Here is a 114516-nt window from a genome sequence, read left to right on the forward strand (position 1 = left end):
TAAATTCATGGCTGGCAAAGTGCTAATTGCCCGAGTTGGTCAAGAACAAGCTTCGAGAGGTCAGGAAACAAGTTAAAGCAAGACCATCAACATGGAAAGCAACAATTTGACAGCTTTTGCTGTTGGCACAGTCATTATGTACAGGGTACTTAATGAGGGTCAGGTGTGGGTCAAGAAAGGCAGGTGTGGGGACCCTTCAGTCCATCTGCCCACTGTCATCCTATAGAAAATGGTGACGTGCTGGATCATAACATGAACTCTGTCCATCTACTAACTGATTGCAGATTTTGAATCGATTTCCAATTCCTTTTTGTGAAAGTTGACCTGATATATCCTGAGATAACCAGAATGTGGTCATGCCCCTTTAGTGTAAGAAATGTCAAAAGTAAGCCACCTGTTGGCCCAAACCTTTTTACCAATTGACCATGTTCCTTGAATGAAATGTGCCGTCACAATCAGGGAGAACATGTTTCCTAAAAACTAAATAAGGTAGGTCAATTTTTCAAATTATGTGTAAGTCTGCTTTACTTTAAAATATGCATGCCTTAATCTGAAATATACTATTCAGAAACCCAGCTGACTTCGAACTATTCCCCCGACAACCCCCTTCACATCATAGGTTGCTTTTTGTGAAAACAAATCCTGCTTTCACTCATGTCGACGTTACTTCATTTCTGGTGATATGTTGTGCCATGTCAAAGAGCATGGGAGCATGAGAGAGAGTCTGACCTAGCAACCAAAGCAGCACCAGCAATCAGAGTGAGGGAGGGGATTCAATTCAAGTCGGGGATTTCCTCACTCACATTGCAACACAGTGCTGCTACAGCTCCATAAGAAGATTACTCAAGGGTATCAAAATAGATGGGGTGGGGGGAGTATGAGTTTGAGTAAAGACATATTTAACAGCATTTACTGATCTTATTCATTTGGAGTATTGTCCTTCGTTGGTTTTAGTCCATAAAAGCATTTAAATTTCTCTAAAGATGTCTGAGCAATTACTTGATCTTCACAAGTGGAATAATGTAATCTTCAAATGAAAGTATTTATAACAAAATATCATAATAATTGTACTGATTATAATAGGTTCCCTTTCCTGATAGTTTTGCCAACTTCGAGGATTTTTTTTTTTAATGTTATTATAGCTTTTGGGAATCAAGTCATAATAATAGAGCATTGAAAGAATAGTGCATCATAACATACAGTAAGTGCAACAAAAAGTAGTGGAATAACATTAATAGCAGCAGAAAATCCCAAATAAGTTGCAAGCTATAAATGTATACGGTTTTGGATGCTTATTAGGGTGAAGAAACCTTCTCTGAACCTTGTCTTTATGAAATGTTAACATTTGAAACAATATTGATGAGTTTAAAGTTTAGTAGACACTCAGAATAAAAATAAAAAACATTCAAAGATTTTAAACTTGCAAGAAGAGGAGATCCAGCCTTCAGATAAGAAATTCGTACCTCCTCTGAGTCTTTTCTTTTTGTTCAAACGTCTAAGTTTACAAAAACAGATCCAACTTAAAGGGTGTGGGTTTCAAAGAACAGCAACATGATTGGCAGATAGTGACCATTAGGTAAACAGATAATATGAGTCAAAATAAAGAACAATAGTGCGCAATAATAGTTAAAAATAACAAACAGGCATCTTATGCAATCTCCTTTGCCCAATATTAAAAACAGAATACTTATTGGTTATGATTTTTGATGTTTTGCCTTTGAAAATAATATTTACGATGTTAATATGATCATGAACTAAAAATGACAAATATGGTGATCTATTTATTCATACAAATGACATTACAGATAAGCAAAAATAATAATTAAAACAAGCTATTCCATACTATGATTTTAACTGTTTTTGAAAAAAAAATAAGGAAAAGAATACAACCAAAACGTTCTGCTACGACAAAGCATTTGGCTCATATAAATTCTCAAAAATGATTATCCCAATCGTTGAAGTTATCAAAACTACCTGGCAAGGGAAACTATTATAATTATAATTATCACTGTAATATTTTTTTTATTCATTTTATTTTAGTATAATCTTTTCAGGTATTGAAAATTTAAGTTATTGTCTGGACATGATGGAGAAATCCCAACATTTTTCACAAAGGCAAAAGAGTAAAAAAAACAACAATAAATGTATTTATTTGCTTTGATTTCAATGTGCAGAGACATAATACTATGTACTTTATGGTATTTCGATTTACATGGAATTAATTTATTATTTTGTCATAGAAAAACATTTTTCGAACAAATACGGAACAAACCTTTAAATAGAATTTGAAGTGCAAAATGATAACAAAAAAACAGTCATAGATTGAACTTCGCCAAAATACTTATTATATAAATGTGTTTCAACAGTGCGGTGGAGGCCCCTTTTTTAAGATCTAGCAGGAATTAATTCAATAAAGGAGCAAAGAAGGAAAAAGCCTTAACGCCGGCAGACATTTTATTTACAAAGGGACTGACAAGAAAGTGTGAATTTGAAGAGCAAAGGGAGTTTTGCGAAATGTATGGAGCTCAGACAAATATGGAGCCAGGTAATGAAGTGAACCTGGGGCTTTTCATGGGTGAGCCCTGGGGCTTTTGGCGGCTTTGGTATGCTTTGTGGGATTTATCAGGGGCCAAGGTGTGGTTTGTGGGAACTCGGAGGCGCTTTTTGTAGACTTTTTATGGACTCATAGAAATGTTCTTCTAAAAATGTTGAGTTTTCGGCCTGGATTCAGTGCATTACTTTTGTTAAGGGCGGAGCTAGTGGCATGAGCAGCATGAGCAAGCTGGCTGGCAGGCAAGCCAAGCTTGCTTTCAGATAAGAAAATTCCATCCCATCTGAAAGCCCTCACCTTAGCATCCTTATTTTGTTAAATATTCGAAGTTACAAAAACAGATTAGCCCGAATGGATGTGGAAATCAAAGACAAGCAACATGATTGCTGATAGCGACAATCATGTAATACCCAAAACCTAAAAACAACAGTGGACAATAATAGTCCAAAATAGGCATTCTGTGACGTCTCCTTTGCATTTGTCCAATATTAAAAGCAGTATAAACCTACCAACAGTACATTGAGTTTTGTTGTGTGAACATATCTGTTCTACTTCTGCGTATATTTTAATGTCATTTTAATTGATATTGACTGCTGCGTTAGTTGATTACAAATGCTTCAAAAACAGTCCGTAAATGAGTGTCTTATTCCCAGCATAAGGTGTTACAGTACTTGTCTGTACTAGACATTTCCCTGCTGAGTATTCTGCAATGTAAGAAATGGACGTGAGTGATCATATCAGTCAATCAAAGCAGCACCGGAATTTGAGCCTCTATTTATGGCTATTTAAGTCCTCGGCTCAAAATCCCGCACGGTTTGTACAAAAACAAATTTAGGTTTCTTCCTTAAATTTGCGCACGCAGTCTTCAATCAGGTGCAGTCTGTTGTCTGGAACTTCTGGTACTGTAAAACTAATGAATGCAATACTTATTTGACACACTGACCCAGATCGCACTGCCCAAAGACCACTTAAGTTCTCATAGCAAGCAATATTATGAGCCATTGACAAGAAAAGACTAAGGCTAGAGAGCATGATTTAAAACTTGAGCCCCAAGAATGGTTTCTCTATTTTGGCTGTTTTTGGAGAACATCCTTTGTTTTATGAGTTAGAGTTGGGGGTGACCCGGGTAAAAGACTGTCTCTGTTGCTCCCTGATTAGTAGCAGTGCTGGAAACATTCTCATTTGGGATTTAAGTACACGCGGCTTGAAAGACTCGCAGTCAACACTTCATCAGTGAGGTCAGCGCACTCAAACCCGTGCACAAACATCCATGCGCATGCATGAACCGACAAAGATGCTAGTACCACACTAGCGTGCACACACCAACACGGTCTGACCTGGTGCAACCAATAAGAATGAGCCCTTGGGTCCCCCCAGAAGTGGGCGGGAAAGAGGTTGAAACACAAGTCTGTCTCAGGACACACAAGTTTTTACGTTGGTGCTTTGGAAAACTTTTTCAGGTTAGTGGGGAGGCTCCCAAAAAGTTATTTTTTCTGTTCTTTTGTTTGGATTTTGGGGGGGGACTCTGGGGTCCATCGGGTTTCATCTAGAGCGGAGAATGGCTGAACTGGTACGAATCCGTAAAAAACATCTGCAGATGCCCATCTTAAGGTAAGTTCTGGACACTTGTTGACTCATTTGTGGTGTGCTATAACAAAACCAGCCCCTGACATGACTATGTCTGGCATGAAAACATTTTTTTTTTTCTTAAAACTGTATTTTTCTAAACTACAAAAAAACGTAAATTGTCCAGAAATATTAAAGTGTGCTTTATAACCCAGTGTGCATCATATTCTGCAAGAAACAGTGGATAAGATTGGCAAATTATACAGTATTTATAGGTGTGGGTTACGACACAAAGTTTTGCAATACACTTCCATGTTTAAACAATAATTGATCAATCTTTAACCATTGCTGTCCCAAATCTCAGTATGACCTATGCAACAGGATTTGAACCCAGTTTGTAGCAGTAAGGGTGCTGACACTTTTCCACTTAGAGCTTATCTTATTATCACACTATTTTTACTCTCGGTGCAAGAAACGCAGATTTGTTTAGTGCATTCTAATGGATTAAACACTCTCTCTACTTCTTCACATGTGTGTCAATAATGTTGCAAAGACAAAAACAGAAAACAGAAAGTCTTTTAACAAACTACTATATGAGCTATTTTATGTACATATACGTATTAAACAGAGAGGTTATTGACACACAGGCGAAGAGGTGGAGAGACTGTTTAACTTATCAGAATGCACTATGTAAATCAGTGTTTCTTAACAATGAAAGATAGTGTGGTAGTGAGATAATCTCTAAAGCCATTTTGTTTGACATCGGTGTCAGTAGTGGTTTAGTGTCAGTGCCCACACCACTGCGATCCAGTTTTGTTTCCCTTTGAAAACAATATTTTGCAAATTTAATCAACGAAGAATATTAATTAATAATTACACAATATAAGTGTTTCACATTCAGGAATCCCTTAACCACCAGGGCTGTAGGGGCACCACTTTGTGTGGTGTGTCTTGGGAAAGTACAGCCGTAAGTGTGGACACAATTAGCTCCTACTGTAGTCTCCATCGTCTCAATTTCATGTGCCTTATAGTCCAGTGAGCCTTATGTATGAAAAATATTATGACAGAAGAGTGTTTTTTGGAGGTGCGCCTTATAATATGGTGCGCCTTATAGTGCTCAATATAAGGTATCTGTTTTTTTTTTCACGGAACAGCACAACACACTTTTTATATTTTCAATCATATCTGTTACACAAAACTTATATACTGCACAAAACAATTGAACACATAGTTTGTATATACTAGCTTGACCTGACACTTGGCAGATGTTAGAGGCACACTTGACTTCTTTGCATTGCGACTTTGCGGGAGGGGAAATGAGCTGTGATGGGTCCTGTGGTTTTTGTTTTATTTGGTGCTTTGACGTGGTAATATCTGTCAGTGACCGCAACTTTGCATAACTGTGCATTGTTGGATATGTAGTGTAGCCTTTGCCTTTCCATCAGTAAAGGTTCTATTTTTTTCATCGTCAAAAGTGAGCTGATATCTTGTAGTGAATTGGGATTTGGTTCGTGTCTGGTGAGGCACAATCAGATTTATAAATGAATGAACCTGGATATTATTCATTATTTGATTGGCAGAGCAAGAACACAATGTATCAACCATAGCAAGGGTGTCCAAAGGTTTCAAAAAGTATACCAGCTGGAAATGTGTATGGGACAACTATTCAGCCTGGCAATCTTTGAACAGTTTTTAATAAATTAATGCTCAGTGAAAAGTTTGCAGTTCTTAGCAAGCAGCGTCGCGACCACAGGGCTTGCCTTTGTAGTAATTTCATTTCACACTCAGGTTTTTGTGGCAAATAACCCTTGCGTGGACGCGCGTCACACAAAGCCTGTCTTTTGCAACAAAATCTAGGTCGAACAAAACTCTATAAACAAAGACAAAGATGAACAATGATAGGTGGATGATAAAAAAAATAAACGGCAGCGAGAGAGAAGCTTGACCCGATCCCAACGTATCGGTTGACATTTCAGGCACGACCGACCGGGACCAACAATAGGATCGGGTCGTGTTTGGGTTCTGGCAAGGGATCTTATCTCTAGGTGGAAAGTGGCAGAGAAAACCTTTACCGCTTGCAAAAGGCTTACTCTTGTCGGAGTTGTCTGACATTTTGATATTAAATCAACACAAGTTTAACAGCTGTTGGCGCTATCGCTTTGGTGGATTAACGCCCACTCGCCGATCATAGTTTGTGAAACCGGTAACGTTTCCCAAGGCCCGCTTGCAGACGCTCAGGCGATAACTCTGAATCTGATTGGCTAAACCAACAGCTTTCTCTAAGACTGATGTTATGGTACTTGGCTTTCAGGACTTTTTGTTAAGGTTCAATTTCTGAGCCAAGCAACAATAAGTGATTGGTTAAATGCTTCAATACGGAAGCAGACATTTAGAAGTAGTATAACCAGGGAGAAGTTATCAAAGGAAGCTGACAGACATTTTGTAATATTTAATAAGTATTGATGGACATAAATGTAGATGTACATAAATTCTGTGGTCTAAGTGTTCAAGGGGCAAAACAATGCTTTGGAGGAAATGCACATTTACCTATCTATATAAGTGTGCATTAGATAATGATACTAAAATACTTAATATGCTTAAGTGTTTTGTGTACATTATCAATGACCTAGGTCAAATATTTGATAAATATTACAAAATAATAAACTTTCCAAAAGGGCATATTTTGGTGAGACAGCAGAGGGGCAAAGAACAAGTAGATAGATACTTTGTCCCATAGTATGTATTTTTTCTATTTTTTCTATTTTCATCCATCCATCTATCCATCTATCTATCCATCCATCCATCCATCCATCCACCCACCCATCCACCCAACCATCCATTATCTGCACCGCTTATCAGTAGGGTCATGGGGGTGCTGGAGCGCATCCCAGCTATCTCCGGGCAGTGGGCAGAGGACACCCTGAACTGGTTGCCAGCCAGTCGCAGGGCACACAGAGACAGACAACTTACTCGCTCAATCACACCTAGAGACAATTTGGACCAGCCAATTAACCTGAAATGCATGTTTTTGGAATGTGAGAGGTAAACGGAGTGCCCGGAGAAAAGCCACGCAAGCACGGGGAGATCATGCAAACTCCACACAGGACGGTTTCATCCCACGACCTCAGAATTGTGCCGCACACGCGCTAACCACTGCGCCGTCGTACTGCCCTTTCTATTTTCCTTCTTACAAAAAAATATTATACATATTCTAATTTTTCAGTTTATTGGCTGCTTAAATTATCCAGTGGACTTGATGTAAATGCAGGGCAGGCGCACCAGTTCCCGAAAAACCTGCAATCTTAAGCTGCAGCTAAGGTGCTAAATATTTTTTATCATTTATTAAAAAACAATGTTATTTTAAAGAGTAACCAAAGATACATAAACATATACATCATATAAACATGCATTATTTTGAATACTTGTTGGTTGAAAAATGTGTGTTTATTTAACCTAAAATGAGTGTCACTTATAGGGACCTCACATAATTGTCTGTCATCTTGCTGCTAATTTTACACAAAATCATTATTAATTTAAAAACATACATTCATCATTGGAGTAATAAGCAAAAATAAATGAACTATGATATACATGTGCATTTTGTATTTATATTACTTTACATGAATTTCCACTGGAAAGAGCGGACAAGAAACCTCCAAAAATATTCGTAAAAGACTAGGCGAAAAAATAAGAAGATAAGTGGTGCAGTCTGGTTACCTTGAGTCTATTTTTCCTTGTAGCGCTTTGTAGAATTGTTTTTTGTTGCACTTCACGAAGGATACCTCAGCAATAAATGTTGTTTAGAATTATAGCCTGTGCAGTGTTCCACCTCAAAATTTCAGAAGATCTTCAGCTTAAGAATTCCAGAAAGAAATTGCCTTCATATTTTTTCCCTCAAATAATATACAACAAAACTCAATTTTGAAGTAAACTGACGTCATATGACACATTTCAATGTAAAAAAAGACTTATGCTGCTGTCGTATGCAGTATGTTACCAAATATGGTTCCTTGCCTTCCTCAATGAAACCTGTGGAAGAAATATATTAGGTTAAAAAATTGTCACATACTTTTGCTTTGCTTGGCCTTGTCAAGTATTAACAGTGCTAATCCGTGAAGATTTTGTCATTAATCTCCATAAACAAAAGTGCTCCCAACAAGTCATTTCCCGGGGACAAAGACGAAATGTCTCCCATGCCGCTAACACACAAAAGAAAAATTACCCGGAAAGATTATAAACGCTGACATTTGGGCGCTTGCTATTTTTATGGCTCGACAGCTTTCTGAAGATGGTGCCAGCGTGATAAACACTTAAAAAGCTGAGATTGCCCATGGCAGCATCCCTGCATGTTAGCAGCCCACGCGGTCTCGTCTGGCAAACCTTCAACAATGCTCATCCATTATTTGAAATAAACTCACGTCATGTCTAATAAATCTGCACAAGAGTATAAATCCGCTTTTGTAAACAGAGGATGAGATTTCTCATGAAGAGCCGAGCAAACCTGTTGAAGCAACCGGGATTTATGAACTGCACGAATGCAGGCAACATGCCGCAATTTATTAACCCTTCACAAGTGCTCAGAATTCTTAGGGTCCAGGAAGATTAGGGGTGTATGACTATTTTTAGGGCGATATTTATCAGACAACTCCTGATAATTCCAACCTGGTAATGACATGATAATAACATTGTACTGTAAATTCGGGACAAAGCACACCTGAACTAATTCACGTCAATTTCTTACATTGAAAGCCCGGTTTAGACCTCAGTGCTCTCATTTGCGCGCGTCCCTGCGTCCTAGACGCATCATTTTTGCTGGGGACGCATAGTGTCAAGTCAACGTGCGTCCCCAGGCAACCTTTTTGACACAAAATTGTCATTATTACCCGATTACCTTTTTTTTTACAAAGATTTACCGCACTCCAAACTTTTCGTCAGGCAGATCCGCCATTGTTGTTTTGGTCTCGCGGTTCGAGTTTTCGTCTGCACGCCGATGTCGGCAAACGATGTCTCGTTGCTTCGAGATTAGGTCATTGTTGTTGTGCTTGTCGTCGAGGGAAGGTGAAAATCAACACAAGATTAGTAATTTCTTCAGTGTCAGTATTAAGTCGAAACATAATGCAGAAAGTGATAACAACGGCAATAATTCCGGCTTGAAAAAACTGCTGAGAAATTCTTCGGAAGATCGCAGAGGCAAGAAAACACGTGTGTTGAAGTGAACGATTCGACGAAAGAAAATAAACAAAAGAATACTCCTAGCAAGAAAAGGACTTTTCTGCCAAAATGGACTAAATTATATTCCTAGTTACGCCATGAGGAGGATAATAATGGATTGGACCTTGAGAAGCCATTACAACTGTGGCGGGACAGCAAACCACAAAGAATATATGAACTGAAAAATCTGAAGTGATAATTTGCTTTGTTTTACCAATTAAGTGTGATGATTTAAACTGCATGAATATATAGATTAATATTTCAGCAATATTATTTTGTATAATGTACAATATTGTTGTGAACTGAAAAATCTTGAAGTGATAACTGATTAGTATTACCAATAAACTGTGTTGATTAAAACTGAATGAATATATGGATTTATATTATATATTTGTCGCTGATTTACAATTTCAACCCCGATAACACTAAATTTTGGGGACCCATAGATCTCTGTTGGGACCCATAGATTTTTGAGCATGCGAGTCCCCGGGACCCATCACTTTTTAGAGGTAAAATGAACACTGTAGACCTGGCGCCAACCTCGCCCACCCGATGACCTTTTCAGCTCTACTGCAAGTTGTTTACGTCACATATTTTTGGATCCTGTGACCACTCAAGAAGGCATTTCCAAACACGAACACATATTTACTACTGCGCCAAACGAAAACAAGAATGAGGGCTGCATAGCGTAAAGTGAAAGCCCTACATTACTAGACGACAGAGCCTGGGCAACCATACTGTGGAGAAAAGTTCCAGATTGCAGCACCAGACTTTTCTTTTTTGTTGTTGTTGTCATTGGTGGTTGCCATGGTAATGGACCATATTGTATTTGCTTGTTATGGTTCCTCAAGATAAAAAGGAATTTTAGGGACATTGATGCTGGTGATACGGAAAAAGAAGTGTAGCCTTTTTGATACATAACCTCCGCTGGGGTTCAATTTGAATGCAATAATGTTGTTTGTGGGTGAAAAAGTTGAAATATCATGAGTTTGTACCGTAAACCTCCCGTTTAGCACCTATTATGTATTATGTTAGTACTGTTGACAAAAACATGAACTCAATTCTCTCGAAGGGCATCATAAATGCGGGGTTTTGTATACAGTGCGCATGCATCGTGGAATAGAGCAGGTTGCCGTTTTTCTTGGTGTCAACACAAAAAAAATAAAGAAAAAGCTGCACCGGATTTAAATGTAAGAAAAAGTAGCGGCTTTGTAATCATCAATTTACGTTAACAATAATCTATTTTATCAGTTACTATTAGTTTAGTGAACCCTGGCTAAAAAGGGCATCCTCATTTAGCCCTATACACATCTGTGAAGATATTCAGTTTCAGAGGCTCATTTACGACAAATTTAGATTTTATTCTGAAAGTAGTTTGGCAGCCTCAATGTTCTTTTTACCTCTTGCATTTTGTTGTTGTTATGTTTCCCTTGGGATTATATGGTTTTAATTTCTTTCAAATTAACTCGCAATTCGAACTTATTTCCCAATACAAACATACATTCGACACTTAAACATGTACCTTTCAGTTCATATTTCCAAATGCCTGGATTTAAACCAGATGTCAAAAACTGAACAGATGGTAGACCCAAATGTGTAACGTTTCACACAAAGCTTTATTGGAGAATCGAGGAAATCCGGTACGGGGAAACATACAGCAGCAATCCTGTGCTCGCTGGGCAGGAGGAGCAAGGAGCTCACGGGATCGGAGCGTGGTCCAAATGCAAAAACGAGTGGAGATGGGCGATCGGAGCGTGGTCGATTTGTAAAAACGGGTCAAGTAGCCAGGGCAGGAGATCGGAGCGTTGTCGGTGGACAAAAACGGGACAAGTAGCCGGGGCAGGAGATCGGAGCGTTGTCGGTGGGCAAAAACGGGTCAAGTAGCCGGAGAGGGAGATCGGAGCGTGGTCGATGGACAGAATGGGTCAAGTAGCCAGAGACGATAGGGAAGTCAGGGACAGAAAAGCAGGATACAGGTGAGGACAGGACAGACAGGAGCCAGAGTCAAAAAGTGCTTGCACTGCGTATGCGGAGGTTCGCTGACGGACTGACAAGGAGTGAATGGAGTACTGAGTTTAAACAGGAGGGGAACTAATCAGGCAACGAGCAACAGCTCGTCTCCAACTTTTTTCAAGCTAACATGTACTTTTTGTTACCTTTTTGCGCAAAGTGCACCCAGTTTGATATGTGTTTCTAAAATAATGTATCACTTTTTTACAATGTTGTTTTTATGATATTGTCGGGTTAATTATTGCAAGTCGGGTTAAACAGACTCGGTCGACCTCTAGAAAAATCATTTTACTAGAAAACCACAATAATCCACCGCTGTTGAGCTATTTAGTGAGCTACTGGTGAGTTGAAAGAGGAGTGCATCCTTTAAGGTGTTCTTAAAAATGTTGAAAACTAGATGGTGTAATTGCTGTTTGTAGTCCTTTGAGACTTCTTGTGATTAAGGGCTATACAAATAAACATGACTTGACTTGACTATTTTTGGAACAGGTCTGCGAGCACCTCATCCTCCCTTAGGGTGCACCATGGTACCCGCGTTCAATTAGCGCAATTATAATCGTGTGATGAGTGAAGTAGATGAACGGAGCTGAAGTTACTGTTTTGTGGCGTTTTGAAGAATATTATAAACCCTGGATACGTGTCGATTGTAAACGTAACAGCTCTATCAGCCACCTCTCTAAAATGAAAGACGGGTGGCGGTTTCTTAGCAATCAGGAACGGGTTTTCTCCGAGTCACTTCCCCCTCTCGCTTTTGCTCTATTGAAAGCGCATTTGATCACTCAATACGTGTTGTAGCCTCTCTGTGTGTAAAGAAGAGAGAGTGCAATACGCAGGACTAAAAAAAAAACAATATGTCAAAAAGACATGATTCAAAGCAGGAAGCCAGGAGCTGAATATTGATAGCTTCAGAGCATAGCGCATTTTTTATTCATTGTATTGCTTCCACAGTGCGTCCGTGACGTTTATTTTTTTGTAAAACATAATTGGAAATCCTCAATATTTCTCTGGTTGATTAATGGTAGTCACCAAATACAGCTACAATCTGAGCTTTGAGAGTGGCGTCTGGCTTGAGTGTCATCCAGTGGACATATTTAAAACTGCAAGTCATTGTTCGTCTCATTTTCTCTTGTGCTTCTGCATTGTATCGTGGGCCGTTTAAAATGATGTCGCGGGCCGTATTTGGCCCACGGGTCATGGGTTTGAGGCATGTGGATTAAAGCAGCAACCAAAATTCTGAAGAGCTGTTTGGGAGCTGAAAGAGAAAGTTATTTTTGTTTGCCGAGCTGTAGGGGCCAGTTCTCTAAAGACTTAAAATTCCCATTTTTAATGTACACAAAGAAAACCTGCAAAAATATTAAATTCTGGATTATGAGGGCGCTCCAGGCGGGATCAATTCCTCATTCTATTCAGGCAACAACAAAAAGACAAAAAAAAAAAACGTCAGATTAAGTACATTGATATTTCATTTGGGTGTTTTGTTTTCTTTATTGTTTTCTTCTGAGAAGGTTTAATAGGCCCAACGTTCTGCTTTCGGGGGGAGAGTTGGAGGAAACAACCTCAATTAAAATATTTGAACTAATTTCAGGCTCCGAAGCATCTTGAAGCAGCTGGAGAACAAAGAAGTGGACTTTGAAGAAATCAAAAAGAATCTAGAATTGACAGCATCCCTATTAGAGGCTGTTTATCTGGATGGAAGCAGGTAAGAAAAGTCTAACAGTGAATATTTCTAAAAACTGCCAAAACGTGAAATCAACTGTGCCAGGCAGAACTTGGAGTCTGAGGACGACCTCCAGCAGCTTCAGTCGGATGGAGTTCCCGCAGAAGTTACTGATTGGTTGGCATCGACATTCACTCAAAGGGTCCGACAATCGGGGCGGCGCTCAGACGAGAAACCCAAGTTTCGGAGCATCGTGCATGCGGTGCAGGCTGGGATATTTGTGGAAAGGTGCAGATTTTTGGTTTACAAGTTGAACTCATTTTGAGAAGTTGGTGACCGATTAGCACTCCTAGTAATCCTAGCTTGGAATTGTCTCATCAACAAAAGGGTAAACACAGACAAGAATACACATTCACATTGAAAGTAGTAGCAGGAATCAAAACCTCACTCTAATTTCTGATATCCATCTACAAAAATGAGTCTTCAGTCAAACAAAAGTTCTAAATTTGTCTACCATTGACTGTACAGTACACAGCAAAAAAATGCAGTTTAAAATGTTTCAAGTACTGTGTTATGCGGACTGTAAGGCGCACTTAAAACCCCCAAATTGCCCAAAAATTTAAATGTGCGCCTAATAACCCGGTGCGCCTATACTGTTAAATATGGTGGAGAAGATTTAAAATGCATATTATATTTACAGTATATGTGTGCGTAACTATACTAGAATTTGTGCAATGATTGATCAACAAAATTCGCTGACCACAATAGCTAAACATTGTGTTGTTACGACCAAGACGCAATCAAGACCCAAATGCGTAGCGTTAACCATACGTTTATTGATAGAAAGAGGAAGGGCAGCGGCCGCGATCCGGTGCTCGCTGGACGCAGGATGCAAGCCGCTCATGCAATCGGATCGTGATCCGAGTAAGGGAGTGGATCTTCCGTAGTGAGAGATAGCGGTGTCAAGGACAGAAAAAACAGGTCTATAGCCAGGACAGAAAAAACAGTCGTAAGCCGGGACGGGAGAGCAGACATAGTCGGAATTATAAAACAGGTTGGAGCCGGATACAAACGGGGAGATCAGGAACAGACTGGTGGAAAAACAAATTCAAAAACGGGACTGGTGGGAGTCAGGGTCACAATGCTTGCCTGGTAACAACAGAGGTTCGCTGACAGACCGCCAACAGGCGAGTTAAAGGACAGGGCTTAAAAAGGGACAGGTAGCCCGCAGCAGCTGGCGCCAAATGAGCGGGCACAGGTGATCCAAATCAGTAATCATGACAATTATTCTGTATGTCGTGGTATTGAGAGCACCAACACTTACTGCAGTGATACAGATAACATACAAAAAGGCACTCGATTTGATCTCATCATCACACTTTTTTACTCACGGTGCCAAAAATGAATGCAAGAGGATGGAGAAAACAGAAAGTCGTTCTGAAAGATATAAATCTATGCCAAATCTGATTCATCATTATATACACCGAAGGGGTGTTTCCCTTTTTTTTTTGTTTTTTGTTTTTTTTTGTTTATGAGATCAATTGTAATGTATTTTTGGATGACGTCGTATCACGAGTGGTCTAGTAAGCTTAGGTTTCGGCGCTCTCACCACCGTGACCCGGGTTCAATTACCTTTGCATACAATGTTTCTCGATTTTGATCAGCCATATTTTTCAACTGATCAATCATTGCACTTACGGAATGGATATACACATGTAAATACAGTACTTCTCACTGTAGCTTTAATTCGATGGACTTTATAGTCCAGTCCACCTTATATGTAAAAAATTATATGACAAAGACTGTTTTTTTGGAGGGGTGTTCGACATTATCCTTATTCCTCATTTCATTGGCAGAGCAGAAAAGACATATACAAACTGTAGCACAGAAAAAAAAACATTTTATTCTCATACCTTAACTTATTAATGAAGTCTACTCGCTGCTCTTTTAGAAAAAAAAAAAAATAATCATCATAACAATACTTTAAAAAAAATTAAAGAAAAACATCAATAGGTTAGCCTCCAATATGAAAAAAGTCCATGCAATGATAAAAAGAAAAAATTATGGATGGCTCCACTTGCTGTTTGGTCTAACACTCTCCTTCTGCCATGAAGCAAGAAAATTGTGTGCCTCAATCTGCATTTGCAGAACATCAGCACAGCAATTTATTGCATACCAATTGTAATAATAGTTTTCCTTCAGAGGTTTTGAAAAAATAAAATCCCCGACATATGAAGTTGAAAAAAATTAACTGAACAAATATAACCATTCAATATATTTCTCATTTTAGATGCCCGCGATTACAGGTGAGGCACAGTCTCACTTGCCTCTCTTAACTGCACATCATTAATAATTTTGATATTTTGGAGTGCCATTGTTGTCTTTTTTAACAATATTTTTAAATGATTAACTTACGTTTTAATATTTCGGTCCAAATTGTAAGGTTATATGAGACTATTTATTTCAGACAGATACCCCCTTCAACATTGCCCAGACCCCTAAATGAACATCAGATTTTTCTTAAAATTCAATGTAAAATGGATAGCACTTTTATAGTCCTCTAATTTTGACTTCCTGTTTATAAAACGGCCACAAGATGGGGCACTCATAAGTAAAGACAGCTAAAAATAAGGCTAGTATCAGCACTCATACCAATGCTTATTATCAGTACTCGTCCATCTTATTTTTCAATTGGATAAAAACAAAAAAAATTCCACCCAAAAAACCTCATAATTTGGGTGCAAGATTTACACAAAGTCTTCACTCGATAAATATTCTTCACCACATTTGCACATTAGATGCAACAATAATTGAACCTCAATCACATTGGTGAGATCGCCAAATCCTTACTACTAAACAACTTAGGATATAGATGACATGGGAAAAGGCATTCGATTTGTTTTGGTTGTTAACTTTTGTACGTGGGGCCTTGATTAAAATCATTTATTGACAACACAGACGATGAACACAATACTGTAAATGAAACTTACATACATTTTTATATTGTGTTCATTGTTGACGCTGTCAATAAATGATTTTAATCATGGCCTGACATATTCAACAATGTGAGTAAAAATAGTGTGATGAGATCAAATCTCATGCCTTTTCCTATGTCATCTACATCCCTAGTGAGCCAGTGATTAGACAGTGAGCGGATTTAGGCTTATTGCTGTTGTTGTTATAAGTATTTTTAATGTTTTCGTAATTGTTATTGTTATTATTACTAATGTATTACTGGGTCGGGCTGCGAGAATACTGTCAGACACTAAACCGGTCCGTGGTACAGAAAAGGTTGGGGACCACTGATATACTTTTTATGAATATAAATAAATATTGGTTAGAAGAAACCAGTTAGGTTGTTGCAGTTAACTTTGGGTCGTTAGGTCAAATGGGGAAATTGATCAATTGATACACGAATCCAACCACTCAGATACAATGTTTTTACTCTTTGAAAACATCCTCACCAGTGCGTACGGAGACTCGATTTCTATAAACACCTCCTGAGACATCTTTGCTGCGTACTGTCAGGATGTTAACTTCAAGTGAACTTAACATAAACATTGCATTATTCCAGAATGTTCAAGAGAGCCTACACGGCCGCTATGCCGGACCAACCTGCTGCAGTAGTAAAATGTCTGAGGGTAAGTTCTCGAGGTATCCCCGTGTGTTATTATTTCTGTCATGCTAACGGCTCTTTCATCATCTTTATACAAAGGACATCGATCGCTGGAGTTTCGACGTATTTTCGTTGGACGCAGCCAGCTCTGATCACGCCTTGCAGACGCTCTTCTTTGAGCTAGTCACCAGATATGAGCTCAACAGTCGCTTCAAGGTCATTTCATCTCACACAATATTTGACAGCACTCTTACACCAAGCAGAACTGTTTATTTAGGAAAAGTAAACGCACTCTTGGCTTCCAATGATTTCAAACAATAAGTTCAAGATTTTCAAGAGTCAAATTTCGAAACTGTTCATGACCACAGTCAGAAGGAGAGTGAAAGAGACAGTATGTAATATTTGACCACTGGATGCCGCTGTATTTTGTAGTGCAACCGTAAATCAGTGCTAAAAAGTGTAAGGAACAATAAAATCAAGGGAAATTCCAAAGAATCCTGATTTTGCAGATCATGCTCTACAAATAATTACCTGAAGGCCACAGGTCAACAAGTAGGCGAGGCATAGAATTCTAGAGAATATCTTCTATCTATCTATCTATCTATCTATCTATCTATCTATCTATCTATCTATCTATCTATCTATCTATCTATCTATCTATCTATCTATCTATCTATCTATCTATCTATCTATCTATCTATCTATCTATCTATCTATCTATCTATCTATCTATCTATCTATCTATCTATCTATCTATCTATCTATCTATCTATCTATCTATCTATCTATCTATCTATCTATCTATCTATCTATCTATCTATCTATCTATCTATCTATCTATCTATCTATCTATCTATCTACCTTGGTCATATCCCTCAAGAGGGGTGACCGACAGCAAGACAAACACATACAATAACAAAGAAAATAAAAGGGGGAAAAAATAGCAAAAAAACACACACAAAAATTTTGGGGCCATGGCCAACCCAATTGCCCAAACACCCAAACAAGTTAGGGACTTCGGCACCTAAGTTGAGAATATATTACTTCAGTTTTAAAGAAAAAATGCAAAACAAAGTAAATACAGTGTTTCTTAACCTTGTTGGCGCTAACGAACCCCACCAGTTTCATATGTGCATTCACCGAAATCTACTTATTTATTTATTTATTTTTATTTCACGACACTGTATTTCTACTGGTGCACAAAATAAACCATACAGAACAAAAACAACATAGTGCATGAACTCAAGTTAAATTACAGAACTGCAAATCAGTGACACCTCTTCTGTTGCCTTTAAGAGAACAGTACAGGTATGCATTGCTTTACCTTGGTAAGTGCTACTCTTTTGCTGTAACTTTCACAGCAAGAGTCAATTCCTTATTATTGTTTTTATGTTCGTTGAGAGTGTTGTTTTTCTACAGAGTAAAGGGTTCAGCTGAATTTCAATTATTTCGCCAAGGTATTCATCATTGACTACTGCTTCCTCATCATCAAACGTGAATGGTCGTCTTCATGCCGGATATTAGGCTCGTGCAGGGGAGTATTTGGCAAAAGACTTTGCAAGCGTATCTAAGTGCAAAGGCAAATGTTTTAGTTCCATGTGTACAGAAATCTCACAAATTCCAGACACATCTTAGATTTTACTTACACGGTGGTCAAAAAAAGGGAATGTTTGCAAAGTTATATCGAACATATTTCATGGCTGTGGCTCCACCGAACCCCTGAGACTGACTCACAGAACCCCTAATGGTTTAATTTTACCCAGGTTTAGGCCCACTATATTAAGGGGTTAAGACAAATCAAAACCAAGGCATTGAGACCACAATGAATCACCGTGGCCAGTTTTAAAGTAAGAGTGCCAAATGTCGGTGAGAAGCTCTTAATAATTCAAATATCCTTCACACATAATCAACGTAAAGGAAGAAAATACATTCACAACCAAAATGAAAACATACACAATGCTTGGGGTATAATAAAATATATACATTGGAAATCAATAGTAATTCATTTGATGCTTTATTTGTGTGTAGCTTGTTGCAGTATGAGAAACATACATTGCATTAGGGTTCTTGGGGAGGCTAATGCATTTATTAGTTTTCCGAATTACGTAACCGAAGAATTGATCCGATTGCAGCAAAGGTCAGGAGTTGAAAGTGATGAATTTGTTTTAGATTCCCATCTCGAACCTGACGCTGTTCCTGTCTGCTGTGGAGCGAGGATACTGCAAACACAACAACCCGTATCACAGCCACGTACACGCCGCAGATGTCACCCAGACGCTGCACTGCCTTCTGCTACGATCCGGCCTAGTGGTACAGTGCACAACCTCGGGAGTTATAACACAGTCAAAATTTAAGACTGAGTACTTATGACCACCACTACAGGTGACATGAGGGAGTTAGGACTAAAGACTTTAGACAAGGCTTCTTCGTTCCTGGTGTTATTGGTTGAAATCCTGTTGGTTTTAAATGTTTATATCTTTGCACTGATCTGATTGTACGGATCAGGATCTTTATCTTCATCATTTCTCAAAAACACTGTTGTCTCTCAGTGATGAAATGACAGTCAAGCTGTCAATTTCCAATGAATATCCTCATTTTCTATGGACCAAATTAAGCCTGACTATTGTTTAACATCTGGGCATCTGAGAAATAAAAATGTGAGTCCTGACTTTTGAGGAAAGACTTTAGACTTTAGACTTTAAAGAGTTAAGACTTTTAAGACTTTGGCAAAAGTAAAACTTGAGGAATTTTACTTACGTCTTTAGACTTTGAACAATTATGAATGCGTCAAGACCAAGAACTTGATAAAAGTTAAAAGCAGATGAAAACCAACCTTTTAGGATTCAGACTTAAATCTTAAACGTGGAAAGATCTGAGACAATGACTCAAGGAATCTTGTCAAAGTCAAGACTTAAGGGTTTGAACATTTTCAACCACGTCAAGCTTTTTGAAGAGGTTAAATGTGATGAATATAACTTCAAAATATTCTACTTGTTGATGCTGTCTTCTGGCTGATATTGTTAAGATTATTGATGCGAGTTTCCGCGTTGCCTCAATCCCCGCTTGGCGAAACGTCCGCTATGTCCATTGCTGGTCAGACCGTACTGTCAGAAACCAGAAACAGAGACAAGACCCACTTGCGTTTGTTTCTCTCAGTTTTATTGAGAAGGAGGAAAAGGCTTGCACCCACGATCCGGTGATCGTCGGTCACGGAGAGCAGATCGCTCGGAACGCGGAAGTGGCACTTCCGTAGCGAACGATGGGGGGGTCGGGAGCGGAAAAACAGGTCGGTAGCCGGGACGGGAGAGCATAAACTTGGACAAAAACAGAAACGGATCAAAGCCGGGAAACAGACAAAAGCCAAAAAACAGGAGGAAGTCAGAGTCGGAGGGCTTGCCTAGCGTGAGCTGAGGTTTGCAGACGGTCTGACAAGCTATTTTTAATCATTTTGGGGGTTTGGGTTTACATTTGGACTGTATTTGAAACAGTCGTTGTCTCACTTCACCATTTTCATCCTGAAATAAAAGAAAATCACGACCACGCGAATGATATCAATCTGTCCCCCATCCATCCTGCCTCCTTTCCGCCAGCATAATGTGCTTCATGGCCAGAATTACGATGATAAAAGTAAGATAAAAGTAGATATGCGCAGTGATAAAAAAATGTATAAAGACTCTTTTAACTCATTTGGGCATTGTTAACACATTTCATATTTAATTTAAGTTTTTTTAAAGACACCCCACTTTTAAGATATATAATTTGAAAAAAAAAAAAAAGAATTATTGGAAATCTTAAGACCAAGACTTTAACAGAGTAGGTTGAAAATCAATATTTATTTATTTTTCAAAATGAGAACAATCTTGAGGATTTAAGTAGAATGAAAAAGTTTGGGCACCTGTGATCATTTTAACACTTTCCTTCAAAAATTGTTTGTTGTCCGGATAAGCAATTTCAGTTAAACATATCATAAAGCAGGAAAACACAGTGATATTTAAGAAGAAAATTCAAGTGTGATGATATTTCTCCAAGAATGCTGTCATGTTGTTAGACTGTGTAGCATCATTGTTCAAGATGAATATTGAATGGATTCCAGTCAGTATGAGTGGATACTTACAACTACAAAGCCCGACAGGCCACATGTGACACGCAGGCCGCAGTTTGCCCACCTCTGGTTTAGAGGCTGTTATTTCTGCAAAAGGATGATCTACTAAATATCGATGTTGATTTTTTTAGGGTGTTCCTCAAATTTCTGCATCTGCCAACTCTAGATTGTCTCTTGCTGCGACCTGTTTTATAATTCTGACTACGTCTGCTCTCCCGTCCCGGCTCACGACTGTTTTTTTTTTTATCCCGACCACAATTTTGCCTTCCTGTCCCGGCTATAATATTTGTACATTCTATATAAATCATATAAACTCAATTTCTCTTTTTAAATATCACTGAGTTTGTCTTCTACATGATATTTAAACCAAAATTCCAGATTAGAACATTCAATAACCAAACTCTTTCAGACGACTCTAAGACCAAAAATAAATTTAAAATGAACTATATAAGACCATAACCACAATCAATGATTGATTAATGATTTTTCTTGCATGTACCAGCAGCATTGGCTAACAGAGCTGGAGGTGATGGCGTCATTGTTCGCCGCAGCCATTCACGACTACGAGCATACAGGGACCACCAACAACTTTCACATACACACAAAGTAAGCTGTTGTCCTTGAAATATTTACTTAGCGTTTATATTCTAACAAACAACTTCCTTTTAAGATTTAAAAACGTCAGGGAATTAAAAAAAGCAAACTATATATTATTTGTGATCTTAATTGCAACACAAATACATCTCTGCGGTGGGAGATCAGTATTTTTAGGAGCCATATATCCATCCATGCAGGAGAGACACTTGGACTATTCCTGGCTCACTGTTTATGTCCAGCTAAATAGAGTATGACTCACCAAGCAGAGCGCCTTCAAAATGGCTGCAGTTCAAACTTGTAATGGTCAGCCTGTATATAAATAATCTCTGTACATAAATGTATAGATGAAAATACATATAATTTAATTAATTAGAGAATAAATAACGGCACGACTGAGTGAATACATGAAATGGAAATTATAAAATAACTGCTAATAGGAAATATACTGCAGATTGTACTAAAATACTCTTTGGACATAAAATACAGTCCTTTCACTATAAAGCTGTCTCGCATTGTAGGTGGCAGTTAATTTTGCTTATTTTTCGCTGATTGCCTTATTCTAGATAAAACATGTTCACATTTTCTTAGTTTAGTTTGCGAAAAATGTTTTATTGAAAAGGTATTTAAGTACAGTATTTTAAAATATGATCTCATATGAGCCAGGATCTATGCTTCATTATATTCATTCATGTATTGATTCAGTCAGTCAATCAGTCAGTTAGTTGGGTCACCAGTATCATTTTGAGCTAGCAATATATTTGAATTAAATGTTTTCACCCACCTTTGTGTTTTCCTATTCTGTTTTTGTCAGGTCTGAGTTTGCACTCATCTACAATGACCGGTCCGTACAAGAAAGTCATCATCTGAGCGCAGCGTTCCGCCTCTTGCAGGACGACCAAATGAATATTTTTGTTCATTTGACTCGAGAGGAGTACATGTGATTGTTTTATTTTTGTAATATTTGGCCATAATAATGTATCCAAATCGCTCTTTAAGAAAGTGAAATCAGGAACAACATATGCAGAGAAACAATAAAAGGCCATCATAAATTGAATGCCCAACCCAGACTGTCTTCTTCAAATTAGAGAGCACCTACTTTTAGCCCTTAATATTGTATGGTATTGTAGCTGTGTGACAAGGGATTGTTGGGCCGCCAAGGGTCACTGCACCATCAGGCCCGTACCAGTACACGTACCAGTACAGGATTATACTCCTTATGATGTTTACATTACGGGCCTTCTGCCATGTCTAAATCAAACCCTTTGTGACTGATGTAAAAACATTGACACATCTTTATCAGCATTGTAAACCACAAATTTCAATTTCTACCCCGTTGTCAGAAAGCATATATGTATACTTGTGTGCATTACCGCCAGGGTCGGGCATGTTACTAGAGTTACTAGTTATTTTATCTAAAACGTAACTCAGTTACCCCCCAACTATCACGTTACAAATTAATGTATATACCTTCTTCAAAATAGCCCAAAAATTTACAAAATAGAACAAAACATGCACACTGACCTATGGACACATATTTCTTGGCTTTTGCAATCTTGAGATCTTGCAACCGAACACTTGCTCGAGACACTCCATGCCCCTTTTGTCTCCGGGCTTCAGATCACTAAAAGATCACCTTCTTTGTCTCTGGGGACTTTTTTTTAATCGCCTGCTAACATTTTGGCGATTTGAATCTTTATCACCAACACGCAAATCTATCTAGGTAGGTAATTTTCGAGATAAGAACCAGGGCTTTGTCATTCGGATGTGCACTTGTGGACAAATGGTGTCAATTCTTAGAGCTGTCAATCAGAGGGCGTAGAGTGGATGTGTCAAACTCATTTTAGCTCAGGGCCACATAGTCAGGGGGAATACAAATCATGGGGGGCGAATAAGTAGATTAAAGAGAAAGAAAGAAAGAGAGAGAGAAAGAAAGAAAGAAAGAAAGAAAGAAAGAAAGAAAGAAAGAAAGAAAGAAAGAAAGACAGACAGACAGAAAGAAAGAAAGAAAGAAAGAAAGAGTGAAAGAAAGAAAGAAAGAAAGAAAGAAAGAAAGAAAGAAAGAAAGAAAGAAAGAGAAATAATGAGAAAAATAGTAGAACACAGAAAGAAAGTAAAAGAAAGAGAAGAAGAAAGAAAGGGAGAAAGAGAGAGAAAAACAAAGAGACTGAGAAAGTAAGTAAAGGAAACGAAAAAGAGAAAGACAAAGAAATACAAAGAGAGAAGGAGAAGGAAAGAACAAAAAAGAGAGAAAAAGAAAGAGAGAAAGAAGGAAGAGAGGGACGCAAAAAGGAGAGAGACAAAGAAAGACATATAGAAAGAGAATGATAGGAGAGAAAGGGAGAAAAAGAAAAAGAAAAAGAGAGAAATGAGCGAGAAAAAGAGAGAGTGAGAAAGAGAGAAAGTAAGAGAGAGAGAAACAATACCGCTACATTTGCTTTAGGGGTTATGTCTGGCTTTATTTAAAACTACATGTATATTTTGGCTCTTTTATCCCCCGAGCTTCTCTCAGCCGTGCCTTGCGGGCCGGATTCAATTTGTCGGCGGGCCTGTACTGGCCCGTGGGCCGCATGCTTGACGCCTTTGGCGTAGAGACAGGTTTAATTGTGCACATTAGGGCATTGGTACTTCATTAAACGAGGGGCATAGTTCCTTCTTTTTGACATCTTGTCTCTAGCTTGCAGTGCTACGCAGGTAATTCCAAGGGCCTGGGTCCTTTTTGGCATCCTGCCTGCAGCTGAAAGGGGGTGGGGGAAGATTCCTGCATCCTAGTAACAAGGCCTTACTGTACAATTGCAAACTGTACTTACCGTATTTTCCGCACTATAAGGCGCACCGTGTTATAAGGCGCACCTTCGATGAATGATATATTTTAAAACTTTTTCCATACATAAGGCGCACCGCATTATAAGGGGCTACAGTAGAGGCTGTAGTTACGTTATGCAACCATAAGATGGTGCCGCGCTAAAGGGAATGTCAACAAAACAGTCAGATAGGTCAGTCAAACATTATTAATAGATAACCAACAAGCTTTCCACATCTCCATTCACTCCCAAAATGAATAAACAGCTGTTTTATTATTTTCTCTGAGGTACAGCATTTTCGTGACACATCTTTAACATCTTTGAACAACAACAAGGCATAACATTTTACTTTTCCTCCATTTAGTCAACACGCAAAAAAACGTCTGATACTGTTATGGTAAATTAAACGTTAGTGCAATCGCAATATAGTGACACTCGTAATGTGCAAAAACAATAACAAGTGCAAAACAATAACAATAAAGCAATAACATAATAACTGTAAAATGTAAAACGTAAACAGCTCATCCTCATGCTTCCTCCACTTCCGCACCATCGATTAATTAATGTTAAACTCTCTTGCTGCTGCTCTATTTCCGTGTTCTACTGCGTGACTGATCGCCTTGAGTTTAAACTCTGCGTTGTAAGCGTGTCTCTTAATAGGAGCCATTTCAGGGTCTTTATACAAACGCACAAATAAAAGAGAATCGTTGTTTAATATTTCCCAGCATGCACAGCGCACTTCTTCTACGCGAAAAATGCAATCGGTGGCTGCCTACCGTAAGTTGCGAGACTTGTCGCGGCTCAATATTGATCCATATATAAGGCGCATCGGATTTTAAGGCGCATAGTCATCTTTTTTTTTAAAAAACAGATTTTAGGTGCGCCTTATAGTGCGGAAATTACGGTACATTGCTTTCAATTCATATTTTTTCCACACAGGGAGTTGCGTTCCTTGGTCATCGAGATGGTGCTCTCCACAGACATGTCGTCTCATCTCATGCAAGTCAAAGCCATGAAGTCCTGTCTGCAGCAACAAGAACGGTAATTTCACTAATACTTTTGTTAGCGTGGGGACCGGCGCGATTCTTATTTTTTCTAAACAGGATCGAAAAGTCCAAAGCGTTATCGCTGTTGCTGCACACGGCCGACATCAGCCATCCGTCGAAACCTTGGCCTCTGCACTCCAGGTGGACCAAAGCCCTGATGGAGGAGTTTTTCAGGCAGGTAGGACTTTGACGATTGTTTGTGAAGGACATATTCCAACAGCCGTCATTTCATTCATCATCTCTACTGCCGATTTTGTGCAATGGAAGGTGAGGGGCTAAAAGCAGATCAGGGTTGACCTTGAGCAGGAGGGGGGGATAGTATATGATCCATTAGACAGGTGACCTTGGATGCCTTTCAAGTGTCAAAGAAAAAAAAGAACGTTGACTGCCGTCAGATTCGGGATGCTTTCTATGATTTCAAATTGTATTCGGCATCATTTGTCACTATTAACATTACATTTTCATTATTATGGTAAAGGTGACAGTTTTTCATGAAATCCTTTTCATTGTAGTTATTTTGTTTTTTTGTGATTCGCTTTTGTATTTTAAAGACAATTTTTACACCTAGTTTCTAAACATATTGTAGGGGTGGGTGATACCACGGGGCGGGCCAGGAACGCCCACGTGGACTCCACCTCGTCGCCACCTTGTCCCCAATTCGTCGCCACCTGGTCACCTCGATGTCTAAAGAAACTCAAAACAACACCTAGCGTTTATCAAAACAAGGCCTGACGTCCTTCGTCAGCGCCCTGTTATCAAAATTCTCCAGCCAAAACACTCCGCACTTGGAAGGGCGCGACCTGTCATCGAACTTAAGCCTTCTCTGTGAAAAAATTTCATTGCATTCACTAAATGTAACTTGTATAAAATCTTTTATAGTATAATGTAAAAAAATATAAAATCCTTATATCAATATATATATATATATATATATATATATATATATATATATATATATATATATATATATATATATACGGCCGCATGTGGCCCACGGAACCGTAGTTTTCTCATCCCTGCACGATAAAAATGTTTGCCTTGAAGACTTACATTGGGTAAATTGAGAATTTATTGTGGTAAAACTAACACACTCTGAAGTGTGTCTTCCGTCCTGAGTCTGTTCCTCTCATAGGGCGGTTTTGTGTTTCTTCTTTATTTTCCAAAATAGAAAAGAAGAGGCGTAGTGTGCAGCCTCGCTGTTTCGTTTTCAAATAAAAGCCTCCTCTGTATTTTTTTACAATTGAAAAAAAAAAGAACAAAAAGCACTTTAAATGTACCACAAGCCCGGCGTAGTTATTTAGAGCATTGGAGTGGGTTGCCTTTTAAGATATCTTCTGGTTGTCTCTTTCTACCATGGGCAGGGTGATCGAGAGGCGGAGCTCGGTTTGCCCTTCTCGCCCCTGTGTGATCGAAAAAGCACCCTAGTGGCCGAGTCGCAAATCGGTATGTTCAAAAATACACTCTTGCAAAAAGCACAGCCCTCTTTTTCGCACCTGAGTTGTTTCTGTCCTGCAGGTTTTATCGACTTTATCGTGTACCCGACTTTCTCCCTGCTGACGGACATGGCGGAGAAAATCGTGGTTCCTCTGGTGGAGGAGAACCCGGGTCCACCTGACCCTTGTAATAGACACAGGTAAAACACTGGGCACCGTCATAAGACAGATTTCAAATAAAGATAAAAACGGGAACATATAATATATTGAGCAAAAGCAATGTTTATTGCAAAATGTTCTTCTGCCAAGGTAAGTCCTAATCAATTATTTGCCTCATACAAAACGAGGCCCAGGAATTAGTTTAGCCCACTTTAATGGCTTATTGGTTAGCAAGATTGCAGAAATATGTACAACCTTTGACACAGTGAACATAACATTCCTTGTAGTCATTATCCATTGCTTGGCTTGTGATGCATGGCTAATGATGCTTAAAGGGACAGTGTAATTATTTGATCAATAAATATCGTTTTATTCTGCAGAGCAACCGAAAACCAGTTATCTTGCCCTGTTTTCTCTTATCGTGTCTTGACTTATACTTTCTTGTTCTGTTTATTTTATTTTGTTATGTTTTTAGATGTCCACTTCTGCTGAACGATAGATCAATATCTCAAAAGGACATTGTGTGTAATTTGACCACTAGATGTTGCTGTATTGTGCTGTGCAACCGAAAATTAGTGCAAATATGGCACGAGGAAGAATACGAATTAAGGAAACTCAAAGTTCCTAAACTGCACCATTATCCTTTTAATTCCTTGGCCAAGCCTTTCGGAAGCTTTTTTTCATGTACCCGTAGGATCAAGATGGCGAACAATTATGTCGGCTCCCTCAAGCAGCTAGAGTCTAGCTCATTCCCTCAAATAATAATATCTTCATCACAAGTATTTCAAAAATGCCCATTTTTATGATAGTCAATGTTTTTTGCTTATTATTCAAATCAATATTTTTTCTATAAACAATGAAGTTTTTTACCACTAGAGGGTGCTGAAAACATACTGTTTAAAGTAGCAGGTCCGAAATACTAGGGAAGGAAATCCTATACCTTTAAATTTGGTTTGTCAATTGAGCTTTTAGAGCAGGGGTGTCAAACTCAATTATACAGAGGGCCAGAACTCAAACCACAACTTTGGTCGCGGGCCGAACAGGAGAAATATTTATTGAATATACTTTCCTTTTTTAAAAAAAATAAATAAATATGAATTTAAAACAGTCAGAAATATCAATCCAGAATAAACAAACTTAAACATTAAATGAATTAAAAATCGCTGCTCTCCATAAAAATATATCCTGTCAAAACTATAAAAATTAAAATATGAAAAAACTGAAAATGTAAATAAAATTTGTGGTTTTCACTTTGGGAATTTGCTTTAGTGAAAAACATCTTCATATTATTCTTTACCTCTTTAATTTTCTGTATCTTTTCTCTGGATTCAAGGTTTTTCAGCTTGCTCTGAAGTTTTGTGTTGTAGTGCCGTTTTACATTAAATTCCTTAATTATGGCCACAAAACCTCCACAAATAAGACCCACGGGTTTACTGGCAATGTCAGTAAACATAATTTTCTCGGCCATTGTGGTTTTTAGTATCCGGGTATAATTTGAAAGATATCAGGGTTTCATAGACCTGGGCCATTGTACTAGATGTATATAAAAGGATTTTGCAGGCCGGATATAATTGACACCTGTGTTTTAGAGTATATTTAACCATCTAAACTTTTACATTGTTTATATTCCATGTCAGATTTATTTCAAAAGCTTTTTGACTGAACACAAGAATTAACATAAATTACGGGAATTGTGAAAGGGACTCCTTTTTAAGGTTTTTGATGGTACACAATACTTTCAATAGAAATCCGATTTGGTGCCAATAGCTACCAGTTGGCAGTAGCTATTAACAGCTCAACAACAAAACATTCTAAAAGGTATCCTATATTGAAATAAGATAACCAATGTAAAATTTAATAACAAAATATTTTAAAACCGCTTACCTTCAAATGAATGTATCCTATTCTTAGTTCAGTGTTCAGTGTTACGAAAAACAACCCTAAAAAAGTCCAAGCAGTTACACACAACCTGAGTTGACAAGTTTATTGGGGGGAAAAGAGAAATGACAAAAGGCTCTTCGCGCGTAGGTGGGGGGAAGAAAACGATACTAAAACGCAGTCAGGAAAAAAAACTTACGGCTAGCATGACACAAGAAGTCTTGAGTTGGCACATACAGGCGTCAAGGGATTGCCAAACCAGAGCAGTTTAATGATGGGTGAAATTTATTGTGTCGAGTAATAGTGGGTGTGGAAAATTAAGCCTTGTTTCAAAATTTGTGAGTTATACTTAAAACAGTTAGTTTGAGAGTCACCAAATTTATAGTCAGATATAGTAATAGGTTAAGTTAAAGTCAAACAAAAATAAAAAAAGTGGATTGTGAAATAATATGTGTGCATAAATGTCTTTATTTTTTGAGAGAAAATAAAAAGTTGTTGATTCTTTAGGACTTTGTTGCTACATTACAATAGTAAGTAGAGCTGCAATACTGCACTACTGCCAAAAAGGGCAGTCAAGAGCCAATATAAACGAAACACCGAGTAGTGAATCTTTTGGTTGAAACAGGTGAATCAAAATCTCATTGGTTCATTAGGCTTCACTTTGCCCATAATTAGCCCAGGCTGGATGGATATTGCCATTAAAAGCTACAATCAGACAGCTTCTGCTGTTCGCACTGTCATTATATGAAGCGCTGTTAATGAGGGTCGGATGTGGTTGATTAGAGGCAGGTGTGAGGATTTTCCAGTGATTTGGTCTGCTGGCGCCCTCTAGAGGTCTATGACTTGCTTGATCCTTGCAAAATAATTATTATCATTATGACTGTAGGGCCACCTTTCGCTGTTAAAAAATGATTAGGAATAAACAATTTAGCATGGAGTTAAATCTAATGTACATTTAGTGCCATCGACTAAAATGTAAAGCCTCAATTCTCCATTTGTAGCGCTCCATACTTAACTTTTCATTCCACTTTTTGTTTGAGTCACGTTGGGAGAAACTGAAAGAGTCCGACACGGACTCGATGATTGGACTTTCTCGGGGTTGCTTTGTGACAGTCTGCTGTGTTTTTTTTCTGTGACGTCTGTTGGTATGCTAGCAACGTGTGGAAGGAGAGCTCTCGAGGACTGCAATGGAGTCTGGCTCACATCACGGCCGAGCTGGTCAGTTTCCGGTCCACGTGGACCCGTCACACCGACGACAACAAACTCAAGTGGAAAGACGGAGGCTACAATGGTATTTTCAGCACCCATCGGCATTTGCAGGATAGCGCGAAACACACATGAATATTTTGAGTCTCATTATTTAATGTCTCTAGGGGGTGGGCAAACTATTGGCCGGGGCAGCATACCCGGTCTACCAAAAATGCATTTACACTTTGACTTTGAATAACCAATATGGTGAATTTTGGGGGTGGACCCAAGTGAAGGGAAGCACGAACTGAGGAAAGGTTGCACAAAATAAGGATGGTATTTAATAACAAAACGAGGAACAAAGTAACAAACAAACAAGCAGTCAGACAACAACCTAATTTCCAAACAAAAACCAAACCTGACATGATGTAAACCAGAAACAAAGACCAAACCAGAAACGGAGATGCAAGAAACAAAGTAATAAACAAAAATCATAGTCAATGACACTACTACATTTTGGCTGCTACAGTTGGTGACCCCGATTCTAACTGAATGCGGCCCTGGACCCTGCTCTTGTAGATCATAAAAAGTGCAGTGTTTCAAATGTTTTTTTTTCTGATCTACTTCGAAACTACGGGGGCTCACATTATCGACTTTAAAACATACAAAAAAATGAAAAAAGATGAACACTTTTACACTGTGGCAATTTTTCCCAATCCTCCTCTTCTTCTTTTTAATCCCAGTAGGATTTTCAGAAGTAAGAAAAGAGCGCAGCGGATCACAAGAAGAGCAGTCAGACAAATCCCAGCAGAATGCCAACAAACACACGAAACAGTAGATTTGACTCTTGGTTCTCATTTAACTTTTTGTTGTTTCTTTGTTTATTGCAATGTACTGTAGCGGTTGAACTCAACAACACTGTTGGTAACAAAACCACAAAGCTGTAATACTGTTTCGTTTTTCATCATGTAATTTAAAGATTCAACTGTGTAACATGCTGGCCATGTTGTATGGTAGACCATATTATTAAATTAATTTACCCCAAAACGTGTTATTTCTATTTGTATGTTTGTTGTGGTTATTATTATTAGTAGAAGAAGAATATAAAGAGGGTCGCTAACCTTTTGAAAACTATAATAGATGATAATCATAATAAATTATACATTTAAGATTTTTTATTTTTTATTTTGCTGTTGTAGTACTTTACACAGCGTTCTGGTTCTGTTGTATATTGTGTCCAATCACAGCTCCCTGGTTTTCTGAAGTCCATCCATCCATTATCTGCACCGCTTATCATCAGCAGGGTCGCGGGGGTGCTGGAGCCCATCCCAGCCATCTTCGGGACACCCTGGGCAGGGGACCCCCTGAACTGGTTGCCAGCCAGTCGCAGGGCACACAGGAACAGACACCATTCACACCTAGGGACAATTTGGACCGGCCAATTAACCTGACATGCATGTTTTTGGGATGTGGGAGGAAACCGGAGTGCCCGGAGGAAACCCACGCAGGCATGGGGAGAACATGCAAATTCCATTCGGGGAGGCTGCATTAGCTGGACTTCAACCCTGAGCCTCCGCTCCGTGGGACTGCCTGTTAACTACCCACCCAGCCTGCAGCCCTGGTTTTCTGAAGTAAAACGAAAAATTTAGGCTAGTGAGGGTGATGAAACATATTGACTTATCAGAATCTCTCCGACTCGGTGTCGTCCTCTGCCATGAGGCAAGGGGATTGCATGTCTCACTCTACTTTAGCAGACACTCAGCAGAGTAATATGTTACATACTAATTGTATTATTCATAATCCTAATAATAATAATCCAAATTGTGTTATGCAAAAATTCAGCTATTTGGAATAGAAAATCCCAAAAGCGTGAAGTTAAATGAGAGAGAACTTTAACACTGAACAATTATAAATATATTTTCCATGATGACAACACTAACAGGAAAACCCAGAAGTGAGTGCGCAAAAACTGAAGTTTCCACAAAACTCCTCTATCTACGACGCAATGTTTATGAAAAATGTATGCTTTTCGTGCTTCCGGCTCAAAGTTGAATGAATTATTAATACTTTGGACCTATTTTTAGGGGTCTCACCCTCACTGAACTGCATGGCCAGTGGCGCATGCTTACTAAGACTTCCACTTTCTCTTCCTCATTGCAATAAATCAGCACATATGAGCCGTTTTCAACATTTTTATTATATCAAACACATTTTGATATGTCATCAATTCAAGTAAGCTTGAAACAAATAGATCCAATTCAATAATTATATTTACCAAGACAAACACAGAAAAAACTATAAATACACGTCAGAAAGCAAGAAAAAAATTGCAATATTTAAGTAATATTCTTTAAAATATTGAAACGTAGTGTTGAATAAATGTGAGGTATATGGAAAGATTGTCAAAATGAGCATTTTAAAATGTATCTTTGCTTCAACAAATAGTATTAGAATATAAATAAGACAGTAAAATCTATTGTTCCATGCAAAAAAGACATTTAATGAAATTAACTCAAATAAAAAATGTGATGTCATTTAACATGTACCTGTCTTCTATCATCTAAATCCCTTTAAATCTGACATCCTGCTATTAATACAAAGACCAACGCCTACCATAGATTAAATAAAAAGACATATGTTTACAATTTCTTACATTCTCCCCAAAAATTCTAACTCATTTCATAATACGACTCTTTAAAAAAAATTGAAAATAAGCTGCTAACAAATAACCTTTATTTTGAAACAAATGCTAATACCTCCACATTTACACATTTTGGTGGAGACTCTCCTATCTTCCACTAACAACCCAAGCTAAACACACTTTATTGAGGAAATGCAAGAATTTACTGTATTGAGCACTCTGATGTACATCTCAAAGTTGTCTTATTGGTGTAGACTAGAGGTACGAGCTTAAGCCTGAGCCCAACACGAGCTCGACTGCAAATTTGGGTGGGGCCTAAAATGTCAATAATTACGTTCGGGTTCGGTCCAGGCTGGGGATTTTCTCGCTTGCTTTTTTCCCCCTAATTATCCACCCGTCATTGTACTTTGTTTCTTTTCTTTGTGGAGGATCCACAATGGATTCTGTTCACCTCTCGTGATTCCGTCCCCTTCTCCTGTCGGCACGCTGATGCTCATCATAAAAATCGTTGAAAACACCCCTTTTTACGAATGAAATCTGAAAATTTGTGTTCGCTTCGAACTTGGTCCCCCAAATCAAGTTAATTGGTCAGACTCGGGCTGGGTCAGGCTTGAATTATACCTGTGGGTTGGGTCAGGTCAGGCTGGATTTTTTAGGCCCGGTATTACCTGTAGTGTGGACAATATTGTAGTGCCAGGATCGATATCAAGCACAAACTTGAACATGGACTCAAAGAAGACATAAAATAGATGGTTAATTATCTTCATGGAAAACTCTTACGCTCATGCTAGTAGGCTAAGATTAGGAAAACATTGTAAAAAAGAAAAAAAGGACTAACTATTACTTTAATGTAGACGTTGGATATACAACTCTCCATAAATGCTCATCTCTCACAAAAGCTTGCTAATACGCAGCACATTTATACAGTATCACCTTAATTTCTTGAGACCGATTCCCTTCTACAAAGGGGATTTGCCGCTATCTTGTGGCATCAAAATGAATTATAGAAAAAGTATTACAATATATTTCGATTCATTTGCTGGGTCCGATGGCAATGAGTATCATGCAAATGGTCGCCAAGTGACATTGAAGGTGAGTGAATCAACTTTATTTGACTTCATATTTTTAATTATGATTTGTTTTATTGCTTCCTCGGAACAAACACGGGCATCATGGCACATTAAGGAATAGTAAGCCAGCGAGACAATGAAACTGGGGTGAATTAAGGGGACAGTGTACATTAAATGACCACCAGATGTCGCTGTATTGTGTAGTGCAACCGAAAACGAGTGTTAAAAACCACAAAGCATAATGCAACCTACCGGAACTCAAAGTAACCAAAACACAACATTATTCTTCACATTGTTTTGCACAGTCTTATGCTGTTTTTGGATGTTTTTTGGGGTACCCCTAGCAGCAATATGGTATTACTATTTTACAAAAGTATTTTTTTTAAATGCACATTTACATCATAAAAGTACTTTTGCTTGTCAGTTTAATCTATTTATTTTTCCATGAATATTTGTTTACTACTAGGTGGCGCTAAATAATACACTCTGTCCTTTCAAAGGGACAAAAAACAACAACATTGTTTTGAAAATAAAGCAAAAACACTAAACTATCATCTAAACTTGCATTTGAAATATGCATATGTCTAGAAATTGCCATCTATTGTTACATGGGCGGCACGGCAGGGCAGTGGTTAGCACGTGCGCATTACAGTTCTGAGCTAATGGGTTCAAATTCAGCTACCAGACTTCCTGTGCTTGCGTGGGTTCCCTCCGGCACTCCGGTTTACTCCCACATTCCAAAAAAATGCATGTCTGGTTAATTGGCTGCTCCAAATTGTCCCTAGGAATGATTGAACGAACTAGTTGTCTGTCTCTGTGTGCCCTGCGACTATCTGGCAACCAGTTCAGGGTGTCCCCTGCCCACTGCCCGAAGATAGTTAGGATGGGCTCCAGCACCCCTGTGACCCTATTGAGGATAGGAGGTGCAGATAACGGATGAATGTATGGATGGATATATGTAACATGAGCCTCATTAAATCTTGCAGCTAAAACCTCATATAGGCTGCGCTAAACGTGAGAATTAAAAAGGTGTGTTTTGGTCACATTGACTAGTTTGTATTCTTCCTTCTGACTTTTAACACTGCAATACACAACCAACGACATCTAGTGGTCATAAAATACACATTGTCCCTGTAAAGAAGAAAAACCTAGGGATCCCTGGGTAAGTGTTATGGTTGTGTTAGGTGTTTAAATGGCTGGTAAACGAGGCCCGGGAGGACTGCCCTGAAGTGGCCAGAGAGTGTGTCTGCACACGCACACAAAATCGACAAAAATCACACAATCTCTTGTCTTTGTGTGCAGCTGTCTGAGTAAGAAGAGCACTATTAGCGATGTACACGCGAGCGCTCTCATTCACTCTCTTCATTTGCTTCTTTTCCAACATTTATTTTTCCGTCCCTGGGCTCAACGTCTTCGTCTTGTCATTGGCCAGCTGACTGGCACCGTGCATCACCGCTTTTGCATCTGCAAAATACGGGCAAGAACGAAAAGTCACATGAACAAGAATTTGTCTTAGTGCATAACTGAGTGTAACAATGACTAAAATGGTGATACCATGATACCATAAAATATCATGACCATACAAGAAGTGAGTTTAGTGTGCAAATTATTTGTCCCAAGGATACAGATTGATATAGATGTATGGATTCAAAACTTGACATGAAATATCAACAGATGATATCACAATACAAAAAAAAATACATGATGGACTATGTAAGAATTTTTCGATTTGACAGGATAAAAAATTCTAAAATCGAAAATCTTTTTTAATTATTATTAAGAATGACACTATCATTAAACACGACTTGGACCACTATTTAATCATACTTTACAAATGATATAAACACTGTTGGGGAGTAATTCAACAATACCCATAGTTACCATCTAGACATATTGTGATATTATGATACTGTATTTGTTAATAGATAGATAGATAGATAGATAGATAGATAGATAGATAGATAGATAGATAGATAGATAGATAGATAGATAGATAGATAGATAGATAGATAGATAGATAGATAGATAGATAGATAGATAGATAGATAGATAGATAGATAGATAGATAGATAGATACTCTATTCATCCCCCATAGGGAAATTCACACTTCCAGCAGTCTACCCCGTTGTTTATTAACAGATTAACATGATGCCCTAGGGGTGCTTGTAGCGGAGTGGATGACGTCACGCTAGTCCAAAAGTTCGACATCCCTGCGGCAGATGGAAATCTTTTCTTTGTGAAAATCCAGGGATACACCACCTCGCAAGTCCGCCTCCTCTCCGATTCCCCCCGGCTTTCGAGTTTCTGTATAGCGGCGTTGAAGCCGGATAGCTCCGGGTAGCTCCGGGTGGCTACACGTTAGCATCCGGAATGCTAAACGTAAGCCACGTTTCCGCAAAACACAGCAACTGCGCTCCCTGTGCACTTCGATGTTTTCCACCAGCACTCGATGATCTTATTTGGTCGTGAGTTCGCATTTACCATGATTACGGATGGTACCGAAGACTTATAACGCCGCTAGCCGCTTAGCAAGCCGGCTCTTCTTCCACCATAAGCCCCCTCATCACGCCGGCACGAGAATTCTTCAGGGCAAGGAGTTGATTCCTTGAATACACGTATTTTTGTGCGCTAAAACCCATGTCCATAGGATAGAAGTAATCCATAGTGTAATTGTCAAAACGGGAAGAAAAAGCTCCGAAGATAGCAGACAATAATACAATAGGGCAGCTGCTGGAAAAGGCAACCGCTCGTGGCAGCGCCGCTTTGATTTTTGATCTTTAATAGTATCAACCTAATGAGATATTACTTTAATGGGATGTCATCACGTCTTGCCAACAATGCAATGGTGTAGTATCATTATACAGTGAGTATTGGTTGATATCATAGCAATATTTTAAATATTTATTCTTTTGACATGTTAATTTTTTTCTCTCAGGGCCAATAAGAAACCCAAAAATAAAGTGTAGGAATCATTACATTTTTTGTAAGAAGTACTGTAACTCTACTGTCGTTACTATATTTTGCATTAATCAGCTACTGAAATGCAGAATAGGAAATTCAGTGTCCTCTGACTGCTAAACACTTTGTCACATACAACGAGCCTGAGTATGCCTCTAGCATTTTGTTAACCGGTATATATACCGGTACTTTCAATATACAACCCAATACAGTTATGGTGGCCCCGTCTCAAGCACAGCATACGAGGGGGCTGAATTTCTCCTCATGTAGATATTCCCCCTATAGTTATTCGCATCTAAGATGATTTTAAAACTATTGAATAAACTACTTGAATTAAGGGTTCTGCTTATACGCGCATATTTGGTTGTGTGTCACCAGCAGCAAACGGTAGGCAGCGACCTCCCAGTCTCGGAGCGGGCGCCCTACCATCCAGGCTACCGAGCTGTTTTTTTTTTTTTTTTTTTTTTTTTTTTTTGGGTTTGTATTGAAAAGCCAATAAATAAGGGGTTCACTGATTCCACAGATTGGTGAAGACATATTCCTCAATTTATTTTTTTATGTGGTGAGTATATTCATAAATTTGTGACTACAAAGTTACTTTCGGAGTAATGCCCTACTTTTTGGTGTCGGTAATCCTAAGGATAACTTAATTCCTTTTTAAATGAAGTAACTGGTGACTGCAACTAACTAAGCTAATGTTTTTTCAGTTATGTTATCAAATCTGAATTTATTAAATCCCAAATAAGACAATCTTCTCATATTCCGAGCACATTCTCCCATGGTGAAGACACAGGGTTGGAACTACAATAGAGTTTCTATGGATATTGTTGCCATGACGCTGACATGCAAATTCAAATACTTTCAAATGAGTTTTACTTCCGCGCAGAAACGGCATTGATTGACAAGTGGAATTCAGGTCAACAAACTCGCATTAGGAAATAAGTTTTGTGCACTAGCTTTTGTGTATGAGAGGCTGCCTGAGACGAAAATCCCACATGCTTTTACATATCACATCAGACTCCTTCTTCCAGAACCTCACGAAGAAGGACGCTTCTCAAACTTGCACAGGATTTTTTTTTCTTCACTCCCTTTGTCATTATCGATGTATGTGTGTGAAATCATAGTGATGTGTGTTTAGGAGTATAGTTGTATGTGTGAGAGAGTATAGTAGTATGCAGGGTTGGGTAGGGTTACTTTAACTTGATTACTTTCAATTACTTTAGGCCCGGTCTTACCTGTAGTGTGGACAACATTGTGGTGCCAGGATCGATATTAAGCACAAACTAGAACATGGACTCAAAGAAGACATAAAATAGATGGTTAATTACCTTCATGGAAAACTCTTACGCTCATGCTAGTAGGCTTAGATTAGGAAAACATTGTAAAAAAGAAACAACGGACTAACTAGTACTTTAATGTAGACGTTGGATATACAACTTACTAAATTTTGTGCAGACTTGGGGAGTAACGGAATACATGGAATGGCAAAAATGACGTTGGCAAGCTGTTTGGATTTATTTTCATTTTGTTTCTGTCGCATTTTATGTTAGTTTTGCCGGAGATCAAAGAGATCAAAGCCAGGAGAGAAAGCTTACCACGTGTTGTGAGTCATAATTTTATTCATATTTAGTTTCTTTTGTCTTTTATTAGCATATTTGGTATTGGAGTAATCCAAAAGTAATTGAAAGTAATCAAGTTACCCTGGTAGTATGTATGAGGAAGTACAAGAGTTTGGGACATGGGTATAACTGTCCATATAAGATCATAGTTGTGCATGTGTGAGAGTATAATGTTACATGCGATAATGAATGATTTACAGCCTCTCATTCTTATGAGTATTTGAACTGCAGCAAAGCCTCTCACTTTGCATAATAATGTGATAAAACAGTAATCTTGCCCCTTCGGAGAACCTTTTGACTAAATTATCTCGTGTTATTTTCTTATTTACATACCTGCTTGTACATTGTTATGCTGGGATGAAGGGTCTGAGTGGTCCTGGTCCTCCTTTGAGGGCGGGTCTTCGCATCCAACACCTGCCACCTCAGACAGACTCTCCCTGGAGAACGCTGCTGCAAACGCAAGACAATGGCAATTGAGTGATGCGCTTGCACTCTTTAAATTCACATTATAAGCTCGATCGATGCCTGCTGGCATATACGTCTCACTGCTTTTAGTCATAATAGGTATATTTACAAGGCACTGCTCATTAATGGGGACACACGGATATGTCATTGTGGAGTTCCACCGATGTAGGTGATAACAGTATTTTGATTCTGCACCAGCCAGATTTTACTCTAAGCCAGTGTATTTCAAATAAGGGTCGGCGGATCGATCCAAATATTATCGATACTTAGTACAGTGATTGAATAGATGCTATCATTCTAGGATTGGTTTTCTGCTCTACCAACCATTTCACAAAATGCGGTTTCCTTTAAAGATAGGGCTCACCCTCTTTCTCTCTTACCCAGCACCTTCGGAGCCTAAACCTGAGCAACTGACTGACAGGCAAACTTTTAATATCTTAGCCTTTCTGACCACTGGCTGGACCGGTGCATCCTGCCTGTCAGGCAGAGAAGAGAGCAACAAAAGGTGATAGAGCAGGCAGGTGGATCCTCCCACCCCTACCTGAGGCTAAATATGAAGGAGGCAAACGAAAACGCAGCGTAGTTTGGAATTTTGAATTGGTCAGTCAACACCACAAATTTAAATAAAGATGTGGAAAAAAACTCATCCTAAAGAGTGAGCTGCAGAAGTTTCTCCCCCCCAAAAATGTAATACATAAAATGGGTTAGATAATCTGCCATATCAGAATTGCTATTAGAATTATATCTAATATCATTGCAGTGAACATAAAACGTATATATATATGTTTTTTTATTCCTACGGTTATTGTCCATCAGGATGAATTGAATTTGGATCGAAACAGGTTGTGTGACACATATAAAATCATATAATATCATATGACATAACACAGCAGGTGGTGACGGTATCATGATACAGGCCAGCGCAGACGGTATCTGTTGGCTTGAAAGATGCATTCAATTATTGTGCGCTGGCGCAGGGCACGCGCTGCACTGTGTGACCATCTGGTGACCCGTCATTAAATTGAATTATGGGGCCCTCATATAGATCACTTACGTGCACACTTAAGTCACTAAAGCAAGGACACAAGGTCCATATGGAGGCAAGAGATGCCAACACAAATAATCAGGAGAAAATACAAGAAAGAATACTTCAACAATATTTGTAGCTTTGAGAGGTATTTTGGGGGTATTCTGTTAGCCTTTTCTGTAATATATTATGGATTTGGCCTTAATTTTTAACAGTATCCCCCATTTATGTTTTTGTGTAGCATTGGCACTTAGTTACTAATGAGTCTCTTCTTGGGAGGACTTTTTATAATTGTACCTTTGTGAATTGATCATAGATGTCCACTTTTGTCACATAATTCAAGTTTGTGAGTGTGAATCCGATGCTCCAAGATTCATAGAAGCATATTTGTCTATAGCCATAGGGCTATTTGATGGAATCTCAAGGGGTATTTCAATTGTTTTTTCAACCCTTGGTTGTGTTAGGAATCGGCACCACAAACTGTTAGCGGGTCCATTTTTACCCGGGGTTCTAACTAAGTGCTGAACTCAGGATCCTTCTCTAGTACTCTCTCTCCTTTGTGGCTCTCTCCTCCTTTCTATCTCTCTCGACCTCAACTTACCTTGTCACTCACTTGCAGGTTCATTTTTTCTCTCCTCACAACTACGTTCATGATTTCCTTCCAATCACAACTCTCCCTTGTCATTATTTAAAGACTCTGTCTTCTGGGCTCTTTGCTAGATTGTTGTGTTCCCTTTTATGTCACAAGCACCACCTGACAAATGCTTGAAATGTGCCACTTACTTTTTCGACTTACAAGAACACTGACACCTTGCATGCATCTTGGACAACAATAATTGTCTCGCTACCTGACTTCCTGTGTACCGAACCTTGTCCAAATTCAAGGCCACTGTTTGCTGCACAGTGCGGGGTTTTTGCACTCTGCTTCCATTCTTGACATTGACAAGCTGTCACAGCACAGTGCTGGTGCACACTGGTTGCAAAAATGCATAAATATGTGGCCAACCGACACACCTTCCATCTGACAGCGCAGCTTCTCAAAGGCTTCAGCGGTGACCTCGTCATCCAGCGGTAGCTCCTCCCCCGGGGCCGTCGTATCCGGGCTTGGCCTGTCCGACAGGCAACTCTCGGATGAGCACTCGTCACCGCCCCCATGCTGCTGTCTATAGAGGTGATGCTCCACCAGGAACTGCAACTCTACGACAAGGCAAAGGAGAAGGATCAAGGAATACACGAGGGGTAGGAAAAGGAAGCTGAGTGAATGCTGGCGGAATATTCAAGGAGGGAAGAGAGGAGAGCGGATAAAGTTGACGCAGAGAGGTGATGAGACACACAACACGTTCAAAAAATGTTAAAAGATGTCTTCAATTTATTCATTATGAGTGAGGGTTGATGCGTTTACTCTTCCTCAGTGTGGGGAGTAATCCGTTTCAAAGTAACGCATTCCTGGAATACAGTTACTTTCCTTGGTATTTTTTGAAATGAAGTCATAACTCAAAATGTCTTTTTCCCTTTGACAGGTTCTCCCTCACTAACGAAGAATTATACTGAATACCCTCTAACCACCATTAACACAACACTGATTTCAATATTGCAAAGAGGTGGCGTGTTTATATTTACAAAATACAACTGAATACATTAAGAAAGCTACAAGGAAGGTGAATTCATCCCTACTGATATTCTGATATTCCTCCTACCATATATTCTCACCTATAAGCCGTATTTAGAACTATAAAATACAGAAATCAGGAGATGAGTTTATCCGTGCATATTTGGTTGTGTGATACCAATAGTCTGTCTTCTACATCAACTATGAAACCAATAGGGCAAACATGAACACAGAATTTATGGTAGAGTGCTGAATTCTGGCCTTTTTATTTATAAAATTACTTTTGTCAATACACCATAGGAAAAAAAATGTCTTGGACATTACTGAGAAAATAGAAGAGGAATTCTCAAGTGTTTTGAAGATAAAGGCTATTATGGATATGTAGTGTCTTTGCTAGGTGTTTGTTTGCAAGCTCTCAAGATTGCACAAGGCACATATGGAGGGTTAATCGCTTCCACAGATTGGTGTACACATTTTCCCCTCTTTATTTTATTATTGGCCTGTTTTAAAGCAGTTTTAGGGGTTCAGCTTCAGTGTGAGTATTTAAGGTAATTTGTTACTAGTGTAGAGAAAACCCTGTGCTACAAAAACATTTCCCTTTTTACCTTTACCAGCTACAAACTACGTCAAAATCAGGGACAACTTTGAAAAACTTGCATCACATAAGACCTTTTCCCTTCCCTTTTTCTTTTTTTGGTGTCTGCTGGGAGTGTTGGAATTCATAAACCGTCCTGAACTGCACACGGACAAAGACATTTTCTTCATTTAAAGCACGTGACCGAACTCTCTATATAATAATGATTTGAACTCCCAAAGTGTTAATTTATAACCAAAAGATGAATTATTATCCTGTGCATTCAGTCATAATTCATGCTAGAGAGTGATTTTGTTTTGTGTCTGAATGGAACTCGCCTATTATCAATCAATCAATTGGTGAACTTCATTTTTAAAAGCGTCAACAGGAACTTCAACAGGTCACAGGACACTTCGGTGATCATTGACATCACTGGAGACAAAGAAAGCCAAAGCCAGGGCGGCCAGGGAGCTGGACCGGCCCGTGCCTTTTCCCTTTCTCTTTGCTTGAGTAGCAAAATATGAGCTCTACACCGTGAAAAGGGTCCAAGTAGTACCCATTCCGTACATGGTGTTTCTTCGGACCAAATATAACACAAGGAAATTATTGATGAGTACTTCCAATATCTACAAAATTTCTTTCCCCCCAACCTCCTTAACATCGGTACTAATGATGTGTGGAAGCGGACGTGAGTGTCACAATTTTCTTGCCTTGTAAATAAATCTTAGTTTGTTAGAATAAAATATTTATCCGGCTATATTTTCCTTTGGATTGATCAATCATTGCTAATATTAAGGAACGGCAAAGAAGCCACAATATATTTTGAGTTATGTAGCCTTTAGGTCAAAATGAGACTATATTTAAGACTCATTCTGGTGGGGATTCTTGAACCACCCGCTGGTCAACTCGGTTACCACCAAATTAGATTCTAAACCCAAATAACTATATTTTAAAGTGATTCCTCACTGCGCTAGATAGTTACCTTCAGAGTAATTTGCTATTTTTAAAATGCTATTAATTTTTTAATAAAATAACTAGTAACTGTAACTAATTACTTTATTTTTCAGTAACCGCCCAACACTGCTCTTCATCCCATTAAAGGGATGACTTATTCCTTTAAAACTGCCTGGCAAGACAACTAAATAAAGCAATGCATCTCACCCTCGTTAATTTCCGACTTAATTAGGTCTTGTGCACTCGGGGCAATGCAGAAAATCCCTAAGTTAAGCGTAATGCCTCTAAAGATCTTTTTAATTTCTTCTCAGTTTAGCCCAAAGTAACATAAACGCCCGCAGTTTATAAAACGGCTCATTAATAACTTTTTCAAAGCCGTAAAGATCATGTCGAATCTTACATATCAATAAGCTCATTTAGCTGTCTCTACTTGAGCAATTTCAATTTAATACAGTTTAATTGCTCGGCGGATATTTTCGTCAATAATTCTCACCTATGGAGAAAGAAGATGGGATGTATCACCATGGAGAAGCAGGCACATGCAAAACAAAGGTAAAAATGCGTGGCATGCATTGATTACCTTTCATAGTGGGTGTACCTTTCGGTCCTTTTCGCCGCTGGTGAGGCGAATTCAACAAAGCAGCCTGGAAAGTGAATAAATAGATCAAATTATTAAAGGGTAACAAAATTTCTAGTGGATTTTATTCAAGATGGTCAGCAAGTTGGAAATTACCTTGTACAGCTGGTTGGGCAGACGGTCTTCATCTATTTCTGTGAGAAAGAACCAAACATGATTAATTGAAGCTTTAGATGGTTAATTCTACACATCCGAATTGAAATACCAAGTTTTTGTGAAACAAACAAATCCGATCATTTGGACTGGCAAAAACACACCATTGTTATTTATTTATTGATCCTTTTCCATTTCTTTGCATTTATTCATCTGTGTGTCTGTGTGTCCGTCTGTCTGTGTGTCTGTCTGTGTGTCTGTCTGTCTGTCTGTCTTCAGTCTGTCTGTCTGTCGTCTGTCTGTCTGTCTGTCTGTCTGTTTATTTGTTTGTTTGTTTCTTTCTTTCCTTCTTTTTTCTTTAACTATAGGTGAATAAAATAGTAGAAATAGAAATAAAATTGCCCTGCGATTGGCCGGCAACCAGTCCAGGGTGTCCCCTGCCCACTGCCCGATGATTGCTGGGATGGGCTCCAGCACCCCCGCGACCCTACTGAGGATAAGCGGTGCAGCTGATGAGATGAGATGAGATGAGAAATAAAATTCATTAGTTCATGCCCATTCACAATCTTTAATACATCTATTGTTGCAGTTAATTTCTGCATTTTTATTCCATTTATGTTATTTACCTATTTTGGTATTTAAATTCGTTGATTCATTTCATGGATTGATTAATTAATGTATATATTTTTTTATTTTAAATATACGTCAAATTATTTAAAGTTGTTAAATGAATTATGAAATACATTTATTTTGAATTTGTTTCCACAATAGTATTTTATTACATTGTGTAATTATTTACTTACTCATTAGCAAAAGGTTCTTCTTAATTAGAAAAGAAAAAGTTTTCGATTTTAGAAAGCATTTTTCGTTTAATATTATATATATATATATATATATATATATATATATATATATATATACCACAGCCATATCCCCCTAGTGGGAGGTGGCTAGAGTCATTTCTGACTCTTTTTGGGAGATTGATTCAGAGGAGGGGATTCCCAGCCCCCTCGCTCAGTCATTAGGTGACCAAACCCCTCAATTCCAACCCCTAATGCTGAACGCCAAGCAGGGAGGCAACGGGTAAGGTATGACTCGGCCGAGGCTTGAACCACAACCTCCCAGTCTCGGGGCGGGCGCCATACCCATATATCATATATATTTGCTTTTTTATGTACCATATTTTTGGACTGCAATAATATGATAAGATAATACAATTACTGCAAGAGGTAGCGTTGCATCAAACCAAACACCAGAAAACTTTAAATACAGTAATCCCTCGGTTATCGCGGTTAATGGGGACCAAAACCACCCGCGAAAAGTGAAAATCTGCGAAGTAGCAACCCCCCTTCAAAAATGCTTAAAAAATGTTTTTTTTTTGTTTTTGTTTTTTAATTCTTTTATTTTATTATTATTATTATTATTATTATTTAGACCTGCGAAGCTCTGAACCCGCGAACGTGGAACCACGAAGTAGCGACGCCCCTTTAAAAATGCTTAAAAAAAAAAAAATTGTGATGTCATCCACTCCACTGTTGCTAAACTACAACACAGCACCCGAGGCCATCCGGTTAATATTCTAATAAACAACAAAAGGATACTGCTGGAAGTGTGAATTTCCTTTACGGGGATGAATAAAGTATCTTCAGGGGCGTTAGGAATAAAGTTATCGCGGTTAATGGGGACCAAAACCACCCGCGAAATGTGATTTTTTTTTTTAATTGCTTAAAAAAAATGTTTTTTTTTTGTTTTTTAATTATTTTATTTTATCATTATTTTTTAGACCCGCGAAGCTCTGACCCGCGAACGTGGAACTGCGAAATAGCGAGGTCCCACTGTAACTTAATAAATATGATGTAATCTGGTTTCATAACAAAAATTAATTGAATATTTCATAGTAGTTACAGTATGAAGTCGCATTTCATTGTAATTATGCATTTCCAATTTTATGCACCGTATTTTTCGATCGATAAGGCGCAACGGAGTGTAAAGAGCTCTTTCAAATTTCTGGCAAGTGTTTAGTTTTTACGTGCATCTTATCGTACAGAAATTATTGTACATATTTTTTTGCTGTTTTTTCGGCAGTTGTGTCTCTCCTGTGGCTTTAAATACTGCATGGTTCATGCACTGTGTAAAGTAATTGAAGACTCAGAGGAATTTTAACATAGTATCTGCAATTTACTTACGGTCAGGTGACCGTCAGTAACAAATAAAGAAGCACACGTAATTTTAAAGCAGTTTTTCTAGAACACCAGACTGTTGCTCGGCAACCTATGCATCCCAGAGGCAGTGTGCCAACATGCATACATTTATTCCAGCTTAAAAGCGTGTCCTGGTGGGTTTCTTATTTCGCCACTTGTTTGAAGCTGCGAGTGCATGCTTGACTCGTCACGGATAGAAGCGTTATGCTACAACTGGCAGTTTATGCTCGGCTTGTTTCTAGAGCATCCGCTGAGCTTAGAAAGGTTTATGGAGCAATTACAGTCGTGGTGACAAATCAATGGCAGTAAAAACCGTCCTCTGCCAAGTAGGATAAAGATTTGCGCCCTAGGATGTTTGGGACTCATGTTACACTGATTCAGATGACTTACATCCTTTTGTTTGGATCAGTCCATTTATAAAGTCGAACTACAAATGAATTAAAATGAAAAAAGTGGCCTTTGGATAGGATGACTGAATCAAAAGCACCACAATCTTCAAATGTTGTGCACCAGGCAGAGTTTTAAAAGAATAAGTCCTCCCTTTCAGGTAAGATTACGAAAACAAGTCACTGAATATGTCACCAAGTCATAGTTGTTTAATCACAAGGAATTTCAAAGGGCTGCGTGGACCACAGACTATAGACCAGGGGTCGGGAACATTTTTGACCTAAAGAGCCATAAAAGCAAAAAATGTTTTAAAAAGAAATTGACAGAGCCGCATCATATATTTTCAGACAAAATTGAAAAAACTGCCAAACACGCTCTCTTGACAAAAGCTAATTCTTCAGCACATTTTATTTCACTGTGTGTCATTTGATGATTTAATCAAATGTATGAAATGATAATAATGCCAAATCCTGTGTCCCAAATCAATGTAAATATGCTATTTACAATTTGTCTTCCACCTTAAGTTAAGAGTGTCAAGGCAATTTTTTTCCATGAAATGTGTCCTTAATAATGATTTTCAAAACAATGTGCATGCAAAGTTCTTTTGTAAAAATGTCACAAATGACTGCAAACGATAAGCATATCGTCATATTCACTTTAGGTGTAGACTGCACTGAGCGAGAGCGAAAGAGAAGGAAGTGCCTTGCGCTGTGTGCAGGGATCCGCCCACCTGTACTGCTCACCCAATCAAAGTCGTTTGCCAGCGTTTTTATTTATCAGTTTAAATGGTTTCTCATAAAACTTCTGCATTAAGTTGCTTCGGCTTTATATGGACCAAAATCGGGATGAAATCACTTGACTTTGGAACGCCACAGAGAGATGTGCAATAGTTACATTTTATTTCGGAGCCATATGTACTCACGCAAAGAGCCATATATGGCTCCCGAGCCATAGGTTCCCTACCCCTGCTATAGACGCTCCCCTACTTACGACCATTCGACTTACAATTAACGGTAAATTTTTCGGGATGGCGAAAAATATCCAGACATTGCTGTAAGTTAGATTTTGTATTGTGTGCCTCTTTTTCTGAGTACAGGACAGTGCTGTAGTGCTTCTTTCTTCTTTCTTCTTTCTTTGGGGCGGCAGTAGCTCAGAAGGTAGAGCGATCGTTTTAGGATTAAGGGATCCCAGTTCAAATCCCGGCTTGTCCGTGTTACATGTCGAAGTGTCTTTGGGTAAGACACTGAACCCCCTAATACCCTCAATAAGCAGGTTAGCGCCTTACATGGCTGCACAGATCACGGCCGCTATTGGGAAATGTGAAGCACAATGTAAAGCGCTTTGGGAAGTCATTGACTTGAAAAGCGCTTTATAAATGCAGATCATTTCATTTCATTTCTTTCCACCGTGTGGCGCTGTGAGAAGTCACTCAGCATCCACCCCGATGAAGAAATTCACTTATTCTCCCTAGTTCGTGTGTAAACATACTGTTTATACTCTGTCTATATTATCTCCAGCAAGCTAAGAACTTTGACATTTTTTTTATTTTAATACCTCGTGCATCCATTCCATATAGTTGGTGTAAAGTGTAAAGAAGAAGCGAGCTGCTTCCTTTGAGAGAAAAGGGGAATAGGAATGCTTAATGCGGTTGAGAAAATGGTCGGATCGCTTTTTTTCGGCCACTCTCTAACAGGGAGGAGGACCTCTTGAAGCTTATCTTCCAAAAATAAGTTAAACTTCACTTTATTTATCTTTATAGAGCATATTATTTTATTATTTTTTAGTACAAAATAATACAGGTTACTTAGACAAGCCTTAAACATACTTATATAAACCTTAAACATACAAAATATAGCGCTGGAGCAACTTACGAACAAATTCAACTTGTTCGTAAGTAGGGCAGCATCTGTATTGCAAACTACAGAATATTATTACACCAGCCACTGATCTAAAACCTACGTAGGAAAAACTCAAAAACTTCAGCATGAGAAAAATGGAGAAACCTTGAGAAGGGACCTCACATGAGATAATCCCCATTCCAGGATGACCAGGCCGCAATGGATGTTGCATTAACAAACAATACAAATAAAAGTAAAATATAAAAGTATAATATACAATACAAAAATTCATAAAAAGGATGACCAGTTATATTAGTTATATAAATGCAGATCATTTCATTTCATTTCATTTTCTATAAAAACAATGGTCTGCTGATTTGCCGATGCTTGTTTGGGAAGCACTTTGTCTTGTTGACAAGCCCAGAATATTCTGTTCATTTATTTGTTTCATTATGATAAAAGTCCTTAACAGAACCCTTGTTTCTTTGTCGAAATTTCTTGGCGTAACCTCGGGTATTAAATTGAGCATGCGATGGGACTTGAAGCATCCTCCAAAATTGTTAGACTAATAACATAAGATTTTTTGGGCCAAATTAAGATGTTGGCCTGAATCAGCTTCCTACAGAGAGCTTCTCTATCTAAACTAGACATTAATATTATTCTAAATCGAGACTGGCATTTTTTTCTCAAATTATTATGATTATTTATCCAGCCTTGCATTTTTGGAATGTGTTTTTTAGATATTATTTGATTTCCTTTTCTCTGCGGAGCACCTTTTGTTACTTTGAAACTGACAACTTGACGCGTTTGGATCCTCTCTGCCAAATACAACAGTCATGAAATGTTAAAAAAAGGTACTACTCGTAAAAAATGTTGTTTTGGTGTAACTCTTGTCACCAGTGTCCCTTCATGTTAGTTTTGTCCTCCCATAAAATATATTTTTCAGTTTTCTATACTGACAATTTTTTATCATATATTTATTTTATGTATCACGAAAGTCATTGAATTTTGTGCGGAAAAAACCCTAATTTACTCTGAGATTTTCATTGAATAATATTCAATACGCCACTTAAAAAGTACAAAAACAAATATATCAATTTGCTTTCATTCTGAGTATTTCTAAACCATTTTGATAGAATTGTGGGTTTTATTTAAACAAATATCAAAATTCGGTATAACATTTACATGTCTCAAGTATAGTTATTGAGAAAAACTGGTGTTAATTAAATCCTTTAATGTACGTCACAATGATTGAGTGATATAAAAAGAGGGGGATAATGAGTAAATTGGTTCTGTATTTAATATGGGGCTCCTATAAAGAGGTTGGCTGAAGATGCCAAGGCTGTTCGTTATTTTCTCTATTATTATTGCGCACAGTTGTTTTCTAGTTTGGCTTATTGTTCGTAGTTGTGACTATTATTTCACAGTGTTGTCTCTTATTTTGATTATTATTCGCTATTTGCGTCATTGGCTAATCGTACTGCTGTTCTTAGCATTCCACACCCATTAGAGCTCATATGCTTTTTGTAACCATGAATATTTTATAAAAAAGAAAGAGCTAAGGAAGGGTTTTTAGAACAGGTTGGACATTCTTATCTGAATTCTTCCATCCCTGTCCTGCTTGCAAGTTCAAAATCCGTTGATGTCTTCTCTCCTTCTTTTGACTTTCTACTATATTCACAACTTTACTATGTGGGTCCTTTTCCACCAGTATTGTCGAGATATCGGATTACAGACTTATATCTATCCTATCTATCGTTTCCTCTTTGTCCAGTCCCACCCCCATTTTTTTTAACCAAACGCGGCTTGTGACTCAAAAGGTTTGCCCACCCCAGATGCATACAGTAAATCCAAATCAGCATCTCTTTGCAAGTTTGGCAAAATGTACAGTAGCTTTTAAGTGTTTCCAAAAAAAGTGATCACAGAGAGAAAAATGAGCTCCCGATGATCGTTAGAAATCGGAGCTCTCCAAGCGTCGAGTGTCTTCTCCGGGAAAGAGTGAGCAGCAGTGGCAGTAATAAGAGATGCGCAGATTACTAGTTGGGTGTAGAAAGATGAAATGGGGCTTTGGTATTGACGTGGATTATAATTGCCTACTCCGTGTGTCACGGCGCCCAGCTGCGCCCCCAAGCAGTGAAGATAACGCCAGAAATCAAAGCCTTGTGAAGGATCCCAACTGACTTGCTGGTAGACCCAAAAAGACAGAAGAGAACACACACAAGCTTGGAAGCCCTTGTTGCTCGATATATGGATATATTACACTGGAGCGCAGCCTGGTTTCCCCAAGTTATTGTAAATAAGTTTTTGCAAATTTTTTTGCACTTATTGCAAACTTTTTTCAATAATTACTTATATTTATTGTTGACGTCGACTGTGTATTGTCGATTGGTGCTCATACAACAGCTCTTGCAGTCTGGTAGTCCTAATGGGGATATCCCCATCTGAAACCCCTTCTTTAGGGTTTATAAATTTTCCTTATGTTTGTGTTTTTAGAGTTTTTCCTTGTCCTCATGTAGGTCTTAGATCAGGGGGGATGTTGTGGTGGTGGTCTGTTAGCCCTTTGGGACTCTGTATTTAAGGGCTATACATTTTGACTTGAAGAGCATTTGTGAAGAAGTGTTTTATATTAAGGGTTGGGTAGGGTTACTTTAACTTGATTACTTTCAATTACTTTTGGATGACTCCAATACCAAATGTTCTAATAAAAGACAAAAGAAACTAAATATGAATAAAATTATGACTCACAACACGTGGTAAGCTTTCTCTCCTGGCTTTGATCTCTTTGATCTCCGGCAAAACTAACATAAAATGCGACAGAAACAAAATGAAAATAAATCCAAACAGCTTGCCGTTCCATGTATTCCGTTACTCCCCAAGCCTGCACAAAATTTAGTCATTTTATTCATATTTAGTTTCTTTTGTCTTTTATTAATATATTTGGTATTGGAGTAATCCAAAAGTAATTGAAAGTAATCCAGTTAAAGTAACCCTACCCAACCTTGTTTATATTAATAGTACACAGCAAAAAATATAACATAAAAATACATGTATTTGATAAGTTCATTCTGTTTTTAATATTGCATACCTGCAAAGGAGATTTCATAGGATGCCAGTTTAACATTTTAACTACTATTGCCCATTGTCACTGCTAAGCTGCTGTTCTTTGAATCCACGCCCTTTAGTACAGATCTGCTTCTGTAACCTAGAATATTTAATTTATTAATTGTTTCAGAGTAAAACAATCTTCTTACTGCCTTCATAAAGAATAGTAATTGACAAATTCAAAACAGAAATTGGCACATAACCAGATTTCTTTTTGTAAACAGAATTTACACCCAAAAATTCAAAACTATACGCTTAGTAGGACATTACTTTTCTTGTGGCGACGATCCCAAAAACCCATTTGAAATATTGAACAAGGTTATTTTCATAGAAACGTCTGAAAGCATCAAAGCTGGAAACTGAAACCCTTTACTTTAGTTTGAGGTTTTGTGTTGCATCATTTATCCCACCACTGTGTCATCGTCATGGGGATGAAAATCGAGTGCCATCTTGACACACATTCAGCTTTCTCATTTGGGCTCGATGACATTTATGTACATCTACAGCTTGTGATGGGCGGGGGCTGGGGTCAGCTTCATGGGCCGTGCATGATGATAAATAATGCAGGGCTTCTGTTTAATTTGGGGCACGACCGAACAGCTCGTCTCCCCCCCTCATCGAGGTATCACTTCCTCCCCCATCCACCAAACGACATCCTCCGCCAACGCCGTTCGGGATCGATGAACCTATTCCAATAGAAACACGCTGGGCGATTTTCAGTCAGACCAATTGGGAATCATTTGGTGAAAGTGTTTTATCTTACAGAACAATACAAGTGGGGGATTATTTGACTCGTCCTCAATGTTGAAAAAATCCTTTTTTAATGTATAACTAATATAATATCTTCACCTTTAGTGATCACAAATGGGGAAAATAGGCCTTCAAATCAAACCTTACACTTTGTCATAGTTCTACAAATGAGTTTAACTATTTAAAAATGGCAGATTGCATTTAGAGTCATCCGTCGTTTTTAACTGGGGTTTCTTTCCAAATAGAACCGTGATAGTATTTATTTATGAAATAGGCTATTCTAAATTAATACAGAAAATTAGACCCTATTTAGTGGCTCAAGCATCGGTTTAACAGATAAAAGTACTGTATAGACATTTTTCTAACTTCTATATTGTCAAATTTTGATTACAAAAATAACCATGGATTTCAAACAGGGTTGAAAATGATTTCACTTTCCAATTTTTTACTTCAGATGATATTTTTTGTTCTGTGGACGCGATTGGAAAACTTTAATGTGCCACAAAAATGCTTTTACATTTTGCACACCAAAAAGTCCAACTTTGTGTGCCTTAGAAAGCCCCTTCCTCCTATTCGAAATTGAAAAAGATTTGTATGTATGTAATGTATGTTCATCAAACTGTTTTTAGGGCTGCAACAACGAATTAATAAAATTGATTATTAAAAGTGTTGACAACATATTACCTCATCGATTCATTGTGTTTATTGTTAAGCTGATTGACAAACACTTGTTTTTTTTTTATAGTTTTATATCATAGAATATTCTATTGTTTTGTGCACCATTTTATCCGTCCAAAACTTTAATATTTGAATAAAGAGGAAGAAATTAGAAATATGTTTTTTAAAATTCCCATTCATCGATTAATCAATAAAATAATGGACTGATTCATTGATTATCAAAATAATCTTTAGTTGCAGCCCTAGCTTTTTTAAGTACATGTACTGTACAACTTGGACAATCTAGCCCTAATAAAAAAAACTCGGATTTTGTTTAAAGCTATTTACCATGAATGATGGTAATAGATGTAAATTACTTATTTTACTGTACTGGTAAAACTAATTATTCCACACACATAGTGCGGTTGGACAGGTAAATTGACAATAAGCCTTTTTCCCTCCAAATAATTTAGAAAAGATTTTGATGGAGTATTAAATGACAACGCCTTTTGTTTACTGAATCCATATTAAAGTATAAGAGACCTAATGCTGTATTGTCATGAAACGGACCGGGGAGCAAGAAGTCGGAACTCAAATGCGTAGACGATCTGTTACTTTAATTAGGAAAGAAAAGTTGTCCAACACACAAACGGACCAAAAACAAAACAAAACAGGTTCAAAGGCAATCAAAATTACAAACTAGCCATTACTCAGATCAAACAGGCATGAACAGGTCTTCAACAAGGTAAAGCAATGGTCTGGCAACGGGCAGTCCCAAAAGAAGCGTTTAAGTACTCCAAAAGCAATCAGTCCAATGTGTCTCAGCCGGTGTCAAGGGGCGGGGCCAGCTGGGCGCCATGACAACCGTGCAGAACATGACAGTATTATCACTTCCATGGATATTCATCTGTTCAAAGCATAAAAGCGCTCCCCATTTTCAGCAACATCTCCACCTCCCCCACCAACTCGTTTTTATTACACATTATATACACACAGAGACGAGGTAGCACAACGACGGAAGCTGGAGGAGCTGACTTGTGTACAAGGAGCCTACCCTCTAGAGGAAAGCTGTTATGTTTGATCTGCGTTTTCCCTCCAGAGAATGTTTTCGTTTGTTGGCAGGAGAACGATCCAAGATGAAATAAGATGTTGGGTTGCGTGTGAAGTTGAATAAAACGTGCACCCAGATTGTCTTTGCTCTCATTCAGAATGGAGAGAAAATAAAAATGAAGGTTACCGAAAATGTGAAATGCTCGGCTGGAAAATGAAAAAAAATAAAAAATCTGAAACGCAGTTTTTGTCATTTTTGACAGAATATTTTCGGTGATAATTATTTTGTTTGCGCTGTTTATTTACCTGGTGATGATTGGTCGCTGGATGCCACTAAGGTTGCAGGTGTTGGTCGACGTCTCCTAATCTGTAAAAGGAGAGTCGATCAAAATTCGGAATTGTCCAAAAAGCTTGTCAAATCTGATTTCATGATCCAAGTTCAAATGAAAACATGACACCGTCGATTAAACTGAAAGGTTTACAATGTCAATGTTGCCAAAAAAACTCTAGGGTGGTGAACCACAATGCCCGAATTACGAACATTTTCTCTCCTGCTTCAGACAGGACGTCAAAAATTGCTAGACTTATGTCCACCATATTATTGGAGTAACAACGCAAACAGAACTTTAAGAAGCACAATGATCCTCCCAAAACACAAGCAAACAATACTGCAACAAAATTTCGAGTTTAATCAGGACAAAGGCCATATATAGAATATATAGATAAACGTGCTTAATAAAGAGTCAAATCACCGAATTTTTGGCACGTATATATACTCAAGAGATTGATGTTTGTTTGTTTTAAATGCCAGCATCACGGTGATTTCTGAGTGCAAAATGCATTAATCCTAGGTGTATTTTATCTAGGCGTAACTAATAGCAAGGCAGAGCTCCATTGGCTTCTAGCAGTACAAAGCGTTTTTCAAAGAAGAAGAAGCTGGCGAAGATGAAGCATCATCGGAAGTGGTTTTATTTATTGAGTGTGATTGTTTTGTTACTCATTAAATTAGAATAAACCCACGTGGTGCCCCCTTTTGTCATTTGAGGAAATTACATTTGGCCCTTCAGATGTCCCCACACTATTTTCTAGAACCAAGATAAACACATTCAAAAGCAAAAAGGTAAAGAAATTTTACTTCCCTACTTACGTCCATTTGACTCACGAAAAAAAAATGTTGCAGAATGTCGAAATATATCCGGACATTGCTTTAAGTTAAATTTTGTATTGTGTGCACCTTTTTCCGAGTACAGGACATTACTGTAGTGCTTCTTTCCGCTGCTACGGTGAGAGGTCTCCCAGCATCCACCCCGAAGAAGAAATCCGGCTTCTACTTCTAGTTCGTGTTTAAACATACAGTACTATATGTACTGTATCTCTAGCGCGCTAAGAACTTTGACATTTTTATTGTTTAATGTCTCATTCATCCATTCAATACGGTTGGTGTAAAGTGTAAAGAAGAGGCGAGACATTTCTTTTGAAATAAAAGTAGAATAAGAAAGCTTGATGCAGTTGGGAAATATAAATAATATAAGGCTGCCAGGTGGTGTTGTGTTACCTGCCAATTTACAAGTTGTATTTTAAGATTTATTATTAACTTTTTTTGTTTCTAGATTTGTGTCAGGTGTAATTTCATCTGTATTGACTGGATGCAACCACATTTATTTTGAGAATAATTGTGAAACAAGGAAACAAGAAGCACGTTGCTTTGTATAATTTTTGCTGCAAGTCAAATCCTCTTCAATCCTGCTTTTTATGCCTAGAAAGGTTGACAGTTATATGTGCATTCTGTAATGTGAATCTTTAGGCATGATTACAGATTTACTGTTAGTGAAGTTCAGCAGCGCAGTGGTTAGCGCGTGTGCGTCACAGTTCTGAGGTCATGAGATCGAACTTTCCTGTGTGGAGTTTGAATGTTCTCCCCGTGCATGCGTGGGTTTCCTTCCACATTCCAAAAACATGCATGTCAGGTTAATTAGCCAAGCCGAATTGTCCCTAGGTGTGAATGAGCGAGTGAGTTGTCTGTCCCTGTGTGCCCTGAGATAGGCAACCAGTTCAAGGTGTCCCCTGCCCACTGCCCGGAGACAGCTGAGATGGGCTCCAGCACCCCCGCAACCCTACTGAGGATAAGCAGAGCAGATAATGGATGGATGGATGTTAGTGAAGTTGTAAGTAGAATGATTTGTGTACTGTAAAAAAATTACTACGTTTAATTCCGGAATACTTTTTGCTACATTTTAAACACTGTGGCTTTAATTATTATTTTGGTTTTTAATCACAACTTCTATTATTGTACATTAGTCACAAATTTCTCAAGTATCCGTAGCACTAAAGAAATCGGTGTGCTGTTTTGTTTCCGCTCTAAATACAAACACTGCCCTTTATGACGCCCTTCTAGAGGAGAAATTAGAGGATGTCTTAGCTAATTATATTCATACAATACATAATAGGAGCAAAATGGAAGGTTTGCCAGCATTTTATTCAATATTTACAAAGTACACATCAACTTTTTTACCCACAAATCAGGTCCTCAATTTAAACATCCAAACTTAACTATAGTGTTTGTTATCTATCAAAAATGTTTCACTTCTCTTTCTGTATCATCTGCGTCAATGTTAGGTGGCGGAAGTTTCCTTTATTCTTTGAGAAACAATGACAAGCAAATGCAGTTTGGTCCATTGCCATTGCAACCATCAATGACAACAACACAAAAAGTGACAAAAACGTGTCTGTGTTGCATTCTGGCATTAATCTATTCAAAATGGTTGCCGTGGCGCTGTTGTCTAGAAGTATAGGATTTCACGGGACGCAGCCGTCACTTGCGTTTTCTTTGAGCGCGGTAGTAACACGTGTGCTTGTCTTTGTAATTGCCATCTTGAACGGTCATATAATTCGAACATGTGACGTAAACAACTCAGGGCAAAACTGAAAACGACGCGGCTCAAAACGGCGTCAGGTGTCCAGGGGCATGGCGCCGCTGGTGTTCTTCTGTCAAATTCCCTGCGCGGTTGGCGCAGAAAATGGAGGAATGAATTAGTTCATTTTTGTGGCTGCTTAAGCATGCAGCTTATAATCGGATGCGGTAGAAATACAAAATTGAGTTACCTCTCAAATTTAAGAGTGCAGTTTTTAATCAGGAGTGCTCTGTAATCCAGAATCAACGGTAGCTTTATGACCGTATATGCTTTTAAAATACGTTAGTGTATTTGATCGTGTCTTTGATATGTGTGCTTCCAGATTTTTCTGTATAATTGCATCATTTCCACGAACCAATTGACCCACTTTAAAGATGCCTGACTCGCATGAGCCGAGCTTGCATCATCAAACCACCGCATTTAATTGAAAGTTAATGGTAGGTTGCCACCATAGCATTTGCATACGTGACCACAGCTCCCTAAAATGTGCCTTACGTGGAAGCAGTGCGGTATGAGTAAATGTGCATAAACGCAGCAAACAGTGTACTATAAAAGCGTACGGAAGAGGGTTCATTAGCATCTGTGTTGTGCCGAGGGAGTTGAGGAAGGCCGCGCGAATAAAAGGATGCCTCTTCTGTAGTCAAGTCAGAGATGCACGCCTCCTGCTCGCTGATGACAACCTCACATCCTGATTGCATATTGACTCGTTCAGCACTTAGCTCTTAGAGAATTCTATTTTTATCCATGGTGACCCCCCCCAAAAAAAGAAAAGCTTAAATCCTAGTTGTTTTTCTTTTTTTGAATTAGTGCAGGAATCCTCCCTAGCCTTCAAAAGTTCACTTAAATAAAAATATTTACATAATAGTGAATCTACATTGATTTCATGCAGTTTGAATTGATGTATTGGTATCTACTCAAATAAAAAGAACAGACTATAAATGTATAAATAAAAAAATGTTTCTAAAAATACACATCTTAAAAAAAATGAACTCTTAAATAAATCACGCAATACCCAAATATATGACATAAATGCAATGTATTCATATATTAACAGTATGTATTTTATCGTTTATTTTGGCATTTATGTATCTCAGTATTTATTTGGTCTTTTTTGTTGTTATGTATTCTGTCACAACTAAATTCTATTCGAACGGGGGGTGGGGCAAACTGACTGAGCTTTTCACTTATTGTTTGATCGACTAAGGCATCGATCGTTCATCACTGGTCAACCAATAAGAGAAAGGCTCAGGCAACTGGACCTGATTCTCATTTGAATGATATTTTGTAATTGCAAAATTCATGACGAAGAACCGACCAAATAAATGACAAAATAAATACCGAAATGAATGAATGAATTACAACCAGGGTTGGGTAGGGTTACTTTAACTTGATTACTTTCAATTACTTTTGGATTACTCCAATACCAAATATGCTAATAAAAGACAAAAAAAACTACATATGAATAAGATTACTAAATTTTGTGCAGGTTTGGGGAGTAACCGAATACATGGAACGGCAAAAATGATGTTGCAAGCTGTTTGAATTTATTTTCATTTTGTTTCTGTCGCATTTTATGTTAGTTTTGCCGGAGATCAAAGAGATCAAAGCCAGGGGAGAAAGCTTACCACGTGTTGTGAGTCATAATTTTATTCATATTTAGTTTATTTTGTCTTTTATTAGCATATTTGGTATTGGAGTAATCCAAAAGTAATTGAAAGTAATCCAGTTAAAGTAACCCTACCCAAACCTGATTACAACATAAATGAAAACCTTTTATTCATGTCATATACATTACTTAGGTATTACGTTATTGGTTTATGTGTTTTATTTATATGGTATATACTTATATTTTTTTTTTTGCACATTAATTTTTACAGATGGCAGGATTGGTCTTCCATAATGTACCCCTATTCGGAACCCTTCGCCGCAAATTAAAACATTTTAAAGCAACAACACAAACCGTTGATTTAATAGTTGAAGGGGTTGCTTTAAAAATGTGTAAAAGTGTACATTTTCAACACTTCAAGTCAATTTGTCCACCAAAACATACTGTGAAGCATGACGACAGCTACTGTTTCACAGTGTCTCGTTACATTGAAAATAAATTGATCAATTAAGTCGGACCCTGAGGAAAGTCAGAAGAGACTGCAATCACCACCAGGTGATCTGTGGATTGTTATCAGGTCCGGGAAGAGACTGAGGGGACATCGGGAGAGAAAGCGATCGCGAGGCTGGAGTTCTGGCAAACTGCCACAGTTAGGCTATATAACAACTCTCTTAAGCCACCCCTGCAGAGCCTGTATCTCACCTGATCCATTACCCATGAAACGAATAACCGGGAGCTGCAACCTGTGGGTCACAGCTATATTCTTGAATCATGTATTTTAATCATCACGGAGACCTGGCCTGATTTGAAGATGCTCCGTTGCTAACATGCATCTAGTCGGCCGCTTTTTAAATCGAGAAGCCCTCCAATTTCATTGTACTTTGGTTGTAAGACCAATAAAGATCCAATAATTTAACTGTAATTCAATTGCAAGAGTTCTGTTTTTTTACTTGTAGATCTATATTTGATATTTTGTTACAGTAATAAATATTGTATGTTACTTTTATGTAAAAAATAAATCAACAGTTTTACTTCGCAGGTTATGATTATCGCGCAACTTTTTCAAAAAACAAGGGATTAAAAAACTCGCAAATGGCATGTTTACAGGGGTATTTGTTTCACTAAAGGCATGTAAACGATTTATTCGGGTTACTCAAAATATCTGACTTGTGTTCCCTGTCGAATTATTGCCTCCGTGTAAACATACTGATGGACAATTTGCCGTGAGGACAATCAGCCCTCCATTTTGCCAAGGCCACAAACAACTACCGGAGTCCTAGAAGTAAATAAATGTTTACAGTTTTGAGTTCAGGGGCTTATTATGTCATCTGTCAATATTTCAGCGCTGTCATGAAAGAACAGAAAGGGCAAACATAATTTGCTGACAGGCAGAGTCAATATTAGTGGCTCAAAGTGAGTCTGGCATTTATTTAGCAGGACCAATACTGCACCCATCGGCATCCTGTGACTTCAATTTCACTGATGGACAACTCCAACTAAAGATGTTTTTCTGCCAGCCAAGCTTTCCATTGTTGGCCACAAAGCAATGTCTTTTCCTTTTCGGCCAAGAGTACATAATCGTGTCTTCTTTCCAAAGACAACCAGGCCTAATATTACATTAAAACTACTATTTGCCTTGCCAAATTTGGTTGCTGGTTTTGGAATAACATTTACGCACATTATGGGTTGATTTAATGGATGTGTTGGCTAGATACTGTATATACAGTGGATTTGCTATGCTGCTTGAGAGTCATTACATACATTATACTTAAGCTAGTTAGCTACAGTGGTGGAGATAGATAGGTTTTTGTAGGTAGGGTATTAGGTACGTAGGTAGGTAGGTAGGTAGGTAGGTAGGTAGGTAGGTAGGTAGGTAGGTAGGGTATTAGGTAGGTAGGGAAATAGGTAGGTAGGTAGGGTATTAGGTAGGTAGGTAGGTAGGTAGGTAGGTAGGTAGGTAGGTAGGTAGGTAGGTAGGTAGGTAGGTAGGTAGGTAGGTAGGGTATTAGGTAGGTGGGTAGGGTATTACGTAGGTGGTTAGGGTATAAGGTAGGTAGGTAGGTAAATGCCGGTAAGTAGGTAGGTAGGGTATTAGGTAGGTGGGTAGGGTATTACGTAAGTGGTTAGGGTAAAAGGCAGGTAGGTAAAGGTCGGTAAGTAGGTAGGTAGGTAGGTTGGTAATAGTCGGAGTAAAAGTAGGAAAGTACTTGGTGAAAAAAACTACTCATGTACATAGTAACTGTAACAACGACTTGTTTATTGATTTTTTCCAACTCAGATTACTCAATGTTGGTAGGATTTGCAGTGCTTGTTTCTGTTTGGGACAAAACATCAGAATGTAACATTTCAAAAAAGACCAAAGTTGGTTCAAGATCAGTATTTTATTTACTTTGGGTATGTTGAATTTGGATTTACCAAATTTTACAGAAACGTTAAGGGAATCAGCTCATCAAATCATCAAAACCCATCCAGTCAAAAATAAATTACATTTAATTTAATAGATTAAAGATAGATTAGATTAAAATAATAGATAAAATAAATTTAAATAATCAAGATGAATTTAAGTACTTTAATAAACTATAATAAATCAGGCAGCACATTCAAAGCCCGAGTCGTTTTTTTAACAGGCTCTGCAGGCAGAACAACAAGCTAGCCTAGGGATCAGCATCTCAAAATATTAAGAGACTTTTTGGACCAAAAAAAACAAATTCGTCACCAGCCGCAAAAATGTAAAGGCTTTTATAAGCCTTAGAATGAACGCAACAAAGAATGTAAAGAATGACGCGACTACTCTGTTGTAAGTTCATTAATGAATGGCAGACCTTATAATTGTTTTGAGTGAATCAAAGAAACTCAATTATGTAAACCAACTTTAATGTCATTTTTATCTTTAGGATTGGAAAAAACAAAAACAAAGGTGCATAATGTGCCCCTTATCTAGCCAACAAACAGAGTGCAATAAAACACAGCATGCAATTATATAAAATAAAATAGTAACCTTTTGAAAAGTTAAATAAAATGAAATCACATTAATACAGTTTAAGTCTCGTTTCTGTCAAGTTTTTCTCTCTTTTTACCTTTGGACTCCTACAGTTTGTTGATCCTTGAACATCACAAATTGAACAAAGACCTAACCCTTTTCAACTTATTGCACTCACATATATTTAGGAAAAACTACAGACACACATTGTGATTTCATAGTATCATAAATTTTGTTTTGTTTTTTCTTTAGAGAGTCTAAAATACGAGACGGTCACAAAATGCAATATGTATTGGATATTCTGTGACCTTGCATTTAACACTGCAGCCTGCACGATGAGTGACTCACTCATCCACAGACATAGGTAACACAGGATATACCCCACAAAGCTGCACTCACATAAGGAAAAATGAGATGGATGAATAGATTACAAGAGCAGATATGATGTTGAAATGCATGAAATGTTCTAGGAAAATACGCTTCTGTCGGTGAATATATCTGCATGACATTATTCAGCTCAAGGGCAAAAATAATGGAATTTGAAAGGGGAGCGGGAGAGCACGATCTGTTTCTGGGAGGTCTGTCATAAAATAACACATGGAAACATGCCGTTAATGTCTAAGCCGGTTAAGCTAATGAAGTGACCCTCATCTAAATGTTAATGAGCGCAGGGATGTGATTAACGATATCATGGAAACTGTAAGCAACCGGATCTTAAAACTGTGACGTACGGTCCGAGTCATTTTGTATTACGGTATACAATCTGTAACCAGGGTCTCCGACGTGGTGCCCACGGGCCCCTTCTGAAAAAATTTCACCAGTGCTGGGTCATGTGATTTTCAAGTCAACTTACTACTGGTCTTCATTAAGAACCCAGTATGCAATGACTGTGCGGACAGCACAAGCTGTTGGATCGTTGCTTTCTATTTTTTAATGTTCCGGCCTGCATTGGGTTACAGAGACCTTGATGCCCTACTTGTTCCTTGCCAGCCATGAGTTTTGTTCTGTGCTTTTTGTTTATCATTTTCTCCTCTCCTCTAATGTGCTGACAGCTTTTTGTTAAGTCCTCTTGTCCCCCAACAAATTAGTCACTCAGCTGTGTGTCTGCACCTGGGTTTGCCTTTGTAAAAAATAACAGAATCTCTTCTTCATATATGTCTGCATGACTGTAATATACTGGCACCTGGTGGCTAATTGCAGAAATAAGTGTTTGACTTCTATCAATCCTTAATTTCTGACTTTTTCTTAACATTTGTACAATTCAATTTGGGTTTCATTATTGCAAAAATCCACTTGCACAGTATTTTATTTCCGTATTTTGTATTTTTCATGTTCTATACAGAACATTGTACGCATGTTTGCTAATAGCTGTGCACTTGTGTGTGTCCGGGCAGGTTGGTGTTGCTAAAGCGAGTATCAAACGCATCAGCGAGGCTGCTTTCATTGACACATAAGCTGAAAAGTGTCAACTTGCAGGCGGGCAGTGAACAAAGGTACACACATGAACACACATTTGATTGTGTCTGGGTGATATTTTTTGGGGGACAATGCAGGCTTCCAGCTGAACTGCATGAAAACGTACTGTGAGATGAAGGATTACTCAATATAATGTGAGCAATGACAAAGTGGTACTTTGTGATTTGATGGTCATTGTTCTCAAGCCACCGGGAGCATCAAAACCCAATAGTGCATGAGACAAAAAGATGAGAATCTGGGGCTGTAATCTGCCGTTGAATATATATATTCAAAACAATGTTCCCTCTAAGCTGCGCACGTGCGCAATCGCGCACTGCCCGCAGATTCTCAGCGCACAAGAAAATCTACCCAGCACAATGTTCCCTCTAAGCTGCGCGTGTGCGCAATTGTGCCCTACCCAGAGCTTTTCCGCGCACAAGAAAATCTAGCCAGCTCACAAAAATCAGGGCTCGAAATTGCTAATTAAGAAGCGAATTAAGTCAAAGTTACAGTGCATGAAGGTAAAAATACACGGGTTCCCCTGACGTTGTGTTCTAACTGCGGTATTTGGAAGTCAAGGTCGAAGTAGAACGAAGTTGAGTAAAGTCAGTAGAGTTTTTCCAGAACCGGCTTCTTTGGCTCGGCTCACTAAAAGGATCCGGCTCTTTCGGGTCCTAAACGGCTCTTCAGGTGGTTTTTGCTTCTTTCATCCATATATGACCAAATATTATGTAAAATTATGCACAAAATGACTTAAAGGAAGGGGGAATAGAACAAAAAATAAAAAAATACCAAAATGAAAAAGTAGTGAAAAGCTGAGTAAAAAAGAAACAAAAGGAAGAGAAAAAAGAAGGAAAATTTCAGAAAAAAGCCAGAAAAAAAGAAAAGAAAGAAACAAAGGGAAAAAAAGTAAATAGAGAACAAAAAGAAAAAAGTAACAGCTAGGAAAAAATAAACACAATAAGATTGTTTTTTTAAAGGAATTTTTTAAAAAGTAGAAAAAAACAGGGAAAAAGAAGAAAAAGTTTGTGTTGCATTTAAATAATTTCCAATTATATCAAGTCAATCTCGTTGCCAACATTGAACTTCCACTAAGAAAATGTAATTAAATACAGTTCTGTATCGTGCAACCGACTAAATAAGCCACCCAAATGTTAGTATTATGCGACAAAAGACACCAGGAAAATAAATTGGAAATCTTGTGAAAGAATTGTAAAAACAAATGACGTTTGTAGGCCGTGCAACTTTTGCAATAGTACATTAGTCAATTCATTCAAAAGTGAAAAAAAAAATGTTCATTGCCGGAAACTCAGCAAAATGTAACGTGATGTCAAGTTTTGGACATGTTTGATAATGACTTAGCTGCCACACTTGGGATTGCTGTTGCTCACTGTTGTTTCAAGCGTTGCTCACCGACTTTGTGTGAACGCTCAGACCCGTGAAAAATTACAAGGAACATTGATTCTAAATAATTTATTTGATTTTTGTCATTGTTATTCAATAAATATATTACCGTATATTCCGGACTACAAGCCGCTAGTTTTTTGCTACATTTTAAACACTGCGGCTTTAAATACGGTGTTATTCTTTTTCTTTAATGGCAGCCCTAAGGAAAACAGTGAGCTTCTCTTTTCCACAACGCATAATTTTTCTTTTCCTTTTGTTTCTTTTTTTCTCAGCTTTTCACTACTTTTTCATTTGGGTATATTTTTTTCTTTTTTGTTCTATTCCCCCCTTCCTTTAAGTCATTTTGTGCACAATTTTACATAATATTTGGTCGTGTAGGGATTAAAGAGGCAAAAACAACCCCAAAGAGCCATCTGGGACTCGAAAGAGCCGGTTCTCTTTAGTGAGCCGAGTCGAAGAAGCCGGTTCTCGAAAAACTCTACTGACTTTACTTTTCAACTTCGTTCGACATTGACTTCAAAATACCGCATTTAGAAAACAGCGTCAGGGGAACCCGTGTATTTTTCCCTTCATGCACTGTAACTTTGACTTAAGTTGCTTCTTAATGAGTAATTTTGAGCCCTGATTTTTGTGCGCTATATCAGTATCAGAAATTATTTTCCCCCCATTTTATTAACACTCCACTTATTGAAACATGAATATTTTGTTTGTTTGTTTGTTTGTACATGATTCAATTGTTTGTTTGTTTGTACATGATTCAAATTGAATCTTTTCTTCCGGCGCCGTCACGAATGGCAGCCACTCCAGCAGCTCCCGTGTTATTTTCGATTGTTCTCGATTGTTCTCAGCTCAGGGATGCTGCTGGAAATGTGAATTTCCCTTCGGGGATGAACAAAGTATCTATCTATCTATCTATCTATCATGCGCTCTACGTACAAAACATCGCAGTGACACCTGAAAACATTTATGACGCCCTTTGAGAGAAATTAGTCCATGTTTTTGCCAACATTATTCATTTAATACATAGGAGGAGCAAGGAAGTTTGACACTACTTCGTTCAATATTTACAACATAACCCCGATATTTCAACTTTTTCACCCACTAATCGAGTTCTCAATTTATACATTCAATTTGAACAGCAGTGCAAGTTATCCATTAAATAAGCGACGCTTCTATTTCTGTATCATCGCCGTCAATGTCAGGTTGCTGAAGTTTACTTTTATATAATAATAATAATAATAATTTCCTTGTATTGTCATTCTGTGTAACAATGTACACAGAACGAAATGTCGATTGCACCTGACCCGTTGTAGCGAGCCGATGCAGCCGCAGCCAACAGAGGGCGCCGCCGACCACTTTTTAAGTCTTAGGAATGACTCGGCCGGGGCGCGAACCACCGACCTCCCAGTCTCAAAGCGGGCGCCTTACCATCTAGGCTACTGAACTAATCTGGCATTATTCTTCGCAGTACGGTTGCCTTGGCGTTGTCGTCAAGAAAAATAGGGATTGTGTTTTACGCGGGGCAGCACGGCGGCGCAGTGGTTAGCGCGTGTGCGGCACAGTTCTAAGGTCTTGGGAACCTCCTGTGTGGGTTCAAATCCAGCTACCGGACTTCCTGTGCGGAGTTTGTATGTTCTCCCCGTGCTTGCCTGGGTTTCCTCCGGGCACTCCGGTTTCCTCCCACATTCCAAAGACATGCATTTCAGGTGGATTGGCCGATCCAGATTGTCCCTAGGTGTGAATGAGCGAGCGAGTTTTATGTCCTTGTGTGCCCTGCGATTGGCTGGCAACCAGTTCAGGGTGTCCCCTGCCCACTGCCCGATGATTGCTGGGATGGGCTCCAGCACCCCCGCGACCCTACTGAGGATAAGCGGTGCAGCTAATGAGATGAGAGTTGAGATGAGGTGTTTTACACGAGGCAGCCCTCATTCGTGTTTTCCTTCGGCGCAGAAGTTAATATGTGCTTGTCTTTGTAATCGCCATCTTAAATGGTCACATGATCTGAAAACATGTGACGTAAACAACCTGAACCAGAACTGACGCAGAGTAAGATGACACTTTGGCATTCCGCAACCAAAGGTGTTAATGCCAAATTCTTGTATAAAGACTCAACCGAGTTTCAGTCTGATTGAGGCTTTTAAACAAGTGCGCACTAAAAAGGTTTTTTGGCCATACTCTGGTTTCTCTCTCTGTAAAGTGTACAGTATCAATGAGAGTTTGAGTCATGCTGGAACGACAAGAGCGGACACACATCAGAAGCAGAGGACGAGAGACACTCACACACTCATAAATCTCAGCTATTTATACACAAGGTTCATTCAATATAGATGGGGCGTCTTGTTCATGGAAGAATCATCAAATGAGAAGAATAAGAAGGAATCCAAGCGCTGTGCTGGAGCACTCCTGCCTAACCCGCACTCATTGTGAGTCGTCCTTTACCTGCATAATGAAAGCGTCCTGAAATACAAAGGAAACTTTCAGCTGTTCCTGGTTTCCGTGTGTTTTTGGGTTAGGAATTGGGCCAGATCAGGCCCACTAATAGATTTAACCCAGCCTGCAGGAATTGATGAGCACAAGAGAAAAATGCTGCATCACTTCAGGCAATGACCTGCAGTTTCGAATATGTCCAATAGATGCCGTCAACGCTGCTGGCAAAGCAGACCGCCCACTGGAGCAATATTTGCTGACTATGATTTATCAACCCGAGAATATTGTGGAAACACACAGACAGATGTTATTTTACTTAAAACAGAAGTCAAGGTTTGGTCTCACTTGTTGCGCGATAATGTCTCTCTTAACCGCAATATTTGCTACTTAACTACGTTTTTATCCCCAGTGATTAGAAATTATTGGTTAGCATCTGGATTATTTTTTTTTTTTTAAATCAGCACCTGGGTGTCATTCAAAAGTTTCAAAGAAGCTTTAGCTCCTTTCGTCAATGTCGTGAACCAGAACAGGATCACGACCCAGACACGTGACATTTCTCACACAAGCCTTTTATTTTACGGGAAAAGGGGAGTCATGCACGTTAGGCAGCAGTCTGGCGTGAAATGATAGGAAGCCGGAGGCCGACGAGATCAATACCAATTGCCCGAGTAGATATTGGACAGATGGGGTCGATACCGGACAGGACCGGACGGACAGGATTGCTAATGAAACAGGATATTGAAATAAAACAGGACAAACTAGACGGGAACGAAAACTGGAGAGAATAATAAACAGGACAAAAATAGACGGGAATGAAACTGAAAACCGATATTGAACAGGACAAAAAATAACGGAAACAATACCGGACAGGAAATGCCAACAGGTAACAGGACCGAGTCAAAACCCGCGTCTTGCGGGGCCGAGGTTCGTTGATGGACTGAAAAAGGAAATGTGAGAGCACTGAGCTTAAATAGACGGAAAGCCAATCTGTCAACGAGCCGCAGCTGGCGCCCCACAGGCGGGGCCAATTGGGCGCCATGGCAACCGTGACGTATAATATATAGAGTATGAAATATGACAGCAAAGTTCCAACATTCAGGTAACATTTTTATTAGAAAAATAAATAGAAAGCAGAAAAAGACTTTTCAATTAGTGAATCAATCATTTAAAATATTTCTAATTAAATTTGTGATTTTGTCACTACAGTTTGCAAGAGTTTCCCTGAGTTCATTAAATCGTAGTAATGAAATTGTGGAAATGAATCTGAATGCTCTTTTTTCAAATGCACACTTGATAAACACTTCAAGAGATTAAATCTTTGTGAGGGGGAATAAATACTGAGGGAAAAAAACCTGAGTAATTATTTTATAATCAAATCTTACATCCCTGAATCATAATCATAATTTAAATGCAAGCCTCCCAAATATCCCCAGCCTGACAGCTCAGGCACAATTTTTACGCCATTCATTTACTTGTCCGGCCCCCGAGAGACTGCTTTTACTACCGTGTGGCCCCTAAGCTCAAATGAGTTGGACACCACTGTAGTAGACACTTTATTTTGCTCACACTGTTGGAGGACATGCAGACACTTAATTGGCTGCTTTGGGCACATAAATAAGCAGCGATTGTTTCTGGTTTCATATATTGAATTGGAAAATACACAAATAATCTGAATGGATGTCGAGGGACGAAGGGAGCTGAGCCAAAATTGGTTTTCTTAGTTCCAGCAAAAAGGTTCATTTGAGGTTGAGGTGACTGTTGGAGTATGGTGACTTTAAAATTGAAACACCCACAAAAAGCTTTAAAGGAACAGTGTGTATTATTTAGAACATCCTAGTGGGAGAAACATGCATTTTTCAAAATACTTATAGGTCGAGAAATTAGCATGAGTGACATGAGCCCCACCAAAAGGGAGCTGAAATAATCGCCCATCATCTTGCCACTAACAGGACCCAAAAACCTCAAAAAAGCTGGGGTGAAAAAAATGAAGTAAAATAGTGAGGTTTGGACATTTTGAGTCTCTGTAGTTTGTATTTCTCCATGTGCTTTTTAGCACTCGTTTCCAGTTGCACTGCACCACACAGCAACATCTGGTCGTATACTCTTCTTTCAAACAGGTTTCGCAATATCTCTCCTTATAGAAGTACTTTCTCATGGGAAATGAATGAATGAATGAATAAATGAATGAATGAATGAATGAATGAACTTTAGAGTCATGAGAAAGTAACATAACAAGGGCTTTTCCTTTCAGCTTTAAATAAGATAAAAATGTGCAAAAAAAAGTAATAATAATATCTCAAAACAATATATTAATTATATATAACAAATATGTGTATATCTACAGTAGTAGTACATGATAATTGCATGTATACATTATGCTCAAGAACATTGTGGATAGGAGTTCAGGGTGGTAATTTCTTTTCTAGAAACTAAATTACGTTTTTTTTTAAATAATTTCTAGTAATAATGAAAGTGTACAAGATAGTTAATTTGTTTTGCTTATTTTAAAGGCACAGTGTGGATTATTTGGTCACTGGATGTGGCTGTATTGTGTTCCGCAGCCAAAAACGAGAGCTAAAAAGTACAAAGGACAATACAAACCGCGGACACTCAAAGTAACCAATAGAACCACTTTCCTTCTCTTTTTTTTTCCAGTACCCGTTGTAGCCAGTTGGCGGACAAATGTTAGTTTATGTTGTGTAGAATAAATGCACATTTTTTGACTGACATGTATTCTTTAAAAATACCTGTTCATGTGATAGTTCATGTATATTTGTTAACTATTTCAAGGAATATTGTTTATGTTTCTTTAAATGAAGCTTCTTTACCACAAGGAGGCGCTAAATCAGGGGTGGGCAAGATTTTGAGTTTTGAAAAACATGCCAAAAGGCTTGGAGGCAAAATGCATTTTATCTTTTGTATCTACTAGTACAGTCTGGAATTCGATACCTCAGCGACACATGAAGTGTCAGAATCCGAACAGCAAGGACCCAGACGCGTAACGTTTTCACACAAGCTTTATTTTACGGAAATAGGGCGCGTGAACACAAACGCCAGTGATTTGGCGATCGCTGGTCGGAAGAAGTGAGACAGAGGAGTCAGGCGCGGGAAAACAGGAAGCCATAGGCAGATGAGAGCGAAACCGGACAGGACAGACGGATACCAGATACTGGATACACAAGCAGATACCGGACAGGACGGAACAGACGGGATCCATAAACGAGCAAGATACCGGACAGTCAGGATCAATGCAGGATACTAGAGCAAGATACTGGACAGGACGGGATCGATGCCGGATACTGGAGCAAGATACCGGACAAGGCAGGACAGACAGAGCCGATACCGGATACACGAGCAAGATACCGGACAGACAGGATCGATACCGGATACTGGGGCAAGATACTGGAGAGGACGAGACAGACGGGATCGATACCAGACAGGATGAGACAGGCGGGATCCATACCGGATATTGGAGAAAGATACCGGACAGGACGAGACAGACAGGATCGATACCGGATAATGCAGACTTGAGCAAGATACAGGACAGGACAAGACAGGCGGGATCGATACCGGATACGCGAGCAGGATACCGGACAGAGTCAAAATACAAGTCTTGCAAGTGCAGAGGTTCGTTGATGGACTGACAAGGAGTAAATGAGAGCACTGAGTTTAAATAGGAGGGAAGCCAATCAGGCAACGAGCAGGAGCTGGCGCCAAACGAGCGGGCCCAAGTGAGGACAATGGGCAACCGTGATATGAAGGAAATAGATAATATCTGTATTTATTGGCAAATCTTTAAATATTACGCAAATTCCATTCAAGCAAAAATAAAAAAGACCAAAAATTGAGATAGTTTTTTAGAAAACCAGTGACAATATGCATGAATGAATTAATCAACAAACATGCAGACATCTACAAGTGCATACATATATTTAGATACATTATGCCCTTTTTTAAATTTGAAAGTATGACATTTAGAAATGCAGTAGATATTGTTGTTTTTTTATTTGATAAATATCTCATCTCATCTCATCTCATTAGCCGCACCGCTTATCCTCAGTAGGGTCGCGGGGGGTGCTGGAGCCCATCCCAGCAGTCATCGGGCAGTGGGCAGGGGACACCCTGAACTGGTTGCCAGCCATTGATAAATAAATAAAATAATGAATAAAATAGAAAACAAATAAATATGTAGATGTCTGTCACCTTCCACCACTCTACACCTTCATATAAAGGTCCAAGGCTGGATACTGAAACCTTGAATTTTACTTGCTGAATTAGACATGAGAAGCAGTGGCATACTGTAATGTTTAGTTTAGTAGCAATGTATATACAGTATTTGTTGGTTTGTTCATAGTTTTTTGTCTTTAGGTACATTAGAGGCTTGTATGTTTTAGGGGGGGGGTGCTTCCATATTAATATTGAGTATATTGTATAGTTGAGAATATCAAATATCACAAGGTTTTATTTTATTTTTTTCTTTGCAATGGGGAGAAAAACCATGTACAAAAGCCCGTTGAACGATTTCGTCTATCAATTAAAAAAATATATATATATGTATATGTCTGTTTAAATGTTGGGGACACTTGGTATAAGATTGGCACCAAATTACCATATTTTCATCAGTAGTATTTTTAACCATTTTATGAATGTTATAACTATGTACTTATTATTTTATGTTTGTGGGCCGGAGGGAAAAAGCCTTATGCACTTGCAGGGTTGGGTAGGGTTACTTTAACTAGATTACTTTCAATTACTTTTGGATTACTCCAATACCAAATATGCTAAAAGAAGACAAAAGAAACTAAATATGAATAAATTTACTAAATTTTGTGCAGGCTTGGGGAGTAACGGAATACATGGAACGGCAAAAATGATGTCGGCAAGCTGTTTGGATTTATTTTCATTTTGTTTCTGTCGCATTTTATGTTAGTTTTGCCGGAGATCAAAGAGATCAAAGCCAGGAGAGAAAGCTTACCACGTGTTGTGAGTCATAATTTTATTCATATTCAGTTTCCTTTGTCTTTTATTAGCATATTTGGTATTGGAGTAATCCAAAAGTAATGGAAAGTAATCAAGTTAAAGTAACCCTACCCAACCCTGTGCACTTGTCCCATGGCTTGTTGTTTTCCACACACTGTCCATTTGAATCAATATATTTTTTTAAAATAATGGAGAGTTTTCCTCCACTAGGAGGTGCTAAATATTACACTGTGTCCCTCTAATGAGAAAATATTTAAAAAAAAATTAAAACAATATAGAAATGTAGTCAAAAATGTATGTTTTTCAGCAAATAATATATTTCGTTTTTCGCTTGGATGAACTACCTGTATATATTTTTCTTCCTGGAAAATTTCCCTTTATCTTCTCCAAACTTTTCCCCCCTCCCAAACATAACTGCGCTTACCTGTTCAGCTGCTTCGGGGTCCAGGTGCGGTTCCAGGAGCGGCACAGTGAACTGTATTTTCCTGGGGCTGCCCGTTTCCATGGCGGCTATGTGTCAGCAATCCTTCAGGAGCGCAAGCAGGAAGAAGATGGAGGATTTTGCCAAGTGAGGATGTTGGCAAACAAAGTCAAGAGAAGTGCAACAAATCAGAATCAAAAACAATCAAAACCAATTCCGGTGTCACAGTTTCCTGATGTTTGGGCCAAAAGTGCACTTTTGCGTCCTTCACTCTTTAGTTGGCATCTTTTCGGCTCTTGCCAATGTGACCTACTTGTGAGCCTGTCCTCCCTTGCCTCCTTTCTGGATCTCAATGCTGAGACGACAAGGGCACTCTTGCATGGAGAAGACTCTCCTTTGATTTCATTGGCCGAGCTGGCGGGAGGAACCGCCCTTTTTCTACAGCTCCCTGCTTGTGTATTGGTGTTCTTGGAGCTCTGCGGCAGGGAGAGTGAGCATCATAAAAACATTCTCTCTCATTCTCTCTCTCTTGATAGTGTACCATGGAGGAGGCATCGTCCTCATCATCCCACCGTGACCAGCTGACCTAAATGTACTTTAAATGCAACGTTAGACAACGTAGGAACCGTATCAAAGAGGGGTACCTGTGTCAAAGTGATTCCCATATTTATATGGCCCATATAACAATGCTGAGAGAAGCACAAGGGAATAATAAGCCGCATTGACCTGTGGTTTTAAATATGTCCACTGGTTGTCGCCAAAGCCAGGCGGCACTCACAAAGCACCCACTGTAGCTGTATTTACTGACTATCATTAATCAACCTGAGAACATTGTGGAAGCCCACCCTAATGTTATTTTACCTAAAATAAAAGCCACAAACACGGTGTTTAAGGCAACATGAAAAATACCAACTGAAAAAAATACCACCCGGGTGTATTTGCAGAAGTTTAAATAAGTTTCAAGAATATTCTTGAAATCTAACTGTGAAGTTCCCATATTCAGGTAAACATTTTTTTAAGAAAATATAAATAAAAAAGAAGAAAGACGTAAATCCTAACAACAATCATTTAAATTAGTGTTTCTCACTTCCCATGAGTTTCCCCAAGTGGATATAAGTTACATTTTTGTTTTGCTTCTTTTATATAAACACTACAAGTGATTAAATGTAAGTGAAGACATCTTTTTTTTGTGCCAGATGGCGCCAGGTGTGTGCCGGGCTTATGGGTACCCCCCCAACAAACAAAATCCTTATGAAAGGCTTGGCAAAAAAAAAGAGAAATATCCTTCCTTGGTCTTAGTAGCACTCATTTTCAGTTGCACGACACAATACAGCCGCCAGAGGTCAAATAGTACGCAATGTCCCTTTAAATTATAATGCTGGCTAAATTGAAAGTATGTATAAAGTTTTTATCAATTTTGGTCACTGTGGCGCTGGAGAAAATACAGGTTATTTTTGGGGATAATAATTTTACTGTCATTTTGGATTTTACTAAATTCAAACCGTTTTTTTTCTTTTAAGTTTTGCTATTTTTTACCTTTTTTTTCAAGAAAAAATAGCAAAACTAATACTTAAAATGAGCAAAATATACCGGCCAGTAGAACAAGTTTATATTCCTACATTACAATTGTTTCTGTTTATCTGAAAAATACAATATTTATTATTGTATAAAAATGTTTATTTCATGAGGTTGATGTTTTATTTTTGCTGCTACGCGTACCCCTAAAAAAGACAAAAACCTTGCGAAAGGCTAGGGGGAAAAATGAAAATAAATGGTAGATCAGTCACTTTGATCCTCCGTATTTTGAATTCTTCCTCGTGCTTTGCAGTGGTCTTTCTTTTTTGCACACAATACAGTGACATCTAGTGGTCAAATAATGCACATTTCCACAATTCGGTAGCAATGAAATGGGCATTAAATGAGCAAATTTAGGAATTACACTCCTCCAAGTTGAAAGCCTTTATTATTATTTGGATATTTTACAAAATAACAAGTTCAGCTTTTTGTCTGTTATTCACAAGGTATTGTGTCCATTTGGTATAATTGTGATGACAATAAAATGAAAATTAAAAAGCTTTTTTCAAGAATAAAACAAGAGCGCTTTCATTTCAGTTTTACGTGGGCCGGGCCAGCTGGGCCCCACAGTGGCTCCCCTCTCTTTGAAGAAGTTTATCGTTTCTTGCCAAACCTCTGAGGCACCGCCAGGCTCCAGATCTGGCCGGGCCCCTCCTCCCAGTCAGGCGAGTTGATTTGATCGTCCAACACCAGCGGCCCTCGAGACGAGCGCCCAAACCTGTCGGGTGGGAGAAGGTCATACGGGAGATTTAGTGACTTTAAGATTTTTATTAAAAGATTTTTTTTTTTTAGTGGCTGGTTATATGTGGAAACAAATGTGTTTGCTTCATCATTGGGTTGTCATTATGTACCATATATACAGTTATACCTCTATATACGAGCCCCTCCAGACGCAAGAATTTTGATATACGAGATCTATTTGATAGAAAAATTTCACTCCACGTATAGAAAGGAAAATGCAAGTTACAGGCAGTCCCAGAGGCCAACACTAGAGACCGCTCACCACCTGTTCATCCCAGTTAATGCATGCACTCCCTGTCATCAGACACTTGATCCAGCAGAGTTTGTTATGTATATTTTTTTGTTATATTTTTTCATTGTAGTGTTTTCATTGTATTTGTGCCGTTTTGTGACCATGCCATGAGGCTCTTTAACTCCACCCGGCGGAGTAAAGGCCCACACTAAACCACACCCCCTACATTGCATATTACCGTACTTTTATTGCAGTGTGTATTTTATGTAGCACTATTTAAATACTCTAGACAACACGCTACAGTGGGTATTAGCACGTCACATTGGGTATTTGTATATTGTATTCCTTTTGCTTTATTATTGTATTGTTCTCAGCGAAGGGATGCTGCTGGAAATGTGAATTTCCCTGCGGGGATGAATAAAGTATCTATCTATCTATCTATGAGTTCTGGAAAGGAAAATGGTAAGTTGCTTCATCAAACAAAATACAGGGAGTGGTTAAATATATTTCCCTGTACTAAATCCACCCAATCTATCCATTATCTGCACCGCTTATCATCAGAAGGGTGCAGGGGTGCTGGAGCCCATCCCAGCTATCTTCAGGCAGTGGGCAGGGGACACCCTAAATTGGTTGCCAGCCAGTCGCAGGGCACACAGACAGACAACTCACTCACTCATTGACACCTAGGGACAATTTGGACCGGCCAATTAACCTAACATGCATATTTTTGGAAAGTGGAACAAAACCCATGTAAGCACAGAGAGAACCTAAAAACTCTGCGCAGGTAGCTGGATTTGATCTCATGACCTCGGAACTGTGCGGCGGAAGCACTAATCACTCAGCCGCCGTGCCGCTGTACTAGATCATGAGCAAATAATTAATGTTTATAGAAAACAAAATGTAATCTGCTTCCTCCTACAGATATTGGTTGTATGTTAGTAACTTGGCTGATCACTAGAAGAAAGGAGAGATACAATGGCATGCTTTTTGCAATTCTGTCCATAAGTAGGTGTTACAGGAGGAACCCCAAGTTGCAGATCTAGCTCCACCTCCACCCAGCCCTGCAGAATGCTATAAAAGGTCTCACGGTACACTGGTGTACCCCGGAAAACAGGTTGAAAAACACAATTGTGACGGATCGTTTTTACTGTAAATGTTAACGGTCCAAAACATAATTTACTTTTTATTCCTTATATTAATTCATGATTAATCAGCCAAACAATCAAACACAAGGATTTTGTTCGGAATAAGCATTCGCCTGAAAATGTACTGTATTTTCCAGACTTTAGAGTGCAACTAAAATCCCCAAATTGGACATAAATTTGGAACTGCACTTTATAAAGTGTGGTGTACCAAAAAAATACAATCAAAAAAGATGGAAGTGCAAATGCTTTTATTCCTGTGCCGGTATACTACAGTGTTTGTGTAATGATTGAAAATGTTGTATCCAATCAAACTCAGGTCGCAGCAGTGCAGTGAGAGAGAGAGCCTTTATCTCGTTATTAGACAATTTGTTTTCATGGTACCAGAGACAAATGTCACCAAAGTCCGATTCATCATTAGCTTCACCAAAGAGTTTTTTTCCTTGTCTTACTTTTTTTGCATCTATTTAAAAATTCCAGGATCACTTTCTGTTTTATCCATTTTCTAACATTCCTCTCTGCCACTATGAGTAAAAATAGAGGGATGATGAGAACAAATCAAAAGCCTTTTCAGATATCATCTATATCCTTGGTGGTCTAATGGTTAGGTTGGAGCACTTTGGCCACCGCAACCCAGGTTCAATTCTCATTGTGTATAGTGTTTTGCAATTTTGGTCAGCGACATTTTTCAACTGATCACTCATCTATAACTGTAGTTTTAATTCGCCTTGTAGTAATTCCATGTGCCTTAATGTGCAGAAAATACGATACCGCATATAGACGTATCTAGTGTTTTTCTTAAAACCCTGAAAAGGACTTTATGAGGGAATTGTGTTTTTATTCTGATGAAAGAATGTATGCTAGAGAGTAAAATGTGATTTGCACCAACCTCTGCGGCTGATGAAGCACAGAATTTCTGGCTTCTCTTTGCGATCCCAGAAGAAGAGCACGGAGCAGTGCCGTAAGAAGACGATCGTCCAAGCCGCCCTCCGCTTTGACACTCTCCTGGTGAAAAAAGAAAAATATATAAGGGCGTGCGGAACATTTTATCAGTAAGAGTTGATCTCCAGCTTGAAGAAGATGCTTTGAAATTGTCTCTTCTGCCTTGCACATATTTTGCATGTGGTCAACCACACAATAATTAATTATTCTGACTATCACATTGAGAGAATTTTTTCAAGAAAATTATACAGTAACATTTTTCTGATCGTACAAAACTGATACGAGTATGGGCAGTCACCTTGTGAATAAACACTGATATTGATACCAAGTACCAACACCAACAGAGGACAGTTTTAGACATGCTTCCCAGTGCAGATATTTCCTTCAAATATCATGATATTTCATATTAAAATTATATTTCCTAATTGATAATGGTAAAATGACATTGGCTGATACTGATATTGAACCATAACAAGAACCGATGACTTGAAATCGGAAATTAGCTGTAGCCTGATAAAAAAAAAATCTGGTAACGGTACAAGCCCGTTCGTACGTTTTTGTCTTCATCTTTAATTAAAAAGAATATAAATATTAAATAGGTTCAGATTATTGAGGCTAAGAAAATGTTCTCAGTTGGTTGCAACCCTAGCTCTTACTGATATTTCAATCCGATGTATCGATTAATCCCCCCAAAAAATTATCGACCAATTCTTCTGTTATTAAAATAATCGTTAGATGCAGCACTACTGGAATTGACGACCCCTGTTCTGATTGAATGAATCATTACATAATTATGTCATGAGTCTGACTTTTCACATCAAATCTTAATGATGAGACATGTCACAAAAGTTTCTGATCGGCCATCTCACCATTTCTAGCAAGCCGTTGCCCAGGTTGTCCTCGGAGCTGCCCGCTTTTGCATCTCCGCGATCTTCTGTAGCGCCTACCACATGTAGCCCATGGGTAACGCCCGCTAACGCCACAAGCACCACCAAAATGCTAACCGCTGCACCTGTGTCCATGTTAGCCAGCCAATGGATGAAGAAGGAGACTTTCCAAAAGCTATGGAGGACTCAAAGGAAGTCAGTGGAGGATGAAAGTCACCAACCCGGCCCTGCTGTCTTTTATACACCGTACAGCGAGATCTCAGGAGACCCGCAGAATGATAATGGGAGCGAGGGACGGGGTGGAGGCTGGACGGCGGGCCATTTAGAATCAGCATCGGAGTCTTTAGTGACGACTGGAGACGGCCATTACGTGGCCCAGAGGACAGTGCGCCGCACTGTAGTCAACTTATTAAACAGATAAATCTGCACAAATGGGCCGTGATCAACTAGCCCCTCGACACCTGAGTACAAGACAAGAAACGTTGTAGGAAATATTCATCAGCGCGCAAGCAGAGACGCCATATGGTGGCATGATCAACAAGAGAGCTGGGAATTTGCAATGTCTTGCGGTTGAAGTTTTTTTCAACCTGTCATGGTGGAAATATAAAATTACAAATATATTAAACAGTAATATTTATTCAGTGTTAGCGTTTTTTGCCATTAAAATTCACATTTTGGATTTTTCTTTTGTAAAATCTCTAAATTTTCACTTAATGATTATTAATAATAAAATGAGTATATAACGTATTGTGAGTGTCTTCATATGCAGAGTGAGGCACGCAATTCTCTTGCCTCATGGTAGAGGGTGATAATGAGCCAAAGATTCTGATTTGGTGCAGACCTATGCCCTAAGTGGACTTAGTGATAATATTAGCAAGCTGACAGCAAGTGAAGCCATTCAGTAATTTTTTTCTCGTTGCGCGGATTTTTGTTAGAAATAGAGGACTGCTTTATTGATGCTTTCCTTGAAATGAGCACGGAACAGATTTCCCTTATAAGCTAAAGTAAGACAATAAAGCTTTTTATTTCTATTCTACAGTTTATATATTAGTTTCTTGCTGTGACAATCAAATTATATTCTTTGTCTGCCAGCTCGACAGGCATCGGGCCAGGCGGATCGACGGGCGTCGGATCGATGAAATGAGGTTCATTTATTTGTGAATCTGACTGCCTCACCAGACACAAACCACAGCGCAGATCACTGCAACAGATGTAAAATTGGTTTAACATTCGTCTCCATCAAAAAGTGATGTAAAATAGAATTAAAATATGCCAACGATTCCTCTAAAAGGCATGTTTATTTGGAGAAAAATAACTTTTTAAAAAAGTATTTTCAAGGCGTTTGAAAACGTCTTTACACGACTACTTTTTAGTGTAAATTTGGACGATATTAGACAAGGTTAACAAAACAATTACTATTTTTAGACTCAACTCGGTCGAATGGGCTTGATCAGCGTTTTTTAACCATGAAATCTTGTTTGGCGTTATGTAGGAAATTGTCAATTCAATTTGGTAAACAGAAATTGGCCATTATTCTCAAAAGTGTGTTGAGAATGCTGTCTTCCGGTGAATAGCTTTAATATACTTCAAAATTCTCCCTTAAATAGACACAATAACTTGTTTTTGAGCTAACATTCCAAAATAACAACAACAACAATAATAAATAAATAAAGCTATGTTTCACTGGCATTTGAACTAGCTCATTTCAAATGTAATTTTACGTATTTAAGTGGAAAAAATGAATGATGTCAATAATATATTTTGGTCCCACTCACAGATCATTCTGCTCGTGTTAAGGATATTTTTTTCTCAATTTACTAGAAAGAAGATACAAAAATAAAATAAAAAATAGAAACATAACAAGTATAGAAAAACAAAACTACAACAAAATGTTTCTGTCAGGACCAGGACAGGGAAACAGGACCCACTCGCGTAACGTTACTCACAGTTTTATTGGGGAGAGGAGACAGGAGCGCACACTCGATCTGGAGATCGTTGGTCGCAGGGAGTAAGTTGCTCAGCTGCGGAAGTGGGACTTCCGTGGCTAGCACGGAAAAAGTCAAAATCAAACAGATCGTGGCGGGAGCAAAACAGGAAAAACAACACAGGAAAAACAGAGATTCTCAGACGCACCAACAAAAGTCTACTGACAGGACAGCGTTTAAATATTGACAGGGAGCCAATCTGTGAGGAGCTCCAGCTGGTGTCCACGGGCGGGGCCAATTGGGCGCCATGGCAACCGTGACAGTTTCAAATGTTATGTAACCGTACATGAGCAACTGCTGCCATTGTGAAATGTGCCATTGTACTAAGTGTTGACATTTTAGATATTTAATACGTTTGAAAATTATTGTGAACATATTTTCAAATTACAACTCAAGGTGTGTTTGGCTAAAAAAAAGTTGATAAAACACTGGGCTAAAAAAAATCCATATTTAGGCAACTATAGGCTGTTTCCCAATGAGTAGCAAAAAACTAGCGAGTTAAGCAATTCAGCTAATGTTGTGTTCACGTTCAAGGTCACAAAATTTGCCAAATTTTCACCAGTTTTTTGTGTTGTTCTTATCAAAAGAAAACATTTTAAAGTCCAAAACGAACCTTGATAAAAATTAGAACCCAGTACCCTCAATAAGTAGTATAAATTCACAAGGGAGAGGATGACTTACTGTTCAATTCAACTTCTGTTTAAAGGGTAAAGATACTTAAAAAGAAAAGTGGTATTGTTCCGATACTCTAAGAGCAATCGGTGGTTCATTGGATGTTGAGTCTGTCAATGGGTCGGTCAACAGGTCAGTGGGGAGTTTGTACGGTCAGGGACTCGGTAGGTTAACGATTCGAATCTGTGGGCTAGTAAGTGGTTTAATCAACTGGTCTTTCAGTCAGTGGGTCAGCGAGTCCGGTTTTGGTTCTTTGATATCACCAGATGGTCAATCTGTTGGTTATCGACTGGTCGATCAGTCGATTGGAGCTTGAATTTTAGCCAGCTCAGGCAATCACAAATAAGTGCTAAGATCATAAGTGGTCAATTTACAATTTATTATTAATCCGTTAACTGGCCATCCGTCAAGTCATAAACAACCCATATAGAACCAGAACCTCTTTTTTACCTGTATCACACACTCTTTTTTACGAGTCTAACACAAAATAAAGTTAAAAACAACAAAAATGTGTGTTCGTTTGTTTCTGGAAGTGGCGAACTTTTACCGAACGGAAATCAAATGTGATTGTTAAAGTGGTTTATTCACACACAAAGAGCTTATCCCGCTTCACGATAAAGCATCCAAGAGTAAATTACCAGGCTTGAATACACTTTTCATTTCCTGACATACTGTAAGTATTGGCAGGGGAGTTTAAAGCGACATTGTGTAATATTTAGTGCCTCCTAGAGGTGCCAAAAACTTTCATTCAGTAAAAAAACATAACATTGTTTTGAATACTATGCAAAAATACAAAAACTATAAAAAAATCATGGGTTAAAAAAAATTGAATTTCTTTTACGTAGTGAGATCCCTACTTAGGTCGCCGTCATTTTTGCCTGCGGTCTTGTTGCTTGCTGTGTTACTTGTTTTGTTTATTTTGTTGGTCAAATATAACACACTGGGGCTTTAAAGGCTGTATCCTACAAGAAAATTGCACATTTTAGTTCTGACAAGTACAATGAAATATATGAACAAACCATACAATATGACATTGAATGACATTCCAAGTCGTACCGAATTCAATCGTTACACTTTCAAATCAAATCCATAATTCACATCATACTTTAACTTAAACAACAGTTCAAATTCCAACTCAAAGCCTACCTTTATAAGGATTCAATCATTGCATTTTTGGATAAGATCATAAACAGTGGAATCTCGGTTTTTGAACGCCTCTCAGCTCGAACAAATCGGTGTCCGACCAAAAATTTCCAGAAATTCTTGCTTCGCTGTTCGAACGCCGGTAATGCGTGAGTGCGTACTTTAGGGTGCGATGCTGAGCGGCGTACGGGTGTAGATCGCTCTTTTCGTGACCAACTGTTATCGGGTGCGGACGTGCTTCGTTTGCTTTCGCTTTTAATATAGGTGTACGAAGTGTTTTAGCCCCTAATTATGCCTCCGAAGAAAGACAGTGCAAGCAGCAAAGTTGCTACAGGTGAAAAAAGAAAAGTAGTGCGTACAGCTATTGCATTTAAGGAAGAAATAATAGCAAAATATGAAGGAGGTGTGCGAGTGTCTGGTCTTGCTAGGGAATACCCCACCGTCCACCTGCGCCTTCTGCTGACCCCCACAAAGGTAAGAAATTCTATGCATAATTCTTTTCTTTATCCTTTTTTTTTTTAATTTTTACACGTTCATGATAGCGTAATCTTTCGTACGGAAGATTACGATAACGCGAACGTACGATTAGCCGGGGTTAGCTTCATGTTTACGTTAAACATTCAAAACATTCAGGGTGTTGGAACGGAGCCCAACATTCAGGGTGTAGGGACGCAGCCCCCTTTCCAATGAACCGCTCACCACTTGTTGTGGAGACCCGGGTACTAAATGACTTTTAAACGACCTGATTTTTTCTTTTTACACATTCATGTTATCGTAATCTTTCGTACGGAAGATTACGATAACATGAACGTACGATTAGCCTGGGTTAGCTTTATGTTTACGTTAAACATTCAGGTAAACATTCAGGGTGTTGGAACGGATTAAAACGATTTACATTATTTTTAATGGGAAAAAGGATTTCGGTGATCGAACAATTAGGTTTTCGAAAAGGGTTCTGGAACGGATTATGGTCAAGAACCGAGGTTCCACTGTACATTGTAAGTGTCTCAGCATGAGCTAATAGCACTTTTGAGCAAGCATACAGTAAACAAAGTCTTGTCCTGAATGAACATTATCATATTTGTGCGATTGTGTTTATTGTGTGCAGGGTAATTACTAATCCCCATAGTGTGCACGCTTGACGTCAAATGTCTAATGGTCGAAAATCGGCTTAGAGTAAGCAAATACGCACACAAGGACACTCTTGCGATAGACGTTTAACCGCCATGGAAACCAGCGTGTCATCACCAGTTTATGTTTTAAATAGAGATCATAAACCTTTCGGCGGGATGGTGTTCTAATTTCCCCTGATAGCATATTAAAAATGGGACATTTGGATTCCTTTTACTGGCTGTGTGAAGATTTTCCAGCAGCCTCTTGTAAAGTCTTCTTTATATCTCATCAATGCTGACTCACATTTTTCAAGAAAAAACTGTGCATCACTTTTTGGAACGATATCATTTAAGACATGAAATTATTAAGAATGTGTAGCAAATGCCTGTCTGGTTATTTTGCAGGATGAGTTGAAATGACAAGTGCATGTATAAACAGTCTCAGGTCTGGATAACATTGGCTAACTTCCGTGGATGTTAATACATTACCACCTGGTGGTCAACAGAGGTTCTACGCTCTGTTTTTAGCATTTTTCATTAATATTGTGTCATGATGGGTAAAGTGCAATTTTCAAAAGTTAAAATGCTGTACTGTTATTTGTTTTTGTTTGTATGTTGTTTGTTGTTTCATTGGCTTGATTGTAGTTACACTACTTTCAAAAAAACAACAGCACCCTGACATCAAAGTGCACTAATAACATTAAAGGGACAGTGTGTACGATTTTAAACCACTGTTGGTAATAAAAAAATCTTAACTTAGAAAAGAAAAATCTTCATTGAAATAAATAAAGAAGCTCAGCGGCTAAATGGGTAGCACGTCCGCGGCAACTCTGAGGTCAAGGGATCAAACCTTCCTGTGTGGAGTTTGCATGCTCTCCCCGTGCTTACGTGGGTTTCCTCCAGGCACTCCGGTTTTCTCCCACATTCAGAAAAACATGCATTTCAGGTTAATTTGCCAGTTCAAATTGTCCCTGCGTGTGAATGATCGAGCACATTTTCTGTCCCTGTGTGCCCTGCGACTGGGTGGCAACCAGTTCAGGGTGTCCCCTGCCCACTGCCCAAAATAGCTGGGATGGGCTCTAGCACCCCCAGACCCTACTGAGGATAACTGGTGCAGATAATTGATGGATGGATGGATGGATGATTTAAATAATTAACAAAAATAAAAATAAACTGTCAAATAAACATGAATGTTTAGTCAAGGGTTGAGATATTGACATTTATTTTGCATCACATGAGTCTCACTTAAGGGAGCTGACATAACTGACCACGATCTTGCTACTACGGGTACCCAAAGACTAAAAATCTTGTGAAAGGCTTGGCAAATAAGAAAATGGTGCAGTTTGGTCACGTTGAGTCTCTGCAGTTCATATTCTTTCCCGTGCTTTTTAGAACTTTTCAGGAGCATTACACCATACCGCGACATGCAGTTGTCAAATAATACACAGTCTCCCTTTAAATAAATAGAAGTATGCTAATCCAGCGTTTTTCATGGGGGTTGCTATCCAAAAAAGACCCGTGGTAGTCAAAACACACAAAGTAGAAACCAAAGAAAAAAAACCTGTTTATAGCATTTGTTTAACAGATAAATGTACTGTACTTTATAAAGGTTTTTTTTTCTTTACAAAAACTTCTGTTCTGTCAAATGATAATTTCAAATGTAATCTTGCCGCTACATTGCACTATTGATTCAGGACACTATCCTCTGTTTTACTTTAGAATATATTTTGTCGCCATGAAGTGGACGTTATTGGAAAACAAAAATGTGCTGTAAAAATGCTTTTAACTTCCATTGGTATGTCAAAAAGTCCAAGTTTGTTGGCAATAGAAAGCATCGTCCTTTGCCTTTTGTTGCCTTTGTGGGTCCAGAGTGTTTTGTTGACATGATGGCTTTATGAGAAACTCAAAATTGAAAAATATATCCGCGTCCGTAAATTAAGTTAGTCAAGCTGTTTTTCATATGTGTACAACTTATACCGCAATGATATTGACACACAGGCAGACACAGAAAAGAGGCAAGGTAACAAATAGCTAATCAGAATGCAGAACACAATGCACAATGAAAATCCGTGAAGTAGCAAAATCGCGAAAGTAAATCGCCATCCAGCGAAGGATTATTGTAGTAATTGGCTAAACAAATACTTGTTCCAAAACTCACACCACCTACATATTGTTGCTTATGCCTACCGGGGCATGTCGCAATGGTCCCCCGACCACCCAGGGAAGCACTTGCACTCAAAGTGAGACGACATGAACATCACCTCTTCTGCACTGAGCTGTCCCAGCACCGTGTAATGGCGCCTACCATGCAGCCTTTCCTCGGACATCACTTTCCAGCGTGCTGGGTTGAGGTGGTGCCAGATCCGAGACTCGGGGTCCCTCCTGGCGCAGCGGCCCCTGGACGAGCACACAGCCTTGCTGCACAGGACGGCCGCTGACGTCACGTTGACCAAATAGGGACCAAGAGTCTCGTCAATGTAGGACTTGACGGCGTCGCAAGATGCCTGGGGGGGACCAGTCAAGAGTTTGAATATCAAACTTTTATGTAAAGGTGGCAGCCAATTGGTGTCGATTTTTCTTTTTATGCGGGTTCTGACTGCTGCCATTTTCCACCCCAGAGATAAATTTTGCCGTCAGATAGACGTTTCAGTCCATCTAGTCTAGCACTAATACATTGAAAAATGGAATGACTGACAGGCACACTTTTAGCCCCTTGACCTACGTTGGCCACTAGATGGCCTGGTACTTTTTACCAGCCAGGCAGGAGGGAGGGCAACAGGAGAATGAAAGAGCAGCCAGATCTATCTATCTATGTTTATCACACCCCTTGATCTGCTTTTTTGAACCTTGAAGATTTAATTTTGGAAAAAAAAGAGCTCAAAGGAGAGTATTAGAGTGGTTTGAAATTCTTTATCTAAAGGCTTCTTTCCCTGTCCTCTTTGCAAGTTCAAAATCTATTGATGTATTCTCTCGTTATTTTGAGTGTTTACTAGAGTTTGAACTTGTAACTGTGTCATAATTTTGAACGAACTAAAGGGGTGGGGGGCGTCAATGATTTATCAATCATGACATTTCCAAGCAAAAAGTATCGGAATCAAATCAGCACTACCCTATATTTACTCAGATTGGATCAATACCAAAATTCCAAGTATCGCCTACCTTTAATGGGTGAAAATGGATGCATACTGTTGATAAAAGTAGGAGTACCTTAGATTTCGAAAAAGAATGGTCACCCCAGAGGACCACCCCCGCAGAACCCAAGGCAGCACTCTCTCCAACAATGTAGACAAGATGTTCCTGTAGATGATGTATTAAATAAGAAATACAGTATGCGTTAAAAAGGCTTTTTACATATTTTCTGATACTGTTTCATTTACTCACCTGGGAGAGAAACTCGAGCGAAAAAGTGTAGGCGATTGTAGCATATGGGATAACAGGCCGAGAGATAAGCGCAACTCTCAATGCCTCCAGGACACGGTGACGAACATAAAGCGACACTTCCGGGCCGAGGTTTCGCATCTCCTGACTGAGGTAAATGCTGGGATAGAGCGCCGAGGACACATTCCAGAGCCACATCAGCTCATCGTTTCTTTTTGACTCAACCGTAGGGCACTGGCCAGTGTAGTTCATGATTTTGTAGTAGTTGTAGCAACTGGGGAACCCGTAGAAGCCCCAAAGACCACCGGGCCGCTCTTTTTGACCCACTTTCAAAGTCTCCTCCATGAACTTCCTACCAGCCGCTTCAAACTCGACACGGGCTAAAGCGTTCACCTGTGGGGGCTTCCAGTCTGGATGTTTTGACTGGACCAGTGCTCGCGAGCCTTCCCAGTACACATGCTTGGTGTCCCAGTTCCTCTCCCAAACCGGCCTCCAGCTCTCCCAGTCCACCACAACCAGGCCTTGGAAGTTTCCATCGGGGATGTATTTGGTGATATCGTCTCTGGCCGCCCTCAGGTGCTCATCAAGGCTGGAGTTTTGTGGCACACCGCCGTTTACTGCCTTGCCTTGACTGTAGTACGGGTACAAACCTAGCTTGTCTGTGTAAAAAATGGCAATGTCATTACCTATAAAGGTCTGGTTTTGATTCTGGATGATACTGAACGTGCCCAAGTCCAGATCAACACCATACTGCGTAAGGCAGGCAGCCGTAGGGGCATTCCACACACTCACAAAGGGCAACTGGAAGAAAGATGATGGAGACATGCTAATAGCCGGAAGTTGGCTAAGTAAGCTGAACAGGAGGAGAGGATGAAGGAAACTCATCTCTAGAAAGGAGAAAAATAAACATACAAGTAATGATCACTATTTATTTTACTTCCATATCACTATCACTGTTTTTGTGACAAACCACAAAAGCATGTTTGGTAGAAGAAAGTACTCTGCCTAGAACACTGTATAGAATATTTAAGGATATTTTTCAAGATCTCTGATTTTTCAAATTCTATCATAAATATCAATCTTTTTCCAGAGTCTCACAAGTAAGGACGCCTCTCACACTTGCTCCGGAATTTCCCTTTTTTTTCTTTCTCGCAGCTGCTGGATTAGTTTTTTTTTTTTCTTTTTTTTTTTTTTTTTTTTTTTTTCAAAAAAGTCCAAAGCAAGGTAAGCCGACGACATGGACTTGATGAAATCAGCTTTGGAAGGATTTGAGAGAATCAATAAATTAAATGAGAGAAACGATGCTTGAAATGAAAGAAGCATTTCAAGAGATGGACTACAACATGGGGAAAATGCAGGTTGTTTTACACATTGTATTGTTGTATGGGGGAAAAATATGGAAGAGAAAACTATAATAAACTGTAAAATATATATTGTGATTCAAACCATTTGATTATTTCTAGATATACTATCAAAGGGTTGTTATAATGATGTAATACGTGATTATTTGTTTAAATGACTGATAAAAGAAGCATCCAAAGTTATTTTGGGGGCAGGTCTCTTATAAACATTTGCCTTTTAACCTGTCATCCCTTTTTTCTTTTTAGGTGATTTGTTCGTTTTATGATGTGATGTTTGTTGCTACATGATTTAAGAAAACAAAACGAACAATACAGTTAGGTACAAAAACACTGCCTACTGTCTGCAGATACAGAGTGAGGTATGCAATTCTCTTGCCTCACGGCGGAGAGCGATAGCAAGAACATTCATTCATTCATCATCTGCACCGCTTATCCTCAGTAGGGTTGCGGGTGTGCTGGAGCCCATACAAGCGGTCTTCGGGCAGTGGGCAGGGGACATCCTGAACTGGTTGCCAGCCAGTCACAGGGCCGCAGAGACAGACAACTCACTTGCTCATTCATACCTAGGGACAATTCAAACTGGCCAATTAACCTGACATGCATGTTTTTGGAATGTAGGAGGAAACCAGAGTGCCCCGAGGGAACCCACGCAAGCACAGGGAGAACATGCAAACTCCACACAGGATGGTTCGATCTCATGACCTCAGAACTGTGCCGCACACGCGCGAACCACTGCTCCACCATGCTGCCCCAATAGCAAGAACAATTGTTCTAATTTGGCACACATCCCAGCCCTAAAAAAAACAATTTAGTGATAGTTTTAGCAAGCTAATAGCAGGTCAAAACATCCAGTACTTTTTTTTTTCTTGTAATGATTGATTGATTCTTTTATTCAAACGGAGCACCGCATTGACTTGTTTTTTAAGTTAAGGTAAGGAATTAAAAGTATCTTTTTCAATTTTTTCTTTTGCTCCGGTAATCAGATGATGAATAAGTATTTGTAAATCTGACTGCCTCATTCGACACGAGCCTCGTCGTAACTGACTACAGTGCACTCCGAGTTACGAACATAATCTTTTGATGTCTCTGCCGTAAGAAAATTAAACTTTTTGTAAATTGAATATTGCTATTATGGAATTTGCTATTAGACAGGGTGTCTCTTGCTTCACCAGTCTTTCGCAAAGTGACCGTTATTGCTTAATATGGTACGTTGTAACCATAGCAACTTCTTCTAAATCTTCTACGTTAAGCTAAAAAAAATGGAAGTTAGACATTTAAGAAACTATCAAAGGCTTTAGTCGTACTTAAGATTCTCAGTTTTACTGCTCGCACGTAGTTATACTCAACCAGCAAATTGAACAAAACGTGTTTTATGTCACACTTACCTTTCTTTGATTAAAAAAAGTAAATAAGTGGAAACATTAATAGTCCAATGTTGTTATTGGTGTAATTAATTTTGTATAAATTCTGGGGGTGAAAAAAAATCAAGTCTCGTGACTGGAGAGTGAAGGAAAGAGGTACAAAACAGATGCTATGTTTGTGAGTTTGACACAAACCAATCAGCATCGTCCATGGTGCGTATCAGATCCGCCCCTTAACCAATAGAAAAGGGTTTATATCAACGACAAGCCAATTAGAGAGAAGATAAAGTAGAGTTGCGACTTTTTGACAGGAAAGAACCCGCCCCTTGTGCTGATTTAAACATGTCGTCATTCCAATTTTTCTTTTCTTTTACATGTATTTATTTTTTTTCTCTGTATAACTGGAGACCTTTCCGTTCCCTTAGAAATGCTAACTTTGTCATGTTTGACAGTGTTATTTTAATTTTGATCGTAAGCATTAAAAGACCTTTTGTCTTGCAGTTATAAAGGATTAATGAAATAGTAAGTTATTCGTCTATCTATCTATCCATCTATCTACCTTGGTCATAAATGGGAAATAAAGGACAAATGTAATTAAATAAATCAGTCCTGTTGATTGAAGGGTTCTGTATTTTCCTCGTAACTCTAACAATAGTTGAGAGTTTTTTTAAATTCTCTTTAAAAACAAAGTAAACGTTTGGTGGGGGAATAGGAAAGTAGTCAAACACACTGTCTAAGGCTAGGTTCAAAAGTCGATTCCGATACTTTTGGTTTGGTCCACTTATTTACTTTTGGTTTGCTTTCGACCTGATCTTTCTATGTGAACGCCGCACAACTGTCACGCATGCGCACAAGAGGGTACGTGACGTCCCACGAAATGCACACATGTTTGTGAAGTACTCAAGGATTTTTCGTTTTGTTTTTTTGCATTTTTAAAAGTAGTCAAAAGTCTGTCCAACCCTTTGAGACTTCCTGTCATCAAGGGCTATACAAATGAAAATGGCTTGACACTAAGCAACTTGAAAGTCAAGCAACTGGAATCACTGCACGACGCAATAAAATGTCAATTTCAAATATTGACTTTTCAGTGGAACGACAAATAAACTACAAAATACAAGAATAAAGTGGAGGATTTTTCCAGAGTCTCACAAGTAAGGACGCCTTACAAAGATAATTGGGAAAACATTTCTGAAAAACACTATACACATAAATTAAAAATTTACAAATCTAAAAAAAAAAAGATAAATTACAAAACTAAGTTTTGAAAACTGAACTGTCTATTGTGTTACATAATGTAAGTTGTTGCTAGAAGTGCTGTTGGTTATGTCTAACGAGCAAAAATGGGGACCAAATATTTTTTTGGGGGTTATAAGAGTCGGGAACCCCCATGCATTTGATATGCCGCCCCCCTGACACTCATGTGTGATACTTGACCACTAGATGGCACTGTGATTTCTGGTATGAGCAAGCCCCAGTACCACAAAGTACAGCGTGTCTTTTCCAAGCGAAATACAGCTATTCATAAATAATTGGAAAAAAATGATTTTCATGTTTGGCATTAACTGCAGTTTTACGTCTTAACCAACTTACCATGCTATACAAACTCAAGTGGGACAAAAATAAATTTTTGTATTTATTGTTTTGCTGGTTTGAAATGAAAAATAACATTCAAAATAAATGTTTTAGAAGTGTATGAGCAAAGAGATTAGACAATATACTATTTATATACTTTACTACCCTCTAGCAGCCAGAGTGAGCATTTGATTTGCATTTACTAAAAAAAAAATCATAAATATTGATGATGCCATACTCAGAAATTTATGTCAAGCCGGATCTGGGCCACAGGCCATATGTTTGACATTCCTAATATACATGGTACTCTCTTGTGGTAAAATAGATGGTTATGTAAATATGTGTCTATTATTTAGTGGTGTGCCCTGCAACTGGCTGGCAACCAATTCAGGTTGTCTCGTGCCCACTGCCCCGAAGATAGCTGGGATGAGCTCCAGCACCCCGCGACAATTACATTGGTTGCATTAAACCAATGGTTCCCAAAGTTTTGCAGGCTGGTGCCCGCTTTGTTCCCCAGCGTATTACTAGCGGCCCTTCTTCGGTGCAAACTTTGTTTCCTTCTCGTTTGTTGACTCTGGGACAATGTTTACGGAGTCCGCCATGACACTCAATGAGCTCACACGGTGGGTGTGGCATAGTGTGGTGCTTGCAAACTTTGAATCACATTTATTGGCTTGTGCTATTATTGAAACTTGCCTCTGATTGGTTGGCGCTTTTAAAACTCGAACAGTAACAATTGTGGTTGGCCAAAACTCCATCACTCGCTACAAAACCGTGAAAAAATGCAGTGCTTTGCGGTTTCTCAACCGCACTACGTTCAAACTTCTGACTTAGATTTCTGACTGCCAACCCCCTACCACCTTCTTTTTCCTCACCGCCCCCCCAGATCTTTCCACCAGCCCCAGCGGGACGGTACCGCCCACTTTGGGAACCACTGCATTAAACCATACAATTGATTGTACATAATAAAAATTAATGTAAAAAAACAAACATTTAGAAGTGATCGATACAGTATGTCACCAAAGTGAGTACACCCCTCACATTTCTGCAGATATTTCATTATAATGTTAAATAGAACATCACTGAAGAAACATTGCTGTGACACAATTAAAAGAGGTATGTCAACAAAGGCTATGGCTTACTGGAAAGATATCCTCTGATCTGATGAGACAATGATGAATTAATTTGGCTCAGATGGTGTGAAACAATTTATGGTGGCAAGTGAGTACACACATGTTTGTGTTGTGCCTAAAGTCAATCATGGTGTTGGGAATGTCATGGTTTGGGGCTGCATGACTGTAACTAGAATTAAGGAGTTGCATTTCATTAAGGGAAACACAAACTTAAGAATGTACTGCGAAATACTGGAGGCGAGAATGGGTAAAGGGGATGGACTGGCCAAGCAAGTCCCCAGATCTAAATCCAATAGAACATCTTTAGGGAATCCCCCAGCTGTCAGGTTGTCATGGAGGAGCATTCGAGTGGCCAATTGTGAGGCTCTGGTAAAATCCATGGCCAGGGGGATTAAAGTGGTTCAGTAAAATCATATTGGCCACACTAAACTTTGAGCTACAGGAACTTATACTTTAGGGTGTACTCGCTTTCGTTACCAGGGGTTAGCTACTAAGCTTTACACGGACTACCTTTTATTGTGTCAAAGCGACGTTTCTTCGGTGTTGTTCTCTTGAACATTGTAATGAAATCTCTGCAGAAATTTAATGGGTGTACTTACTTTTGCGACATACTGTATATTCAAGTCGATTCATGTAACCAATTTGGCAGTTTATAAATAAATAAATGTATATTAAAAAAAACAAGTCACTTTTGCCAGTGGATCAATTTATTAGTCAGAATTGTTCCTAAAATCACTTGTAGTAGATTTGAATCATTTTTTTTTACAATGTGTTATTTCACTTTGAAGTGGCAAATTGGTAGTTGTCATGGAGTTGAAATCACAGAAATGTTACGTGTAAACAGCTTAAGTACATTCAAATAAATCCTGCAACGGACCTCAGGGAAGTCTCAATATCGGCTCAACTTTCCCTTCGCAAACATTTCATCTCCTCCACTGTGGGAAAACTAGGGAATCTGACACTTTTGGGAGATGGCGAGGGCCAGGAAACAGGGATCGGAAACTAAACACCTTGATTCCAACAAGCCCTTGCTAGGTGAAAGAGTTATAAAAATAACTTTTGTTTTTCCCCCACATCCTCTGGTAACAAACAGAAAATTGCTTTTTGCAGCTTTTGAAAGGCAGGTGTGTGCAAATGTATGTTTCTACATCATTAGTTTCTTAATTTGGGGCCCATAAATATATAACAATAAATTATATACTGTATGTTCTGTCATTTAAAAAGTGAATCAACTACATCTAAGTAATGAACATTGCCTCTTTAGTCAACTGAACGTGTTTATTTAAACAGATGATCTCATAAATCTCAGCCTTTTTGCTTTCCAGATATAAAAAGCATACATTGTCACAGTTGTGAGAAAAATATACATCCGATTCTTATTTTTGTTTATTTATTATCTAACTCTTCCCTCAATAGTTTAATTAAAGAAACAGTGTATATTATTTAGCACCTCCTATTGGTAAAAATGCATTCATTTAAAACAAAAAAAATTACTTAAATAATAAGCAAAGATACATTGACTACCACATAATTGTGTATTTTTTTTTTAAATACGCGTAATTCTAGAAATGTGTTTTTATTGTACATAACATGTAATCACCTAGACAAAATGATCTGCCACTTTGCTGCTTAAGGGTACCCCCCAAAACAAAAATTCTTGTGAAAGCCTGGGCAAAAAAATAAGAAGAAAAATAGTGCTTTATGGCCACTTGGAGTCTCTGTAGTTTTTATTACATGCGTTTTTTTGTGATTTTTCCTTTTCCATTGCACTACAAAAGGGCAACACAGCAGCTGAGAATTAGCACGTTTGTGGCACAGTTCTGAGGTCATGGGGTCAAATACAGCTAACAGCCTTCCTGTACGGAGTTTGCATGTTCTCCCCATGCATGCGTGGGTTTCCTCCGGGCACTCCGGTTTCCTTCCACATTCCAAAAACATGCATGTCAGGTTAATTGGCCAGTCAAAATTGTCCCTAGGTGTGAATGAGCAAGTGAGGTGTCTGTCTCTGTATGCCCTGCAACTGGCCTGGAACCAGTTTAGGGTGTCCCCTGTCCACTGCTCAAACATAGCTGGGATGGGCTCCAACACCCCCGCGACCCTACTGAAGATAAGCGGTGCTGATAATTGATGGATGGACTACAGAATTCAGTGACTTCTAGTGGTGAATAATAAACACTGTCCCTTTAAGAGTTATTTTGAAGAGTAACAGTAATCATTTTCTAAATTGGTCAATATTAAATATATTGTTGCTTTAATTTAGAAATAAATATTGCCAAAATTATTTTGGGCAAAAAAAAAAATATTCTTTCAATTTACTATCACGATGTGCTTTTTATATATGACAGCACTTTTTAAAAAGGCACAAACGATTGTTGTCAAGACATTTACACATTGCTGTTGTTTAAAAAAGTATATACGAAACGATGTGTGGATACTAAAAAAAAATATATATATATATATATATATATATATATATATATCTCATCTATATATATATATATATATATATATATATATATATCTCATCTATATATATATATATATATATATATATATATATATATATATATATATATATATATATATATATATATATATATATATATATATATATATATATATATATATAATATTGTTCTTCTTTGTCTCTCTGCCTCTCTCTTAAAGTGCTGCGCTAGATTCTTGAGAACATACTGCTGCTGTAATTCTCAACCCGTCCAAAAAACAGACAACTTTAAAATTTTCCCATCAACTCTTAATAAAAATAGAAATTTGTCAGTTAACGTAACCTCTGCAGACACAGAAATATAAAATATGTTAACGGTCACACAGTCTTGTTTAACTTAGATTTCATTAGAAAAGACAGGCTTTAATTTGTCACCATAAATCACCTCTCCTCCCAAGTCCTCACAAATAAAATATGAAATTTCGGGTTTGCCATGGGCTCGTTCCTGCAAATAAAGTTAATTGGTTGGATTCGGGCTGGGTTCAGGTTAGTACCCGTGGTCCTGGGTCGGGTCGGATTTTTTACGCCCGATCTTACCTCTGAAGATCTAAAAGGTTTAAAATCCTCTATTTACAGTATTTGTTGCACCACAACATACAAAATCAGGGAGATCACAAGTTGCGGTGCAGTCGGTGAGGTTAAACATGCTGCCCCTTTCTGATACAGAGGGTCCGACTTTTCGCATCTCTCCCCTTCAAAGCCACTGTAGCACTGGCATTGAAATCTAGTGTCGAATCCTGCTGGTCCGGTCCGACCCGGCACAGGGACCGCCTCCAGTTTTCCGCGGGGTCCGACCCGCAAAGTGTGGGTGTTGGGATCCAGGTGCAAGTAAACTTCGGCGTCGGGTTCCCGGCGTAGACAACGTCCATGGGATGAGCACAGAGTCTGGCTGCATATCTCGGCTGCCGTGGAGACATTGAGGAGATATTTTCCCAGCGGACCCTGGAGATAAGCATCTAGCTCCGAGCAGGTGGTCTGGAAAAGAGCAAAGAAAAAAATAATGGCCTGTGGAGAAGGAGGTCTGATTAATGCACTGGGAAATAAATGTTGGCATTGGAAGTACCGTCTTTATTCCTGTGCAACGCACTCTTTGTTTTTTTAACTTAAAAATAGTATGATTGACCACAATCGCAAAATATTGGAATCAAACCTGAGTCACTGTGGTGAGAGCGCAGATGACATACAAAAAGGAATTTGATATCTCTTTTATCGCAATATGTCCTTGGGCAAGACACTGAATCCCTAATGCCCCCAATAAGCAGGTTGCCGCCTTGCATGGCTGCACGGCCGCTATTGGTGTGTGAGTGTGTGTGTGATTTTTTGTGAATGAGTAAGTGTGAAGCACATTGTAAAGCGCTATATAAATGCAGACCATATCAAATGGAGACCATATATATAGTAACAAGTTAAAACTGAAGTAAAATCCAAAATTACAGCAAATTTATTAACCAAAGTGAACCATTAATATTGACTCCGAAGCCACCGTGATCATAAATGATAAGAAAAACTTTACACTGTCAATTACAAATTACATGCATTCCATCCATTATTTGCACCGCTTTTCCCCAGAAGGATAGCAGGGGTGCTGGAGCCCATCCCAGCTATTTTCGGACAGTGGGTAGGGGACACCCTGAACTGGTTGCTAGCCAGTCACAGGGCACATAGAGACAATCATTCCCTTGCTCATTTACACCTAGGGACAATTTGAACCGACCAATTAACCTGACGGAAGGTGGGGGGAAACCGGAGTGCCCGGAGGAAACGCACGCAGGCACGATAAGAACATGCAAACTCCACACAGGGAGGTTGCGGTAGCTGGACTTGAACCCTTAACCTCCGCAGTGTGGGGTTGCGTGCTAACCACCCATTCGCCGTGCCGCCTCAATTCAGGCAACATGCGAATTTTAATTTAAGCCTAAAAAACACACATTAAGATACGTAGTGCTGGGAACATTTTTTACACACTTTTGACTTTTGAAAAATTGGGAAGCACTGTTTTAGGGCGTTTAAACTTTCTTGCTTATTTCATCTAAAGTTAGTGACAACAACCAATTTAGCAAAAAGTCATTTGGAGAAGAAACTACTTCTTTCACCAAATTTCAACTTAGGCCTCCATTCCAAGCTCTCCCACCAAAAGTCAGCTGAGGCCTCCTGCACAGGCTGTACCCTGCCTTTCTCACCAAAATTCAGCTGGGTTTGTCTCACATGAATTAGATCAAAGCACAATTAATGCTGCTACGCCACCGGTGGGATTTATTTTATTTGATTCCTCCTATGTTTCAAATGTCCTGCCAAGGTTGGACAGACTTTGGTTTTACTCCCAAACAAACAAAAGCACCACAGCCATCAAACACATCTTCAGCAATACCACGTGACCTTTGTCTTTGATGTGGCGCCTCGAGGAAGAAGAAAAAAGCCATCTAACATGAGCAGCTGCTTGAAAATGATCACATCACATGCACACGGCGGATTTAGTCTGCACACATACGTCATGGCTTATGTGGCGGAGACTTACTTTGTTGCTGGCGTAGGCGGCGTCTCCCCACAGGATGATGCCCGCTGCTCCCAGAGCCACGCTCTCCCCGATCGTGGACACCAGGTCCATCTGGAATTAATGACCACATGTTCAATAAATGGGTCAAGTTACTAGCATATGGTCAATGCTTGGATCGGGAACCTTTTTGATTCAAAGAGGCGTGAAAGCAAAATATTTAGATTTAGATAGGAAACAATTATATCTCTTTCATAGCACCCATTTGACATTGTATAACATTGTGAGAAGGTTCAGGTGAAAAACTGCATTCACTCAACTGTTAAAATAGACCAGTGAACACATTCATCCCGTTGTTTGTAAATAATTTTGTTATGCTTCGAAAGAAATCCCTTATCATCCATGATTATAATGTTAAGGGTCTAAAGTAGGCCGAATGGTAAAGCATAAAACTGAAAAATATCCGGTTATCTCAAAATGTTAAGTGGACATTATTTATTGTACTAACCCGTCTGAGAACAGAAGTCTGTATCCGGTGACTGCCTTCGTGTTAAGTGCTCATAATAAACTCGCATTTTTATTGATATATTTTTAATTATATTATATCAATATCATCTTATTTGTCACATTATTGTATTTTTATGTTTAGTTACTACTACTATTCCTAGGTATTTCATAGCTACCGTATTTCGGGTTCACTTGGATGCTTATGGGTGGACGGGAACAGAACACACCATTTAGTTTTAATGATTCTATATTGGGAAAATTCACGCGCACGATCATGGAACCAATAAAGCTTGTATGAAGAGGTACCATTGTGTTTCCTAATTGAACAGCAGAGGAAGTTTATAATCAAAAACACTACAGTTTTGTATACTTTTGTAACATTAAGAAGACCAAAGAAGTTTTCAGGTTTTTCATGATGAATTTTATTTGTACTTTGGGAAAAATGATCTTATATAATTCTAGAAATAGTGTCGTAAAACTGAATGGTGTTGCCTGGAGGAATGTCAGATATTATGAAACAACTTTGCTTTGATGTGACGTGACCAATGTTTCCTCTAAGCTGCGCGCGTGCGCGATCGCGCACTGCCTGCACATTCTCAGCGCGCAAGAAAATCTATCCAGAACAAAGTTCCCTCTAAGCTGCGTATGTGCGCAATTGTGCACTAACCAGAGCTTTTCCGCGCTCAGGGCTCGAAATTGCTAATTAAGAAGCGAATTAAGTCAAAGTTACAGTGCATGAAGGTAAAAATACACGGGTTCCCCTGACGTTGTGTTCTAAATGCGGTATTTGGAAGGCAAGGTCGAAGTAGACCGAAATTCTGTAAAGTCAGAAGAGTTTTTCGAGAACCGGCTTTTTCAACTCGGCTCACTAAGAGGAACCGGCTCTTTCGGGTCCTAAACGGCTCTTCAGGTTGTTTTTGCTTCTTTTATCCCTATATGACCAAATATTATCTAAAATTAAGCACAAAATGACTTGAAGGAAGGGGAATAGAACAAAAAAGAAAAAAATACCAAAATGAAAAAGTAGTAAAAAGCTGAGAAAAAAAGAAACAAAAGGAAGAGAAAAAAGAAGGAAAAATTCAGACAAAAAGCCAGAAAAAAAATAAAAGAAAAAAAACAAAGGAAAAAAAGTAAATAGAGAACAAAAAGAAAAAAGTTACAGCTAAGAAAAAAATAAACACAATGAGATTTTTTTAAAGGAATTTAAAAAATAGAAAAAAACAGGGAAAAAGAAGAAAAAGTTAGTGTTGCGTTCAAATAATTTCCAATCATACCATGTCAATCTTGTTGCCAACACTGTACCTCCACTAAAAAATGTGATTAAATACAGTTGTGTATCGGGCAAACGACTAAATAAGCCCCCAAAAATGTTAGTATTATGCGACAAACGATGCCAGGAAAAAAAAGAAAAGGAAATCTTGTGAAAGAATTGTTGTAAAAACAAATGACGTTTGTAGGCGGAACAACCTTTGCAATCGTACATTAGTCAATTCATTTAAAAGTGAAAAAGTGTTTTGCATTGCCGGAAACTCAGCAAAATGTAACGTGATGTCAAGTTTTGGACATGTTTGATAATGACTTAGTTGCCACACTTGGGATTGGTGTTGCTCACTGTTGTTTCAAGCGTTGCTCACCGACTTTGTGTGAACGCTCAGACCCGTGGAAAATTACAGGGAACATTGGACGTGACGCTATCAACCTTTGATCACAAAGTAGTCAAAACTAAATCAACCTCAATTAGTAAACCCAGCCCTGAACTAAATAAACATTATTATTCTGCCATAAATGCTATCATCAGGAAGCTCTCAAAAGGGTGATAGCGAGCTTTTAAACAGAACCAACAGTAACACCCATCCTCACAAATGCGCAGTATCAGGACAGGAAAGAACTGCGCTCACCGATAAGTGACATTATGAAGCTGCTACTAATCAAAATGCTGAGATTTCAATCGGTAGTAGAAAAACTGAGTCAGAGAAAAACGAGTTTTGTTTGTCCAAAAGGTCAGAAAGCGCTGACGTGTGTGACGTTTCAGAATTGTGGGAAAAGGAAGGCGCATTGCGGTGAGCCAAGTGGTGAGCTCATCCGTCTCAGTTCTTAATTTGGGGGTTCAAAATCAACACAGGCTAACAAAACAATTTGACATGCAGTCTCCGGCAAAACTTAAACCCTCCAAAAAGGCATTTTCGTGATGAGAAAATTGCTTTCTACTAGATGTTGAGTTGAATTGAGTTAACTGTTCCATTTTAACATGAATTGTTGTTTAAATGTAATGCACGTGTCCCGGGACTTATTTAATGACCGGTTGAGGATAAGCATAAGTCAATGTGACAGTCTGACAGCATCATAAAAATATCCCGCCGTCACAGTATAAAAATATCGAAATCAAAGCCCAATAATATTATTAAATTTTGCAAACTTATTATCAAAGAATGATTTAAAAGAATGCATTTTATATTTTAAACAGAAATTCTAACATTTAGTGCTTTTTAAAACACGTCCGGTGTTAAGTTTAAAAAACAATCCAATTCTTATACTTGAAAACTGTCATATCCAGCATGGTCGCCGTGGCGACCGGCCGGCCCCGCCCCCTTGGCACCGGCTGTAGCAGATTTCCTAATTTGCGTGTGTGCTTCTTAAAGGCGGGTTTTGGGGATTGCCGGTTGCAGGTTCTTTACATTACTTTGCATTATTCTGTTCTGTTTGACTTGAGGAAACCTGTACTTGCCCGTTCTGATTAAAAGTCCGTTTTGTGAGTATTCCTAGTCTGAGTTCCTTTTTGCCTGTAAGCCTGTTTTTGTTTTTGTCCCTGAGTGGTGGACGACTTTTATTTCCTTAATAAAAGTAATTGATCGTTAACGCGAATGAGTTCACCCTCCCTGCCTTCTGCCTCCGATCTGGTCCGGTCCCCGTGACAAAAACATCACAGGACTTACAAGAGATGGCGTTTTTTTTTCAGAACAGTCACTCACAAAAAAATAAAACTCTACTTCATTGCCAAAGCATTGAGCTTTTTTGATGAAATTATTCTACTTTATCTACTACTATATTTTTCAAATAAAGTGAGCTAATTTATACTTAGAACAGGCTAAACTGTGTCACGAAGAACGTAAAATATCTTTTGTTTAATCCTAATAGATAATAAAATAAGGAACAGTTATCTGTCATGAGCTAAATCCGACAATTTGCTGCTAAAAAGAAAATAATCGTACACTTTGTTACCAAATTTTCTGATTTGAAGTATATTTTGCCTATTCTATTGTGTTTGATTTTGTTTTTTTTCTGCATTAATAACATTCACAAACCTGAAAATAAGCAAAAGTGTCTCTTTTAGAAGACAATAGATCATTTATAGGAAATACTTTGTAAAGAAAAATTTTAGGAAAAAAAGAAACTTAAACCAAGCGAAACAATCTATCATGAAATGAAATGAAATGATCTGCATTTATATAGCGCTTTTCAAGTCAATGACTTCCCAAAGCGCTTTACATTGTGCTTCACATTTCCCAATAGCGGCCGTGATCTGTGCAGCCATGTAAGGCGCTAACCTGCTTATTGGGGGTATTGGGGGTTCAGTGTCTTACCCAAGGACACTTCGGCATGTAACACGGACAAGCCGGGATTCGAACTGGGATCCCTTAATCCTAAAACGATCGCTCTACCTCCTGAGCTACTGCCGCCATCTGCTGGATAAGACAAGTTTTATTTTTTGGGGTTAAATTATCTATCCATCCATCCATTATCTCCACCGCTTATCCTCAGTAGGGTCGCGGGGGTGCTGGAGCCCATCCCAGCATCCCAGGTATCTTCGGGCTGTGGGCAGGGGACACCCTGAACTGGTTGCCAGCCAGTTGCAGGGCACACAGAGACAGACAACTCACTCGCGCATTTACACCTAGGGACAAATTGGACCGGTGCATTAACCTGACACACGCGTTTTGGGAATGTGGGAGGAAACCGGATTGCCCAAAAGAAAACCGCGCAAGCACGGGGAGAACATGCAAACTCCACACAGGGGGTTCGATCTCATGACTTCAGAACTGTGCCGCACACACGTTAACCACTGCGCCGCCGTGCTGGTTAAATTATATAATGCAAAAAATAATAATAATGATAACGGATACAGCTATATAATATATAATATATAGAATTTTTTTTTGCAGTGCAAGTAAATGTGCTAGAGAACCTAATTGAAAGCAAAGTTGGTATATAATTTGCTTCTTTTAAGGATCATTTTTCTTATTTTATTTCATAAAAAAAGCAACAATATCTTAAAAGAAGACAAACTATGCTGTAAATGAGCAAAATGCTTTGCTAATCTAATAGAAATTCACTTTTAGTTGTCCTGCGACTGGCTCTAAACCAGTTCAGGGTTTCTCCTGCCCACTGCTCGAAGATAGATGGTATGGGCTCCAGCACCAGCGCGACATTACTTAGGATAAGCGGTGAAGTTAATGGAAGGATGCATGGGTTAACAAAGTTTTTTTTTGCAGTGAAAAAAACAACAGAAAAAACGACAAGAAGGTTACAAGGGCGGACTCACCTCTGTCAACTGCTCCAGAGAGTTCATGTAAGTCGGCCGAGTATATACAAAAATGGGACGCGCCAGGCCTTCACCTGCCGACGCCAAACGCATTCCCTCTTTGACGCGGTTCCTCACGAATTGCCGCCCTGAAGCAGAAGAGCGAAGAACTTTGCCCATGTATATAGACGGAAAGAGCGCCGTGCTCTCAGTCCACAACCAATTGAGCAGTTCGTTTCGGGCCACCTCCACATCGGGGCAGCGCCCGGTGTAGCTCTCCAAGGTCCGCCGGTAGTCGTGATTGTAGCAATCCGGGAACAGGTAGAAACCCCAAAGCTGGTTTGGCCTCAATTGCTTGGCTAGTTTCAGAGTCTCCAGCATAAACTTCTTAGCAGACAACTCGAACTCCTGCAGAGCCACTTTGGAAACCCGCTCGGGAGACCAAGTGGGGTTTTTCTGCCGCACTAGCTCGCGGGAATGCCTACGATAAATGTCCTTTGCCTCCCAGTTGCGTATCCAAAGGGGGCGCCATTCTTCCCAGTCTATAACCGCTAGACCTTTAGCGTCAGGCTCACGGATGTACTTCCTCACACCTTCTGGCATTTTATCCAAGTGCCTTGTTAGACTGGCAACTTGTGGCAGCCCCCCATTGACGGGCGTTCCGTCTGGCTCAAAGTGGGGGTACAGCCCCAGACGATCATTGTAAAAAATGGTTAAGTTCTGCTTGACAAAGCCCTCGTTGGGCGATGCGACGATCTGGAAGAGGTCCAGCTGAAGGGAGACGCCGTGTCGTGGGTAGCAGTCTTCTGTAGGGGCGTTCCACGCCAGCAGCAAGGGCTTGTAGGAGTACAGCGGCCATACCGTGGATTTTAGTCCCAAGGATAAAGTTTCGTCCCACAGTAAAACAATCAACACCAGAAGAGCTTTGCAATCAGCTACCGTCCAGCGCATGTCTCCAGATGGGAAAGGACAGACAGATTGTCGGTCGCGCTTTGCTCTGTAATTAGCAAAAACAGCAACAGTTTTATAAGTACATTTAATAACCACCAAATAAGTCAGACTTGCGCAAACTACTGAGGTCCAGTTCCACCAAAATGTAGTCATGGAAGTTTTTTTTTATGGTTTTGATTGATTCTGGGCTATTTCTAACGGTCCTTGGTTTATGACAGTTTGGTTTCCACTAGTCTTTCATCAACCTATGCAATAAAGGTAGCAGTAAAATCATAATTATAGTACTTAACATTCATTGAAAATAACACCTTATACCACCACAAATAAAAAGTACAAAGTGTGCGCAAAGAAAGTTCCACGAAATACTGTATACCGTACATTCAAAGCACTGCAATATTTAAAATGAAAGACAGGCAAAAACTGAAATGGCTAATAATAGACGGAGCTTTTCAATCCTCTATAAAAAAAAAGTCACAATTATATGATGTATTTTTAACAGAAAGTAATAAATATGATTACATTTTATATCCTATTTCAATCAAAATGATGATTTTATATTTATTTTGTTGCAATAAGTACCATTGGTTAACTTGTTTTTAGAAAAATAATATTAATAAACTTAAATATATTTTTTTCCAAGATGTATTTGATTCATAGCAAAGGTTTTGCTCTTAAAACCAAGACAGAAGTTAATAAAAAAACACAATATTAGCAGGTTTTATTGTATCTAAACCTTTAAGCCCCAGTGTGTAATATTTTACCACTAGATGTATTCTCTAATGCGAACAAACCAGTGCCACAGAGCACAGCATAGCAGCAACATGCTAGACAAACATGGTGGTGACTTCTAGGTAGCTAAGGATTCCACTATGTAAAAGAAATCCTTTTTTTTTTTCATGGTTTTTGATCCTCCCTTATGCACCACTGCAAACCTAGGGACTAGCAGTGAATAAATACAGTACGAAAATACAGTATTGTATAGCTGATTCGCAAAGTTGTTACGAAGCACGCGACATTCTGAACTAAACAAAGAGAAGGGCATTGTGGGAAGTAGTTCAGGCAATAGCTTATCGGCATTTTTATGATAAGGATTGCAGACCAGCATTTTATGTGGTGCAGACCAAATACAGAGAGGCATCTCAGAGACATACATACACATGCAAGCTTGTGTATGGTTTAGGCACAAGAAATAATTAGTTGTAGTCTGTCATAGTCTTTGGTCTGTGCTGCCCTTTGAGACTCTTTGAGATTAAGGGCTATACAAATAAACATGAATTGACTTGAAATTTCTCGACCTATAAGTTTTGATCAAAAAATTAACATTGGTATGATAGTTCTTTTATATTTGTCTAGAATTCAAATGAATGCTTTTTTACTGAGTTTAAGTTTTTTATACCACTAGGAAGCACTAAATATTACACACTGTCTCTTTACATTTTCTTTTCTTTGGGGTCAGGCTATACTTTCAAACCTAGATTTACTAACAGAAAGATATTTTTTCATCCTCTGCGTGGAATAAATTTCTTGCTTAAAAGGACATGTCATTTAACTACTAGATGTCGCTGCATTGAGTAATCCAACTGAAAACGAGCTCTAAAAGGCACAAGGAAGAATACAAACTATGGAGACTCAAAGTGACCAAACTGCAACTTTTTTCTTCTGATTTTTTTGCCCAGACTTTTGATAGGTTTTTGTTTTGGGGTACCCAGAGCAGCAAAATGGCAAACCATTATATTCTCCTTCTAATTTTCAACCAATGAGTATTTTATTTTTAAATCATGTTTAAATTATAGTTTCTGTATTCTTTTTCATTCACCAATCAATATATGTTTGTTGTATCAATTAAGTATTCTTCACCACTAGGAGGCATTAAATAATACCCACTGTCCCTTCAAATAATAATACTGGAAAGGAGCTGACTCCAATACAATGTACCTGTTGGTGAAATACTGCCCCCATGTGGTCAAAGTGCACACATACGCACTGGCAAAATGTTATTGTGTCTTGTTTCAAATGGACGGAGTTGAGGATTCTTTACTTTATTCATTTCATTTGGGAAATATGAGATCGGGAAATGTTACATTTTAAAGACCTTTTAAAAATGTTATCTTAACATGTATCACAGTGGCGTATAATGAGGAAAAGTTTGTGACTTTAACTTTTAAGAACAGTTTTAATGTCAAACATACGACCTGCCAAACAGCAGGTCAACGCTGGGGGGAAAAAACGACCAGCAGTTTTAAATATGTCCACTTGATGTCGCCAGGGCCCAACGCCACTCCCAAAACAACTGAAGCTGTATTTATTATTTTATTCCTTTATTTTTTCTTTCTTTTATTTTCTTTTTATTTTTGTCTTTCTCTTTTTCTTTCTGTCTTTATTTATCTCTCTTTCTTTCGCCTTCTTCTCTTTTTACTTTATTCTCTTCTTTTTCTTTTCATCTCTCACTATTTCTTTCTCTTTACCTCGTTCCATCTCTTTACTTTTTTCTCCCTTTCTCTATCTCTCTGTCTTTCTCTATTGATCTTTTTCTTACTGTTTTCCCCCTCTTTATTTTTTATTTATTTTTGTCTTGCTTCCTTTCTCTCTTTCTGTTAGTCTTTCTTTTTTATCTCTTTCTTTCTGTTTTGCATTCCATCCCTCTTCTTTTTCTTTCTGTCTTTCTTGCTATCACTCTTTCTCTTTCCTTCTTTTCATTTTTCTTTCTATCTTTTTCTCTCTCACTTTCTACATCTTTTGATCTCTGTACTTCTTTTTTCTTTCTCGTTCCCTCTTTATCTTTCTTTCCTTTTTCTCTTTCTTTCTTTTATTTCTTTCAGTTTTTCTCCCTCATTCCCCTTCTCTTTATTTCCCTAGTTATCCCTCTTCTTCTATCTCTCTCTGACTCTTGTTTCTTTTTTTCTCTCTTTTTCTGCCTTTCTTTTCATCTCTCTCCTCTTTCTTTCTGCTTTTTTTCCATCTTTTTGTTATTCTCCATTTCTTTCTCTCGCTCTCAAATTTTCTTGTTCTTTCTATTTGGCTCTCATTCTGTTTCTTTCTTTATTTCTCCATCTTTTTATGATTCTTTCTCTCTTTCTGTCTCTCTTTTTGATCTCCCCCTCTTTCTATCTTTATTTTTTTCTCTCTTTCCCGCTAATGTACTTGCCTGGTCCTCGTGAGAGTGCTTTTGGCACCATGTGGCCCCTAAGTTCAAATGAGTTTGACAACCCTGCGCTACTTGGTGCGTAAATCTGTTATACTGGCCCACGCGTGAATTGAACATATAACACTTTCAATAACGGAATTATTATTGAATGAAAAAAAAGTACATAAATTATAAAAATTATATATTCGAAACAAATAAATTCCAAATCAAGGCATCACCGGCTCGCCGGGGTTCACTCACCCTTCCCGACAGTGTGGACAAGCATTCCCCCCGAAACCCCCGACGACAAGTTATACCGCAGTTTTATGACTTTTTATCGCCTTAAAATATAAATAAAGACCAAATAAACATTGCTGCTTTTTCTTCTGTGTGGCGTCCAGAAAAAGAGAGAAAGATCTGATGGCCTCCCGGCGGGCTCGAAACACCAGCAGCTGCCCCCCTGCGAAGATCCAAGAACCACTACTGGAAGATTCCATTTAGCTTCTGGAAAACAGGGGTGTACCGTAGTTTATTAAAAAACAACATGCATCCCGTAAAGCACGTTTTTGTGCGTCCTAAACCCAAGATTATTTATATTCTCAATGTTTTATGGTGATTATAAGCAAAACAAACGACTACAGGGTCTTAAAATAATCCTCAAATCACCCCCGCATAATAGCGTTGTGGTGGGCTAGTCGAAAAGTTTGTCACAACCCATGTGAAGTAGATAGAGATTCAAGCAAGGTCACAGCCACACACTCTCTCCTTCTTTTCTAAAAATAAAAACGCAAAGGACACAAATGAGCACTTGCCTAGGGAAGGATTTTAAGTATGATCATTTACAATCAGATAAATACATGGCAAAAGGGTTGAAATTTCCCTCAAAGGCCGGACAATCCACTCATACTTGCCCCATTCGTTCGAACATTCGAATGTGACTTCAATGAAATGATGCTGTCATTCGGCTTAAAATAGACACAAGACAAATGGTTTAAATTTGTTCAGATTGTATGGCTTGTGTTCTCCGAGGATATTAATTAATCCTTTCCTGCAGGGGTTTTGTGCACTTGGGCTTTTATATTCACCCAGGTAATGTTGGGAATTAATTATTAAAAATGTACCGTTTACCATCTCATCTCATTAGCCGTACCTCTTATCCTCATTAGGGTCGCAGGGGGGCTGGAGCCCATCCCAGCCATCTCCGGGCAGTGGGCAGGGGCAGGGTTGGGTAGGGTTACTTTAACTGGATTACTTTCAATTACTTTTGGATTACTCCAATACCAAATATGCTAATAAAAGATAAAATAAAATAAATATGAATAAAATTACTAAATTTTGTGCAGGCTTGGAATACATGGAACGGCAAAAATTATGTTTGGATTTATTTTCATTTTGTTTCTGTCGTATTTTATGTTAGTTTTGCCGGAGATCAAAGAGATCAAAGCCAGGAGAGAAAGCTTACCACGCGTTGTGAGTCATAATTTTATTCATATTTAGTTTATTTTGTCTTTTATTAGCGTATTTGGTATTGGAGTGATCCAAAAGTAATTGAAAGTAATCCAGTTAAAGTAACCCTACCCAACCCTGGACAGGGGACACTCTGAACTGGTTGCCAGCCAATCACAGGGCACACAGGGACAGACAACTCACTCGCTCATTCACACCTAGGGACAATTTGGACGGGCCAATTCACCTGAAATGCATGTTTTTGCATGTTTTTGGAGCGTGGGAGGAAACCGGAGTGCCCTGAAGAAACCCACGCAAGCACGGGGAAAACATACAAACTCCGCACAGGAAGCCTGAAGCTGGATTTGAACCCACGCAGGAGGTTCCCATGACATGAACTGTGCCGCACAAGCGCTAACCACTACGCCGCCGTGCTGCCTACCGTTTACCGAATTGTTCGAATTAGTTATCTGACTCCATTAACCAAACACAACTTGTATTCACCTAACAATGCACGCTCGTTTTATTGATGGGAAAAGATGGACAAGAGACCGGCATTTCCACACAGGGGCAGATTTAATTTCTTAGATAATTTAACTAAGTGAACTCCATCGAATTAGTGTCGCTCGAGTCTCTGTCAAGCCTTCTCTCTCGATCTTCTTGCTTTCTTCTCCCGGCCCACGTCTTTCTCCGCAAGCTGGTGCGCCGGCTCCTCCCATGGGCGTGCCAGGAAAGCCCCCTCGCCTCGATGTCTGGACGCCGAGCGTCTCTGTGTCACCAGGGCTCCTCTTGCGCCGGGAGGTGCTGATCATAATATCAGCCCTTGTTCCAGTTCCCGTTGTTTCTGTAAACATCATTCTTCACAAGGTTGCATTGACCTCGCCCGACAGCTCAGCCAGTGAATATCTTTGGCATTTAAACGTAATTTGTATTTGATCGTACAAAATCCATTATAGTCAAATGTATAAAAATCCTTCAGTAATAAGACTAATACATTGGCCTGGTCCTTTAAGGGAGAAGTACAAAAAGAGTTTGAAATATATGGTTTAATCTTGAGTCTTTTTGCATCATAAGATATTATACCACATACTTGTTAACCTCCGACAATTGTGCCCCTTATCAATGATTGCAATTCCTCTTATTAAGTGATAATAAACCTTAAAAACACTATGAGAACCTATTTACTTACATCACAACAGACTACCTGGAGCAGGGGGCTCAAACTGGCAGCTCGGGGGCCAATAGTGACCATTCAGGGTGATAGTTTGAGGACCTCACCTTAATGTGAAAGTTAAAGGGACGGTTTGGATTATTCTCCCACTAGATGTCACTGTATTCTGTCGTGCCACCGTAAACAAGTGCTAAAAACACAACAGAAGAAGACAAATTACGGAGACTCAAAGTGACCAAAACGCACCTTGTTACTTTTGAAAAGAAGATAAACAAGAAAAGTTAAAAAAAAGAACAATACAGAAAGAAAACAAAGGACAAAAAATAGAACCAAAAAGAAAAGAGAGAAATGGAGAGAAAAGAAATAGGTCAAAAAGTAAAACTAGGAAAAAAAGCAAAATAAAAATGAAAAAAATAATAAAAAACAAAAATGAACAAATGAAAAAGTAGTTTTTTGTTTGTTTTTTCATTTTAATTCTTATTTTTCTGTCTTTCCTTTTTCTTTCTTTTTCTCCATTGTCCTCTTTTTGCTTTCTTTCCCCCTGCTTTTCTTTGTACTCCAGTTTTACTTTTTTTGCCTCTTTTTCTCATTTCTTTTTCCGTATTTTTTAATTACTCTTTAAAAATATCTTTTTTTCCCTTCTTTCTGTCTTTCTTTGAGAAAGGCTTGGTGAAAACTGGAAGAAAAAGGGTGCTTTTTGCTCACTTTCAGTCTCCGTAGTTTATAGTCTTCCTCCCACAAACAATTCTATCAGCATCTTCCATAGTTCTTTCCCTACTTGCAGTAAATTATGTGTTTTTATTACACGTAAAAGATAAGAGATTAAAGCCAAAATGGGCAACACCAAAACGGTCTAACAACAGAATGTTTTTATTTTCATACTAAAAAAAAATTCCGTGCAAAATTATTATACGACGTACACAATTTGAAACTGTCAAAAACGTAAAAAATGCGGGAAAGACATATACTGTATGTTGACAAGTATTGCGTCATATCATCAATTCCAATCAGAAACTATTTAGAGTCAAAACATATCAATATCATTTTGATCGGCGGCGCAGTGGTTAGCGCGTGTGCGGCACAGTTCTGAGGTCGTGGGAACCTCCTGCGTGGGTTCAAATCCAGCTCCCGGCCTAACTGTGCGGAGTTTGTATGTTCTCCCTGTGCTTGCGTGGGTTTTCTCCGGGCACTCCGGTTTCCTCCCACATTCCAAAGACATGCATTTCAGGTGGATTGGCCGGTCCAAATTGTCCCTAGGTGTGAATGAGCGAGTGAGTTGTCTGTCCCCGTGTGCCCTGCGATTGGCTGGCAACCAGTTCAGGGTGTCCCCTGCCCACTGCCCGATGATTGCTGGGATGGGCTCCAGACTAAATGCTAATATCTAGGCAAAGAAATATTTTATTTATATGATAGCTCATGTAATTTTGCGGGACTTGAAGTCGGGTTTGGGTCAATTTTGTGTTTGTGTTACATGTTTAAATGTGGGCGCATGAGGCTTATATACAGGTGCGGCTTGTGTATGTACAAAATCGGTTTTCCTCTTAAAATGTGGTGGGTGCGGCTTATAATCAGGTGCGCTCTATAGTCCGGAATTTACGGGTAGTATTTTTCTGTTGTTGCATAAACAATTTTTCATAATGGAGGATTGCCTAACTATTGATGCTTTCAATTAAGACATAACTTAATTCATAAGTTAAAGTAAGGACAAAAAAAAAAGCAGGTTCAGATATGTGTAAATCATAGGACACGAACGTCACAGCACATCATTGGCGCTAAGTCCTCATAATAAAGCTATTTGGGTTTTGTCATCATTGCATGAAGTTTCAGCAATCCTTGAGATTCTTTAACACAACAGCTAAAGATGCATAGACACTCGAACTTTTGATTGCTACTCCGCTAAACGCTTGGTTGAGCGTCTCCAAGCCGTCTACAATTAGTGGCGGAAGAAGCATTCAGTGGGCCTCATTTAAGCTTAAGACGTGATGTAACACAGTTTGGACGGTATACCAGCTAAAAGCACAAAGGAAAAGTGCAATTGGAAACACTATAACTTCCCTGCAAAAGCATGACGAAGGTAAAGTCAACACAAGGAGAAAATTGGTGTCATTCAGACTCCCTTTTTTAGATTCCACAGCAGTGTTTTATTGCTCTATAATTGTTTTTTTTTCTTCTTCACAGCTTAGCAAACTTCTTTTCCAAGCTGGGCACTTAAGTGGTGGCTGTTTTACCACCTTTGCGTTGGGACAGCGGGCATGTGTTGTGCAGAATGGCATCCGAGGATGGAGACTGGCGATGACAGTTGCTGGCATTGAGAACGGCAAATGTGCAAGATAAGAAGGCGTGTGAATGCTGTATGAAACATGGACAACGTTCATTTTTATTCGGACAACAAACAACAAAGTCAGTTAGTTCTTTGTTCCTTTGTGTCTTTGTTTCCTTATCCTCACTGTAAATGTGGAACTGGAGTCGTCCAATTTCGTTGTCACAGCATATCCCATGTTGTAACAATGACAATAAAGGCATATTCTATTCTATTCTATTCTATTCTATTCTATTTTTCCAAAGACATAATGCTGATTTGTATGGAGAGCCAATCCTAACCAATGTTCCCTCTGATTTTCCACGGGTCTGAGCGTTCACACAAAGTCGGTGAGCAACGCTTGAAACAAGTGAGCAACAGCAATCCCAAGTGTGGCAACTAAATGATAATCAAACATGTCCAAAACTTGACATCATGTTATATTTTGCTGAGTTTCCGGCAATGCAAAATTATTTTTCTCTTTTGAATGAATTGACTCATGTACTATTGCAAAGGTTGTACGGCCTACAAACGTCGTTTGTTTTTAACAATTCTTTCACAAGATATCCATTTCTTTTTTTTCCTGATATATTTTGTCGCATAATAGTAACATTTTTGGGGGCTTATTTAGTCTGTTGCAAGATACAGACCTGTACTTAATCACATTTTTTAGTGGAAGTACAATGTTGGCAACAAGATTCACTTGATATAATTGGAAATTATTTGAATGCAACACAAACTTTTTCTTCTTCTTCAGTGTTTTTTTCTACTTTTTTTCAAATTCCTTTAAAAAAAAGTTTATTTTTTACTAGCCGTTACTTTTTTCTTTTATCTCTTTCTTTTGTTTCTTTTTTTCTCAGCTTTTCACTACTTTTTCATTTTGATATTTTTTTCTTTTTTGTTCTATTCCCCCCTTCCTTTAAGTCATTTTGTGCATAATTTTACATACTATTTTGTCATGTTGGGATGAAAGAAGCAAAAACAACCTGAAAAGCCGTTTCGGACCCGAAAGAGCCGGTTCCTTTGAGTGAGCCCAGCTGAAGAAGCCGGTTCTCGAAAAACTCAACTACGTTCTACTTTGACCTTGACTTCAAAATACCGCATTTAGAACACAGCGTCAGTGGAACCCGTGTATTTTTACCTTTATGCACCGTAACTTTGACTTAATTGGCTTCTTAATTAGCAATTTCGAGCCCTGATTTTTGTGAGCTGGCTAGATTTTCTTGTGCGCTGAGAATGTGCGGGCAGTGCGCGATTGCGCACGCGCGCAACTTAGAGGGAACATTGATCCTAACATATGTAGATTTAAAAATAAATAAACAAATACTTGCAAATATATGCGATATAAATAAGAAAAATACCTACTTATGTGCTCCAAAACAGCTTTACCAAATTTTTTTTTTTAAATCTGCACCTTTGTGCTTTAGGCCTTTACGAGTGTCTTAAGCTACGTTTCATGTCAAGGCACCCCCTATAAATATATACAAAATTACAAAATTTGTACTTGTTAACTGTGGCATTTAAATGAACACTGTGAAATATTTGACCACTTGAAAACACTGTATTGTTTAGTGAAACCAAAAATGAGTGCAGAGAAGCACAAGGAAGAATACAGGCTACAGAGATTCAAAATGACCAAACCGAACAACTGTCCTCTCGTTGCCTTTGCCCAGCTGTTCAACAGGTTTTAGGGTTTAGGGGGTACCCTTAGGCAGCACGGCAGCGCAGTGGTTAGCACGTGTGCGGCACAGTTCTGAGGTCATGAGATCGAACTTTCCTGTGTGGAGTTTACATGTTCTCACCGTGCTTGCGTGGGTTTCCTCCGGGCACTCCAGTTTTCTTCCACATTCCAAAAACATGCGTTTCAGGTTAATTGGCCGGTTCAAATTGTCCATAGGTGTGAATGAGCGAGCGAATCGTCCGACCTGTTTGCCCTGTGACTGGCTGGCAACCAGTTCAGGGTGTCCCCTGCCCACTGCCCCAAGATAGCTGGGATGAGCTCCAGCATCCCCGCGACCCTACTGATGATAAGAGGTGCAAATAATGGATGGATGGATGGATGGGGTACCCTTAGCACCAAGATGGCTGATAATTATGCCAGCTCCCTCTGGGTGAGTCACGTTACGTGATAAAAAGACAAATTGCACGTTCATATAATAGTTCATGTATTTTTCCATATAATTCAAATCAATATTGTTGTTTTTAATGAATTATGTTTATTTACCATTTGAGGTGCTACATGTTAAACAATGTCCCTTTAATCAAGTTAGTAACAAGCTATGATTGGCAATGTATTGTTATGAGTGTTAAATTTGCACAAATAAGTGATTTAATATTGGTTATTTTTGAAGCAACATGTTTGCATGGGTTGTATTTTTAATGAATAGAACTTTCTTGAAATAAAACGTTTTGGCAGAGTCTACTTTTTGAAATTATTTACAAGTTATCCAGACTTATCAAAATGAGATTTTACTTTTTAACCATATAACACACTTTATTTTATATATTTAAATATATACATATAAATGACATTTAATTGAGCAATACTAAACAAACCGAATCAAAAAACGTTTTTGTAAAATAAATAAATCTAGATCTATATTAGTTTGGCCAAGGGAAAAAAGCAGGCCTGAGAGGACTTTCTAGTTGCAGGTGGAAGCGAGACGTTTTCCGCCGTTTGTTTGCCCAAGCCTTTGCTGACTCACCATAAGTGTTATTGGGGTGCCTCCCACCAAGCGAGCGCTTCAAGAAAGTGTCCGTATGAATGGGATTGGTAACAGGAACAAAGCCGGGGATGCTCGTTTCCCTCCGGGGGGGCTCCGCCTTCTCTTTTGACCTCTGCTTCCCGAATGTGACATCAGCAAAAGGCAGGAAGTCCAAACAATGGCAGGGAAAACACACCACCACCTTCACTTTGGGGCCCCGTGTTGGAATGCAGCCGGTGACTGGTCCATTGAAGGGGGCTCTGGGTCAAGCCTTGTCTTCACGGTCTTCATTACAGTGCACTAAATGAAGGCTTGTGTTTTAAACTCAAAGGTCAGTTGTGTCAGAAGGTATCACTGTAATTGAAAAGTAAAAAGAAAACCTATACCTGTCAACCTCAGCCAATTTCTCCCCTTATTCATGATTGCAATTCTCCTTATTAAGCGATAATAGATTTACAAACACAATCCAGCAGCTATTTAATCACAGCAATTTTCATTTATTGCTAGGAGCAAATGTCTAATCTAAATTTAAACTAAACTACTTAAGAAATCCCAATTTGTGTGTGTGTGAGCATGTGTGTTTGTGACCTATACGCTCGAAAACAGCTGAACCAATTTTTGTAGACATTTACAGAGCTGTACATTTGGCCTCCGCTAGTGTCTTTAGCTACGTTTCATGTCAAAGTACGTTTTGCGTGACCTCCTTTCATGTAGTCTGCATTTGTGGGGTCTCTAACATTTTCTGGCAGCCAAATTGAGTACTGCAGCTCCAGATCACTGACCACTCCAAGCAGCCAAATGCAATCTTTTATACGCTTGGCAAAAACGGGGCATTTTACTTGTCTAAATCTATATCTACACTATTTTGTCCCGATTTGTGTGTGTGCTTGTGCGTTTGTATGTGACTTATATGCTCCAAAACAGTTTTACCGATTTTTGGGAAAATCTGCACAATTGTGCTTTAGGCCTCTTAGAGTGTCTTAAGCTACGTTTCATGTCAAGGCACCCCCTATAAATAAATACAAAATCAATAAACATCTGCTTTGGTACGGTCCTCTTTTGTGGGTTTTCTAACGACGCCTGGAGGCCAAATTGGGTACTGCAGCTCCCTACCACGGACAACTTCAAGCAGCCTAATTGCGCCATTTTGCTTGTTTACCTTGAATAAAAAATAGGAAAAATTGAATTCAATAATTATGAATAAAATAATTTCAATGATTTTTGTGACAATGGCAATCATTGAATTATGCCAGGAATATCAGGGAATTAAGATACATATAAAATTTTAACCTATCTTCGGTTCTGCTTTAACAAAATCAGAGTAGTCAGCAAACATAAACGAGTACGTGTGTGTGATTTGCTTTTCGCTACATTTTGAACGAGTCCAGCAGTTTTAAAATGAGTCTGGCAACCAGTTCAGAGTGTCCCCTCCCCACTGCCTGGAGATAGCCGGGATGGGCTCCAGCACCCCTGTTACCCTACTGAGGATAAACAATAATAGCAGATAATAGATGGACCTCTAGATGGTGGATCTCTATTCAGTTGATGTGGTTAAAATTGGGAAAAAAAAGAATTAAACTGGAGGTTTAGTAGATTTGTTTCAAATTATCTCATGACTTGCTCGATAATATAGTTAACATTCTTATACGATGTGCTGTCTTTAAGTTGACTTTATTATGTAAATATTTAGCCAGAGCTGTATATTGTAGGATAATTGTCCTGTATAAGTAAATTCATCAAGATAAAATAGGAAATAATAACATGCCGTGTTTCGTCTGGATATTCTCAGCCCTCTTGATGAAAGAAAATATTTTCTGTGGTCCTCAGAATGTTCTCATAGGCAGGAAAGAAAGCAGGAAGAGGACAAAGCCATGCACTGTATTTTTTAAAGGAAGTACAGAGGAGCAAATATTGCTCAGCGGAAAT

The 114516-nt window shown here is 38.7% G+C and overlaps 5 protein-coding genes across 7 annotated transcripts; 1 reads left to right on the plus strand and 4 right to left on the minus strand.

Moving 5' to 3' along the window:
* Window positions 1-4025: 4025 nt before the first annotated feature.
* LOC148364620 (dual specificity calcium/calmodulin-dependent 3',5'-cyclic nucleotide phosphodiesterase 1B-like) lies at window positions 4026-30825 on the plus strand. 2 transcript variants are annotated; one of them, XM_088338778.1, is made up of 14 exons: window positions 4026-4162; window positions 12924-13037; window positions 13101-13283; window positions 16570-16636; window positions 16711-16827; window positions 18781-18921; window positions 21219-21319; window positions 22122-22247; window positions 25051-25152; window positions 25215-25335; window positions 26519-26600; window positions 26673-26790; window positions 29782-29918; window positions 30559-30825. In XM_088338778.1, exons 1-14 carry the CDS (start codon window positions 4110-4112, stop codon window positions 30651-30653), a joined length of 1557 nt encoding a protein of 518 aa, XP_088194904.1. In that variant the 5' UTR covers window positions 4026-4109; the 3' UTR covers window positions 30654-30825. The 2 variants fall into 2 exon arrangements, with proteins under 2 accessions (XP_088194904.1, XP_088194905.1); XM_088338779.1 differs by having other exon boundaries at window positions 30562-30825.
* A 1167-nt stretch (window positions 30826-31992) lies between these two features.
* On the minus strand, window positions 31993-71974 carry LOC148364621 (protein phosphatase 1 regulatory subunit 1A-like). Of its 2 annotated transcripts, none has more exons than XM_088338781.1 (7): window positions 71639-71974; window positions 53754-53814; window positions 43466-43503; window positions 43313-43376; window positions 40610-40792; window positions 38437-38550; window positions 31993-34990 (listed from the first exon to the last, which is right to left on the minus strand). In XM_088338781.1, exons 1-7 carry the CDS (start codon window positions 71717-71719, stop codon window positions 34911-34913), a joined length of 621 nt encoding a protein of 206 aa, XP_088194907.1. In that variant the 5' UTR covers window positions 71720-71974; the 3' UTR covers window positions 31993-34910. The 2 variants fall into 2 exon arrangements, with proteins under 2 accessions (XP_088194907.1, XP_088194906.1); XM_088338780.1 differs by having other exon boundaries at window positions 38437-38553.
* A 1607-nt stretch (window positions 71975-73581) lies between these two features.
* Window positions 73582-77842, minus strand: npffl (neuropeptide FF-amide peptide precursor like). Its single transcript, XM_088337231.1, has 3 exons — window positions 77137-77842; window positions 76215-76330; window positions 73582-73928 (listed from the first exon to the last, which is right to left on the minus strand). The coding sequence occupies exons 1-3, from the start codon at window positions 77287-77289 to the stop codon at window positions 73805-73807; spliced, it is 393 nt and encodes a 130-aa protein (XP_088193357.1). The 5' UTR covers window positions 77290-77842; the 3' UTR covers window positions 73582-73804.
* Window positions 77843-83271: 5429 nt separating this feature from the next.
* hyal1 (hyaluronidase 1) lies at window positions 83272-88339 on the minus strand. The gene is made up of 4 exons (XM_088338782.1): window positions 88191-88339; window positions 85448-86331; window positions 85274-85363; window positions 83272-84570 (listed from the first exon to the last, which is right to left on the minus strand). The coding sequence occupies exons 2-4, from the start codon at window positions 86327-86329 to the stop codon at window positions 84250-84252; spliced, it is 1293 nt and encodes a 430-aa protein (XP_088194908.1). The 5' UTR covers window positions 86330-86331; window positions 88191-88339; the 3' UTR covers window positions 83272-84249.
* Window positions 88340-93517: 5178 nt separating this feature from the next.
* Window positions 93518-105400, minus strand: hyal2a (hyaluronidase 2a). Its single transcript, XM_088337232.1, has 4 exons — window positions 105231-105400; window positions 100916-101891; window positions 95893-95982; window positions 93518-94352 (listed from the first exon to the last, which is right to left on the minus strand). Exons 2-4 carry the CDS (start codon window positions 101843-101845, stop codon window positions 93948-93950), a joined length of 1425 nt encoding a protein of 474 aa, XP_088193358.1. The 5' UTR covers window positions 101846-101891; window positions 105231-105400; the 3' UTR covers window positions 93518-93947.
* Window positions 105401-114516: the final 9116 nt, after the last annotated feature.

Source organism: Urocampus carinirostris, chromosome 6 (assembly GCF_059441175.1).
Source record: "Urocampus carinirostris isolate Australia breed hairy pipefish chromosome 6, RoL_Ucar_1.0, whole genome shotgun sequence".
Classification (NCBI taxonomy): Eukaryota; Metazoa; Chordata; class Actinopteri; order Syngnathiformes; family Syngnathidae; genus Urocampus; species Urocampus carinirostris.

Coding starts and splice junctions, on each gene's coding strand:
- LOC148364620 (XM_088338778.1), top strand. CDS start 4,110: ATGGCTGAACTGGTACGAATCCGTAAAAAACATCTGCAGATGCCCATC. Junction 16,828..18,780: donor AGCTCAACAGTCGCTTCAAG/GTCATTTCATCT, acceptor AATTTGTTTTAG/ATTCCCATCTCGAACCTGAC. Junction 26,791..29,781: donor GACCCTTGTAATAGACACAG/GTAAAACACTGG, acceptor TTGGTATGCTAG/CAACGTGTGGAAGGAGAGCT.
- LOC148364621 (XM_088338780.1), bottom strand. CDS start 71,719: ATGGAAACGGGCAGCCCCAGGAAAATACAGTTCACTGTGCCGCTCCTG. Junction 43,377..43,465: donor TGCCCAACCAGCTGTACAAG/GTAATTTCCAAC, acceptor TTCACTTTCCAG/GCTGCTTTGTTGAATTCGCC. Junction 40,793..43,312: donor AGGTACACCCACTATGAAAG/GTAATCAATGCA, acceptor GCCTTGTCGTAG/AGTTGCAGTTCCTGGTGGAG.
- npffl (XM_088337231.1), bottom strand. CDS start 77,289: ATGGACACAGGTGCAGCGGTTAGCATTTTGGTGGTGCTTGTGGCGTTA. Junction 76,331..77,136: donor GCAACGGCTTGCTAGAAATG/GTGAGATGGCCG, acceptor TTTTTTCACCAG/GAGAGTGTCAAAGCGGAGGG. Junction 73,929..76,214: donor GTGCTTCATCAGCCGCAGAG/GTTGGTGCAAAT, acceptor CCCACCCGACAG/GTTTGGGCGCTCGTCTCGAG.
- hyal1 (XM_088338782.1), bottom strand. CDS start 86,329: ATGAGTTTCCTTCATCCTCTCCTCCTGTTCAGCTTACTTAGCCAACTT. Junction 85,364..85,447: donor CGCTCGAGTTTCTCTCCCAG/GTGAGTAAATGA, acceptor CATCATCTACAG/GAACATCTTGTCTACATTGT. Junction 84,571..85,273: donor ATTCTTTTTCGAAATCTAAG/GTACTCCTACTT, acceptor GGTCCCCCCCAG/GCATCTTGCGACGCCGTCAA.
- hyal2a (XM_088337232.1), bottom strand. CDS start 101,845: ATGCGCTGGACGGTAGCTGATTGCAAAGCTCTTCTGGTGTTGATTGTT. Junction 95,983..100,915: donor CTCTGGAGCAGTTGACAGAG/GTGAGTCCGCCC, acceptor CATTAATTCCAG/ATGGACCTGGTGTCCACGAT. Junction 94,353..95,892: donor CCGCCTACGCCAGCAACAAA/GTAAGTCTCCGC, acceptor GCTCTTTTCCAG/ACCACCTGCTCGGAGCTAGA.